The sequence below is a fragment of the Labrus mixtus genome, chromosome 9 (assembly GCF_963584025.1).
Source record: "Labrus mixtus chromosome 9, fLabMix1.1, whole genome shotgun sequence".
Classification (NCBI taxonomy): Eukaryota; Metazoa; Chordata; class Actinopteri; order Labriformes; family Labridae; genus Labrus; species Labrus mixtus.
This window is the reverse complement of record NC_083620.1, coordinates 14,579,707-14,723,885: the sequence shown is the minus strand read 5'-3', so window position 1 is coordinate 14,723,885 and position 144,179 is coordinate 14,579,707. Positions and strand designations below refer to the sequence as shown.

The window sequence follows — 144,179 nt, the reverse complement described above, 5'->3', positions numbered from 1 at the left end:
CGTGCTCCCTCTGTTTCGCCACCTCCTGCTGATCTGCTCTCCCCTGTGTTTGGGGACTCCCTGCCGCGGGATGCCGCAGCATTCCACTTTGGCAAGCATCCAACCCGGGCCAGCACCGGAGACATCCACAACATTCCCCACATCCTTGAGCCAAAGGCCTCACGCTGCGTGTGCGGCCATGGGAATAACTTTAACAGCAACAACAGCAAAGTCTTTGCCAACATGGAGGACGGGCACCTCCACCAAGAGAGCAGCGGCAAGATGTTTCCTGGTCCCGGAGGGTTTGTGAAGCCGGCTGGACTCCAGCGCTTCTCCTCTGAGGACTCCCTGGAGGACAGCTACAGCAGCAGCAGCAGCGGAGGCTCAAGTGGAAGCGAGTCTCCAACATTCGATGGATCTGCCACCAAGAGGCTCACTGTGTTCGAGCGCCTGTCCCTGTCCGACTAAATGGAACCAAAGGGAAAAACAACAGAAGAGAACTGGCACTCTGTGAAGCGTGTCTGTTTCTCTGGACTTTCTACAGAAACAGAACTGATCAGGACAAGTCCAATTTTGACGACACAATAACACTTAAAGTTCTTAATTTATCTTTGTAAAAAATGGACCTCACCTTGGAAAAACTACACATACTGAGATGATTTTAGTATCCAATCCTTATCAGACTCTATTTTTATACGTAATAATATGTAGCTTATAAGACCTTTGTATATGGTCTTCCAGTAAAAAATAACTTCTCTGCAGATCTTGCCACTACCAGTAAAAAGCCTGGTTTGTACTTAAATCTGTAGTGATCAAAATGGCTTTATCTTTAGTGAAATGATTAATTCATGTGCCTTTAAATATTCTCTGTGCCTGATGGGATATTTACTCTTGGTGCTACAGACAGTATGTTTGATTCAGTAGCCTTACACAGTGAGACCTGATATGTGTCATTGATGCCATTATATCTGTGATATGCACTTTACAGCTAATTGAAAAGGGAGAAACTGTTAAATCTCCCAGTAGCATTCAAACCAAAGCTTCATACTTCACTCTGCTCTGCGTGCGTGTGTGTGTGTGTGTGTGTGTGTGTACGTGTGTGCACGTGTGTGTGCATGTGAGTCTGTGTGTTTGGGCATAAATGTCATCTTTCAAAGACCTGGGGTGCAGGTATGTATGTGTTAGATGCAGAATGCTGAAAGATCAAAGTGTGCTTCATAAGTTTTAGTTTCGGTAAAAGATTCTGTTATCATGGCTACTTCATAATTTGCACCCCATCTTTTATCGTCCCCTATTCGTTTGACAACCTGGTTCAGGGACTTTTATCACCGCAGTATTCCTTTCGGTTATTGGTTGCCTTGTGATGTTTAACTTAAACTAATATATTTATTATGATATTTATTTGTGTTTAAAGGAAAAAAACAAAATGTATTTTGTACTTTATTTATGGAGGAATATTTCAACGTCTGTGAAATATCAATGTGAGGAAAAAAAAAAGCAGTAAAAAAAAGAGAATCTTATATTTTTAATTGCCTGCAAGGGACAAAATAAATTTCTGAATAAAGAAATGAATGTATGCTGGTGTCTTTGGCTCATGTGTTAATCAGTGACAACTACATGTTTGCTTATCTTGCTCAGTTCAAACCCCTTCAGAGTTTAATATTTTACCACTTACACAAACGTTTTACTTCACAAGAACAGTTCAGTTACTCATTCATCCTTAGAGTTTAAACGTTTTCTACAAGCTGAGGTAAGGTTACAGCTAAAGGAATATTATTTGAATCGTATTTTGTGAATGTGGAGTTTTATTATACAAGCATTCCATTAAACTAATCTATCGTTTTTTTATATACAGAGCGCCAAATCACAAAGAAACACTTTACACCCTTACACAAAGAGCAGTCTATTCTGTACTCATTGTTATATTATTTCTAGAGACCCAACATGAATACACCACCTTCCTTTGAGGCAGAAACCTCAACAGAACCAAACTCATTGGTGAACTGCCATCTTCCAAAACTGACTGATGGGTTTATATAGTCAACAATACGCCAAATACAGCAACTCTTTCTTTAAAAAACTTAGATGAAAATAGATGTGTACTTAAGTGATTTTGCATAAAGCTTTGTTGAAGTTCTGCATGAATCAGGACAACGTACCATATGCCTGGTTGTATTTTCTCCATATGGTCTTGGCCTCACTTATGTAAGCTCAGAAGATTTTTTTTGCAATTTTAAATACATTTTAAATACCCTCTATTACAACAGGTTACTTACTGTATACAGGTAGCTGACGAGAATAGACTATTGCATGTGGACCTCTGTTTTTGTGTGTGTGTTTTGTGGCACACAGTGTATTTGTTGTGTATACAGCAGAGCATAGACGACAGCGTTTAGATCATCTCACGAACACATTATCAGACAGCTTTACAATCCCATGCAGGTAAAGGCTGCGCTGACAAATCGCTTATGAAGATGACTTAAGAAAAGTTTGAATAAGGTTGCAGAGAACATATTTTACATATCAGGTCCCCAACTCGAACTAACCCACTAAACAAGCTATGAGTCAGCAGGCTTTTGCACCGCTGAAACCTCCAGACATTTATTTGTCTTCTTATCAGTTCTAGCTGTGAAGTAAGAAGGAGCCAGTGGGGGAGTAGACCAATAACTAATGAAGAGAATTAAGATTTGTATGGCTGAGTTCTGTTAGTGCAGCTGCACATGCGAAGGCTGAATTTCAGATACCAGTTGTGGTTTAATTTTAACGAGTCACCCTTGTAGCAGGGCGAGAGAATTCTGTAAAATAAGATGTCTGATCTTAATCAACTGGGAAAAGTATCATTGAATCCCAGAATTAAGAGCATCAAGAAATGTCTTGTTCTGTTTTCAAATGACTCCCTGTTTATGACTCAAATAGACTGTCATCGTCCAACACATCAGGGTTAGTTTGGGGAAGAATAGGGGGGGAAACTAAAACCTATATGTATCATGCTGATCTTATAGAAAAAGGTGCAGAGCTATAATTAGTGCTGAAGGTTTCACAATATTGTGGATGAATTTGCCTTTGGTAATACACTTTTGCTTATGACTGATTTGATTATTTCCCAGCTCTGCATCCTGAGCTGAATCTGCAACGTTCAAAACCTTGTTGATAGAAACATTCTGGGCATGGGATTGTGCAAGGCACATTTACAAGTTAAGCAGAAGTTCATGAAAATACCCTTTTGCAATTTCCTCTCTATACTCCCAGTGTGATCTTGGGGTTGAGCAACCCGCCACCGCAGCCTCCGCCCTGTGCTGTCAAAGCACTGGATTCTGAAGCAAGGCTGCAATCTGGACAGAGAAAATAAAAAAGAAGGAAATACTTCCCAGTAAAGACTGTCTGAGAAACAGACGCACACAAAAGGCACTTGTTTAAAGCTTGGCAGACTGTTTGTCCTATTTTTCTGAAACCTACGACATTGTAATGCGTATCAGTGCATTGCTTTAAAATATGTTTTAAGTTAATTTGATTGAACCTTAAAAGGGTCAATGATATGCAACACGTTTTTAAATCTGTTTTTCGGTAGTTTTATGTTTGGAAAGTGAAGTTTCTAGAGATCAATATGACGGATTTCCAAGGAACTTGTCTCGACTTATTTACAAGAACTGCAGAGCCAAAGGAATAGACATGGTTCAGTTTTACAAAATAGCAGATTCAAATTTACTTGCCTTACTGCCTCTTGATCTATAACGTTACACATTGCGGGTATTTGTTTTTATAACTTTACTCTTTGGGTCGAGTCGAAAACTCTTGTATTGTGCCTTTTAGGTCTGTTTTATTTGGACTGATTTTAACACTGTCATTGGTCTGGATCCACCTCCACTCAAACTCTGGTGTGGTTCATCTGTGGTGAGGACAGATGGTGGCCGAACCACAGGACTGTTTAAAAGTGGATATGTGACACTTACTGACTGAAAAGCTCAAATAAACAAGAGTGTGCTCTCCAGTTTACTACATACTGCCATTATTGGATGTAATTCTGCATCCATGTGACCTGTAACGCAATGTAATGATATGTTTGTAGTACCACTTGATGCCTCTGAATACGAAAAAAAAAAATGGTAAAGCTCCTGTGAGGACCTTTAGTTTAATGTGGACTTTGGAGACCCCTTTGGACAAGGCTATTCGTTTATCTTTGCTGATCCTATCCTGTAAATGAATAAGCCAAATCATCCTTTTAATTTAAATAGTTATTTGTTCTACTTTCTGTGAATCCTTTATGTGAAAAAATGTAAGCAAAGGCTATAGAAGCAGGCTGTAAATCCAGACTGTGGCCATGGTAACAGGCATTAAAAGTTACTACATAGAAATAGTCAATCTTCTCACTGATGGTCTCGTCTGCGTTGGAGGTCATGTAGAGGCATCAGTATTATTTTCAGTGTGTCAGCAGACCTGAGAGTGCGGGTGGGAGTGTGACAGTGGAGGAGCTCAGACAGGGGGCGGGGCCAGGTTATGGAGGGCTTTGTAGGCGATAATGAAGAGTGGATACAACTAGTGTACAAACTTATTTTATGACTTTCATAACAAGTTTTATTTCATGTGTGATTCTGTTAACCACAAGTGACAGTGATCTACCTACCCCCCACATGTTTCACGTCTCCCTTATCATACAGCACCAGAAGTCACCTTGTTTAATAGCTCTGTCTCCACATGCAGATTATACTTTATGACAGACGATATCCAGGTACAGTCTGAGCTGATAGTTATCATGTGATCAGTTATCTCTTCATTCGCTTCGTTTTGCTCCTAACCATGAGAATAGACGAGAACCCCACACAGAGGTCACATAAAGATGTGGTATAACAGTATTTCCTTCTTTTGTAAGTATAAGTCAGTTAAGTAGGCATACATATGTCAATATATAATACAATATAATCTTAACTTTAGTATCATGAGTCCAAATAAAAGAGCAGCCCAGCTGTCAGGGTTACTAAAGTACTCGACTTTAGACGCTCAACAAACCTCAGCTGTGGGTACTACTTCTGCTGTTCATTGTGTCATGAGCTCTTGTTCCCCTTCGGACCAATGGCAGGATGTGTTGCTATGGTGATGGACAATGACCACAAAGAGTAAACAGCGAAGACAAAACGAAGGGACCAGTGTGTGTTTATGTGTGTGCACAAATATTAACTTCCTAGTACGTCTCATGAGAACAGACTGGTGTAAGTTCACCAAACTGTGCCGCTCGAACATGAAAAAACACCGTCTATAAATACAGGTGGATTATTATGCCTGTGTTGTTGAATTTATATGAACATTCATAGTGGATTTTTTTGCACTGAACATAATGAAAATCAAATCAAGTACACATGTAAGACAAACCTTTATGGTTATTCACATCACTGTAGTCAAATAGTAAATTATTGCTAATTATGACATATCTTTTGCTCCATATCACCTAAACCCCCTGAACAACCCTCTGCAACAGGTCCTTCTAAACCCAGGCCTAACATTAGCAGCTCTGTCTGTGGAACTGTTAATGATCAACCACAAAGCTCCTGCTGTCAAAACTCTCTTTACCCTGGTCACCTGATCCTGACCACTGTGCACACAACACGGGAACAGAAACACACACACACACAGACACACAGAGAGAGAGAGAGAGAGAGAGAGAGAGAAAGAAAGAGAGAGAGAAAAAAACACACACACACATAAGAGTTAAAGTTCAAACCTGGGTGGAGATCCATTAAAGCTATTACATATTATGTCGTGTAAAGGTGAGAAAGAGACTGAGAGATATTGACTTACTTAAGCAGCAGATTCACAGGACAAAAGAGGCATTCATGTTATAACTGTAATAAAAGGAGAACAGCAGAGAGTTTGTTGTCGGGGGACACAAGAGAGAAGGGTTTGAAGGATTAAAATAACATTATAAATGGTGAAACTTTAGCAATTGCTCTGGACAGTTTGTTCAAGTTTTCATAGAAAGTGCTAAATTGTTGTTGTTTTTTTTCTTCCAGGTACGGGGTGGAGTCTCTAATCTGTTTTGATCTGGTCAGGCCTGTTCCTTTGGAACTTCTCAACCTGAAGCAATCGGCATCTGAGATTGAAAAGATCATCCAGAAGCAACACACGGCCACATTCCTACCTGAGGAAATGTGCTTCTGAGTGTGTACATGTGTGCGTGCTTCTGTGTGTGTACTCAAGCACAGCCAGGTTTCAGGTTTGATATTTTAACAGCTACTACCCCCCCCCCCCTCCCTGTCATAACCTGCAGATTAAGCTTTATGGTTGAGAAATCTTTCAACCTCAAACCTTCGTCAAGCATTCAGAGAGTGACGGAGTACGTTATATAACTTCTCTTTTTATTAACTAGGTCATTGGAAAGCACTGCCTCTTTTTTTTCTTGGAAAAGACAAAACCCAGCGAGTGTAACGCACCAAACAATCCATACAGATAGGTAATTGGGGTTTCTTCCCATGAACTCCCCAACAAACCTGCACTTTATCTTGGAGTTTCCTTGAGTGGCCTCAAAAAAAAAGTATGCCAACTATACAGTAAATTTTAATCAAATCAGAGTCAGGTTTTTTTGCCAGGAAGGGCGAGACATACAAGGCATGTATATTAATGTTTCAATGCAAAACAATTAACAAGGTAAGGAAGTTAGTATTAGTATTAATAAGTAGGTCAAGAAGAAGCTGTATATCTGAAGTTGAAAATTGTTAAAACGTAAACTTTTCTAAATGTGTAAACTATGGTTAGTTATCCTTTAGCGACAAAGTCTGAAGTTACTCATTTAAAATACATTTTAACAGCAGTTAAAGTGATTAGTTGTCTGATATAATGTTGCATTACTGCCCTCTACTGTTCAAGATGTTATGACTTTTCCATGGCGATGACTAACACAGGTTGTAGATTTCTTGATTCACCACACAATGATTCACAATCATTGGATAAAACAAGTGGTACAAAAAAATAGGGCACAGAACTGTATGGTTTAATAGAGGATGATGCTACATGTGAATAACTGAGTAAAGTTTGAGATTTGGGAGAGTCATCTTTAACTATAGACTGAGTCACATTCAGAAGGAAATTATAATTGTCTGTTTATCCTTCAAACATTTAAAAAAAAAAATGAAATAGCATCCTGTTTTTCACCAAGCTCTTATCTATTCAGGACATGTTGCTCCAATGTCAGACTCAGAGGGAGCAGCTCTTGTTTGATATTGCATTATAGGTTGGAAAGTTGTGTAATTGTAGTGCACAAGCAAATATTATTTTAAAGCCTTGCGATAAATAAACAACCGAACAGCTGATGTTAGCAAACTTCCTAGCTCAGGTTAGCTTCCTTGCTAATTTCACATTTGCTATGAAGCTGACATTTCATTAGCAAGGAAGGTTGTTAAGATACTCAGTTTAATATTGTCAGTGAATATCAGCATAATATTAGATTGCAATTTCACCTTTACTATTGTATAGTGTAACAGTACCAAACATTAATCCTAGCAGTCAACTTCTACCTAGTTACTACAACACAGCTGCTGTTATTGTCTTTTAGGGGCTGGTCAGTTGAGAAGGAGTGCAACGATAATGATGTTTTCAATACCCCCTATGACTTTTGGTCTAAAACACTCCAGTTCCCAACCTGAGCATGATCTTAGCAGTGATGCTGCCGTGTGAATTCACAGCATTCACGAGCGACACACATTTTGTAAACGCCCAGCTACCTACCGCTTTACGCTACAGAGAAGTAACCAGGCTCAGTTGTCACCAACGTGTTTACATCAGCTGTATTTCTTCATTGAATGCACTAACCGACAAGGAGAGACGCTCGGGATGCGCTTTTACAGGATTTAATCAGAGAAAGAAAACCCAGAGAGGAAGAGATTGTGAATTAATGCTAATAGACGCTCCGCTGTCATGTAGGGAACAAAAGCATATTGCATTATAACCCATTTGCATCATACAATACTTTGTTAATGAGCATAATATGACTGCCTTTAAGGTCCTTTATACTGCCCCAGAACACTGGCTGAAAGTGATCCTGATACTAACGATAGGTAACGTTAACTAGCTCATGTTAGCTAATTAGCACTTACTCATGCTTTGATGATGAATTTCTTGCCCTTCACTTCTTAATTGGAAGCATTATCAGACCAGCCACTTTGGAAATACATTAAGTTCTCCGTACTTGTAGACTTTGATCCTGCAGCAGTGTAAAGGGAGGGATTCTCAACTAAATATAAGTGAACATCATCTAAGTGAAGTTCTGGCAAATACTTTGCTGTTAGCGATTGAAGTAGCGGCCCATGTGCTGCAGTTTTCACAATAGCCGCAAACTTGCAGTCTATTGTAATAGCTCTGTTTGTCTGTGGTTGTCAAGTAATGTCAACATGCATCATTTGAAGAGATAGGAAATAAATGAGGTCTGGTCATGTTACGAAAGCTTTGAGTATGGTCATTTAGCAGTATCTCTGCTTCGCTCACCCTTACTTGTTAATCAGAAGACCTATCAGTCAACTCAATAGGAGAGGTTGCTAAGCTTCTCCTGTAACTCTGCAGTTTACGAGCAGGCTGAAATGGGCAGGAAGTACTTTATTGGTTTTACTAATTTTAGTAACACAGCAGAATGTTGTAGTTAATAAGAGGCTAAAGCCTTCTAGACATGGCAATCTTTAGATGAATCTGTTTTCCCGTCCATGCACCAAGACAAACACACCTCTTACTGCTAACCTGCATAGTTACACTCTTATTTAGCTAGAAGGGGAGGAGGAGAGAGGCGTAGAAATTAGTGAGAAACAGCAGCGTCAGTAAGACAGACTCTGGATGGGGAAGGAAAAGGGAAATATTTGGGCAGTGACATCACAGCAACAGAGTGGAAGTGCTCTCCTTTTATAGACATGTTCTCTCTCCCTACCACATTCCGCAGCCACAGAACTCACTCTACTCCTCCTCCTCCGCCTCCTCCTGCCCTCTTTTTCTCCAACTTCCCTCCTGCGCCAGCCCTGAGTGCTTTGACGCAAACACAGGGAACAGGGGGAGGGGGCGGAGGGGGGAGGGGGGAGTAAAGTTGGGCAAGTGTGAGGGAGAAGGCAAAAAAAACAAAAACCTGAACTCCCCCCTCCTTAGCCTTCCTAACCACTTCTCCTTTCCTTTCACTACACTCTTCCTTTCTCTCCTCTTTTACTTTCACTGCTACGATTTGGCAGCAACTATATACCAGGAGGAATTCATTGCAAAGTGGTCTATTTCCGATTCACAGGAACACCTTTCATAGAGTCTTGAAAACCCCCTGCTAAACCCAGAAAGGCCTCCTACATATTCAAACCCTAAAACATCCCTTTAATTTAAAGTACAAAGTATTTATGAATCGATGTTCTGTACATTCAAGTCTTGACAGAGGAGCTTTTTCAGCCGAATTGGACTTCTGAAAAGCAGTCTATGACAGAATATAAAAACTAAACTGCCAACCTGAAAACCAAAAGAAGTAGTCGTTCATGTGAATTGCTATTACATATATTTTTATTCACTGACGTTCCTACCTCAGAGAACAAGAAGTGAATCTAGATGAGCATTCACAAACTGCTCTGAAAAGCGGAAACAGGACCAATGGGCTGTGGCGCATGAAAAACAAAAACAGGAGTAGGTTCATAGCTTGACAACAGCCAGTTTTAATTTCTTTTTAGGTGTTAGTTTGGGCCATTTTTTTTTACGTCAGGACAGCTGAAGAGCGACATGAGATGTTGGGAGGAGAGAGTTGGAGACCACATACAGCAAAGGGCCAAGGTCAGATTCCAACCCAAGGTCGCTGTGACGAGGACTACAGATTCTGTATGGGGCTACCTTCTAGGCTATCAAGCACCCCACAGAGATTTAAATTATTTGACCCAACCCAACATCTCATAATGAACGTATTCAGACATTAATCAAACAATCACTGATAGAGTGTTTTTGGACGATGGAACATTAAGGTATGTTTGTGTAATTGTTGGTACGAAACGATCACATTAGGGACCCGGGCCTGTACCTGGGTACTGTGCCCGATTACGCTTGAAGAGGTGGTCTTGATGATGATACTGCTATAGTGTATATTTTGGAGAAACTGCAACAATTGAATTTCCCTCTGGGATTAATAAAGTATTTCTGATTCTGATTCTGAAATCGAGGACCTTAGTGGGAGTGGCCTGCGGTGCTGTGCATTCTGGGATTTGGTGTCTTTCATCCACATGAGCCAAAAAGACACTTTCTGCCTTTTCTCGGCCAATTTATTTCACATTTCGACTACATACATGACCCAATGTCAATACAGATTCATGTTTCAACGGGTGAAGTATCCCTTTAAACTATGTACCTAAGATTCAGCAGATTTTTAACATCTTTGTCAAGCATGACTTCGGCTTGATCTTGTTCGTTATTCTTTTCTTTACTCTCAAAAATCTGTCCATATTGTGCTTTTACATTTATCTGTCTGAAAATATTTTGCTGACCTTAATCTTCCTAAACTTGTTGAGGAGCAGTCTTGCTTGTTATGTGTTCAAACATGATTAAGGCTGATTCATAACATCTACTCCACATTTCTCCTCCAGTCTTTCTGTAGTACCTCTCCTGTCAACCCATTCCAAGGCCCAAATTAAAACATAAGTCGGGGTAAATATAGTAGATTAATAGGTATAATTTGTATGTCTAATGGGCAGAATGAATATAATCAATCATCTCTAGCAGTTGGTTTAGTTACAAGAGGGTGTTGGGCAGAAGAAGAAAGTCCCTTCAGACAGTTTCACATCTGTTTGTATTATTAAAGCAGACCTTTCACAACAGGCCGGCCCATACATGTTCCTTGCACGCTTCCTGTTCATGCTCACACTCAGTACACGCTTCTCCTTTTAGACTTCACACTTCCTGTTTTTATGTCCTTTTCTTAATATGGTATGAAAATAAATTAGCACTATGTCAGTGTGTTTGATTGGGAACAGATGTGTGACATACACATCATTATGAAGACATCACTGTGTTTGAGGCCAAACATATTTTCATTTCCACCCTCCGATGATGAGAGACTGATATTTTAAGTTTACTGAATATAAATCATGTCAACCTTTATCATACATGTGATTTGATTTTCCAGTGTTAGTTAAGTGTAACTGACATCTGGCAATGATCTGGTTAAAAGTGGTTTAAGACTTCTAATACTGATTTAAGAGTTTGTAAAGTAATGCCTGTTTTGGCCACCATACTACTTAGTCTTGTATCTGTCTCCTGATGAGGTCCGTATGTGATGCATAAAAAATTCAAAGAACTTTGCGTCATTGTCATCGTCAATATTCTGTTCTAGGCTGCTATGATCAATACATTATATTTAAAAAAAGATAATTCATCACCACTCATCTTTGTTGTTTCAATACAATGTGATAAATGACCTCAGATGTTGAACACCCGATTAAAACTAGGTTAATTTATCATTTTGTTGAAAAAATTGCGCAATTCCTTAAAGCTCCTGTGAGGAACTTTGATTTTCTGTCGATTTTGGCAAACTGGTACGTCCTATTGTTTTGCTGATCTTGTACTATACATGAGAACGTTTAGACAAGTGTATCACTTACTGCTAATCTTTGCTGTGGAAAATGTGAACAAGGGCTGATTCTGCAGCGTGCTGTTAATCATGCTGTCTGACACCTTTCAGCTATCCATGAGTATGTATGAACATCAGGGCTGTCAGCGTTAACCAGTTAATCACAATGAATTAAGGTCGGAAATGTATTGCATTAATTATTGTAATCATGATTAATCACATACTATTTTGTCCCTTTAGGCGGACCGTGGATTAGCCTCTGCGTCTCTCTGTGGTGTTGGCAAAGAACAACTTTGCTGAATCACTGAGTGTCTCATTTTACTTAAAAAACAACTTCTAGACAGCTCAATTGTTGAGTCAAAAGTAATATCCACCTCATGACAACATTTCACTTTTTTACCATTCCTTATAACTGTTTTTATTTAGTGTTTGATCCATAGCGAGTGGTTAAGCCATAACCAGTAGATCCTTACTTTATTTCAAAATAAAAGCAGGGTTAAATTCCAACAACAAGTAAAATACTCTGATAAAGACAGTAATACATTTCAAAATAAAAGCCTAACGATTTTTTAATTTCTAAATGTGACAATGAATTTCAAACTTGGGATTAAAAATGTGATTAATCAAGATAAACTATTGAAATTTAGCGATTAATCAGGATTAACATTTGTAATCATTTGACAGCACTAATGAATATGTATTACCTTTGAAAGAGTGGTCTTACTTTTATTTTTGTAAATAAATACAATTTCAATATTGCACATGGAATACAAGTCTAATCCAAAAAAAAAAAAGTTTTTGGCTATAGTTAGGCTGCTTATTTTCTTCTCAAAGCAAACTCAAATATTATTCTCATTTTCAAACCCGGGACAATATTTTCTGTCTGCCACGTCTTTCAGGACATTGTGACCTATGTCCTGATTGTTTGAACTCCAAAGCCCTTAGTGCTGAGGTGTGCAGTATTGTAGCTCAGCTGCTTCTTGTCAGAGGACATGTTATTTTAGGTCCAGTGTTTTAGTTTTACTCTAAAACCAGCAGTGGGCTTGTGGCTGCTGAGCCATTTCATGACACAGCACACACATCTCAGCCTGGAGGACAATAGGCCTCTCTGTGAGGAAGCACTCACACATGTGCACATGTACACACGGCTATGTTTATACAGGTGGGCAGAAAATGAAGTGGTTAGCGAGATGTGTGTGTGTGTATGGTGAATTTGGTTATTGAAAGGAAAGGAATGGATATGGCGTATGTGTGTTTTGCCTTGGCTTCCCTCCCAGGAATACATACCACAGTGACACTAGCAGTGCAGAGAGCAGCAGAATTCCTTCTTATGAAAATAAGCTTCATAAAATATAGAGAGGAGAGGAAAGGAAAGGAGAGGAGAGAAAAGGAAAGGAAATGAGAAGAGAGGGAGCAGAGGAACAAACTGCATAAATGGACACTATTCAATGCACTCACATGTCTGCTATTTTCCTCTGACATCATGCCTGGGATCAAAAGCTAAATTGTTACCATTTCTTACTGCTGTGTTTCAGGTATTAAGTCATGCAAATTCAACAAATGAATATCATTTTACTGCTTTTCATTTGATCAGAATGTGATAACACGATGAGAAGTGAATCCTGAATGTATCACTCTATTTCAGGATAAAACACAATTTTTGATTACCCATTGGCTACCATCTGACAACAGCAACACTTCCTAGTTGACATTTACTGTGAGCCAGGAATTGACACGTTTCCTATTGCTTCATAGACAAACAGTACAGTAGGCATTCAGCAACTTTAACATTTATACTGGCATCTACAGTATGTATTGAAATGCTAACCATAGCTCTTGTTTGATTTGATCAGATACTTGAAAGAGTATCTGATGAGAAAACATAGACGGACATCTGGCTCTGTCAAGATAGTATTTCATAAGTATGATCCCTGAGCACCAAGTAAGCTACCATCAGACATCAGCTATATAAGCATTAAACCATTGGATGAATGGATAGGTGGGTGGATGGATGGATGGATGGATGGGTTGATGGGTGGATGGATGAAAGGATTGGTAGGTGGATGAATTGGTTGATGGGTGGATGGATCTTACGACTTGGACAAAAGTCATACAAAGTCAAATACTACAGCATTTGAGCTTTCCTATCTGAGCTTGTATGTTGGAGAAAAATAGTTGCCTTATTTTTTTTTTACCACTAACACCTATACAACCTTCCAAAATCAGTACACAATGCAACCACAATTATTGGTACAAAAACTCTCAGCTCAAGGTTTTCTCACCAGCTTTCAACTACACCTCAAGGTCGTTTAAGCAAATTAAACTGACTTCATGGTAACTTAAGCTTAGGTCATAGGAAGCCAAGCCAACCAATATATATGACTGCAGATCACTGATGAAGACCATGAGGGACAGAAGAAGATTGAGTTGATATTTTGTCCATTACACTGGTCCCATTGTAAAAAATTTAAACTCTAATATATTAACCGTAAAATGACATTGTGCTTGGTTAAGATGCAAGCTAGAAACCTATTGGCCCTAATCAACTAAAATTAGCAGTTTTATTTTGTTCCTCTTCCTATTTAAGGGAGCTATATGTAACTTTCATAAATAATGCGTTTGTAGTGACACTGCAGGCAGTAAATCATCATCGGCCGTGAAACACTGGATATTTACCAGCAGAATGTTTACAGAGGAGGTAAGTGTACATACACATGTGAAAGTCTGTGAAGGAGTCTTTGTTGTGCTAGAGGCCGGTCGTTTATTTGAACAGATTCCATATTAGAACCACAGTCTCTGCAGGCACCACTGTTGATCTCTGTAAAGGCCCTGACACACCAAGGAGACCGTCAGTCCGTCGGTGAGCGGTCGACGCCCTAGTTTTTGCAGTGTGTCCAGCTCCGTCGCTACCAGTCTGCCCCAGTTGCCTTTTTTTTGGTCGATTCCACATGTTGAATCGAGCCATCGTGGTTGGGGGTATGAATCCCTCTGATCGGCTGTTCAGCTAAGCGAAACAGGAGAGCCAGTGCACGAGAAGAAATACGGAAGTGCCTCTTCTATTCTTGTTCCATTCATAAAAGACCAAGGGCTGACAACGCCAGTGCCATTTTCAACTTTTTATCAGACATTATTCTCGATTAGAAGTACCTATATTACGAGTGTTGAGCAACAGCGGTGAGGAAATTGTCTTCTCGTGTCAAAAACTGTTTATTTATCCGTGTTCTTCCTCGTCCTTTTCCCCTTTTTGGAATGACGATTACATACTACCGCCGCCTGCTGGCATGGAGAGTTATTGCCTCTCACGCATGCGCAGAACATACGTGGTGGTTGGCCGTCGGCTGCAGTCTTTGCAGTGTGTTCTAGTGCAACTTTTTTACCAAGACAAAAGGCAAAGCCGACGCCACAGGTGGCCTTCATCGCCACTAGTTCTCTGCCGTCTGCTTGGTGTGTCAGGGTCCTAAGCGGAGCAGAGTGAGGAGGACGTCGAGAACGCGCATATAACATCACATCCTGGAGCTTTTGCCGAAAAACCGACCCAGGTAAAAATTTTATACAGGCAACCCAGATAGACAGTGAACATCTACTTATTCACATCATTTAACCATTTGCTTATTAATGGGCAATAAAAAACGATTTATACATTTAAAAAGTTACATATAGAACCTATAATGCTGAAAATAATTATATCAGGATAAAACAATGTAGTCAATCGTCCATCTGCTGTCTCCCTCTCCATCATAAGAAAGTAGCAGTTAAGAAATGAAGAAATAACCATGACGTATGAACTAAACATGCTTGCACAGCAGTCAACCACATGTGATGAAACAAACTCATGGGGCACATTTTGGGAAGTTACAAAAACTATATCTCCACATGAACACATACTAACAGGCTGAGGTTTTGGGAAGTGACTTGTTTTATCAGTGGTACAAATATGAAATATGAGGGAGACTGATAATACTAAGCCAGGTGTGAAAAAACTAGGGGCACTTAAAGATAGGAAAAATGTATGGGGGATTATCATGATGGATTTTCCCTGAGGTTTGTGTTCTCTGCTCCTCGGTTAGTTCTTAGGAGAATGAAGCAATTTTGTCTGGATATATTACAGCAGCTTTACTCACAGACACACACACACACACACATCATTCACCATGACATAGTGTTTACATTACTCTGGATAGGACACTCCTCATGAGACAGAGAATCACATCACCTAGAGACGCTCCCAAAAAAACAAAAACTGAATGTGAACAATGTGTGGATGTGTGTCATTTCCTTTCAGCACTTCAAGGCTTGTAAAAACCGAAGTTATTCCGTGTATATATTCCTACAAAGTCGAACGTTAGAGGCTTCTTTTCCTGGCATGCAGTTACTGTATCAAAAACCATTACATCTGCCTATTCCTGTTTTTATCATGATTGATGGGCCTAGGGGTGTCTGAAGAATGTCAGGGGAAAACAACAAAAATCCACCTCCTGTTGTATAGGAGAAAATAATGAATACTATTTTAAAAAATAAAAAAAAGCACCATTCATGATAAAACACTTAGATAAGGGGAAAGTACATCATACAGAGCAGCTCACGCTCAGGGAAACCAAGGAAACCCTACTAGAACACAATCTCACCAGGCCTGCCTTAAAGAGAAACACAAAAGGTTTTGCAAAAACCTACCCAGCACCAACAAACTAAAAAAGGGAACTGGTGAGCATTTCAGGTAGACAGGTTCTTGTGTTGCTTCTACAGACTCGCACACCCCTACACAACAAGCGCAAAAGACCGACTGAACCTCTCACTACCTCTGATGGTGGGATAATGAGTCAGCCCAGAGCACTGGAACCCAAGGGCACAAATAGACTTCACACACCTGGTTTTAATCAGGGATAATCAGTCACACACACCTGCCTCTGCACTGAGTTGATTCCCTCATCAAACTCACATGAGTGCTAAGTGTGAGTGCCCATCCCGGTTCTTAACTGCACAACACATGCACAGTTTATTTTCTTCACATAAATGGACAAATTCCAATCCATAGCCAAGTGATGATCAAGATATTGTAAAGCAGATAGATCTTATAGGCACAACAACACACTTCCTACTAGCTAGCAGCTACCTGCCATCTGTTGCTAGAGTAAGCCCAAGGTAAACAGCACATGATGACTCTAAAACTGCTAAATTACCACCACCAACATCATCATCCCTCCTTTGTTTCTCATCAATGGCAAACGTTACAAGCTCCATCATTAGCTGAATATCACAAACTAATTGTACCAGAACCATCCCACTTGTAATTCCTGAACTAGAAACTGCTAGATGAAAGTAGGTTTATGTTGCGTCACACATTTGATGACACTACTTATACTGACCCATCAAATAAATTGCACAAAAAGCATCATAATTTAGGGGAAGGACTAAGACAAGCACAGAATGTTAAATATCACGTAAATAACTACAATATGAATCTTTGCTTCTTCCCTTCAGGTTTCCAGGTTGGAAACTGGACGAAACATTTTGATACTGAGTTGCGACAATTTGAATATTTTAGCCAGAAATGTGCTCTACACTTTAAACCCAATGACATCATAAGGGCTTTTCATCAGGACAGTATCATCAATGAATAGCATTTCACAGACAATACGCAGACACAAAGTCTGGCGCAAAACACAGAAAATACTGGGGGAAGTTGGCACAGGAAACAGTGTGGCAATGACACTTCACACTCACACACACACACACACACACACACACACGCACACACACACACACACAAAGAAATGTTTTCCTCTGCACGTTTCCTGGATACCAACATATAAATAAAACTATGTGGAAGACGTCATGTGATATGAAGCACCAGATCCATCAATATTCCTCCGATCAGACACACTGATCAATATTTGGAGCTGTTGCCTGGATACAGTGAGCAAAAAGTGAGAATGTACAGAGCGGGAATCGCCCTTTGGCTAACACTCATGGTGATACTCTGACACACGGATCTGATGCCGTTAACATCCTCAGGATAAGCATTGTTCCTGTATGATGTGTGTTAACAGATAAATTGTTTTCTCTTTCAGGTTTTTTTTACACAAACACATGTGCTTGACTTTAAAAGATGATATGATAATATTAAGAAAATGTCATATAATATCTGAATACTACTATTATTGGCCTTTCAACAGTAAAATGAATTTCCTAACCTGCTCCTTATTTCAGTCTAGATAGATATGGGGTCAAACACTTAAAAGTAAAAAAAACACTGATGAGATGCACACTAGCTGATGTAATTGGATAAAGACCAATAAGCTTCATGCAGACAAACCATTATGAATTAGAATATAACAGCTTTCAAGCATAAAGTAAAAATGTACATAAAAACACACAAACAAACACACTGTCTTACACATTATGGTGGAAATGTCTCATCAGATTACCACAAAGCTGTATGAGGAGCTCAAATCCGTTACAGTAAACACATGTTACTATTGTTCCGTGTGATTTTCTTCTGAGATTGTTTCAGAGAAGCAGAAATAAAACCCCCCACAGAAAAAGCAATTTAAAGACCTCTTGTTTGGACTGAAAAAGAGACCTCATTATAGCTGCAAAGATTGCTCTGTGCTGCCTCCAGCTTCACTCAAAGGAAACATTTGAGCTCCTGATTTTGTTGTTTTCTTGATCTGTTCGCTTTAAGTTTGAATATTTTTGCTTTTGCTCGTTTTAAAAAGAGCACCCTCGGGGATTCAACACATCCATGACTACATCCCTGAAGATTTAGAGAAACCACAGACATGTCAGTCATTATGTGTGATCTAAAATGGGAACACATACACCCCTCATTATATCATTATAAGAGTATATATCAACAAAGTTACCAAGGAATATGCCAAACATCTGAATGAATCTTAGTGCGAAACTGAATCTTTAACATCCAGCATCTCTGTTCTCTTTCAGCCGCCACAAATAATACAACTTGGAATTCTGTCTTCAGCCGCCCTGACACGAAAGGGTAAAATATCTCTGGGAATGTTCCTCACAAAATATCAGATTCTGCAGTGTAACAGACTTATATGGTATTTTGTCCATTCCTCTTTAAAAGCTCCAGTAAATAAATGTGTTGCAGCTCGGTTCTGTATGACATCAGTTCTACACTTGGCTGTGCTTAGGTATCCAAACACCTGACATCATCCGCACTCTTTTTACATTCATGCTCTTGTTCCTCTCTGAGCCTGAGGTGATTATGAAAAAAAAAAAATCCCTCAAATCCCATCCGAGATTTGCGAGAGCAGATTTATTTTAATTAGTTCAGATTATGTTTTGGCACCTTAGTTTAGTAAGATCTCTTTCAGGAAGGGTTTCATTTTTTTTCTCAAACTTGAAACTCATGTTGAAATGTAAGGTACAATATTTGAATTCATTCTAGTTGTTTCTCTGTCTCTTTGTGCACCACCTGTGTACTTTAATTCACTTCATTGCCTTAAATCCTGAACAAGCTCAGAAAAGTTCAATTATTTTCAGGTGCCTTCTTCTTCTTGTCTCCCACTACTCCTATTCCCTCTCCCTCTTCTCTCATGTGTCTCCCTCTCAAATGTACCATCAATAGCAGCTTTTGATCAAAGACGATATACCTGACGTGAGAAATGCATATCTTTCAGTGAAATTTCTGCTCATATTCCTTGTTATTGTGTAAGCTTTCCTGTTTCCTGAAAAAAAACAGAAGACATCATATCTAAGACTTTGCTGTGCCTCCTGGTTGCACATGACACCCACGGACACACAAAGTGATAAACCAGCTCTGTGTTATTGGTACAAAGATTTGTCTGTTTGTTTGCATTTTGGTTCAGGAGGATCTCCAGGAACTGTTGCTTAACAGACACACACAAACGCACACTGGTGTGCGGCTCACTTCCAGGGACATGTGTTATGTAAGTTCCCCTATGTACCAGTCTCTGTTATCGGCAGCTTTGTCTCAGTGCCACGATTTCTCCCCGTCATATTAAATGCACTGGTTGGGTTTTATTATGGCCGGACACAAATAAACACACACACAGAGCCTAAGGTAAAACACGCAGGCGACCTTTCACATGTCTTTAAACAGACACTAAATGAACGACATGAATCTATGCACTCTGTGAAGTCCACCAGAGCTAACATGGAATGGTACAACAGCTCCCCTCGATGGTTAATCAGTGTAGTGCAGTATTTTACATTTCTCACAGATGGATAATGATGTATGTCTTGGTTTGTTAGCTTGATGCTAACACACAGTGGAAATTGCCACTAATAGAACTAGCATAGCGATTGCAGAAATTCTATCTTGTGAAATGATAGGCTATATCTTACTGAAAAGTGTTGAGTAAAAAAAAGATTGTTTCTTAAATTAGGAGATGCTAAGTAAGTTTATCATCTTTAGAGTATGCATGCAACACTGTAGTTGTATCATTGGCCAAAAGTCTGTGGCCTGGCCTGTGGGCTGAATGAATGAGCTCAAAGGATTAGCAAATCAAGAAGGAGTGCCATGATACCTGTCACTCATTTACTCTACGGAAGTGAAGTGAAGAGGATGCTACAGTGATTGGGCTGTAAAGAATTTGCCCAATTATTGTTAACACTAGTGTTTCTTGTAAATATTAGGTTCCTTTTGACCTAAATATAAAACAATGTGTTGAAAGAAATGTGAAGAATACTTTTCTTATCTTTACTTTGCGGAGGGCTTTGTCCTTCTAGTCCATTTATACCAGACGTCCCTGAATAAATCAATTGTCAGTCATTGGTGAACGTACTGATCTGTAGTTATATTTCAGTCCAGCAGAGGGCAGCAGAATGAAGCGAATCCCAGGAAGAACCCAGTTACACAGGATGTAAAGTTTCAGTTCCTCTCCTGTTGCTGCCTCTCTGCTGCTCCCAAAATATATGAGCTAAGCACATGAAACTGATCAACTACTGATCATACTGGGCTGGAGAATATAACAGAGAATCTATTTGCTACAAATATGGTTCACTTTACAGTCAGACTTGCTTGAGTATTAATGTGGAGAAATAGTGTATAGTCACCAAAATAATTTTAGTGAAAGAAAGTGTTATTTTTTAAGCATCACATTCCTAAACGATGACCATTAAAACAGCTTTTACCATCTGGTGAGGCTTTATCACTGGGTGGTATGGTCAGGCGAACAGTCTGTGTTTTCAATTCATCCCCGAGATGTGGTTGAAAAAGCAGGACTATTTATAGGCTAGAAAAGTTCTTCTGCATCAAAAATGAAAGTCAAAAAAGTCAAGAATAAAAGACAAAAAATAAAATATTAAAACACAAAAAAAGAATCTTGATGCTCATTGTTGTTAGTCTGAGATAATGTCATGTTGAAACAGAAAAAAGGCCTTTTCAAAAATTGTTCAAGAAAGATGGACGCACATTAGTGTCTAAAGTATGAAAGCAAGGCAAAAGGAAAAGTCAGTGCGTATATGCCAACACAGACAAACTACGAACTTCACACAAGACACAAAAGGCGTCAAGAGAAGCCAAAACAGAAACAGAAAGCAACAAAAGAGAACTAACATATTAAGATTTAAATAAAATAGAAGATAAGAAAAACTTGACTGGAACTAAGGGGGCTAAAAAATAGACAACTGGTCGAAGAAAAAGTCCAAAGCTATGTAGGATCCACTTATTTTTGGCCTTTTACTGTACTCTAGTTGACTTTTTGGATCACAGATTATCCTTTGAACACAGCTGAAAAGATGTGTCAAATGTTTTAACCCTCCTCGTCACTCCATCCACTCTGAATCATCACAGTCTCTTCTCGACCCTGTGCAGACATTTGTCACTGTTATCTTGTTTTTTAAAACCTCCTACTCCCTTCTCTCCTTGCACTCTTTCTCTCTGGCTTTCTAATTGAATCCACAGGAGTGAATTCCAGGAGGCAGGAGAGGAGGAGAGGCTGATGTCAGAGGTCAAAGGTTAAGGTTTTGGCCTTTGCCCTGTGAGTAGAACCCTACTGTGCGGCGTTTATGGATGTTTGTGCATGTGCATGTGTGTGTTTTTTTTGTGTCTAGGAAAAAACAGAAACAAGCGAGAGTCGTTATTTATTTATGCAAAAGTAGACGTTCCAGTGCAGTCACTCTGGTAATCATGTCTATTCATGAGGTAGCTGCTATGCCTTTATGCTTCATGGTTTGATGTAGTGTGATATGCTTCATTTGAGCTTTTAAATATTAATGTAGCCTATGTGTCTTTTCATGTTGGTGTGACCTATTTAATAGAAAATACTAGCTTTTACCATCAGCTTATACCAGTTTTACAAATGAATAAAAATGGTTTCAGGAAGGCACTTCTATTATTTAATTCTATTGTTTAACATTTTTGGAACAAAAATAAGCTTTGGAAATATGGTGCATGCTTGCCAACATTACTTATAACATTAATATGATAATCATATTACAGATAATAACTGTACAGTCAACAATTGGGGGAATTCTCTTCCTGAACCTAAAGCCCTCTCTTTGAATAATGAAGGCTCTTTGTAAAAATACAAACTTGCACACAAACACACAAACACACAAACACACACACGCGCACTCTCACACACTCTCACACACTCTCACACACTCACACACACACAGTAAGACGGGCAGGGGGTACAATGTGTTAGAATGAAGGTGGTGAGGGAGGGGGCCTGGTTAGGGGGAGGGAAAGAGGAGCAGATGTTCATCAGGCCTTACAGACCCCTCCTCCCCTCTCCTCTCCTTAATATGTAACTGGTTAGCCTCTTAACTGAAGAAGCTTGTAGAGGAATGACTTCACTTAATCACACAAGTTCCAATAGGCTGGGTGTTGAAGTGTCTAAGTCTTTCACTTTCACTCTTTTCCTATAAGATAGTAAACTCTTGTGGGGAGCAAACCCAGAGTCTCGGGCTAATGTTAGCTTTTACCCTGCTAAAATGTGCTGCTTTAGCTTGAAATATGCCAAATATCCAACTAGATTTTGACAAGCTGTTGTATTTTCAGTTGCTAATCAACAGTGGCATCATGATAGAAAATGGCAAACCTGAATCAATAGGCATAGCTTTCCACCCTAAGTGAATACTGTAATCAAAAAACACATAAAACATTTCTGAGGCAAAAAATTGCTTCATTATTTCATCCCATGTCTTCACTAAACATATTTTTTTCATCAAAGCCAAGCCAGGATTTTTTTCTGTCAACCTCCCCTGTGCAATGTCACCTCTGTAAATCTCCTCTAATATCAACCAGATGTTGAACCTGCAAATGCTTTCCTAATGACAGCTAATTATTTTACTTCAGGAAGATTATGTGACGAAAGAAAGAAACTGCGCCCTGTGACACGTTTGTGCATCTGGCAGGTTAATCGCAAACCTGTGCAAATCCAGTGTTAAAGAAACCATCTATTGCCACCTATTCCCTCCTTCAATCCTTCAGTGCCTACCTCTTCCTCCCTCTCTCTCATTTCCCCTGATTCTTCTAAACAGCCCACCCCCCACCCAATACTGCCCCTTCATCCATCTCCTCCTCCAAACAAGTCCCTCTATCCCAGCCATTCAAACCCTCTGTAATGTCTGCTGTGTGTGTGTGTGTGTGTGTGTGTGTGTGTGTGTGTGTGTGTGTGTGTGTGTGTGTGTGTGTGTGTGTGTGTGTGTGTGTGTGTGTGTGTGTGTGTGTGTGTGTGTGTTCGGGGGTAGAGTCTCAGAAGGCGGCGGGCCATTCGTTTTTTAAGTTGGTTGTGCAGCTCATTGAGCTCATTGTGCTCCTAAGGCCCTCTAGCCCAGCTGGACTCAACAAGAAGCAAGAAATCTCTTTCAAATCTCTCTCCTCCTTTCTCCGTTCTTGCCCCCTCCCCCTTTTTTCTCCAGAAACCACCCCCTGTCCCTCACTCGCTCCTTACCCTGAGTAATCCCTAACTCACCCAAAAGGGATTTGTTTAAAGAAGTAAACTCTACTTGCTGAACCAAATAGCTTGTTTAAAGATATCACTTGTTTACTTTAGCAAATTAACAGCTTTCCTCAAGGCAGCCAGGTTGTTGACATCTTGCTAATGGCTTGTTGTTCACAGTGGTGGTCTTCATCTCAGGGTAAAACAAACAAACATGTAGAGCCAACCCCTTAAGGCGAAGAACTAATTAGGGCTATGTCTTTTGTGTTAGCACCAAAAGGTCAATCGCAATATAATTAGGCCTTGTTGGCACTTGGAATTAAATAAAACTTTGGTCCTAACAGAAGTTAGTACAGGAGTAAACAACTTGCACACTGGGACCCTCTGAATACACTTGAGGGTGTTGTGGAAATGTGCCCACCTATGTGAAACGTTTTTGGTGGCCATACTGTATATGAGCTATTTTGAGGTCAGAGTTAAATGCCTTCCCCCTCCTCCTCTTTGAAGAACTGATTCAATACACATATCAACATAAGTATCCCCCTCCGTACTGCCTAAAAGGTGGTATCGGCTCGTCAATGAACTTATCGGAGCTGCTGCATTCGTGAGCGCCTCCAGCCACTGTTGTTTGTTTACACAAACAGAAGGGGCCGCTGGCACTGTAACACAATGTCAAATATTATGCAGGAGTAGCAGATGCAGTGTGTAATTTGAACTTTGTTATGGCGCTCTTGCAAAATTGTTACGTGTAAAGGGCTATACTATGTACTTTTTTTTGCAGGTCATTCCCTCCCACTCCCCCCCCCCCCCCCCCCCCCCCTTCTGTTCTTCCATCACTCTGAACCCATCAATAGTCCTTGTAAGTGGACGGTCTGCAGCAGCGTAGTCATTTTACACATTGGGGAAGTGAGAGAGGCACGACTTCTAAACAAAAAACAGCGCAACCTTCACATACACACACACACTCTCAAACACATGGACACAAACACAGGGTTTGTTATGGCATGGCAGCTATGATATTTACAGTGGCACTGTTTCACCTCTGTTATAGGCTCGGCAGAACAACTTCGCCCCACCATTACGCCGCCGCCTCCTTTTACATTGGTGGTATTGGAAATCTGATAACAAAAGGTCACTCAAGGTGCATTAAGGGTGCATTCTGATGCCAGGTGAGAACTCTCAACTGGATAGCATTACATCATCACAGTTCTGGGGGGGGTGAGACCCTCTGTGAAACAGACACAAGCATGTGTACACACATAAACACACACACTTAACGGTGACAACTTGGCTGGACCAAAACAAAGCTTTTCAGCAGGCTTTGTTCCCAGCTGAACTCATTTTCTAAAGTGGCTCGGGGCTCTGAGCTGCTTTCAAGAACTCTCAAACTCAAAGTGGAGGCTCAGCATTTAAAACTTTTATTCATCTACGCAAATGTCTGAATTTTTTGAGAGCTTTTGTGGGACTGTATATTTTTTCCAACTCATTTGCTCAGGCAGTTCTATTTCTCAAAAGTAGTAGGCCAATACTTAGTCGGAAAAAACATCAACTCACTAGGTAGCTGTCATGAAGCCTTTAAGCTAAGTCATCAATATGATTACATCTGCAAATTCTCCTCCAAAAGTCAAAATGATGTCTTTTATTGCAGCCGTATTTGTTGCAATAATTCTAACCGTACAGCAGGAATCAAACCCATATATCCAGCCATATCACCGAACTGTACAGAACAAAGTGAAAGGTGTTTCTTTCCCTGCAGTTGCAGCAAACTGTCTGCTAACTCTTCAGGTTACTGGGCATACTGGTGTGATCCTGTTTACAATCCCAGAGGTGTGACAACTTCACTCCTGGCAGACTATAGTGTGGGTGTGTGTGATCTTAAAGTTCTATCTCTGTGAGGACAAAGCTGTTTTGTACCAGGTAAATCAGGGCCTTTTTTTTGTCAGTGCCTACTTTTTACATGTACTTCCATTCTAGAGTTATGGGTTATAACTTGGGTTTTGATGAGTTGTAGTAAAAGATAATTTAGTTTAGGTCTTCACAAAGATAAAGTTAACCCTCTGTGTAAGAGAGGCTGCAGTTATCCTCATGGCTTTCACACATCTACATTTACCTTTGAAATAAAACACTTCACTCCTCCTTGTCTGTCTCAGAGGGCTGGGCTGTCTCCATACTGTCTTCCCTCCCCATGTGTTCACTCATCCTGTTTTTCGCCCCTCTTCCTTTTCTTGTACTTGTGATTGCCTTTTTGTGGGTGTTTGTCTACCTTCTGTTGGCTTGCCTTTTTCCCCCTCAACTTTCCCTTTTTTACGGCAAAAAACCGTAAGACTTTATGATCTGGTTTAGCTAATTGTATACAAGAATATCTAGCCCATGAAGGAGTTTTATTTATCTAACCCTAACCCTTCCACAAGCAGACATTATTACACTGCAAGATTGTGGCTGAAAATAATATTCATATCACTATTACATTTGATATCCACGATTATATTATTTAAGCAAAATACTGTAGGCTACTTTTAAAAAATATGAAAATACTTTTGGTGATATGGTTGTCAGGCGTGCATTTGTTTTTGTGCACATTGCTGAGAGCAATGTGGAGGAAGCATGGTTAGCTAAAACAATGAAGACACTTGGATGACAAACTATGGCTGCTGACAAAAAAATGCTGTTCTGCAGGCCTAATTATTTGTCTATATACAATAGGATAGAATAGGATTTAGTTGAAAAGGGTCATATTATACCCTGTTGGCCTGTACTAGCCCATGGACTATTGTTTTTGTTTAACATGATCTTGTCCTCCTCCTCCTCCTTCTTCTTCTTCTTCACTTTCTGGACTGTATTCGTCTCTTTTTCTCATGTCTGTGCTTTCTTTTTGGGTTTGTCTTATACTTATTTTTTTTGCTGCTGCCATTTTGGCCAGGCCTTTGCTCGAAAAAGAGGTCATTTGATCTCAAGCAATTCTGCCTGGTAAAATAAAAAATAAATTAAAAAAATAGGACTGAAAGCCATTAACGTGCATATATTTTATCCCATGTAGCTGCTGAAAACATATAAAAACAGTGTGGTAAAATAAAAAAAATTATCTACCTACATATAATTCCTTTAGTATATTTCAATATGTATGTCTTAAAAAACGAATTAGGTCCGTGTATTAGCCAAAATGAAAAAAAAAAAAAAAACCTTTTGCGAAAAGTTTGTTGCTTCCTGAAGCTAACTTTATATCCGGGTATCAGCATGATTCCTTCAGTAAAAACAAGCGTGTCTTTATGCAGGCTATATGGACTTAAATAAGCTATCCTTTTAATATTACTACTTTTCATCGAGCAGCGAGCCCTTAAGTCACTCTTCCAGGATCTAGTGAAATTTGAAAACAACTTTCGGCTGACTCACAGAGGCGTGGGAGTGGCCAGCAGCAGCACTGTTACGTTTTAAATCCACACGTGGTCTGGGGTCTTGGGCTTGTTTAACACCACACAGACAACTAGAAACTTCGGACCAACTCATGCCAGCTTGTTGCCCCACGTCTATCACTGCGGGGGCAGACGAGATCGGACGAAGCTTTTTTTTTTGGATAACTCAGCGAAATGCCTTCTTACCCCCTCAGCCAGTTTTGTGACCTGGAAGAGATGATGTGCAAGGTAATGGAAAACTCGCAGGGAAAAAAAGTTCAGCGAGGAGTGGAGCAAAAGTTAGCTCACTTGCTAGCAGCAATGCTAACCCTACGCTGCTGGCTCCTATTATTCGTCCTTTAAAGTGTTGTGTAGAGGAAACTATTGTTCAATTTTAAACGTAAAGTGAGAGCTAACCTGTCTTGCAGCGACCTGTGTGGTTTTATTGAATGTAAAGTACGTCTGACGGTAACTTTTCTTTTTACAAAGTATAACCTTTGTTTGGGGGTTTCTGTTTGCATACATCGTTAAATGACCCCTTTTATACTTTCTACATGCTGAGTTATAAACTATGTGATTAGGCTGTCTCAGTTCGCTGTGTTAGTGGTTAAGTTAGTGTTCACAACCACGGGGTCAATGACGAGTTACAGCTGATATATCTGCGGCTTATTATTATTATTATTATATAGGCCAAACAAATTGAATCAAAACACCGTAAACAACCATTAAGTAGTAAACTTTTCAGACTCCAAACAGTAGAAAGAAAGAAATGAAGTTTGCATGCAAGGTGGATAGCATGGAGAAGTTTTTAAATGAACTGTATGGTAGTAACTAAAGCAAGTGTTGTGACCTGTTTTTTGATGTTAATGTTACTGTACAGCACCGTACTGTCGCTTGTATTTGCCCTTTTCATAGTGGGAGGTACATAAATGTACTTAGTGACAAATGTAAGGCTGTTTTCTAAATTTTTACATTGCAATTTTAAATACTATGATAGATTTTTTTGCAGGTTTAAAAAAAAAATAATAATAATACAGCAGTCGACTGACTACAAAATCCTAGGGGCTTGCACGTTTGAATAGCACCACAGTTGTGTCCCACTGCTAAAATTGCAAATCATCAAATAGCAGCAATGTGTTTATTTAGCATATTGTTATGTCAAATCATTGCAGCCCAATCGTTGGTCGTGACTCATGAAGATAAACACATCTGGTTTCTACTGTACAAATACATTGCGGTTACAGTTCAAAGTAACATTACTAGTCTGCTTTGAATATTAAATTGAAGTGGATTCTATGTCTGGATCTTGTATGTGTTTTCATTTAGATATTTATTGTAAAATGTATTGGCTAATGTATTTTGCTTTCGTTTCTCTTGCAGCACTTGTTGAATCTTGACATCAGGGAGCAGAGTGGACCTCTACCATCGCTCAGTCTCGCCATGAGAACACCAGATTACAACGGCCAGCCAGGCAGCAACACATCGCTTTCTCTCTCGTCCCTCTCCTGCCTTTCCACTGATCTTGCGGACAGAGCACTTCTGACCTCCAACCTGTGGGGACAGCAGTCAAAAAGCTGTCTGCCCTCCCAGCTCGATAATTCCAGCCAATTGGGAAAGTCGGGCTTCTTTGCCCAGCGCTCCATCAGCATGGTGGAAACCAGCAGTCCCGCAACAGCAAGTCAAGGCTGGCCTGGGTCTGATATGAATCATTCCCAAAGTGACCTCAGCCCTACCGCCATGAACAGTAACTCCTCCTCCCGCTATAAGACTGAACTGTGTCGATCTTTCACTGAGAGCGGCTTGTGCAAGTATGGTGGAAAATGCCAGTTTGCCCATGGGCTAGATGAGCTGCGGGATCTTAGCAGGCACCCCAAATACAAAACTGAGCCATGTCGTACATTTCACACCATCGGCTTCTGCCCCTATGGGATGCGCTGCCACTTTGTCCACAACAATGAGGAAGAAAGGAAACACTCCTATTCTCGTTCCTCCTCGTCCTCTTCTTCCTCCTCATCGAGCATTCCCTCACAGCAGCCTTCCTCCTCCTCCCGCCCGAACAGACCACCTCTGGTCAGACAGAGTTTCAGCTTTGCTGGGTTTCCTTCTACTCCTCACCTTGCCGCCCTTACTGCTCAGCCTTCTCCTGCCACTGCATCTTTCACGCGTGCTCCATCAGCCTCTCCCCCTTCTTGCGCTGACGTCACTGACCTCTTCTCTCATGCCTTCCTAAAGATGGACTCTGCCTTTCAGGCCTCCTCTGCCCCCCAATACCAGCCCTCAGTAGGCATGGCCATGGCAGCAGATCCCTGCTCTCTATTCCTACCTTCCCCTGACTCTGGCTGTTCTCCATGCGGGCTTTCCCCGACCACCTCACCTACCCTGAGGCAGAGTCCCGGTTCTATCGGCGCCTTTCCAGGGCCTCTTGGCACCCGATCCCTATCTTACACCTCTCTATCAGACCAGGACCAGGATGGAAGCAGCTCAGCTAGCTCGCTCAGTGGCTCTGAGTCCTGCAGTGGCATTAACGATGCTAACGGCAAACGTCTGGCGGTATTCAGTCAGCTTTCTGTGCCTGAGGATCCTACTAGGTTCAGCCTTTAGACTAAGTATATACATTTTTTTTACATAGAGATACATAATCCAGGCCCTTGCTTACACAATATATGCAGAAAACACATACCCTTATATATCCATATCAAGCACACACACAATGCTAACAAACACTGTACCCATAATATGCTAACATATCTCACACATGCCATCACTGAAATAACCTACAGACATTCACCTGTGTGGGGTCAAAGTTAACGGAGACTTACTGACTGACTCAGAACGCTCATTTAGATTCACCTATCAGATTTCTATGGTTGAAACATCACCGCGTAAGGGAATCTGTGATGCCGAAACTTAAATGTGTGTAGCCACCAAAACATATCAGTGCAGGAAGCGTTCAAAAGCTTCATTAAATTAGTATGCTGAGGCAGCAAATTGCAACAAAAGTATTGTAATCACAGTGTGATTGCCTGTCGTCACACTTTTTTTTTTTTTTTTTTTTTTTTCTTCTTCTCCAGACCTTCTGTGTGATCTTAAGAATGTGACAAAGCCAAAGATATGTTTGTAGCTTAAGAGCTTTGATTATGGCGGTACAAACACACAATGTGACCTATGTTTTTTTCATTGACTGTTTACACAGTATTGTTTATAAGCTGGTGAGATTGTTTTTCTTTTTGTTTTTTTCCCTCGTAACTGTACAGTCAGAGGTTCTGTTTAGATCACTGGCTTCCAACCTGAATGTTAAGTTTTTAAACAACTGAAGTGCCTGTAGCGTTATTTAACAGGTCATGTTACAGCGTTGAAACAATATTTGGTGGTTTGTTAGGAGAGATGTGAGGAGGGGTACGAGTCTTCTTTTTTTTTTCTCCGTGTGTAGTTATTGTGAGTTCAGGTCTCTCTGTTGTTCAGATTACTACAGTTGCCATTCTTTTTCGATCTCTGGTGCATTATTGAATATGACCAAGTGCCAAATGACCAAATCTAGCCTGCCCTGCAAGAGGAGGAACAAAACCAGGCATAAGCCAATGTTGATGAAGTGATTTTAACTGTGCGACTTTTGCCATCTGAAAATGTATGAGCTTTAAAATATAAAATGTGCCAGGCAGCAAAAACAGCAGCCATTGTATAAAAAAAACAAAACATCCATCAATATTGAAAGTCAAAGATACCACCTCAAATGACATGCAATGTATTCTGTTACACTGATATCCCCTGAACTTAGCCAGAGGCACTTGGCATTTCAGGAAATATTTGGATTGTGGCGCTAATGTCAATTTAAGATTATTTAAAAAAAAAACAAAAAAAAAACAACAACAACAAATGTTCATAGAAGTGGGGTTATTTTTCCTCTAAATGCAGGTAGCACAGGTGTTCCATTTTTTTTGATTAACATTTCTGTTTTTTGTGACCCCACTATCTCTCCTCCTCATTCAGTATTACTTCTTCCTGTTACGGCTTTGTACTGTCATGAATGTGTAGCGTCCTGGACACAGCACCCAGGTCTGTTGCCTTAACTGAGCTAGGTCCAGCATTCTGGAGGGTTAGTGCAAGTATGCTTAGTGTTATAGAAATTTTACTTAGCTGTGTTTTGTGTGTTTTTTGATGTAGTTGGTTAGAAAAACAGACACTGCGCTGTTATTGGTCTATTTAAAATTGCCTTTTCTTCAACATGTTTGAGGCCTGTTTAGTGGTAAAGGTGATGATCTTTAGTAAATTAATTTTTCTTTAATTTATTTTAACGTATTTATAGAGGACTTTGAGTTGTAAATGCTTGTATCAAGTTTAATATATTTACTTCTTTTTTGCTTTTTTGTACTGGAAATAAAGTTGTTTTTTTTACCCACTTTTCTTGTTTGTCGTGGTTAATCACTTTCTAGTGGTTTCAGGTGAGATCTACATGACGGTGTTTGCTCGGAAATTTTGCAACAGCTTGGAAGTTACGAGACTCGTGCATGTTTCCTCGAGTTTATCTTCCTAGTTTGTATATATTGTGTTGGCTGTCATATATATGCAACAATGTTTGAATGCAAGGTGCAGGAAGGAAGCAGAAACAAAGGAAAGTCATTTATGGCTTTCACTGTAGATCACATTATCATGTACTGTATTTAAACCAGTAGGCAAGTATAACTATTATTTCAGCTCACTCTGAAGTTTCTTTCAGACTAGGGGGAGTAGACGGAATGATCATAAGACTGAATATCTTTTTTTTTTTTATCCTGCAGCACAGAAGCACGTTGTCTAGGAGAGTAACTCTTGTCTTATGTAAACCTCCAAAATGTCCTGACATTGTTTTTTAAATACAAAAGATACAAATGGCATTTAACTTTTGTTTATATCTGAAAATTAATACAAAGAAATCACAAGTATGGCAGTAACTGGACAACTACACTGAATAAATAATGAAACATAGCTAATATGTTGTGCCAAAAAACAACAACAAATGACATTTGCCAAAGCTTTTTACCTTTATATCATTCTAAACACAGTCCAGGGCAAGAAACGTGCATTTCTAAGTAATACGAGACTGAAATACAAAAAGGTTCTTCATATTTCCAGATGAAATTGCACAACAACCCAGGAAATGAATCATACCTCTGTGGTGCATTCTCCGCTTAAAGAATGTGCTTATAAACCCAGATGTGCTGAATGATTCATAACGGAGAACAATTCTTGTTTTCTTTTCTTCCCTAATTGGACATGTGGGCAGTCAGAAGTTTTATTTCACAGATATCACAGAATGAAGGGAGTAGGAAAGTCTATAAATGATTGAGTAAAGGCAAATAGCATATTATCAAACCACACTTTCTAACTCAAGTAATGTAGGCTAAGAGGTACATACAACAAAACTGTGCTGGTATGATTAATGTTTTCATTGACATTTTATGTATGCAAAAACGGACATAAGTATAGACTGATTAGTGGTTTCTGCCACAACAAGTCTGGTGTAAAAGAGCAAGACACTGGTCTGTGTGTGAGTGAGTGTGTAGTCATGCAATTCAGATTTCATGTGGAGATAAGAAGTCTTTTGTTTAGGGTTTAATCTGACCAATCCTCTGCTCCCACCCATTTCCCTTCTCCTTCACTGCCTTCACTCATTACATCCTTCTTTCTCACTTTGTTCCCCTTTCCTTTCCTTTAATTGCATCTCCCCCTACTTCTCCACTTTCTACCATGTGGGTAGTACTGAATAGCAGTCTTGTATGTATCTGGTGAGTAATGCATGTTAATGTGTGCTCATTGAATCCAACTGTACAGAGCCACATTCTGGTTTTTATACTTGTACATGTCAAACGTAGAGAACTATTGGGTATTTAAAAGTGATTGGCTGAAACTACAATGACACTTTATTTTCTTCAATAACATATTTAAAAAGTAATTATTAGAGCAAGAAGAGGAAAAAAGGAGCTTAAAATGCAGCCTCATGGTTGACCCCTGAGGAATCTCTCTTTCATACACACACAAGCACAAGAGCCATTATCTTGTCAGGATTAACATGAGATGGGCTGCCTTGGAGTGATTAGTGGCCGCAAAGGGTTTGAAGGCATGTGTGTGCTCGCATGGTTTGTGTGTGTGTGGGTGCTGTTTTGTGTCTGATAGACATTCTCCCACACTCTTGCCCTGTGGGACGTAGGAAAGGCAGGCAGATGGCTGTATTCAGGTCCACCATGGGTCAACATATGGCCCTGACTGACACAGGTTGTGTGCGTGTGTGTGAGAGAGAGAGACAGAGAATCACACTTTTACTATGCATGAGTGGAGGAAGCTGAATGAGTGGGCAGGGAGGAATAAAAAAGGCAAAGTTGTTAGAGCAGAAAAGAAGCTCTGAGAAGAAGAAAAAAAGGTGAGATAAAGAAGCAATGGGACAATCTGAGAGAATGAAAGCAAGTGGGCGTCATCATGTGAGATCATACAGGCTGTTAAATACAGCAGGTTTGTCATGGAAACATTTGATGTTCTTAAAATATCAAGCCAGCATTTTTAGGCAGGAGACTTTTTTAATTTAGTAGGCTAATGCACGCTAAGAAATCACTTTTGAATAAAACAAGTAAACTAAGACAAAACAAGATGCCAATAAAGGGTTAAACATAAAAACTTGATCAAAGATTTAAATAGTTAATAATTCCCTAACACAGCAGATGTAACTGAATAAAACTAGTTAGCAATTAGTAGCCAGCTAGCAGCAACTGTAGCTCCACTAAGTACACAATTTGATGCTAGCTTAATCAGCTAAATGATTACCACGCTACTGCTAGCTAATTTGTAGCACACTACTACTTAACTTACAAGAGTAATCATAGTTAAATATGAATCATAAGCTACTTTCCATAGACAGCATCCTTGATTAAGTCAACTAAACCAATTTCTTGACATGCAAGCACAAGCAAGAAGGTAAACAACTTCTTAGCAATTAGCTAGCTTTTCTACAACAGACAAAGTTCTGTCAAAATCAGCTAAATGATAAACATCTGTTAGCTAACCTAGCTTCTAGCTAATCCCAGGAATAGAAATATTTTGATAGGATACATTTCTAAGCAGACTTCATTGAAAGCATCCTTCTGTTAGCATCAACATAGTATCCTAGCAGGCTATTGTTTTGGGAGTAGACCTACTTTAAGTTACACTTCAGCTCTGTTTGAAGATTGGATATTCAAAAGTTGTAGCAATAATTAATTCGAGAAGTCATACATTATTTTTGTGTATGATTTTAAATTGATGTGTAGCCTACAACATAATTAAAAAATGAATTTTAATTGCACTTGGTGATTTCAAAATGTAAGTGATTAGTAAATTGAGTTAACTGCACGGAGAAAAACCTGACCCCGAACAATAGTCACTGTCACCTTCTTCTCACACTACAAAGGACTTCAGCCAGTCTATGTGGACAGTGTTACTGAATTTAGTAAGTCATCAATTTGAGAGGATGAATGCACGTTTTACTTACACACAACCCAACCCCTTCCCCTTTTTCTTCTAGCCCCCTGAACGGCCCTCCTCCCTCCCAACCCTCTATTCACTGTTCCCCTTTGTGAGTGTATGGGTGATATTGTGATGCATGAGGAGAGCAGGAGGAAGGGGAGCGAAGCCGTGCAGAGCAGCACAAAACATCTGCTGCTGAACTATCCGCCTTCATTACTCAATCCCTCTGCTCCTGGACCCCTTCCCTGAACTCCCTAATGTTTGTGAGCCATTCAGGTACAAAAAAGTTCTCCCACCCACACCTCCCCTCACTATCGCAACTTCTTCACCACCGGACACTACCTCTCTGCCCCCCTCCCCCTCTCCTGTCCTTTAATACATCTCTCATTTCCATCCAGTCTCCTGTAGGGGCTCTTCATTCTCTCCTTCCAATTTTCCTCCAGCCCGTTCTCTTCTCCTTCACCCACCCATTACAATTCTGCCCCCTCCCAGGCTTTCTCTCTAATCCCTCCTTCTGCTTGTTTTTCTTTTTCCCAGAAAGGATTTGGGCAAAGTGTTTAATGGGTTGCAACAAATGGGCAAAACAGTGAGCCACAGTCAGGTGCTGCACATGTATGCAGGCACCTAGCTGAACTTCCCTGGCTATTTTTTTCCTTCGCAGCATTATTGGTTTAATAGCAAGTAAAAAAAATAAACACCTTTCTGTCACCTATGACGCACTATGCAGATCAGCAGGCTTCGAGTGTTTCTTCAGAAGTCTTTTAAGAACTCTTGTCTTGAGGGCCTCCATATTGCAGCAAGGACATTACTCAAAAACAGTAAGGCTCTCATTGAAAGGGCACTCCAGCAAACAAGTAATGCACTTCAATGAAGTTGAAAGACTTGCAGAAAAAGTATTGAAGATGAAAAGAAATACAGAAAAAGGCAATGATGTCTGATTTTTTATTCCATAGCATGGGTCAAGCTCCAAAGACATTTAATCCTAAACTCTCACTGATGACATCATCCGGGCTGTTTTCCTCTACTTAAAAAAACAAACAAAAAAACAACCCTTTAAATGTTCCCTCGAGAGCATTCAAAGACCAATTAAAACTCATCATGAAGAGGAAAATCTTGATGTGAAGAAACGGCCTAACCAACCAAAAAATTACCTTTTCAAGACGCAGTCTTCTTTCCTCTCACTAGTTTATGAAAGTATTTTGTCTTCATGGTGGTGTTTGTGAACCTACTTCAGTAAGTTTGGCGATTGTTTTTCGACGATTGTTTAATTGTGCTTCGAAAAAGAGATCTACACAAATGTGACAATTTTTTTTTCAATTATAATGTATTTTTTTCACATATTTAAAAAAAACTAAGCTTGTCAAGGCATATGTAATATACAGATATCCTGCTAAAGCTTTTTTTTTTGCTGTACTACAAACAAATTATGGAGGGACACTTTTAAATACAAAGCATTGCCTGCTGTTTAGCCTGGATTTGGTTATGCTTTTATGGAAATCTTTTATCTGCAGTGTTTTAGATTGAAAAGATATTACTAGATTTACTCCCCAATAGTCTTAAATTAATTGTCCATAATTGTGTATTAAACATTGTCAACATTACTTTGCTACTTCTGCTTCATTTGGCCCTACACTATTAAAGGGATACTTCACCCATTTACATTAAGCATTGTATCAGTAGTAAACTGGTAGTATTTTTGAATGGTCATGTATCCAGCCCTCATTTCACCCTGAGACTGGAAAGTTCTGTATTTCTAAGTCTGAAAAGGAGCTTCCAGTGACGCAAATATCGTCATATTGCGTCATTCGAAGCTGTTGCGGTAAGCGGTGTGAAACTACAACGCTAGTTCCTCATATTTTCGACCACTGAAGCTACAGACCAATCACAGATCAGTGGGTGGGAACTCACTCCCAGAATCGAAACTTAACGTCCGCCATATTGCTTGGAAGCTATGCATTAGCATGGTAACACAACAATGCACCGCAAGTTGTTTTGGTTTCATGCTGGTGCTCAAGGGCGACATCTACTGGATGTTAAAAAAAATCGCATATAAAGCCTTTAACTTCCCTGTTATACAATTCTGTTTTAAAGGCTTCATATGCAATTTTTCATACTTAAATATAATAGAAATCAAGTATGAAAATAACTCTGAGTCATAACTGTCTACAATGGGTGTAACACCCGAGTCCCACTGTCTGTGATGCTTTTCGAGTTTTCTGAGTCCTATCTTCAGTTTGTTTACATCGTCAGGACGGCCGGCTGACTCCTCCCCTCGAGTATAAAAGTTGTTTAATTGAGGGACTAGAGAAAAGAAGAATAACATACTGTACTCACTGCTTAACTGTGTTTCTAGATCACGGTCATTTCGGGTAAATTTACATGCAGTGTGAAGATACGAGCATAATAAAGATCGCTAGCATTAGCATGCTAACACAACAATGCACCGCAAGTTGTTTTGGTTTCATGCTGGTGCTCAAGGGCGACATCTGCTGGATCAAAAAATCGCATATAAAGCCTTTAATGTTGTCATCCATGACAACAACTATTGAGTCAAATATTAAATGAACGACCAAGGCCTTGGTTTCTTATGCATGTTCAAAAGAAAACCTCTATGTTGACAGTAATTAGTAAATGTGAAATGAAGCATCTACATGTTTTTGAAACCTGAGCCTGAGAGAGAAACACATTTAAAGCACACTAAATCGATCAAATCACAAAACCAACCTTTATTCTGTAAACTATGACACTCATACCAAAGGGATGCTGGAATAAAGACAGGGGACTTTATTACAGGGAGGACAAATAAAAGGCAGTGTGAGCTCCATAATGCACCTGCTGCAGTAACGTCCAGGTGGTGCCATGTCAAAATGTAAATATAAAGAAAATCCAGAGGATTTAAATATTTCACCAGATCTGATGACAAATAGGACCTGGATAAGCTTTTTGGAAATTCAGACTTACAATGACGATGGATTTCTTGAAAACCGATGTTTTAGATTAGCCTGCTTGAGTAGAAGTTGGATACTGAATATACAGGAAGTGCAATCCACTCGCATACAATAGTAACCTCTTAATACCGAACTCATGATATGGATCAAAAACATGAAAGAAATATTAATAACTTAAGCAGGGATGATGGGAAAGGGACCTACAGTTACACAGTCAAGGAGAAAGAAAAAAAAGTTACAGAGAGAAAGGAAAACGTTTCTCTTAAATCACTTCAATGTTGTATAATGTCTTTATAACACAATGGAAAAGTGTGATTGAGTCGTGGATTTATGCCTTATTCCTAAAATACAATATAATGATAATTCCTTCATTTGATTTATGGGAAAATTGATTCATGATTATTTCTACAACAGAATATAAAAAGGGTTTTGTAAACATGTTGCGCTATAATAGATAGATAAATAATGTAAGGTGACAAAATAATATATTTTGAAAAAACTCCTTAGTTAAGACTTTTTTTGTTGCAAAATCACCATAAAAACACGAAGAGTGTTTCTTATGGCAACGTTCAGTCATTTTGGCTCAACTATAGGATGAGTCTGATGTACAGATTACGAGACACAAGACTTGACCTGTGAACTGTTAGAGCAACAACCCATGGAAATAATGACAGCTTTATGTCTCCCTCTAGTGGCACAAAGAGAAAACAGTATCAACCCAAGAGGTGGATTTTTGGAGACTAGTTTTTTTTTTTCCAAGACATTATTATTCAGTTTTAAGAAAATTGTTTAGTTTGGATAAATACATATATAAAATGAAGTGAAATGTATGGTCACATAGATGGACTCATATTTGATAAACAAATGTAACAATACATCCATGAAGGAGGATTTCAGTCTTACAACATGTGCAGCTTGCTGTAACTTAGGAACAATTCTTAACTATATATTTTAAATTTCACTGGTGTACAAAGAACACGCAGTGTCGTTACATTAAATGATAGCCTATAAACCAAGTTTCAATAGTCAGCTCTAGAATGTAATACAATAGAGGTAGCAGATTTACAAAGTAGAAGTCACTCTAAATTCATAAACTGTTGACTCATTCTGCCTGTAAATAAACTGAAATGTAAAGGACCAACAGCATGCATGAACACCCAGCTCTTATAGGCAAACAGCCACAAAGGAGGGGAAAGCACCAGGAACTGCCTGCAGGTTTGTCTGCAGAAACACTATTGTTGACTAATGTTTCTATTTACCAGGTGTAATTACTTTCAGAGATTCTCTATTGTTTAGCAGAATGCTTACAAAAAAAGGTATGGCAGTTGATAGTCCTGAAATATCCTTTTTTTTTTTTTTTAGTAAGCACAGTCCTCTCAATTTGAGGACTCAATATTGCAAAACGTAACAAAGAACACAAAGTTACCGTGTGATTTGCTATACATTCACATTCTTGTGTTCACAGTTTATACTGTATCTTTCAAAGCGTGGCCAAGTGGGGTCAGTCAGCGCCAGGCTCCACTTATCAAGTGAAAACTAAAGTCAAAAACATCATACATTATTTCACTCAGACTCGAGTCAACTTCTATTAAAAAACAAGAAGACGAAAAAGGATTAAAAACCAATCCGGTTCTGTATCAGAGCACTTAAGGATTAAACCTTTTTGCCCTGAAAGGTGTACCTGGTTGTCAGAAGAACCTGTTAGACCCAGTTGTTGTTTGAGTCCTTCTGAGGCTGGAGAGGAATTACTATCCTATCTTTAGGATAAACAGAACCCTACAGGACCCTGTTCCTTAGCACCATGGCAGCAGAGAGGAGCCGGTCACAACTTCTGAACCACTACCTGGAACTTACCTGGTGAGACAAAATGAAGGAGAACACGGGTTTGAAGCTTATTTGAGGTATTTTTTTTAATTTCTTATAGCTCATAAGAGTGACGGCACTTTAGCTATTTGACTAGCCCACAAGAATGCTATGTCACCTCATTATTTACAACTATGAAAACACCATTGTAGGGTTCTAATTGTACTTACAGGAGGGCATAATAGAGACCTCAGCTGTCACCACGCTGTCAAGACCCAGGTTAGACAGAGCTCCTCTCACCACCCCACACGAGAAAGCGAGGTACTGCAAGGAAACCCACACGGAAACACCAGTTAACCTAATTACAATAAGATGATATTTGCTTCCCTAAGCTGTCACTTAACTGTAAGTGAAACCTTACATATAGCTGGACTTCGTAGTATAGTGAAATCATCACGATCGCTGTCATGCTCAGTGAATGCCAATCTTTTGAATTTATACGGCTCCATTTGCGGGAGTGTCTTTATTCCTGTTTACGCCTTCTTGGTGATCTGATCACAAGGGGACAGTATTTAGAGCTGTCCACCAGTGATCAGATCACACAGGTCAAAAGACAAACTCAGGCACAGACAGGGCCTTTTGAGTGTGCATGTCAGAAAAAGAGAGAGAGTATACTGACCTTAGGAGCCTGATCCAGGTACTGTTTTCCACTGGACAGCTGAGTAAGCAGGGAAAACTTGTTGTCTTGCAACACATATGTGCCCTATGGCAGAGGATACAAGCAAATAAATAACCACTGTAACAAATTTCAACACTAAATGTGAATGTTTTCAGTTTTCCCAGTTTCAGTTAATTAAAAGGGGATTAACGTAGTCTATGTTCTGTATTGAGTTTTATTCAAGACTCTATGTTCACCTTTGATCTGCAATAAAAAAAATGTATGGCAATCTTTCACAAACAAAGTCACAAAACAGAATAATTCAATGTTCCTGTTGTGAAGAATACTGAAACAGAGCCAGATGTTAAACTCTTGTTGTACCGTTCACTCTCAATTTACCTGATGGTTTGTTCTGAGGTTGTCAATCTGCCTCCTGAACACCTTCGTCCAGAAGTCTTTACAGACAAACTTCATGACATCCAACTCATCCTTGAAGCTCGGGGAGTCTCTAGTCAACCTAAAGAAAGAAAGCAATCCACATCGGAAATTAACATCAAAAAGGATGTATGTTTTTTTTTTAACTTTTGCACATGCTGTATATGCTCGTTTACCTCTCAATGAGTCCTTGTCCCACCCTGAAGCCCATGCTTTCAAGGACAGAAACACACGCCGCCCTGTCCTGAAGAGAAGACACCAGGGCTGTTAATTCAGTGAAGAACAGGCTTTAAACAGGAATGTTGAAGTGTTGGACTTATAGTGTGTGGTGTTTCCTGTAAAATGTTTGTGCCATATGCTATGTACTGGTGGGCTGCAATCTGACTGCAAACATGTGCTGATGAGCTATCATGCCTGGCATTATTAAACTGAGAGGTGATGTTAGTGTTAGACTCCAAACCACAGTGCAACTCAAGGCTAAGGTCTTCCAGTAAATCCTGTGTTTGTTGGTTATGTGATGGCTATTTAAACACACCTTGTTGTCCAGCTCTCCTTTACTGGACTGCTGCTCTTTGTAGACATGGGACACCATCTCCATATGGAGCAAGTCAAACAGAGCCTCGTCTGCCATTACTGTATCAAGAAAATACAACGGGGATTTTAAAGCCAGGATACAGCTCGAGTATAACAGCATGCCATTATCTATAAAGTGGCTAATAAACAGTAGATGAGAAAATCTGCAGCTTAGCATTAGCTAGACAGTTAGCGCCAAAGATAGCAATGTTACCATGGACGTATAAACTGGTTATCTACCTCGACATATAACAGGTAACAAGGACAAAACAATGCATATGTGGTATAATGGTTTGCATTTTATTAACTCAAGCAAGTAAGCAGTTAAATCTACTATACCCGATAAATAAGAGCTAGTAGGCTAGACGAGGTAAACACGGGTCCACTTCCTGGGTAGCACTCGATATTAATACCAGGTTATTCCGCTGGATTAAGAGCCCACGTATCACGAACTGTTGCAAAGCGTGTATGAAGTACCTATTACAATGTTTACAATGTCGGTGTACGCCGGGGTTTATTTTAAACGAACTCTTGTACGGCTGGGAAATCTTCCAATAGCTGTGTGTGACGTCACTTACCATGTGACCCAAATGGCGCAGATCGGATTGGTCGTTGTAAAAGAAACCACCCTCTCGTTGCTCATGTGATTTGTTTTAGACTTCACGGACAAGGTTTGACAGTTTTTTTTTGGTTTAATCGACTGTTTATTATTAAATATTGGGCCATTAGCTAACATAATAGTTTCATGTAGTGTTAACTTGCTGTTCTAGCCACTTAGGTATGTGTTCTTTGTATCAGTCGACGTTGCTTAGTTACAGTCAATTATACTTTGTTTCTATGTCGCTAATGGAATTCGGTTGTGTGTGGTTTTTGCCCTCAGTCATGTCCAGCAGGTATCAGATTGTGGTGCAGGGCGAGGCCTCTGAGACGGACTCTGATGATGAGGTCTACATCACCTCCATGGCTGCTCCTCAGACTGCCACAGTTGGAGCCAAGGTTGTCTTGCAGTCATGCAACTGTGTGTTTTAGATCGAGAGACATGTGTGCCTGCCTGCATCCCTCTTTTCTTGTATCTACAACACTCTTTGTTTTTGTCAGGTTCCTGGGGAGGCATCTGAAACAGACAGTGAGGAAGAGGGGGAGCAGTCAGGCAGAGTCTCTGCTCTGAGCCAGGAGAGTGCTCATATACTCAGGAGAGACCTCCCTCCTCTTATCGTAGTCCGAGACCATCCTGACATTCAGTCCATAGTGGAGGACAGACCGAGCCCCACACACAGGCCACATGGTGAGGAATGGTTCTTATAATTAGGGTGATAAATATTCACAAGATTTATTGTGTAACTGAATACGCTACCTTTTGAAGTAGCCTACATTCATGTTTTCTGTGGCATCTTATTAGCAATTGCAATTGGATAATCTTGCTGAATGAGTGAATATACAGCATACAATAATGGAGCATGAACCCTTCACTGAATAAAACCAATGCATTTGAGCGGTGGTTGAAAGTTCTGGAAGAGCTACAGTTTTGGTTAAAAAAAAGCCTGAGAATATAACAAGTGCTCAAATATTACATTGCCTTATTAAGATCGGATACAATTCGTCAATATTTATTTATGAATGGGTCCTCTCAGAGGTGCAAATAAAACAACGGAGGGGGACAAATCTGTTAAGTGTCAGTTATTACATTTGGAGTAAATCAGTATCTGTTTTGGTTTCCAGGTGACACCCTTTTACAACAGAAGCTGCAGGAATCAAACAGCCGGCTGTATTCTGATGTTGGACTGACACTACGGCAGATTTATGGCAGTGCTAGTAGAGAGGTATGCAGATCTGTTTGACTCAGGAAACTCATTATTCAATATCTAATTTTGGTAGTAAACTTGAATCTTGTGCAACTGAGAGTAGTTGAGCACCAAATGTATTTTATGCTTTTTTACAAGAAAACTATTCAGAATAATGTTGCGTAGACTAGAAAGACATTTTATGCGATCTTGTATTAATTTGAGCATCCAGAGCCTATGACAAGTCAAGCTAATTATTTACTGTAATATGCAAACAGTTAGAATGGAAAGAGAAAAATAAGCCAGTCACAAAGAGGTTCATGTAAAGTGCCAATACACGTGTAACGTCTACCTAAACAGGAGCCAGTATTTTCCTAGACATAAAAAATGTAATGTCTGTATTTCATCTGTAATCAGTGTCTTGTTGTAGATAATAGGAAGTGGTTTGAATGTCTTCATAACAGTAGTTTGGTGTGCACAATAACTGTGACTTTATGTTTTTTGTTAAAAAGGTGCACAGTGCAACAGCTCAGCTGACCACCTCACAGAGCGCCATCATCAACGCTTCCCACAGCATCCGACTAATCCTGGATGACCTGAAGGCGGTTTCGGAGAAGATTGACATCATCACTAGCTGTCAAATACTGCCTGATATTTCCATCAATAGTCTAAATAATTCTACTTCTACACCTTAAAAATGCAAACACATACTGCATTGTTTACAAACAACCCCTATGCACATGAACAATTATATATATTTAACAGCCACACACTATGACCTTGTATCTATCCTTGCAGCTGGGCCAGTGGAAAAAAAACAGGAAAACATTAAGAAACTAAATCCTGCCATGGCATGTTGTCAGTTACATTTTTTTATAATAAATTATTGAAAAAATCAGCAAATATTAGTTTTACCTTACGCTGCACTGATTTTGACAAGGCATATCTTTTCCTATCGTTGCTTTTTTTTCTGGTCCTCTGTGATAGAGCCAGGAGGCAGACCTGTACATGTTTCTCAAGAAATAATTTCTTTACCCCTATGCGTGATCAAATTGCTCAATAAATGTAACAGCCCAAACCTCAACTGTATCCAGAGATGTGTTTCTTAGAAGCAAGGGCCCATGCCTGCTCTGCCTGATGCTTCATTGATGACACTTTTTTAGGAAACTAACATTGGAGAGAATTAAATAAAAAATCTCACGTTAAATTTAGTGGTTACAAAAATACATTACATAAGAAAAAAACATAAAAACACAAGATATTTAGAAAATGTAGAACACAAATGAAATCTGGTATAAAAGCAATGGCCTGAGTTTATGTAGAGTTGAGGTTTCTGAGAAAAAAAGGGGGATGATGCTGATATGAAACCCTTGTTTATATTGTTGACTTATTCCCTTTAACATAAACATTCCTATAATGAAAGCACTCTCTCTCCCATCCATTAATTAGGTATATTTTATTCCATCATACCCATCCATCAACAGCTTCATTATATATCATCCAGACATATCATCTGTGTGAAGATTTGTCAGATAGGCGTGTAGATATACACAAACATCACCACCTGCAGGTTGAGAACTGTGCCTACAATACCCACAATGCCAAGCATGTGGTCGGGGTCCACTTTGCATTTAGCGATTCAGGGGGTTTACTTGCAGGATCGGTCACCTGAGAGAGACAGATTGAGGGAGTGATTCACTTTGTTTGGCCAATCTGCACACTTTTCTATTCACTCGATGCAGAACTAATCTGCTAAACTTTCAGTGTACTGACATGATTCAATCACATGATGGCGCCAGTGATGCAGATAACACAAAACTTGTCTGTATCTCTTTTTCTGCTTTACTTCTTTATGCGTATCAGTTGAGGTTGAATTTGATTTGAGAGAAAGACTGGAATAATATTGAATGCAGCTGTGAAAGAAACCATGTTTCCATGTTTAACTAGAAGGAAAGTAGTAATATCACAACGAGAGAAATACTGTTTCAATGAAATTCAAGCATTCACTGTTGAGGAAGAAAATTGTAAAAAAAAAAAAAAAAAAAAAGTAGTCAAGGGGCGTGGGTAGCCTAGTGGTGAGTTCACGCGCCCCATGTTGGGAGGCTTTAGTTCTCCAAGCGGGTGGCCTGGGTTAGATTTTGCCCTGAGGCTCCTTTCCTACATGTCATTCCCAATTCTCTCTCTCTCTCCCTCCCTGATCTCTGCCTCTATCCACTTTCTCTAAATAAATGCATAAAAAGCCCCCCCAAAAAACCTTGAAAAAACAAAATTTACATCAACTGTGATCGTTTTCACAGTTAAAATCCCAACAGGATAGTCCTACACACAGGCTGCTCTTTCTGGAAATGTACCTCTCTGCTCTTTCTCTATCCTCTGTCAGTCCTCCTTTCGATGGCTGTGTTGGGCATCATATATCAGACTTTAAACGCTCACATAGGCATTGAAAGCCTCTGACAAATCCCCGTCCCACAAAAAAAAAAAGTCAAAATATTCAAAAGGATGACGACTGGTAGGAAGTTACTCCAAGAGCTACAGTCGTGCAAGCGGTCTTCTTTATCTCCGGCTCTCAGAGCTCTGTGATAAATGACAGAATAAAAGGGTAGTGTGTGTCTCTGTGTGTCTGATGAGACAAACAAGGCCAAGAAGCTGCTTGGTTTCACCCTTATTTCGGTGTTAGGTCATAGGTAGCTGCCTCTGTGCATTTTAACGTGTAGGTCCAGTGTTTAATGTTACTGAAGAGTGAAGAGGCCTTTAATACCTTGTGGTGACGTCATTCAGATTATTGTTGTTTCCTTAAGTGTGATGGATAAGATTTGCCATTTGGCATCCATATGTGTGTGCATGTGTGTGTGGACACAATTAGAAGCCCTACACACAGAAGGTCCCAGTGGACCCATTTGTAATTGTTACTCTAACTACCAGCCAATGTCATTCTAAACGTTCTCAATCTTCTCCTACGGCGACGGTATCCCTTTTAAGTCATTATTAATTGTTCAGCTCCAAATAATTGAACTGTAGAGAGAAGAGAAACACGCATACAGTGCAGTGATGATTCTCATCCATCATGCTTAAAGCGGACAGTGTGTTAACCTTTGGAGAACCTTAATAACAGCGACCCACTGAGGCGTCATTACGGGCAAAGCTGTGGGGCACGGGTGAGGCGTTCATTTTGGGTCTTTGTAGTTAATCTCTTTCAGGCCATTTGTCATCCAGTACCACTAGTGTAGGCCATGCAAATAAGAACCTGACCTAATTGACCTGTACTTGTGGAAGGAAAGCAGTTTGAGAAGAAAGGACGGACAACCAGGACTCAGATGTCTCAGTTGAACTAAGAGTTTATTCAGGCTTGTAGAAAAACAGCTATTATAAAAAGTCCTGAAGACAAACCTGAAAAAAAAAAGAGATCAAAACATGAGAAAACTGTCCTTCCTCACAGTCTTCTGATCAGGAGTGACAAATATCAACCAACCAGGCAGCTTATCTACTAGACCAGTGGTTCTCAACCTTTTTTCCTGCAGGAAGGCTGCAGGCTTCGTGATGAAGATACTTGTAAAAACATCAAAATAGGTATATAGATGTAATATTTGTAAGATAAGATTTGTTATGGCAGCTTCACAAAAAGAGAGTTAAAAAGAAGTTCCACTCTTGGTCAACATTCAGGAGTTAGAGTCAAACTGTGTGAGTTAGACTGGATTGTGACTGGGGATTTTTTGTTGTTAACATATATCTATGAATTTATTTCGTTCCATTTATCGTTCAGTTGTACATTCAGTAACATTCATTTAATTTATTCATGAGTCATTTACACAATGAGTTTTTCAGTTGTGCTTTTATTTGCTATTTGTTGCAGCTCTTCAAACAATGGCATCTGACTGAAGCTATCAACCCCAAAAAGCTCCTACAATGCCAAGTGCTGCTACTGATCTATGTTTATGTAATGGCCCTGTTTAAACTCATCATCTCTTTTTAATGCAATCAAACCTTTGCTTCAAAATGACTGGGTGTCATAACTGTAAAGGTTTCCAACCTGATCTCCCAGAGGTGGGTACCACAGAGGGAGTTAAAGAAACAATTGGGTCTATTGATCAGGGACTCTCATTGGATGAAAATGAACATAATGAGTCTCCAGAGACATGACAACCTGGGGTCTTTGTCAGAGGAACCAGCTTCTGAGTTTAAGATTAACTTCTAACATCCTCGTATAACTAAAATATCTCTTTTTAGTGTGTGTGTGTGTGTGTGTGTGTGTGTGTGTGTGTGTGTGTGTGTGTGTGTGTGTGTGTGTGTGTGTGTGTGTGTGTGTGTGTGTGTGATTGTGTGTTTAGAATTACTGGTTGTAAGTCTACATGGAAAATGGGATTAAAGTGTGGCTGTGCAGCACTGGTGGTGAGTAAAAAGATGTTTTTTTTAGAAGAATTGCTTAGGAGGCAGAAATTGTTGCAAAAATAAAGTGGTGGATTTATAGATCAAAAACAACAGTCCCGGGAAAATTAATTAAAAGCAACTAGACTTAATAAACTGAAAGAAAATGCAGCCTCACAGCAAGCTGCCACAAACAACAATTTTCCCCCAGACTCTGGCTGAGTCTACGTTTATGCTTCTCTTGGCCCCACCCTAATTGGAGCAAACCATTTCAGGAATAAAGGGAAGCCAAAGAACAAAATCCCCTCTTAAACAACAATAAATAATTAGACAGCAACATATCACGATAGTATTTTAAGTGGGGAGTTAAATCAGGATATCAACTAACAGTAGAAATGAAACTTGTTTTTTTAGATAGAAACAAAAACACAACACAAACTGAAGGCTCCACTCTGTCCAATTAGAAACAGGTCGATTCACTCATTCTAATCACTCTGCTGGCTGCAGTCAGTCGGTGATTCTGAATTGCAAAGTGCCTAAACAATCTGACAGAAGACAGTCCCTTCTATCCGTGCTGTATACTTTTAGGATCTACTGTTCAGTAGGTGAGCTCAGTAGGCAGATATTTGTTCCTACTTCGTCTGATTCATTCAGTGCGGAAGTGGCATCATTAGCCTGCCTCATGTTATTGACACTCCAACTCAGATGCGATATCCATGATGGCTCAGTAAATAATTGAAAACTTCACATTGCATGTAAACAATTTAACACCTTAACATTTGAAAGATGCGTTCCCCAAACCAGCCGCATCCATCCTCGTTTTTTTTTTTGCCATCCTTGTTTGTTTTGATTTGGAGTCGCAAAGTGTGAAGTGACGTTATACATTTAATTTCGCATAGCATTGTGGGTGTGAAAATTGCAATTCATTTCCTGAAAGGGATGCATCCAAACCATACTGCACAAAACCCGTAAAAAAAAACAAAAAAAAAAGCCCACTCAATGACAACGAGGGTTCAGTCTACTGAAACCCCCTACTGAAAAGTTTGCACTCCATATTGAACTGTGGCTTTTCAGAAAGGGCCCCTGGAGGGAAAGTGGGGGCAGGTGAAAAGGTATGGAGGAACCTTTCACAGTGTGTATGTGTGTGTGTGTGTGTGTGTGTGTGTGTGTGTGTGTGTGTGTGTGTGCGTGTGTGTGTGTGTGTGTGTGTGTGTGTATCAACCCCACAACATATTGATGAATATGATGGTCACATATTTATACCTCATCTTTGTTTACTTATAGAAATTGTGTCAAAATAAAAATGAAAGATAGAAAAACACAGTTAAGCTGTACATTGTTGTTTTCCTCAGGGGGCAAGAAAAGGTATGTATGTATTTACTATTGGCTGGTTGAAAACATGGATTTTATAGTAGCAATATAAACAGATTCACATTAATGTCAAGTAAATGTAAAGATGCCTCTCATTTTTTCTTGTAAAGAAATCTGTACAAGCATTATAGTTGCACTACAATAATTGCATCATTCAATGTGTTTTAAAGTAGTTTCATGGTTAGCATCTTTCTGCAAACCCAAATTGAAGTGAATTCGGACTGAGTTTTAGAACACTTATACAGGTTTAGGATAGGTTAATGAGGATTACTGCAGGGAAAGGATAATATCCAGGAGGTTGCATACAAAGGCACTGCTTGACAGTAATGTTCCTCCAAGGGCTGATAAACTTTAAAATACAGCAGTGGCTCAAAATGTGCAAAGTTTGCATTTACAGTAGGAAACCTCCCTAAGGAGACCCAATCTGACATCACTCATATAATAGTAAATGACTGAATGATGCTTGTCAAGCTCTTATAATGGGGAAGAGACTCTTTAATAGCACAACTTCTGCAAAAAAAGAAAAGTGTTATATTGCTGGTGTCAGATCATTTGTAAGGTAATGAGGATGCATGCTGTTTGGAGGGGGCCCCTGCAAATTTTTATCTTGGCCCCCGACAGACTCCAGAATCGCCACTGGCTGCAGACACAAGGTGCAAAGTATTCTTTGAGAAGAAACCTGTTTTTAGGCCAGCAAAACAGTCAGCAGCAATGTTTCTCTGCCCTCACTAATGGTGAACTAAACTGATATAATGTTATGAAGCTACTTTCCTCATGTCGTCCTGTGGGCATATGATTCAGTTTATAAAGTGAACAGTGATGTCAGTGACTTACATCTTTCCGAACACGCCGTAGCATGTGCATTTAGCAGAGGTCTATCTGATGTAACTCGTAATAAATAAACAGAATTATTAAAAACCTCAGATTTATTTCAAGGCTGGCCGAACTTCTGAGAAATTGTTTCACTCAACAGGCAACTAGGACATTATTTTACTGTTTACATAAAACATCTTTCCTTGTTCCTGTGACAGTGGCTCGGGGCTCAGAGCGGTGGATTGGGTTTATGCTTGAGCTGGCAAACTAACTGAAGACTAAAATGAGAGCACAGAAACAATGGACCAAGGCACCGAGGAGGAGGAGAGATAATAAATGTTTGTGGTACGAGGAGTGCAGAGGGTAAGGGAGAGAGGCACTATAGATTATTAAATCATATAATACATAATACATTTGAGCTGAAGTCAGATGATTGCTGTGAGTGTGTGTTGTTTGTGTGCGTGTGTGAGTGTGTGTGCATTTGCGTGTGTGTGTGTGTGTGTGTGTGTGTGAATGCCTGTACACTGGGGGCAGCCACCCAGATTAGCCAGGTCATTCACTGTCTCATGGGGCGCCTGAGGACACACAGTTAGTTTATCTCGCTGGATGAACATGGCTGCGCACAAGAGCACAGGTCTGCCAAAGCATCGACGCTACTTTTAAAAGAGGGCCTGCTCTGTGGGTGATAACCTTATCTTCACACTGGTAGCGCATTAAAAACAACATGGATTAGTAAGCATCCCACTGACAAGCCAGAAGGATTAAGAGGCGTAAAAACTCCCAGAGGACCTAAAGAGAACAACAACACGGAGCAAGTTTACTCTGAAAAGTAAAAGTGTAAATATACAAATAGACTTAAACCTGAGGCCCATTTGTTGTTTCAAACATCCTCCTTATAGCTATATATTGGTTATCTTGTTAGCTGAAAGAAGCAACTTCATTATGACTAAAGGCAAAAGCATAACCTAGTGAAACAAGCATGACAAAGAAACCTGAAAATATTATCCATTCCATCCATGAACTCGTATATATAGTCCACAGCGAAATGCTCATCTCAATTATGATGAAGCATTCCATGTGTATGTAAGTACAATTAATTAATTAAACATACCGTGCAACTGGGCAAATACCTCATCATCAGAAATATATATTTACATTTTCAAAAGTTTTACATTTAAAAAATTAAAATACCCCCCCCCCCCAAAAAAAAACCCAAAACAAAACAAAACAATGTGTTTAGGTCATTTTTTTGTTAGGATAGTAATCCAGTTATTCAGAACACTTTCCCCGGTGGGCGAGATTACAACTGTAACAGATGTATAGGAGGACGAGGGCGTTGATTAAAAAAATAAATGCAATGATACATTTAAAATTTCTTGTTTATTGACTTCTAACCTGAATTCCCCTGAGCATGAAACCTTCAGGGATATACATTACATCCATACCATCACCTATGAGTCATTTAATGTACTTCCTACTTCTCAGGTTTTTCTTCATCCGTACATTGAGACTAATTATTAAAAGAAAATATAAGTCAGAAGTCCAAAATAATTACAAAACCAACAATAGGGCCACAATGAAAGTGTAATACAAATGTTAACATTTGGACTGTCTGGGTAAGATCCTGCAATTAAGCCAAAAAAAAGACAAAGAAGCTCTTTAAACGTGTTTATTTGTATTGACATTACTATAACTATATTATTATTTATAAACATTAAAGTATACCAGATCTGACAGTATTATTTCAACGGTAACTCTCAAAGATCATTACAAAACATTTCTATAGCAGCTTCATGAGAAATGGACTTAATGCTCATACACAGTTCTTTCCATTTACAGAATGATCGCTTACTTATTGAAGCAAATATAATCAGTGGGGCAGTCACTGTAAATGTCTCCCATTTTAAACATTCAAGGTTTGCTTTATTGGTTCTGTAGCAGTTATTGCCCTTCGTGTTTGTCTTAAAACCAGCATGTCACGGATAGTTGGATGAAATGGAAAACAGATAACATCTCAGGCCTTCTTATTTGGCAGTTCACTCATTTCTGCAAAGGAAACCATTTGCAGCCAAAAATAAATCTAAAGTGAAACTAACTAAATATATTCAAACAGAAGAGGTCCAGCAGGTAAAGAACAAAATTCTGCAAAATTGGACAAAGTGTACAAAGTTGGCGGTTACAATAAAAGCCTTCCCATATGTGAGAGACTTATTTTGAAAAGTCTTAGACAACTCATAATTCTCATTGTACTAAAATAACAAATAAACTGAGAGGTCCACCTGTCCACATTATTTTCCTCTGTCTGGTCTCACACGGGCATAACTGTACATACATATAAAAACATGATAATCTGTCTTTGCTTTGGCTGAACATGACACAGTGGCTGGCTGACTCAGTCTACGACCCTCAGAGTGAGTAGTGTTGTCTTGTTTTCAGTGTATTGTGCTAAAAGTTCATGCCTGGGGCAGAGGCAAGGAGTCTCAGGTATACTCTTTTGCACCTGTTTTTTGTGTGGCTATTTCCTTAACACCCTGTTTGTGCACGTGTAAGCATAGGTGCCTCATTGAATGATTAAAAAAATAGCATACAAAAACGCATCAAATTTATCTTAGATTTTCAATGTGGCTGTCGGTCATTGGTCTGATTGGCATTGAGTCTGTTTAAACTGGACTCAATCAAATAAAAACTTCAGCCAAAATATACAAAAAAATGTATCCCTGTCAACCATCAAGTTAGGCTGAGTATAACACCTATCCATTGGTTATTTGAAAGCTTCAGTTTCTTGCTGTAGATTAGCACTATTTTGGCATAAGTCTGTTGGGTTTATAAGATTAAATATTGATACAAAAACTTCCTCTGGCTGTTTCAGTCTAAAAATATCTGTTTTACTCCTGTTCTTTGAAAATGCATATACATATTATTATATTGGTACTACTTTTGGCATGGCAAGTTAGTAAGACCCTTAGGCTTTCTTTAATTATTTCTATGTGGTTGTAATACAGTTTCTTACAGTTTTTTCATGCATGCTTCAATGTTGCTAATTTTCAACTGAGCCATTAATTAAGCATAAGTAGAGTCAAGCTAAAAGTTATAAATCCTCTGTGAAAGCGTGCTTAGTTACAGTGAATACAAACCATCCAAAAGGTAACCCAAAACTGTTCACATTTTCTATAAAGCATGGGGGACTTCATTTTTAACCTTTCATATTTAGTCACAGCTTATTCATACTTTTTCAAAAGGAGCTTCAAAAGAATGAGGTACCTGAAAACCTTTGCTAGTATCTAAACCTGAGCTAATGAGTTCCTTGTTCATTATTCGCCGCCAATATGTGACCCTGTAGAATTATTACAAAGTGAACCATTATTATATATCCACTACTTTAGGTATATCAAAGTGTATAACAATGTTTGTTGAGCACAGCTGTGGCAGTTTGACAGCAGATTTCTGGCAAAGTAGAGGTTGATCAAACTGTGCTTTTGTGCAAGCTTAAAATGGATTTAGCCCAAACAAATGCCACTGTGCTGTTACCATATGTGACACAAAGTAAAAGGGCTAGTCATATCCTTCCCAGCATGCTGACGGTCGAATCTTGAGGTGTTAAATTAATCTCACGAAGAAAGATTTAGTTGCTAGTGTGTGCTTGGATGTGTATTTTTATCTTTGTGTAGAGCATAAAAAAACAGAACCCAATCATGGCCATTAGTTAGGGTTGATTTTTGGATTTTACTTTACTGCATATAAGCAAGCTAACAATCTTCTTCCTAATTCTGGCATCTCAAGTGGCTAGACGGTGTGTACACAATGACCAGAGAAGGGAAAAGAATATCTTCGCCCTGAAATCCTAAATAGCTTATCTGATACTCCAGAAGCCTTGGTGTTATGTGACCATAGCTGATGGGTTCTAACTGGTAACAGCACGTTGTGTTTCAGTTAAACTCTGTATATTGATAGTGGTTTATTGAATTTGGTATTGGGAGCATTTTGGTTTCCATGTGTCGAGACCACAACAGGCTGAAAGCATCCCATAACCAAAAGTGGTCTTCTGACAATGATTTAGCTTTAATCAAACTCTATACACAGAAAACTGCATGTAAGTGCAATGAAGAATCCCCACTTTTTATTTCTTTCTTCATTAGGATCCCCATTAGCACCATCATACACATTGGCTATTCTTACTGGGGTCCACTTAGAATTGTTTTCTCAACACCAATTCCAATCTAGATTGTAGGGACTGTAAACAAAAGCAACACATATATAACTAAGTCTTGACCAGAATTTCTTTATCACTGACTGCTGGCTACACAGGACGCCCCAGGATTTGGACGATGTTTTGGCAGATGCTCCCAGAGGGCTAACAATAGTTTAACAATAGTAAATGGGTCTCAAGGTTATGTTTCAGGTAACGGAAAGGGGTAACTGAAAATTGTCACTATTTGTCCTCAGGTAAATACGTTTGCAAGTGTCTTTGTGCAAGTGAGACTGACTTAGAGAATAATTACAGTAACCGTAATGTACCTTTTTGAAATGGTCCTCTTTGCTGTTCTGGAACTCAACCCAGCAACCTATTTGTGTCCGGTAAAGCTAATCATTCTTTTTGTTACTTCATCGAGCATTCTGGATGTCATGTACTTATTTAAACCTTCTCTTCATAGAAATATCCTGTCATAACCACAACTGCAGCTATTTTGATGAGTTTTATCCAATGATTTTCCAATGTAGCAATCAGGACTTTTGGGTTTTCTTACAAACCTGTTCCAACAAAACACTCACAGGAAAATGATACTAAGAGTTTACACACAGTTTGACAAGGAATCTTATATACAATTATTATCAAAATCTGAAGAATAATTCTCACAATTCAACATGTAAAATAGTCGTAGATTAAGTGATCAGCCAGGTCAGCTTTGATGTGTCATTCCCCCAGTGCATCTGACTGGTGTTTTAAATGAAAATCTGTGTACTGTATGTGCTTATATAAAAAGTATTGTTAGTATGTGAAATAACAGCAGACAGGCTCATGCCGTTTCAGTTCTATGTTTTCTCTGGTGTTAGCTTGTTAGTGGAGAAGAGAATGACGAGGATAAAGTGGAGGTTCAGGCCAGTCCTCTCTGCTCGCTTGTCAGCTGCATTTAGGTTCGCTCCTCCATTAGAACAGTTCTTCAATCTGAAATTAAATCCACAGTGACATAACGCTCCAGTGGAAATCCTGTTACCAAATCCCAAGGAGATTTTTATGACTTCACCAGTTTCCAGACAGATGCTGATGCCTTGTGATCGCGTTTTACATCCTCTTCTTTCAGACAATCCGTAATGCTTCAGCCTGATTCTTGTGTTGCACCTTAAAAGAACGCTGTCTTGATTTGTGTTACTTTTTCTCAGTTCAACATACTGCCCTCTGTGATTTTGTTCTGTGCCCGGCTTACAGATCCAATCACAGAAACATGACACCAGAAAATAGACCATTATTCTCAGGTACCGACCTTCCACAGGGGGATCTTTGATGGTGTGGAAAGCTGCTACACAGACTGAAAGATCAATACTTTCCAACTCCATGTCTGGCAGTTTTCAACATTTAAAAAAATGTGTAGAACAAAGAGAAATACTATAAAAATGTCAGTCTTTACATCAGGTATTTTGGTCAAAGTGTGGTATATAATAAAGTAATATACATCCCATCATGCACATGTGTGAACTAGCACTGTACCTACAAAAACATTAACCTTAGGACAAAAATGTTTATTAATTAGGTACACTTTCTAAGGTATATTTGGATTATATATAACTCTGTAGGCAAATCTCTTCTTTTTGAATTCTTGGCATCAATGCTTGTGCCTGTAAATTATTTCCTGAGCTTTTCAATGTATCGCCATGTTTTAGGCACAGAACCTTGCCTAGCATATCCTATAATCCCCAACCCATCGAAGAACAAGGGTGTGCTTTGGAACCATATACACAGGTGTTGTTGAACAGCACATTATTGAACAGCTGCTTTTAGTTACCTCTTCACCGATAGTGTCTTGAGGCACATGTATCAGGTGGAGGTGTATATATAGACGAAGACAAGCAGCAGGAGGTTGAGTGCTATGCCAATGACTCCTAGCACAGCCAGGAATCTCTCCTCTGGTGTGCTCAGGTATGGACACATTAGGTCCATGAGAAACTCTTGCAGAATCTCTACAAACTAGAGAAAGTAATATTTAGCAACTGGTGTGAGTTCTTAATTGATTGTGGGTAGATAGGCCTAAGGGTTTCTCCATTGATTACATATAGAAAATTTGGTCTTTGTAGAGTTTAATTCCTCTACTGTTTGGTCAAGTCAACTCAAAGGTGCCCTCTTTGTAAAACCATCATCATAGCTTAAACAGGCAGTGCTTGATTGCTAAAAGACAGAAACCATCAACTTCCACATGTCATTGGAAGATGCACAATCAAAAATGGTCACCATCCATTCAAAGACCCCTGAAATGTCAACTTCTCCTATCTAAGAAGTCGCCTAAATGCTCTGCTCAGGTCAGGATTCATGTGATACTTAGTTATATTGGTATAACAGGCTGAAGAGTGTGACAAATTGCTCAGGTAAGTCAGAGGATTTAGCATAAAACTGTAAGAGAACAGATTCATCCACCTCCTTCTCTGCGCTTTGCAGCAGTCTTTATCTTACGAGCAGAGCTGTCGGAAGGGATAAGCAATGATGCAGGCGTAGATAAATATGGCTACAATCCAACTCAACACACCGCCAATGATCCTCAAAACATTCTGCCGAGTATATGAATACTTAAAGAGGAAGTTGGCAGTGTTTGGGGAGTTGGACCCAATCGTCTCTTGTTCAAATCTTTAAAAAAAAAAACCTTAAGTGACGGACGTATAGATGTAGACAAATATGACCACTAAAAGATTGAGGATGGTTCCAATGATGCCCAGCACGGCTAGAATCCGTTCCTCGCGGTCGTTCGAGTTGTCCTCCTCTCTTGCATGAGAGCTGCAGACATAGCGGCTGCCGGGGACCATGGTTACCATCACAGAACCCCACCCCCACAGGGCGCGACGCCTGGATACAGAGACAAGAGAAGAAAAAAGAGTGAGAGATCCAGAGTTATAGGGGAAGATCAATTTGAGATTAAAGAAGGGTGAGAGACAAATACTAGGAAAAAGCTAGAAATTGTCAGATGCACTCTAACAACTCAAAATACTCTGTTTGGTTCAGACAAGGGACTGGCGCCTATGTAGTGCGTGCAGGAGAGGAATTTGTAATGGTGACTGTGTCTGGGTTAAATCACTACATGTATAAGGATTGTTCAGCAACACAAACACAATAGTGGAAAACAACACAATGACAACTAATGTGAGCAGCAGAGTAAAGCAGTGAAACTTTGCTCAACTTGAATGATGTCATCACTCACTCCAGCTCACTCAAGGGGAATGTTCCAGAACATAACCTGCTTCATTTACACAAGGGCTCGAGCAATTTTAAGAAGACTTTTTTTTTTACTATAGTGGGCTGGGAGGCAAAAGTCTGCCATTCAAATTTAATTTGAATATTAAAATAGTATTGGCCAAACTTTGACTGTCAAATGTTCCTAAAGTCTTTAGTCTCACTTGTCTCTGTTCTGTATAACTTCTCATCTGTCATGATGATGGTGTGGGATCAATGATGTCCGTTAAAAACAAATGAGGTAGGAAAGTGATGAGGGAATCATACTGTCCTCTGAGACAGTTTGGGAGCACAGAGAGTGAGGGAGGTTAAGATAAGGACACTGTATTTTTATCTGTGTGTGTGTGTGTGCGTGTGTGTGTGTGTGTGTGTGTGTGTGTGTGTGTGTGTGTGTGTGAGTGTGTGCGTGTGTGCGTGTGTGTGTGTGTGTGCGTGTGTGCGTATGTGCATGTGTGTGTGTGCATGTCTGTGCTAAAAAAAGAGAATGCCTCGTGGGCTTTGCACAGGATGTGAGATTTCCACTACACTGGACTGTCCACAATTAGGTCCTCTGGTTAGTTATGTGAGTTAATGTTACTGTATCAGTTCATCAAAAGCCCAGTAAAATATAAAACAATACATAAAGTTCTGTAACAGATCATTTCCCAATCCCTTGGAAGAATCAAAGTCTTGATGACTTTTGGTTGAGACAAAATTGAGACTCCAAAGTTCTCTCCTCCCGTCCTCCTTTCATTTATTGTTTGCTCTCACTTGTTGTTCTGGCTTTTTTTTTACTTTGTTGGTGCACTGGGTAAACTTCTTCAACATCCAGCAGCTGTTCTGGCAGCCCAGGGGTGACTGTGAGTGTGTCTGTGTGAGGGACATAGCACTATCTTTGATGCAGCTTAACCATTCAACAGTGTAACGTGATTATTTCCAACCCAATTGGAGGGAATGCATGGCACACCTCAAATCTTAGGGCCTTAAAGGTAGCTAAGAGTAAGTGAGAGAACAATCAGAGAAAAGGAATATACAAGAAATACTTTTCTTTTGCACAATTACCTGTTTTTCTGAAATGCACCCATCCTTTTATTACAAAACTGTAGATAAGTCAACACGTTGAGCCATGACACTAAGATTTACTCTAAGATGATCTAAAGCACAACTGCCCCAAAAATAGCCTACCACCAATATATTGTATTAGTAGTGCAGCAGTGAACTTATCTTAAACTGCTATAGGCAGCTGCCCCAAACGCATATATTGCTGAGCACTGAAACACTTTTCATACAATTCTGTATCTTATGAGGTTAATCAATATAGTTTTAGTTTGAACTTCTGAGAGCACTAACAGCATTTTGAGGAGGTAGTTTTTGGACATGACCATGCATATGTCTTTGTTATTCTTTGTTTGGTGCCTGCATGTGTTTCAATTCCTCTGACTGCCTCTGGCATGCATTGAAATTAAAATGTCTCCATATATGCCTTTCCGTACATTGTGAATGTGTATTCTTATTAAGAGGAAGAAAAGATGTCAGGGTCTTGCTTGCAGCGCCGCACTGCATATTAAGAACAAGCATGATTTAATACTTTAATACACACACACGTGTTGTATATTTCTTACTCATGCATGGAGTTAAGACAAACAACTGCAGCCTTCCAAGATATTTTAAGAACACAATCTCTGTTTCCTTCTACACCTTCTTCCCCTGCCTTCAAGAACACAATCTCTTAATGAACCGCAATAGCTCAAGCGTTCAGTCATTTAAATTAATATTTGATTGCATCTAATTAAAACTCCACCACTTCACCACAATTCTGAATGTTGTGTCTTAGTTTTGTGATAGTGGACATTATTTTCCTCCACTTATCATTGACCACTCTTTTCATTTTCATGAAGTTATTGTCAAACAATCATAAAGGAGGCTGATTGTTGCAAAAGCCGCATAACAAAAAATTATCTTGTTTTGCAACCAACACTGAGGACACAGTGGTGTGTGCAGCGCCGAGCTCCACTGGGGAATTTACCAACGGCTTCCCCGCTCACTGAGCAATGCAAGCCAGTCTGCCCCCTGAAACTCATGCATAATATTCATCATAATTGGTGCAGATAGCTGCTCTGCTTATTTCACTGTCAAATTAATTTATGTAGGGTGTGATATGAATTCCCCACGGATGGTCCATCTGCAGTGCAGTGTACATTACTCGGAAAATCTAGGAGGTTACACTGATTCCCTACGGTGGTAATCTTGCAGAAATATCTGGGATGGAATTATGAGCCAGTTAAATGCATATTTAAAATTACACCACAAACCAAAGATTAATATTCTGCAACATTCAATAATTTATATCGTTCCTGTGAATATAGGGATTTTTGATTGCTCTTTAAATAGTTGCCCTTTATCCATATACTCGTGGTTAAATTTGACTAAAGGACTCTACATTACACAGATTAACAGGACCTTTGTTTATATGTGCAATGATGTCATACATTTGAACTAAGAGGCACAGCTGACTGGCACTTACTGGCTCCTCAAGAAGTCTGTGCTGCCTGGTTTCTTAGCTTTATCAGTGTTTGACTAAGAAGCAAGTCTGCTAGGCTCCACAAGCCCAGATAGATCCTTTAGTCGGAGACATAAACAGCCAGCAGACACTACCAAAATATATTCTAACTCAGTGGGAAACACAAGGTTAAACTAGGTCATTCATTGTAGCTAATGGTCTTTTAAATGGAGCTAGAAATAGATTACAGCTGATCTGTGACCTATTGATATTGATTTCATCATGGTGTAAAACAAATGTACTTCTGCTTAATCCCTGGACGAGATGGAGGTAGATAAGTGTGAAGGAAGTAGGAGTAGGAGAAAGGAGATTAGAAGAGAAGAAATTCCAAGTTTCAGTAAGGAAAGTGAAAACAAGAAAGTGACTTGGTTCGGGATAAAACTCAGAAGCAGCAATAACAAATTCGTTATTGGAGTTTTATAGGATAAAGATGAAGTAGCAAGCTGGATCAAGGTCAAACTTGGTACTGTAAAACTAGCTGGAATAAAAGAAGTGGATTAATTGTTGTTCGCTGTGTGTCACACAAATGAGGAAGGTAATGTCTAAAAAGCTAGACGAGTACCAAGTTGAATGTTTTCCAGTTAGCAAAAGAATTCCACTTAGAGGAGTTGTTGATGGAGTTGTCAATTAGGGTTGACACAAAAAGATTCAAGGAGTGTAACAGAGTCACAGACCCTGCCTCAATGAAACTTGAGATATCATCTCTTTTTAGTCTTCTTTCTCCCCCAACTATTTCGCAGAAGGTGAATATGTTTCATAGAACTTGTTTTTTGCAGTAAGTGAAATAGGGTTTTCGATGTTTCATGAAATATTTGTAGTTTTTTTTTATTAATTAGCATTCCATCTTCTTGTGTAAAGTGTAAAAATTCCATTCCATTGAGGAAACATGATATGTTGAAGATCTGACTTCTCTGACAACAACACAGCAGCCAGTTTGTCCTCCTTCTTAAGTTTCTATTATGGTCCGTAATGGTCTGTATTTGTTTTGACCAGAGACGGTAGGTGGTTTTAAGGCACTCCCACAAAACCGTATTGGATGCCCGATCAGTTTGCCAGGCTAACTACAAAACAACAGGTGTTGCAGTGATGGAAGCAGGCAAGCGAACCGGTTCAGATATAACTGATTACCCAACCAAAAAAGCTTCAGCAGTTCTCTAATAAGCTCCACGACCAGAAGTGGGGTTAAACTACTATAAACATTGGAGATGCTTTTGAAGATTAGAACACATAAAGGTTTCAATACCTATGCAGAGCTGGCTAAACACTGAAGCTAGTGTCTGCAACATGTCAACCTGCATGTTCATCAGCTCTGGGGAGGAGGGGGCAGTGTGAGACAACACTTCCAATGTTTTTTAATTAGGACTGCAGTATCCATTTTTGTCAAAGTTAAATACTGCTCCTTTAAAACCAGTTTTATTTTCTGCAGGCGAGATTGGACAACGTTGAAAACTGACTTCAAAATCTCACAAGCCTATGTAACAGATTGTGAACAGCAGTAGATGATGGTGTCATTGGCATAAAAGTGACATATCTCATTGGACACATTTTTACACAGGTTATAGATATCAATGGAAAATAAAATGGGTCATAAAACCTAACCTTGGGGCACGGCCATTGAGACCTCCGGATAGCAAGAGGTGAATCCTGCCATCTGCATGCATTGCGTTCTGGCTGATGGATAAATGGCAAACCAGGATGATAACTGTTGTGACACGCCAATTTGATGGACGACATTGATCAATAAACTGTGATCAACTGTGTCAAGTATCTTTGACAGATCAATAAACAGGGCTACACATTTTTTCTGATTCGGCACATCAGCCAAAGGTTCTCTCCGCCCATTATTTCCAATCACTCTTCAAGGTGGACATTTCAAAAATAATCTTTTAAAATCCCATGTTGTACTAATTTTCACCTTTCATGTTATCAGTCTCTGTACCCTATAGAGTAGCCTTGCATGATTTCCAGATCAAAAATGAGATATTTGAAGAAATAAAATAGAAGAAATGATGGAGGAAGAGAATGACAGGAATAGGAATATAGAAAGAGAGTGCGAGAGAACCATTAGGGAATGGTAGACTAGACTGTCTCCAGATTATGTAATTATAGACACAGGCAAACACTCATGCACATGCACGCAAGCACCCACACACACACACATACTTGCACATCATCCCATGTGTGCCCTAATATGTTTTTCCTATATGTGCATACATCCCTCATTCATTTTGTAACTTTTGTAACCATTTATTAAAGTGATCATGCTTATGCTCATATCTCACATTTTCTCTATATCCTGACACTGTAACAAACTTGTGACTCCCTTTTATTAACAAGAACAAATACAATGTAGATACATACTCCATTTACCCAAATGTGAGGCTACTGATGCAGTGTTGGGAGGTCAGCTCCAGAACTGAAAGTCCTGAAACTTTTTACTTGAACTGACTGGCACGGACTCTAATGCTGTTAATGGGAAACTGAAGAATGTTTACAGAGTTTTATATTCTTCATTGTCTCAGGTGCACGGTTTTATATTCATGAGCTTTAGTCTTTTGATAGATCACTGTAATCTCTGCATTGTTGTGGAGTTATTCAACATGAAATAAGAAATCAGATTCCTCAAACACATGGTAGTTCAGGTTAGACTAAGTGACATTGGGTTAGCTCAGTGCTTAGTCTAAACAGAAATCCAACACAGTGGTTTCGATTTGTTTTGTTTCGTCTCAGGATAAAGCTTTTGGAACAATTAATATAATTAAGTGTTCCATAGCACATCACCTGCCTACACCTGCCTACATTGTAGTCAGCTGTTCATTGCACCGTCACTGAACCAGCAAAACTAGCTTCCATTGCTCATCCTCTTCACAACAGGTCCTTTAGAGTATTGTTATGAACTGTAAATTGTCAACATTTGAGGTTTCTACACTTCTTAAATGATTTTACTCACCCTCACAGGGTATGAGATATACTATTGCAATCATTGCTACATAATTGCAAAAGATCTTGTCTTCAGCCAATTACGAAACCAATAGATTGTAAAACCTCTTCATTGGGTTTAATGACGGATATATCTAATTGAGAAGTAATGACCATTTCCATTTAAATGATCAATGTCTATGTTTTGATCAACAGAATTCACATTGTAAGCTGGAAGCAACTCGCCTGCCACCGATCCTTCACCACATGGACATACATTTTTCGTGATCTTCCATGACAGTTAGCACGACTTCCAAACATATCTTTTAGAGAAACAAACACTTCGGAGATCAGGTGATGAAGTATAAACCGTGATAAAGTCCTTGTAAGAAGGAGGTTTGGGTTGATGAATGGGTCAAACAAGAGCAAGAGCTCCCACCCAAGAGTTCTGGTCATGAAAATGAATCCTGTGGGGTTACAATTCTGGACTGTATCACAAACTGTATTGAGAGTACAGTTTGTTTCCCGTTTCACATATGGTCAGGAGGTATTCAGAAAAAGAGTGCAGCCATTCAATTTGTCCATGAGGGAGAGAGAAGTAAAGGAGATGCTTTGTGCTGTAATCAAATCATTGTAGATTGAGTTCTCATGTTTGACAGACTGTAATGAACCCTACTCATACTCCAAGCCATTTGATCATTGGAATCTTAAACAATATAGTAATAATGTCAGGGAAAATTTAAACAAATTGAGTTCTATGTGGCCCCCTGTGTCTATCAATTGTTCAAACAGTAATGATCAGGGAAAGGAGAAATTGCAGGTATTGACTGAGGCAATTGATCGGTAGTGTTATTGACTCCACAGAAAGTCTCAATCAATAATCTTACAGTTTTTGTTGTAACGGACACTGTTCAGTGTTTGCAGAAATCAATTACACACAAAATCTTTTGTTTGGGGACCACAATTAAGAAATAATCACCAACTGTCTGTTACCAAAAAGGCAGGTTTGAAATGTAAAAAAGAAACATGCATCTCTTAAATGCATTCACATTGTTTAAACTTGTATCTCTTTTTTACACACTCTGTAAAACACACACATGCACACAGAGCTGATGAGCACAGTGACGGTGTGGGAACCAGATCCGTATGACACTCGAACCTTACACAGCCTCATTATGAGCTCAGCTGGCCAGCGCTGCTAGAATACGAAGCCAGCGGCCATGAAGCGACTGTCACATCTCCTCAGCCACAGCCTCGCTTCCTCGATGCTTGTGCATGTGTGTTTTTATGGTGTGTGTACATGTGCCTGAGCGTAAGGAAGAACCAGAGAGGGAAAGAGAGAATGGGGGGGGGGGGGGGGGCTAACTGTAAGGCAGAGTGGCTCCATATATGTGCTGTATTCATGACAGCAGGAGTGGAGAGTCAGTACATCAGTGTGAAGGAGAAAGTGTGAGAGACAGTATGTCTGTTTGCTGAGATTCAGCTGGCTTACACTAGAAACGTGCACTTTTCCAAGAGATAATTAGAATATGACGGATTTGAATTTTCAACTCAATATATTTTAAGGGTTGTGTCTCATGAAAATAGATCAGTCTGTAACAAATGTAGGGCTTCTGCGCCATAAAATAAATCCTGTAAAACACGAGGAGAGGCATACACCTGCAGAATGCATGCATGTGCTGCCAGAATATCAAACCTGTAAACCACAAGCCCCAATCACTAAAAGTGTTCCTCTCAATCATGCAGAGGCAGAAATGATCATATCGACAGGGCCAGATGTTCATATATATCATCACTGATTTCAGCTTCAGACTTTTACATCTCATGGAATCTAATTGTTTTTTGTAGGGAAGTAAATGTGCACAAGTCTTGATATGCCAGATGTTACAATATAGACAATAGTTTTGGTAATCAGTACAATTCTGTTCCCCATATAAGAAACAATTGAGGTGTTTGACGGGCATCATGTGATTTAGAAACCATCAGTTGATGTTGGGACACGACTGCAAAGAATTATGGGAGCAGACACACTGCGAGATTAAAGCATGTTGTTCTACAGCATAACACTACAACAAATGAATGTATATTTGGATGAACATGTCTCTGTTTATGGGCTTGATGCAGTTAGATACAGGTGCCAGTTTGGATGTCATGTGACTAACTGGGCACCCTATATGACCTATAGTGTGAATCAGTGGGTGAAAACATCACAGACGCACTGGACCCATTCATCATAATGTGTTTTATTTTCATACTCCTGAGTCCCCTAATTGACATTTCACCTTTGACCTTGGTGAACCTCCTGAGGGACTATGATGCTTGTATCCAATGTACACACATGACCATGCACATTGACACATATGGCAGCCGCAAGCACACATGCAGAATCATGTACTCACCACACATTGCACCAGGGGGCCAGCCAGTAGCTCAGATCTTTCTTCTCTTTATCCCAGCATGTTGTCAGTTTCTTCTTCTTCTGCTCCTCTGTCCTACTGGTTCCTTTCACCTCCCTCTTCTTTTCCTCCCTCTCCTCCGCCCCCTCCCTGTCCCCCCTCTCACCGCTGCTGTTCAGGTCCAGCTCTGTCGCCGGTGGGCAGAATCCAGGCGACAGGCACACGCACACACACTCACGCGGCTGCGAGTGAAACTTTGAAAACGCACTGAGAACACAGCTGGGTTCAAAGCTTGGCGAAAACACACAAACACACTCACACACCTCTACAGAAACACAAGCAAACACAGACGAGCTCCTCGACAGTCCTTACACCCCCATTCTGCCTCAAATACACACACACATGCAGCTGGTCTATCCGCAGCTGAATGGAGACGGTGTGTCTTCCTCAATATTGTGGTGTGAAATCTGGGATTCAGATCGATCTAAAGGCAGGCTGCATTTCTTGATCGCATTAAGTTGGAGAATCAGCCGTTGTGGATTAATGAGTCATGGAGACAACCGCTGAAATGTACATCCTGCTTTCACTCAAAGCATCCTTCTTTTAGATCCACAGTTACATATCCACAGTTACATTTCTTTAAGACATGATAGGAATCTCCTCCTTGCAAAATAAGATATACTGTAGACTGTTTTAATCAGTCCAAGATCAGAGATGTTATTGAATGTTTGTCTTTTCTCTTTCTTGGCAGTAATGTCAAAGCCGGTACAACAAATCCATCCAAAATAGATTTCTTCATTCATCAGTCGAGGTTTTTCTTCTGAAAAAGAAGAAATCGTCCTTGTCTTCATGTGATCTCAGCAATCTTTCAAACGTTAATTTGCTCCTTTCCATATAAGATGTGTGTCCAGTTCTTCCCCCTGTACTCATTCCACTTTCCCCAAGAAATTGCACAGCTGGCCAAGAAGAGAAAAACCTCCAGGAGGCAGGCAGCGTCTTGCCTAATTTGTCGGTCTTCTCTTAATGTGGAGCAACATTTCAACTTGACCACACTCGGCTGTCATCCGACGCACTTTACAGCTTGTCTATTTCTTTGCAAAAAAAAAAATCCCTCCGAATAAAAATCAGCTGTGGTTCTTCCCTCTCCGTGGTGCAAGGAGCGGGCTCTTTCCAAAGTGGCCTGTCAGCATCAATATTTAACAGGAACGTCCTGCTGTGTTGCTGTCACACTTAAAAGTTTCCATGTCCCTGTCATTGTGCGTCGAGGACATGTTTCTTTGGTCTGCACAGTTTCCTTGTGATGTTCCTTTTTTGAAGCTTTTAGCTCACTGCTGTGATGTTAAATGTTGCTGTGATATTTTCCGAATTTGTTCCTTACATTAATGTTCTTCTTTCTTTGTCTCTGCTTAACCTCAATTCTTGCCACACTTTTCTGTCTTCTCTGTGGTCAACCTTCTTGAAGCTTCATTTCTTGTATGCGTTCCCTGAGGCGAGGTATAGTCACTCAGGACTTTCTCCCCTGCAGCTCCTCAAGTGTTTTTTTCATTATCCATGTCCTTATGTCCTTCACTCTTTTCCATCCACTGTCCAGCCTGCAGATCATCTTTCCTTGGCCATCTTGAGCAAAAACCGTCCAGTATATTTCACACAGTGTGGCTGCTTCTGCTCCTCATCCTCTCCTTCGTTCGTCAGATGACTGCTCAGTTCGACTAAAGTCCTCTTAATTCCTCCTGCCTCTTCTCTCTCATTGTTCCTCTACCTCTCCTCTTGCATGCAGAACACACACTCTTCTCGTTGCTCTGCTCTGAGTCATACCGCTCTCTCTCTCTCTCTCTCTCTCCTCCCTTTTGTCCTTCCAGAAGCTTACTAATGTTCCTCTGATTTTTTTGTCTCTTTAACAGCACATCAGGATCTGTCGGTTTTCATAGCAGGTGCAACCATGACGCCTCAGCATCCTGCAGAGACGACCTGAAGGAGGACCTGTGGATGGACAGTCAAGCAGAGAGACACAAGGAAAGAGAGGGACACACATCCCCTTTATTGCATATGCTCTTTGTCCTCATGCTAGCCTACAGGTGGTTTCTTCTCTCCTCTATTGACAGAAAAAGAATCTTTTCTCATGCCGGGATCATTGGTATTTCCTTTTTTCTTCTCTCTTCTTTTACCCTCATTTGTTGCTTCTTCTTGTTTGTCACAGTCCGGGAAAACGAGACAAAGAAAGCCCAAGCAGTGGTAAACGCTCCCTGAAAACAAAAACAAAAAGAACAGTAGATTCTCTGTGAGGGACAGAGAAGGATATGTGGAGATGAATAAAAGAAGAAGAAAAAAGACACCCTCAGGATCTGTAGAAGTGATAGCAGAGGGGATATGAAGGGAGGAGGAGGAGAAGGATGATGAAGAAGAAGGGGGAGGTTGTGGAGAAAAAGCCTCTGTGGGTGGAATGGATAGATGATTGTAAGATGGATATGGAGTGAAGTGAGAGGAGGAGCTTGTCGGATCGGGGGAGAGGAATGAAAGGAGGCAGAATGGACGGATGGAGAGTTAGATGGTTGAAAGAAGGATGGACATGTTAATGGATTTATGGCTGGACAGATGAACGCTTTGACAGGGTGACTGCTCCTCTATGACATCCAGGAAATCTCTGATGCAGCTGTCATGGGAGAGAAAAGGCCCCTTCCAGTCTTTGTGAAACGATATTAGAGTTTAGAATTAAAAATACATGTATTTCATTTAAATGTATGCTGTTTCATATTTTTAACTGTGTGGGGATCCTGCTGCTTCCCTCCCTCTTAATTTCTACCTCTCTCATCCATTTTCTCCATCCCTCTGTCTGCTCCTGCAGCCCCTGTCTGTGCTGTCACTAAAATGCAGCATCCCCCTTCCCTCCCTCCTCCACCTCCTTTCTCCTGTCTCTCCCTCAATGTTTCCCTCATTTTCCTCTCTCCCTCCCTCTCTCTCTCTCTCCCTCCCTCTGCTCATATTCTCTCTGTATTTGTCCTTCTCTGCTTCTATCTCCCACACTCTCCCTCCATCTTCTCTCTCTTCCCTGAACCCCACCCCAGCCCAAACCTCTGTTCCCATTTTTTGATCACAACATCATCACATCTCCACCTCTGTCTCTCTTTTTCTTCTTGCTCGCTTTTTATCCCCCCACCCTTCACTCACTGGGAGAAGCTTCCAGAACAGAGTAGCTAGGCTTGTGGAGAGTAAAAGCTCTCAGGACATGCAAACCCCATTCATAACCTTGCCACATGAATAATACACACACATTACATCCATATTTTCTCGTATGCATGCACATGTGGAAAACACACACACACACACACACACACACACACACACACACACACACACACACACACACACACACACACACACACACACACACACACACACACACACACACACACACACACACACACACACACACACACACACACACACACACACACACACACACACACACACACACACACTTTCTCCATCTGGCTGTCAGAAACAAAAACACATCAGGCTGAAAAACAAACCTACAGCAAGGTTTTTGTTATGCATGCATACCTGAGCACCATGCACAGTGCAGACACACCACACATCGAAAGCATCAGTGTTGGAGCTTGTTTTTCGCTGTGTGAAACCCCTCAATTAAAGATTGAACAAAGAATATGTCTAGTGCCTGTACACATGGCACACGCACACCCACACACAAACACACACAAACATAGTGGGAAGAGGAACCTTCTCATTTGAAATGGAAATTCAGTTTGACAAACAGCGGCCGAGTCATTGCACAGATAAATGAAACATCAGCTCCATTTTGTTTGTGTGACCAGAGAAAGAAAGAACAGGGGAAGATAGATGTGTGTCACTGTGCATTTTGTTTGTTTGGATGTTTCTGTTGCCATATTGGACATTTGTGCCTAAATGTCTAAACTATTTGCAAGTCTATTATATTGTCCTCTGTGTGTGTGTGTGTGTGTGTGTGTGTGTGTGTGTGTGTGTGTGTGTGTGTGTGTGTGTGTGTGTGTGTGTGTGTGGTTTTTCTTTGCAGTGTGAATGTGTAGCTGGTAAGAGCTGTCCTTTTGGCCTCTAGCATCACCCAGTGCCACCATCTGTGCTGACAGCCAGATGGGGAGGGTATGAGTATGCCCGGATGTGTATGCCCACATGTGTGTGCGCGCGTGTGTGTGTGTGTGTGTGTGTGTGTGTGTGTGTGTGTGTGTGTGTGTGTGTGTGTGTGTGTCAATGAATGTGGAGGAGACATTTTATTCTTATGTTATTCTAATTTTATTTGAGTGAACTGATTTGAGATCTTCATTGGTTTTGCTACTAATGGGCCATAATTGACCAAACGCCTGCTACAATTAGTGAATCACCACCATGATGTCAAGTTAACCAAAATGTCTGCAGTATAATACATAAACTAGAAGACATCACTAACAAAGACGCTCAGTTGAGGTGCATGCAGACTAATTTTGATCATTTAGTTTAGAAGGAAAAGCAATGCCAGTGTGCATTAAGCTTTATGTAGTTGTCTTAATTACCTAATTTCCTCCTCTCAAGTTAATTTCTCTTTCAGTCTTTAGTTGGCAGCCCAAATAAAGACTGTAAATATTAATGGATGAAGCCTGACGTCACCCATCTGTTACTGCAGGGGGCTTCGGGAAAGCCTTTCGTGGCGGTCGCCATGCTGGAAATGTTCACTTTCAGTCAGCCTAACGACAGGCTAAGAGTTGACGTTGAGGTGGGTTTTAAGGCTCTTGTTATATCGCCCACTTGCCCACCAATCAAGTCAGACACACGCCTGATTATGCATAACTCGTATCCCTCATCAAATCAAAATGGAAGAGTTATTTTAAAAAAATACCCTGTGCCCATGATAATACGAATAAATCAGACCCAAATAATTGTTTTAATCTGTCTGTAAACATGTTCATTTCTGCAGTAAAAACTGTCATTTTTGAATGGGGTGTCTATGTGACTTCCAGGTCTCTTGGAGCCAGGCTCAATTGCATTTCTGCATTGGCTTCATTTTTCAACTCTGGGGGTTGCTATTTGAGCCTGAATCAACAAACTGCACTGTGGTTGAATGTCCTACAGAACCAGTCAAGTTGCTGTTTATATTTTTAATAATTATTCAGAAGGAAGAACAGAAAAAATAATTAAATACAGTATTTGTATTTGTATGTACAGTGTTTGTCAGGTTACACTGACAGTGTTCAGAGAAACATTTTACAGAGGAGTAAAAGAGGACAGAAAGAGATTACATGTTGATTCTAGATTAGTGATCTTGATTTTTTTTCTTTTGGCCACCAAATTCCAATTTGCTCCTCTTTGAGTCTTAACTTATATTAGTGGGAAAGCTGATGAGAAACACAAGTTTACACAAATGGCCCAGATTGATTTACAGTTGTAGCTAATACGGATGGATTAAATAAATAATTTGCAAGAATTTAGATTCATAGCCAAAACATTTTTTTGTGACCCTCAATGTTGGCTTCTGACAATCAACAGCCAAGTGGATGGGGTCTGTTGGATCACAGTGACCTCGATTCTTGACCTTAAACCAAAAAGAATCGAAACACTCAATCTTTGATTCCCTGTTGGCATTTCTGCCAAATTGAAAGTTATTCCTTTAGGTGTTCCTGAGTTATTTCATTCACAAGAATGAGACAGAAAGACAGATGGACAACCCACACACATAATGACTTAGGTCACGGCCATTACTGGTGCAGAGGAATAAAAACTGTCATATCAATAAAGAGAAGACAGAGGCCCAAGGCTACACTTTCTAATGTCAATAAAGCAAACCCTATCCCGACACCAGCAATGAAACCTGTTATAGCCAGTCAATCATTTTCATAGCCCCATGTGGTAAATTCAGCAAATGTACAAAAGTCAATATTTATTTAAATAACTACCAGTATCTGATGTTTCAAATCATCCTTTTCAATATGATTCAGACTTCAATATAAAGTATAAGAATCATCTTTCAGTGGCCAAAACAAATTGATACTCTAAACTGTTTTGTAAGACATTTGGTGACTGGTTAAAATAGAGCAAAATTTCAGAATAATAGCGCTTTCATACAGAGATTAACTAGCTACTATTTAAATGTACAGTCTGTATGTCTCTGTCCACTATTCAATATAAACATCTGTTGTTTCTTCCGCTGAGAAGGAGAAGACGAGCACCAAAGAAGAAGAGTGTGTGGTATCATAAAATCATCAGGTCAAGACAGGATTTGGTGGAGTTTAGTCTCGTCGAGGAGTTGCAGCTTTCACAACAGCTTCATGACCGGAAGATTGAGGGTGGAAAGATAGGGGATGAAGGGATGAAGGGAAGGGTAGTAGGGAAGGAGGCATGAAGGAGAGGGATGTAGGTAGGTGGTGTAAGAGTCAGCGTCAGAGGAATAGGAGTGATTAAGGCGTGCTTAAATACTTATAAAATGGAAACGGGTTGTGTTTGAGACGTGGTCTATGCTTCTGAACTGAAGTTTCAAAAATATATTTATGAAATGGTATCTACTGAACAGTCTTAATAACAGTTTTGTCAGGACTTTTGATGACCATTTGACTGTGACAAACTACGGTTTGATAAGTCCTCCTTTAGCTTTGCCCCAAAGTTTTTCCACAAAAAAGACCGGATTAACTGGGAGAGATTCAGCTGTACTGTGGCACTTGTAACACCTCATGATAGCTCACAGTTGCCTCTATATTACCTGTTATGTTGACTGGCGGGGAAGAGAAATCTGCACAGATATATGAACTGTCGTGCCAATGCCTACAGAATATGTCTCACGTCTCTCTCAGTAAAATTTCTGTCTCTCTGGTGTCTGTTGCATCATTCATCTATTTAGGGGCTGAATGCCAAATGTACTTCAGTGCCAAGTACGTCACATCAAGTCAACATAACTGCACACTCCATTTCAAAGGCTCCTGCAAATGGGACAGAGGAAAATATCTTACCATACTGGATATCTTTACCTTACTTTTTGACTGCTTTTCTGAAAGTCTGCTTGAAGGCTGATTCTACTTAATTTTTGCTAATCCTGCCAGGTCTTTATTTACTTTAGGCTTGACTGACTGTGACTGAGGTCACTTTTAACTTAACATGTCTTATAACTGAGTCTTCATTTGTATCCTAAATGCTTTACAGTGAACAGCATTTCACAGAACCACGGGCAGAAGAGCATCTGCTTTTCTGGTATACCTATTCTCTTAAGGCCCTGACACACCAAGCAGACAGCAAAGAACTAGTGGCGACATAGGCCGCCTGTGGTGTCGCCTCACATCACGGCCAAAAAGTTGCACTAGAACACACCGCAAAGACTACAGCCGATGGCTAACCACCACGTACATTCTGCACTTGTGTGAGGGGCGCCGGTAGCTTGTTATCATAGGATATGAGAAGACCATTTTCACACTGCTGTCGCGTAGCCTACTAATCAAGAATAATATCTGATAAAAAGTTTTAAATGGCACTGGCGTTGTCAGTCCTTGGTCTTTTAGTGGAAAAAGAAAAGAAGAGGCGGAGGCGACAAATAAGGAGAAACCGCACTAATGTGTGAAAGCATGGATACTACAGCGGCAGGCTCAAGGGGCTTTCCCGAATCTGTGGGAAAGATAACATTTACATTTACTGAGATAAATGAAACCTGCAGAACAGCCAATCAGAGAGATTTCTTTAACTGACCGCCGGTGCCAATTCAACATGTCAAATCGGGAAATAAAAGGGCGAAGGGGGCCAACGGGTAACGACGGTGCTGGGAAAAAACGCAAAAACTAGGCGCGATAACCGCTCACCGACGGCCGACGATCTCCTTGGTGTGTCAGGGCCTTTATATGCATAACTTTTCACATATATATTTTATTGTAACATAAACAATCTTGGAAACACACAAAAACCACATTTCGTTGAAGGTTGATGTCTTCCTACAGATTGTTTGGATAATCCTGCAAAAGGTTCATTCAGTTTTTTCACTCTTATTGTACAGAGTCATGGTAAGTTGCTCATCATAGTTTTTTTTCTCACAGTGTAGTTTGTTGGTTCTGGGTAGGTTTTTGCTAACCTAGCCCTTTAAACCCACTTCAAGCATGTGCTCTCATCTTTCTCATGGAATTACATTCACAGTTAGGTCCAATGTTAACATCCAGTGTCAGTGAAGTACTGATTGTAGTATATCTGACTTAAAGACTGGCTTTTGGGGTCGCAACATGACGCTGAGATTAGAATAAGTTTTAATGACAAAGAGAGTAATCTAATAATGACGTAAAATCATCTTCAAAATAGTAGTTGAACCTGTAATGTTTTAAAGATGGCAGTATGATACAGACAGATATCATGAGGATGTAACTACTTCTGCCTTGATTTTGTGATGTAAAGATTGTTTATTGCCATAGAATAAGATTCCTCATTCATTCACCAACTGTACAAAGAATAGGGGGGACACACAGCAGAATTGAAGCGGTCCTCATTTCTAATGAATACAGCACAGGAGTCTATTTTTTGTGATTCGATGTGCTACTTAAAAAAAGAAGGAGGGACACTTTGAGAAAAAGAACAGAAAGAGCAGGCAGACAGATAATGAGGAAATCCTGACACAGGCTTTTTCTGGCTGGCTGCAGACTCACACACAGAGGCAGCAGATATACTTATTTTTGCTCATTTCAAAGTTTCCTGCATCATTACGCAGGTCAGGCTTTTGCTTCATCTTTCTTTCTCTCCTCCCCTTTTTTTTTATAAACCCAAGCCCAGAAAATAGATGGAAAATGGAATTTATCTTCCTGTGATTAACTCAGAAATAAAGAGACAGTGTGAGAGAAGGAGAGCTAAATTAAGAACAAAAGACAAGACACCAGAGGGAAGTATTTGTGTTTCTCTGGTTGTGTGTGTGTGTTTGTTTAAGCAGGGATACCGTGTGCATGCTGGAATGTGTTTGTGTGCATCTTTAAAAAAGTCCTTATGAAACCCATAGACGAAACCGCAGGCTGCTTAATTCAGTTTTTCTGGTTCAGTTCAGTCCTCCCACTCTTTTCTCTTCTTTTCCTTCTTAGTTTAGTTTGTGATGGAATGAATTCATGGGGCTACTTTAAACACTTTTCACTTTGAGGGGATGATAAGGAAAGGATTCATTGTAAAAAAAAAAAAAAAAAAAACATTACTTCAGATAAAACAGTCATGATGTATCTTAATATGTAGAATAAGCTTTCATCTCCCCAATGTGACTTTCAAAATGTTAATTTTGTGAGTCTTTTTGACTCTTATCTAGGGATTCAGGGATTTACATAATCTTAATCAGAAACAGGTCCATGAAATGAAATTAATGTCAACTGTCTGCTGTCAAAGATTATCATTATTTTTTTTTAAGAGTCATTTAAAGCATCTCCATTTCACTCTCTGCTCTAACTTTAATATATTAGTGTATGCCTCTTTATTTGTCTCATGTATAACAGCATAGAAATTGTGACAGAAATTGTATTTCTCAAGTTGTAAACATTGGATACTTTACATTAACTATAGAGCTCTCTGACTATATAACTGAAGTATCATTATAATAACTGTAAAAATACAGCATGTGTGTACGCACATGTAAACATGAGTTTCACATTAAACATGATAATGTACATGTGTTATCATCCATAAATCTGTCAACGGCAGCTTTTATAAATCTCACAGAGTTATAGCTCTCCCCTGTGTTGATATGTGGGACTGCAATACTGGATGGTAAGAAATGTATTTAAATCAGCATTTTAATAAATACATTGCTCTGCTTGTTTTGGCTGAGGTTTAACCCTGGGATCACAAATTGGCTACATGATTTTATCCCTGTTGAAAATGAGCAAGGTTTCAAGTTCAGAATGAGGATTCCAAGAAGTCTGACAGACCATTGCACATTTTCAATAACAACATCCATGTGCATTTCAGGCTACATTAAAGATGCTAACCAAGAGAGCTAAACATGTTAGTGTTGGTCACTGAATCTGCATCCTCTGCTGAACACATTATGCCGATCAGCAGGACTCACCCTCTGCTTTGGAGAAGCTTTTTAAGTTAGAGGATATACATGGGGTAGCACTTTAAATTAAGGTCACAATATTCACTAGTATTCATTCATTAGTGTATACATGGCATGGTCAACTTGAACAATAATTATCTACTCAAAACAACCCCCCTGTGGTTTTAAGTTAACACAGGATAGAACAGATGGGGCCAATTTGTCTTCAGAAAGATTTGGTCGTAAGAATTTGTCTAAGAACATCAAGAGTAACTGAATAAAAAAAATGCACATTTTTACAATAAAAAAATACTTGAACATGAAATCTAATTTATAAACTCTTCATGAGGGGATGATGTACTATAGTGGCCTCTTAGGTTCTTTGCTGGCTGTTCTTTTCTTTGTGCTTCAGGTGGAGTAGTTGTGACAGAGTCCTCATTGATGAACAGCAAGAGTTGCTCCTTGTGATACAATTCTAAGAACATTCTTAGAATCTTTACATTTTCTAAGAATTTCTCCCTCAAAGTTCAGACTAAATCCTTGTTATTCACAAAGTGTCTTAGCCCTTAAGAGAGCTCCTCAGGTGTAAATCTGTTAGGAGTAGTGAGGAGGACTTTTAACAGGCTTAAGAGTTTCTCAGGGTGAGGAGAAAATGGAGAAAGGTTCTCCAAACACTACATGAAGAATAATATTTTTTTGAATCATAGTTGTGCAGAACAGACAAAATGATCTGTGCAGACATTTCAAGCCAACAATGACTTTTTCAGTGCAAAGTGAGACATGCATGTTGAGACTGTCTACATGTGCTCACCTCCACAGGTGCATCCAATTTCTAATTAAGTAACAATCAGCAGGTGAAGAAGCTGCTGCACAAGTGGACATGCGATTTCAAACATCTTGAGGGCTTTATACTTTTTACAAATTATCACACAGATGCTAATCCCATAGTGTTCATAATTACACAATGTCTGACTAGATTCTATGTTTGACTTTTATCCTCATTTTTTTTCGATAGACCAATCACAGCTTGTGAAAAAATGTGTCATACCTAGCAACGGGGGTCGACCACGTCTCCTCACTTAGATAAAAGTTTCTGTCCATTCCTTGCTCGCAGTTGCTCTGAGAATGTTCCTAAATCACTCCTAGGCTAAGGGTGCATTCAAATTGTCTTTTTTGCTTAGGAAGGTTCCTAACTGACTGAAATGACCCGGAACCAATTAAGTGGCGACCATGATAAGAACCGTTCAAATTCTCTAGAAGCTAAGGAAAGGTGCGTCAATGCTTCCTTTATAACCTCCTTTAGCATAGGATACACTGGACTATCCTTTACGAAAGGAGATGAGATATGCTGTCCCACAAATCCTTGCGGCCGCAACACATAAAGCGAGTCCTGCATCCGACCGTTTATGAAAATTAACGATGACTGTGGAGGGACGCAGATCATATAAGGGACATTTTTAGCCAGATGATGTTTTATTCAACATATTTCATTCACTTAAGAATGCTTTGTGCATTTGTACATTTGTATGCTTAAAACATCATGTTTATGTATATCTTGCATAAATGTAACGATTAATTTCATACAATCATACTTGTTTTGGATGAATGTTGATTTATGAGTGGACAGGAAGGTGATGGTTTCACTTTGGTTACTCGTTTGGTAGCCTATATGCCTTTTATTTCAATTCATTGTGGTAAGAAAACCATGCTGAGCTCTCTTCATCAATATCAGATAAATTGATCATGTTCACTATAAACCAGAGTTAGTTATTTTTAATTAAGCTACAGTCCTTTGGGGTTGCATTGAAAAATAATGTAATAATTTCGTATTAATTATGCAAACAAATGAAGATATTTTCTGAACAGTAACACATGAAGGGTTCTAACCATCTTTTTTAAATGAAACGAGACTGCCTCCCTCTGGTCTGGAGCAGAAGTAAAATAATATGGCATTAATTGTGTTACAGTGTTTGTGAACAAAAGAAACATAGATTTGATATAACTTGTTGTTTCCTCTATAATAACCATATATGTTAATATTTCACCAGAGAAACTGAGAGTTGGTTAACTGCATGCTATCACCTGTTCCAGTCCCCCTGACCTTCCTGACTGACTCACAGGAGCCTGTTTCGGCTTCGAAATAAGACTCACACAGTTCAGGTCAAATGGAATTCATAGGAAGACTCAAACTGACTTACACTTAGCAGCAATACTGTATATGACAGTATGTATCTATACTGACAAAAACACCTAGAGACATGATGTTAAAACACACACACACACACACACACACACACACACACACACACACACACACACACACACACATGCATAAGCCGTACATTCATTCATGTCATCGTGTATGACTGAGCTTTATGTTACACCTTGTTACATTTATGTTTAATGCTTAACAGCACATCACGTATCAGAGGTGTTGGCTTTTCTTTATATCTTGTAATGCAGCAATCCTTTAAGATGTGTGTTGGTGTCTGTAATTTTAAAGTGAATAAAGTCATTTCATAATTCAGATATTCTTAAGATAGATTTGTAAATCCTGAAAAACAAACTCAGTTAGGTGCTACATTAAGGTGCAAAATAATGTGTTGGCTGGCATTTTCTCACGTTCAACTGATTTGAAACTTCCCCTCCGCAGAGTGAAGTGGAGATGATTCATTTAATCTTTTTTTCTTTTCTTTATGGCTAATTTATTCTTTTTCCATACTGTTCAGATTTAAGTTCAGCCTGTTTGGCTGAAAATCATGAAGACATTCTTATATCCAAGACAGCATATACTCTGCCAAATCTATCCACTGATACCTTTCTGCCACAAATGTTTGCTATGAAGTAAGCATTGCTTGTCATGTGACTGTACTTTTATGATGAGGTGGCTGACTTCCACTTAAAAATTGAACACAGGAGAAAATAAAGAGGGGTTTAGAGGAATTGAAGGGAAAAGATTCTGCCAAAAAATGTCTGAAACCCAAAAGCTCCTCTGTGGATGGTTCTGGTCGCATTTGAAATACATTATAAAGAAATGCAGTGACCTGGCTTCCACATGGCCGAACTGTCATCAATTAGAACTATTCTTGTCTGTTTTCTCTCTAAACATTTAAAGATTTAGACAGTTCAGTTTGACCTTCTGACCCCCTAAACAAATTCTGTTTCAGATCACAAGATGTTGTTGAATAGCCTACTTGAAATGCCAACAATGCTTGTTCTCTCAAAATGTCTGTTATACAGGCGGATACAGTGCTCCCCGCTTAAGCTGTCCTTTTTTCTGTGTGTTTGTATGTGAAAAAAATGTGGGGCGGGGGGGTCCATCCTAATTTAAAGCGCTCTTAAGCACATGATAATGATGATAATGATAATGATAACGTAAGACGTAACTCATTTGCAAAAAAAACTTTATACATAAGGTGAGCACCCTGTGCCCTCGGATCTCATTATATAACACTGGAAACATTTTTTTACATTCATCAGAAAGAATGCCCTGCATTTTATGTTACAAACTCTTTAGATTGTACATTTTTTTAAATCTTAAAACTACATTCAAAAACAGTATTAAAATAACTAAAAAAGACACTGCTGAAATGATGCAATACAAAAATACAAATATATTCTTAAAACAAAAGACTATTTTAACAGGATGTGCATTGATTTGCAATGAATATCTTTTAAGAGTGTAAACAGAACACATACAGCCAGAACATACAAAGTTAAGTTTCTCCAAGATTCACTCAGTCCATGTTAAAAGTTTTTCGATAAATGATATTCATTCATATTCTTTAAAACTATTGTTTTTTTAATAACAGTTCCAGTTGCAATGTTTTTAAGATTGTTTTCTGTGTAACACACATCTACTGTGAGCTAGTGGGAAAAACAATATAATAAAGCTCTTTGTCTCTATCACATTAGGTCCATTTTTGTGTTGAGATGTCAAATTTCGACACTAGAACATGTGATAAAAAATAAAGTCTAACATGTAGATTTTCAGATATAACAAAGACACAGCAAACAATACCCCTCCGTTATATCATATACACAACTTTGCAGACAGACGGGAATCAAGACATTGAATACTTGTGAAGTAAGTTTGGGGTGTCATTTAAAATTACAAACTAAAAAACACTATAAAAAATAGTTTGAGTATAAAAAGGGGATTGAGTGAGTTTAGGAGATGCTTTTGAGCATTGGGGGTTAAAAAATGAAAAAAGTATCCTCTATATATATATAGACATTCTTTGCCATAAGCAGTGGGAGAGGCTCAAACACATATGTAAGACATGAAAATATGAAGAAAGAAATGTCCTCAAATGTATGCAAGCTGATATATATACATCTACACCTTCCATAATTACTCTCTCCTTTAATCCTGTCACTTCCTGTTTGTGATATACACCATCTTCTCCTTGACTTCCTAGACTTTGCTTTGAATTTCAATTCCTCCGTGCTAACCGCAGATCACCCCTACATCTTCCCCATGTGTGCAGTTGTGTTTCCCAACTCTGGACCTCTTGCACTGTAAGAGCGATCTCTCCCCACCCTCACACTCCACGTCATCTAGCAGGATCCTGACGCTCCTGTCTGCCTCCCCCAGTGCAGCTCTTTTCATCACTGCAAATGCGGTCGTGAAGCCGAGCTGTCGGCACACTACAGTAGCTGCCTTGGTGTTGAATAGGTCGTCGCACACTGTCCCCCACTCCCCACGTATAAAGATCTCAACTCTTCCTCGATCTGATAAACCGTCAGCGCTCACCAGTCGCACAGAGCCGACCCGTATCTTTCTTCCTCTTCCTCTCTTGTAACCGCGACCTCTATCTCTTCCTCGGGGCCTCTTAAATACCTGGTTACCCTCCCCGGCACTTTCCATCTTCACTCCAATCCACAGCCTCTCCTCCTGGGATTTAGGCAGCGATGTGTTGATTGGTGGTCTCTGAGGAGACGCCATTGGGCTCTGGCTCCAGTATGGCAGCCGCGTTGTGGCCTGAGGAGTGGGCTGTAGTGTGGTTATTGGTTGGGAGGTTGTACCCTGGGGGTATTGAAGGGGTTTCCCATGTCTCCTGGTTTGAGGTGTGGTGATGATTGGGATTTGAGCAATCTTAGAGAAGGCTGCAGTCATGATGGTTGTTCGATAACCTGAGGGAGAGACAGAATCACCCTCTTTATTTGAATATATGTAGTTTAAAATATGATTAAATATATCTCTAAAAAATATATTTTTTCTCTTTTATACATCATTATTTTTTTAAACGTTCTAGGCAAGTGTTAGATACAAAGGTTTACACAACTCTAGTATCTGTATGTTAAATTCAAAGCTATGTCGGCAGCAGGTGAGCTTAGCGTAGCACAATGCCTGAAAACAGGTGAAAACAGGAAAGAAAGCCGGCTTGGGTCTTTCCAAAGGTACCAAGACCGACCTATCGGCTCTGTATTACATTTGGCACACGACAATGTTGTAACAAATAAAAGCCAAAGTTTCAAAGTGTCCAGAAAGTCATTAGGCCAAGAAATAGTCACATAACCCAACTAAATCCACAACAGTTTTTTCAACATTTTATAAAGATAAAAACCTGTTGGTAGTTTTTTAGAGTTTCTTATAACTGGAGTTTGTTTCCTCTGGACAGAGCCAAGCTAGCTGTTCCCAGTCTGTATGCTAAGTTAATGCTAACGGTTTTTAGTTACAGATGGTTAGCTGGTTCAGTTATGGTAACTGAAATCTTTTGTTGTCATCTTACATGTTACAAGAGTGGCAACTCCACTAAGAAAATGTTCAGGAAAACAAAGAAGCATACTTCCAAAAATGAAAACAGTAGTACACACATTTGGTCATTTGGATCTATCTCTGTTTTACAAAGCTCTGATTTGGCTAAAAAGATCAAACAAGCAACGTTATCCTTAAGAACAGACAAGGGAAAGACATTAACACAAAGACACAAAGATGAATGTCCAAACTGGAGCTGATGCAGAAACATTTATTCAAAATAAATAACACCAAAGTGCCTGACTTAAATCAAAGTAGTGCAAATACCCAACAAAAAGAAGCACCATTTATCCTGCTTTAGACTCTTGTACCAGCCAAAGAATTAAACGCAGGCAGGAAGTTAAGTTTGGGAATTAATGCCACTTCTGGCATGCCTAACTCTCCTGTACCTGAGTTTGACACAAGCTTGTGCAAAAGGCTCATCCTCACCATCCACAGTATATGATTCGTACAAGCGAACGAGGGGGTTCGCTTTCTATCAGACATCAGAAAAGAAGCAAAAGTAGAAAAAGGAAATGTTACAGTAATTAAAAATAAAGATTCTAACAATTTGACTATAAATGATGGAATTCATACAATTAATGTCTAATTTCATTCTAAGAAGTAAATATGATGTATTACGTGCTTTCTTTGATTTTTTTTTCATTTACTTTTGTAGTGCAGAGGAGGTACAAATAAAGTGCAAAACTGATTGAACACAAAAACTAAATTGCATCGATTGGCTTGCTACAAAGACAACTTGATGTGAATTAAAACAAAAGAGAATTTATAATGATTTCAGTTGTTCTAATAAGTTGAGCTGTTACGTTTGTAAATTCTTTCTTTTCATTATCTGCTTGTATTAGACTGATTATTTGTGGCTTTTTCTTGTGCACAATTTCACTTTGTGCTCCTTGTTGAAAAGTGTTATTCAAATAAAATTATTATTAGTATTTTGCACTTGTGTCATCATTTCTCTCTGTTTTCTCAATGCCATAAATGTCTTGAAAAAACAAGAGCTGTACCTCTGTTCATATTCTCTCATACAGACCTAGCGTCCATATACAGTAACTTTGATCTAGCTGCCAAACCATTTAAATTATTTCATAATTTGTATTGTGTGATTTATACATATTAATTGTTATAGTTATTTAACAGCCTGTAGGTGATATGAGGAGAGAGACAATTATCTGTCGTTGTATCAGAGATGCCAAGTCATATTATTCATGGTAAAAGAAAATTGCGCACAATCTTCAATCTGAAGATATGGCAGGAGATGAGTTGAAAAATGTCAATGTAGCTATTAGCATGTTAGCATGTAAAGCAACAATAGAGCGCAGAAGAAGAAACCGTCTGGTCTGACACTCGTGGCTTTTCCCCGCACTACGTCCTGCACTGGTCTACTGGTGGGTTCAATGGTCTTTCTAACAGTTGACTTAACGGTTGTGTACAAAGATGGCTGAGTGTTTTGGTAATGGGTGGAGCTGGCTGGGTAAACAGGTGCACCAGTAGGCCTACCCGTGGGTGTGGTTCTGGCGGGGGTTGTTGCCACGGCCCTCTGGACAGTTGTTGGATTTACTGTTGTTGCTGGAGTCGTTTGTGTTGGTGTTGTTGCTTTGATAGTTGGCATTGTTGTCGCTGGTGTTGGTGTATTTCTCGTTGGCTTTCTTGTTGTCGCTGGTGTTGGTGTATTTCTCATTGGCTTTCTTGTTGTCTTTGTTGTTTCAGCTGTTGGAGCTGGTGTTATTGGTGTTTTTGTTGTCGATGCTGTTGTTGGTGGTGGTAGTGATGTTTTTCTTATTGTTTTTCTTGTTGGCATAGGTGGTTTTATTATTTTTATAGATGTTGATTTTCTCTTTGGGGGTGTTTTTGTTGTTGTGGTTGTTTTGGGTACAGGTGTGGTGGTGGGTTTCTTGTTGATAGTAAACTCTGAAAATGAACAGAAAGGAACAAATAAGACGTCATAATATGTGTAAACAAATCGATACATATCTCTATACTGCATAACTGAACTCAATTTTGCAGAGCAAAACAATAATGATATCAATACACATGATTATTTTGCTTGCATTGAGTAGACAGAGCTATAAAAAGGTTTTGGTGCAAAATGGCTAAAAGGGAAGCTAAAGACTCCCCTTACCTTCTTTTGGGTAGAAATGAATCAGTTTTCCCTTTATTTGAACAGGCAAAGGCTTGATGCTGCATTTTCCTGGTGGTGCTCGCCTGCGCGGTTAGGAAAGATAAAAAAAGCACATGCATGATGTAACACATTACATATTTATGGAGATTCTTCTTAAAGTACTTTTTTAAATGTTTAAGTGTATTCTATAAGGTCATCATTTCTAGGCTTACTACAGCTGGACAGGTAAATTGGGGACATCATCACAGAAACATTATAACCTGTGTATTCTTTCTTAGAACAAGATAGATCTGCCATGTTACTTTGTTTGTTTTTTGAGAAGGTCCTGGTTGAAATCATTGCTTTGTTTTGTTTTAATTCAGTGTCTTGATCTTTTCAAATCCTGGTCACAGTTCTTTAAAAAAAAACTCTGAAAACTCTGAAGAGAGACTTATTAAAAATGTCTGTTTATGCGATGTGCTCCTATAAGATCAATGACCACTCAAAAATGCAGTTCAGTCAGCCTCTGACTTTAGAGTACTTTGGATCAAATACGGAACTGAACAGGAAGTCTACACATTGTGATGTTACAAAATAAAAGTCCATGTAGATTGGATTTGGAGATAGATGTTTTCCCCCTGAAGAAATCTATATTATTATCATTACTGAGATCAGTTTGGCTGGAGGCTAAATTTGTTACATGACCAATCCTAATCTGTTGGGAGTAATACGATTGAAAGTAAGGGAGCTCCACATACTCTCGACCATCATAGCACTTTAACAGCCCAATCATATTTCAGAATTTTTAAGTTTTACATCAACATTTTACATCACACTTGTGAGTGATAAGTGTTGTTGAAGTGCTACCTTGAAGGGTCCACTATCTTATAAATGATTCCTGCTCTGGCTGTGGAACTCGCCTTTCCAGTGGCTAAGAAGTAAAGTTCACCTGCAGAGATGGAGAGAGGTAAGGGAGAGCGTGTGAGACAGACAGCAATATGTGAAGGGTAATGGCCAAAAACAAAACGACATTTATGAAACAGAGAGAAGAAAGAGGGGAAAGGTGAACTAAAGGTAGAAAGGGAAGAAGGAAGTTGGTATTTACAAGTTAGGATGGGGGACAGATCAAGAAAGTCAAAGAGAGCGCCATGAATAAAGCAAAACAGGAAATAGGAGAGAGCACACATAACAAGTTACAAAAGGTGTTTATACAGCGACAGGATGTGGACTTTGCTTGAACTTTTCATCTTAAATCTTCTCCAAGACACTTTCAGAGTAAAAGAAAAGGATTATTTAAGGCCAGCGCAGCATGTGTGCAACACTCTTCCTGGTAAATCAGCAGTCTCTTTAATTCAAACCAGATTTAGAGCCAAAGAACATTCTCTCCTGGCTGCTGTTAACTCCTTAGAAATGGGAACAGTTAAGAAGTAATTTAATACGATCAACAAGTTCACAAGATGAAAACACATTGACAAACCTTTTACACACAACTTACTTTTTGCCGAATCACCTCATTATGTATAAGCTTTCAGAATACATTATGTAGGTTATATGTCAGCTTTTTTTTTTTTGCTGTTTTTACTTGTCACATCCAAATAAATTTAACAATAAAGGTAAATTACACAAGCACAGTCACAGTTCTTACCTGCTTCATCCTCAGCAAAAGAGATGATGTATTTATAGTGACTGTTGATGAGTTTGGGGAACCTGCAGGTCTGGTCTCTTCCCATGCAGACCTCGTTGTACTGCCATTCCCCGGTGATTTTACTCTCCTTCAGAGACATCAGACGCCTGAAAAGAACCAAACAGCACAAAAGCTTTCACTTGCATGTATTCTTACTATAATATTGAAATCAGGCCTGTGCAAGTCTAACACTCCTTATTTCTTCATTTTTCTCCAGAGTCATTTATTGTTTTTCTGGATGTGCCAGTGGATTATTCGATTAATAAGAAGGTTTAGTTAAACATCCAAACTTAAAAGACAAAGATTGACCCATGTCGTATTTAGGGCCAATATCTGGCTAGACCCTAATTGGGGAAAGACTCTGCACTTTTTCCCTACAAACACAAATGGTCAAATGGTAAATGGACTTGAGCTTGTATGACCCTTTTCTAGTCTTCTGACTACTCAAAGTGCTTTAAAGGCCCTGACACAACAAGCAGACGGCAAAGAACCAGTGGCAACGAAGGCCTCACGAGGCCTCATGACGCCTTTGTCTTTGGCCAAAAAGTAGCACTTGAACACACCGCAAAGACTACAAACCACCACATACGGTTTGCACATGCATGAGAGGAAGTAACTCTCTATGCCAGCAGATGGCAGTAGTCCATTGTTATGATACTAGAAGACGATTTTCACACTGCTGTCGGTCACCGTCACCACTCATAATATAGGTAATTCTAATCAAGAATAATGTCTGATAAAAAGTTGAAAATGGCACTGGCGTTGTCAGTCCTTGGTCTTTTATCGTGGAAAAAGAAAAGAAGAGGTGGAAGCGACAAATAAGGAAAAACTGCACTAAATTGGTGAAAGCATGGATACTACAGCGGCCGGCTCAAGGGGCTTTCCTGAGCCTGTGTCAAGAGCTGGAGTTAAATGAAACCTACGAACAGCCAATCAGAGTGATTACTCTCAAACCGCACTGACGCAGACCGCAGATGGGTGTCGATGGGTAGCAATGGAGCAGGACACACCTCAAAAACTAGGCCGACGATCGCTCACCAACCGTCCAACTAGGACCGACAGCCGACAATCTCATCGGTGTGTCAGGGCCTTTCCACCGCAGGTCACACCCACCCATTTATGGCAGAGGTTGCTATGTAAAGTGGCCATCCGTATGAACTAATCCCATTCATACACGTCTTTTAGACGCAGAGAAAGCGCCAAGGACACACAGACATGTGTCTGCAGGTGCAGGGGATTGAACCGTCCACCTTCTGGTTTAGAGATGACTGACTCTACCACTGAACCACATCTGTCCATATCAGTGGACCAATTCTGAACATAAGGCTACAATGCTAATTTAATTTATAGTAAAATGGCTTGGAGCAGGATGGCTTGTTTTTTTTTTTAGGGGGGGGGGGGGTTATTGCAACTATCAATTCAAACACAAAGTGATGGACTTCATCATATTATTAATAAAACTTAAATCACATACCCACTCATGAAATCCCCAAAGATGTAGAGTCCATTGAGGTTGGGCATCTGGCAGCCTCTGTAGATGTATCCTCCAGTCACTGACTTGCCCAACTTGTGAGGGTAGGCAAAGATGGGCAGGGTGTCATCTAGACAGAGGACAATGAGTCTGATATGAGTGTCCCCATATCAAGAAAACAATAATATAACCATGAATAAATTCAATGAAGGTCATGAATGAGGAATATGAATTAGGGGTATATGAAAGCACACCTTCACCCACAGATTAGACCATGAAATAACATGAAGAAGTTACTGTTCACAGGCTCTCACACAGTAATGCTACACCTATTCAAAAATTCTAATATCTGACGTAGAATTGTGGATCAAAAAACTGAGAGTCAAAAGATGTGTGTCACAGCTCTTGTCACTGTCCTTTTGTGTAAATATTTGACTTTGGAAGTGAATGAAAGCAGCCTCGAACAGTGGCCTCACCTAGAGAGGAGTTCTGACACAGTTTGCGATCGTAGCAGCTGAAGCCTTCTTTGGCCCTCCATCCATAGTTGCCTCCTATAGACATGAATAGACAAAGTCAGAGTTACTCCACAGTGAAATAGTACGATTCTTTCTAAATGGAATTGTCTCAAAATGCAGGAAACACACTGTGGGACAGCAGAAATAGTGTCTGGACTATAAACAGACACACAGATTTGCTTAACAAGCTTTAATTGGATGTTTATTTCATGCTTTTTTGGGGCATTTCTAACCCTTTCCCTCAGATCCATTTTAACCTAATTGTTAGGGAGATTAAACTATAGTGTGTGACTCAGCGCCTGTGTGGTCTTTTGAGTTTTACTGTATATGACATGTGGATGAGACAACAACTGCAGCTCATTTCAAACAACTTTTTTAGGATCCATAATCTAGGATCTTGAACATCGTCCTTGATAATAATGTATAATTTATGCTTTAAGTCATCATACCTTTAGAAATGATGTCCACCTCTTCATATTTGTTCTGGCCTACGTCACCACACAGCATCCTGCCTCTACCTCGGCCTGTAGCGGGGTCACCACGGTCAATGGAGCAGCGCCACATGTTGCGAACTCCATAGGCATAAATCTCTGCAAAGAAAGGAAGAAAGACGATTGAAACCTGACACAGCACGCATGCCTGCGGCTGTATACAAGAACCAAAGCCACATTTCTGGAAAGATAGCACATTTACTGTGCCTGGTTTTCCTCAGTAAGAGAATAGAGGGGAGTAAGAGTAATTGTTTGTGAGCTCTTATGTTCTATCAATTGAAACAAAGTCAAGATTAGAATTACCAATTTGTGCATTGGGTCTTAAATATTAAGTTAATCCCAACAATCACTACACAAGATCATTTAATACATGAAGAATAGCTTAAAATGGATTTACCCGGTCTTGCGTCTTTCTCCTCCACGAACGGGTTGTCTGGGGGAATGCTGTACGGAACGCTCTCATCATTGTCTTCAACATCAACACGCAGCACCTTGCCAAGCAGCGTTGACCTATTCGACACAGAGCTTTTGTTATTTTTTTTTCCAAGAGATGTTTCACCTTTACATACTCACAAAACCTTTTTTGTAGTTTTTTTGTAGTTACTGTGTAACTTTACATTATTGTATTTTTTTATTTAACTGAATGTAAATATGTTTGATTTGATTTTAACTTCTATTTTTATTTTTAATAATTGTATTCCCGTCCCCTGTTTTCTGGAGCTGCTGCAATGCACAAATTTCCCCCACGGGGATCAATAAAGTTTATCAATAAAGTTTATCTTTACTCCAAAGACTCTGGCCTGACACACATGAGCTGAGTTTCCCCATTGGCTGTTGCTCTTTACAAATATATGGGAGCCAATCAATGTCTTCAGGAGGGGTTTAAAGACAGTTATATTGACTATTATTGTAACAATTTGGCCTTAATTTCACTCACTGGTCATACACAGTCAAGCTGTATTCTAGGCAACTTCAAAAATGCTCTCCTGACCATCTTTGTATTTGTTTCTGCAACTTTCTGTTCTTAAACCTTGCAATCCTCCGCTCAATCCTCGAACCGTTTTCATTTACTTATCTTCTGCAAATCAGCCTGCCACTTACAGTTATACATTTCCACTCAACATCCTATTTTTGGTAACTTTGCACTCCATTTTCACATCATTACCTGTTAAGCCATCTGAGCTAATTCCATTAAATGTGATCATTTTTGTCCCTACCACCTACTCTACCTTTTTCTGTTTTCAACGTTCCTCCCCTGTTGATCACTTTGCACCTCTCTCCTCCCTATTCCTTTTCCGCTTTCTCCTTATTATACCCAATTTCCACTCTTCCCAATCCCACCTTTCACTCTCCACATACCAGTGTGTGGCGGTCCACAGTGTGCACACTGTCAATATTGGACTTGGCAGGGTGTTTCCTCCCTCATTCCCAGAACGGCTAATACAGCAAGTCAACAAAACCCCTCAGAGAAAGCTACAAACCAAAACTCAGACTGTCTGAATGCAAGGTGTCAGCATCTTTGCTTAAGTAAACAAACAGTTCAGTTTCACTACAGCTTCTCTGCAGACTTAGAAGATGACAAGAGGAAATTTCATTTGGATATTTATACAACAGACACATGTATTTTGGTCTGTTACCAACTTCCAAGTATTTGTCTAGTCCAGAATTCAATTATAGCTTTTTTTTTTTAACTGCGTGATAGCCTAAGGATGTTTTGCAATGTAAAATGCAAATGAGTTATAAGACTTGCATTCGATGCATTTTAACCCTTGGGCTGTATTTAACATTTCAGTCGCTGTGTGTTGGTAATGATAATGAATAGTGATAGTTGCACACACTCCCTAGCTAGGTGATCTTCATGACAGTGAAATGAATAGCATCAATACCTTTTAAGAGCACAAATATATAAAAAGAAACACACACATTGCCTCGAGACACATCAAGACTATATCCAATGTAAATCAGATTAGTTATAATATAAAGGTCTTATGGTGTAAGAGTGAGTAATGTCTATTAATGATGGTGGTTTTAAAAAGAAAAGGCAAATAATGCTCTGAAGTCCCTTTTAATGAATCCCCCTTTTATAGACTATGTTTGCACTGCTCCTGGCATAAACACATCATGCCACCTCTTGTTAACTTAAAAAACTTAATTACTCTCATGCTGGGTTTGTTATTTCATTTCAAATGTCTCCAGACTGAGAAGAGCAGGCCCCTCTGTGGCTGCTTAACTCAGCTTTAAACTTTGAAACGATACCGGTCAAAAGCCCATTAATGTGTGCTGTTAAAAGATAATGCAGGGATACTCTACACACCGTCTGACATTTCTGCATCATTTCTTTAAATGATAATTCTATCATCAGACATTTCTGTCACTCCTAATCACAGCTAATTGTAATCTGCTTCTGCAACAATCTCACAGGGTTACAGTTAATGTAACTACACAGGGCCCGTCAAATGGTGTTCAACACTCCTCATTTCAAAGTAGACATAACTGAAGTCTTCTCTTTAGACTTGGAAACTTCATCATTGCAATTTTCTAAAAGTGCTCAACAGGGCCTGGCATGTCTCAAAGATAAAAGAACTTTATGATGATTGGTGTTGTCAGATGACTAATATGCGTTATACGAGCAGGTTCTCAGGCCAGGAAGATCCTCAGTTTCTGTGAAATCAACCAGTGGAAAGTAGCCATTACTCAGAGAGCTATAATTCATCAGCTGTGATTGAGCAACCTTTAAGTCTTTACAGTGTTGAAATGTGTCTTCACCTTCATTTTTATTCCTTTTCATTTGACTTAATTTAAATGGAATTTAATTAACAGGAACTCGTTTTTTTGCCAGTTCGAGCCGGTTCTCACTACTTAATGTTTACCTAGAATACTTTTTGAAGTCAAGGTAACTTCTTTAATTTTGCATGTTTCAATTGAACAACCTCCAAAAGCAAACACTTATCTTAAATTGCATATCATGCTGGAGTTTTGCAAGGCACTGGAATATTTTAAATGATTATGCGTCAATCTTTTCCCCAGACTCACGTCATAGCTGAACCGTTTATCTACAGGTTGTCTGTTGTGGCATGGAAACACATTCCCTAACAACAACACAGCTCCACTGCAGGAGTTTTAAGGTATCGGTGTTAGCAGATACAACAATCAACATGATGATGCGGCTCCTTCAGGCACATATATTTGTTAAATCATACTAACTTGTTCTGTGCATTGCCAAACTTTCCAAATGGATCCCCAGCTCGTCCACCGTCACCAATGAAGATGTACAGATACCCGTCATGGCCGAACAGAAGTTGTCCTCCGTTGTGATTGGATGCTGGCTCTGTCACTTCAAGAATGGTTCTATACGGTGAACCAGGATGCACATTAGTTTAACGACTTACATAACTTGTATCAAACACTCATGCATGTGTAGCCTGAGGGCTCTATATGTGGTCATCAGATCACTAATGTGTGGAAGGAACAGCAAGATAGAGACAGGTAACTTTCTGAAGCAGCATTTAGCTGTTTGCTTCCAGTCATTAGCTTCACAACACTTCCTGGTTCCTAATCACATAGCTAACCAATCAGAGGCTAAGAGGATTTATCAAGAAATACAGTTAAAAATATGTTTCAGATAATTAAACACATCAATATTTAAATACTGTTTAAATATAATTTTTTTTCATTTACGCAAACTTAATTTAATTAAGTTCCCTTCTAAACCTTACATGCTGATAGATGCCACAGAGATAGGCATCTCCATGAACAACTCAACATACAAAACGTGCTTCTTTACTGGCCTTCAAGTATTGTTTCTGTGTTCAACTAGTGTTCCTCAGACTGTGAACGCCTCACCTCTCAGAGGAGTGGTCCAGTTGGTTGTCGTCATGTGGTAACAGTGTGAACTCACTGATACGTATCCTTTCCTCTTTCTTTACAGACACAGAGTAGTATACATAGGCCTTTCTGACCACAGTGAACCTAAACAGAGGGTAAAGACAAACTTTACACATCATGACATTTTCTACAAAAAAAAAGACTTAAAACATGAGCTTCAGTGTCTTATCATAGCCCATACTGATAACTATTATTGTTGAGAAAGTAAAACCTCGGGTGTAGGGCTATGCAGAGGAATCCTCTCTCGTCTCCAGCCCACGGCGACGTAAGCACAGCTCGAGTGAGGTTGAGGAAAGGACGGTCGATCCTGGAGCCGTTAGCCAGATACGCCCAAACGTAACCCAGCTGCTCGGCCACAAAGAAGCGATGAGTCCCATCATCTGCGTGGATCATGGCCACAGGGTTTCGGAGCCCATTTGCAACCTCCTGCAAACACAACTCGAGACATCCTGTTGGATCTTCACTCACAAAGCCGAGGTTAGCATTCAGCTCTATAAACAGAGAAGAGGAGACAAGAGATGAGCAAGAAAACCAGGAATACATGGTAATGATGTGTCATCATAAAGAGAGGCTTTCTTTTATTCAAGTGATCAAGATTTTTTAACATGTTACAATACCAACTAACACCAAATTTACTTTGGACTAGAGCATTACTTATTCAGCTATACTGTCACACAATAAAATTGTCATGTATTTGAAGTCACGATTAAATCTCCAGGTATTTTCATATCATTCTTCTTTTCCTTATTTTGGACCGTTTGTTTTAAAATAATCACAGCTCATGATTTAACTCCAAAACCCAAGCAACTACAAACCTAAGGGCACGGTCACTCACATTGGCTAATTATCACCCCTCATGCATTTACAATGAGAGAGAAAGGCATTCATTGTAGTGGCAAATCCAGACGGAATCTTTGCATGGGGTTTAACTGAACATTGAGGAAAAGGTGCACCAAATGCAAAAGACCGATATCAAGAAGAGCATTAAGAAGTCAATATTTTGCATCAGCAGATCATGATCATCTGCCTGCACTTAAACTTGCGTGACTGTGATATAAACCAGGAACTATTTGCTTTGCTGCAAAATAAGCCAGCCAAAAATGATGCTTTCAACGAACAGCAAACCCAGTGTGCCTTCTGAGGAGTGGCAAAGCCTGGCAATAAATCATAATTAGACTTGGTAGTTAAGGCAAATAAAATGTGTATTTAAAAACCTGTGTGTTCATGTCGGGAGTTTATGTACGTCAGGAGTAATAAAGAAGTTTATACGATTAGATTTTCCTCAAACCAAGCTCGCTCTTTGATCAGACATGTCTGAGTTTTCATTGATGCGTGTTTCTTTATTACCTGTATTGGTCAGTACATTAGGATAGCAGTACTGTTTGTCCTTCAGCTCCAGAAAGTCACAGAACCTCCTGCTGTCTTCTTCTATGGTTGCAGTCAGGTTTGCAAACTGGTGCGGGCCCCCAAAGTCCTCCAGGAGGAGACTGAGCGTGTAGCGACACTGGCTCCAATACTCGGAGCAGTAATGAGGACACAGTCCAGGCAGCATCCGCATGGGTGTGTTAGCATCTTCAGCGTCATACAGGTGGGCAGAGTATGGGGAACACTCCTGCGAAGAGATAAATATCCTAATCACTGAAACATTCATTATTCAATCTGTGTACTTGAGGGATATTTCTGGTTTCATATGGATCTTTAAGAGTAAGAGTAGAAGAGTGAAGGACATCTACAGATCACATCAGTATAGGATTTGTGTAGTTATTCTACCTCACCGCCTAACTATGACTGGTCAGGCCTGGGTCACAGGCTGTCTGAGTGCATCCTGATATAAATGGATCCCGGAAAGGTCCAGTCAGTTATTAAGTCACAACCACACTGTCCACACCCAGAATGACAAGCTGCAGGCACAGAAAAAAACACGACACCCCAACCAACGTGTGGCCGACTGGTGCTCCTTCAGTCAGTGCCAGACTAACTTCACCAATCATCACCAGGAAACAAAAAACCAAAGCATCAAAATATCCCTTAGTTACTCATAAAATGTCTATTAAATTTAATCTACAGCAGATTATAGTGAGCTTTATTTTCTTTATAGAAGAAAATGTTTTGTTGACCTTTGTTCTTCTAAATAAAGGTTTTAAGCAAAAACTGACCACAAGCAAAAAAAGTTAAATTACTCAGCACACACATCAAACAACTTAGACAGACTCTTAGTCATATTCACAGAGTTGCAGGCCTTTAAACCTTATGTGCCATTGTCTCTCAATTCCTAGAGACGGATAAATGTGTTTCAAATTTTTGTTGTTTCACAGACTAAAAATGCACTTTTTAAATAATGTCAAAATGGACAAAAGCAGTTTTTTCATTTATTTTCATGATGTTGTCAAACACCTGCAATTACAAGAAACGTTACTCTCTCTGAGTTACAATATATAATTCAAATAAGCCTTTATTATAAGAAAGAAAAAAAAACATGGAGCCATGATAGAAAGTTCAAGAATGCAAACAAAACTATATGAATGCATAAAGTTAACTTAACTTTTACATTTTTACACTCAAACTCTGTCTAGCACTGCATTTGTGTGCATTTCTGTGTGTACGCCATGCTCAAAAATCTCCATACACAACAACATTAATAGTTACATTTATAAAGAAAAAGGTAGCAATGGGTGACTATCGTAGACTGCAAATATTAATGGACAAAGCCTGAGTGACGTCAGCTATCTGTTACGGCAGGGGGCTCCGGAGGCTCATCGGCAGCAGCCACCATGCTGGAAATCCTGTCTCAGCCTAACTTTCAGTCAACCTAACAACAGGCTGAAAGCTGGAGCTGAGGAGGATTTTAAGCCTCGTCGTGCCCACCTGTCAATAATGTCGGCTACACGCCTAACAATGGATAACACGTATCTTTCATAAAATCAAAACGTGGTTGTCTGTGCACACTCAAAGGTCCATTTTCTTTTAAATAGTATCAATAGTCCTACATTAAGATTTAACACTTCAGTGTTCAATTTTCTCTGAGAATTAAGCTCAAATGTGCCTTTGAATCTCACTGATTTCCTAGATGTTAATTTTATTTAAATGTATTTTCCTGGAGATCCTTGATTTCCCATATCCATGGCAAATACTCTAGAGCCTGTTTGACACCTCAGCTATTTGGTCCGGAATCCATGAAAAATAGGTTTAATACTGTTAGGAGAAAACATTGTTTGGGGTTTTAAGTTCCAGGCTTTTTAAATGTTTTTCCTCATGCAACTTCAGATGTGTTACCTCGATGGAACCCTTAAACTAGAACATAAGTTATAACAGTGAATCTTTGTTAAGTGACATGAAAGTAAAAGTGCATTGTTGGAAAGAGATCAGAGACTTCTTGTTAAATATCTTTAGTTGAAAACAAAAGATGTTTTCAGTGTGAGCTGCCATTGATGAAGGAACTTCCTGACGCAAACTGGGATGCAGAGCAGATGGAAGACTCACTGAGTAGATTTATAACAGTTACAAATGCTTGTAACTATAGCACCTGGTCAGGGTCAGATGAGGTGACTGTATTAGCATTCTGCCAAAACAGCCTTGGTTTACATTTTTGATGTGAAAAAAAAAATTGGAAGTGGAATGGGTTTTTTCATCAGAAAACACAACTAATGCATGCATAGAACATTATCAGCATTGACATAAGATGTATTGTTTTATCCAGGGCAAGTGAGTGAACGCTCCTCATAGTAGGACACTGTATTTATCGTCAGAGTCATGCCGGTGTTTCAGATGAAATAGCATATCCGGGAAGTAATTAAAAGGGGAAAGTAAAGAGTGCATTGTTTGGTCTTCAGCGTCTATAGTAAAATAACAATATATTGTATTCTGAGACATTCTCTTCTTTCGGCGCCTGCTATGATAGGTTAGGATAAATACATGTAACTGCTAACAGCTGTTCCCTGACAATGCAGCCACTTCAAACTGCTATAATTTGGTGTTTTTGCTAGACAGTTTAGAATAGAATAAAATTAAAACTTCAGCGGGATATGAAAGCTTTTTTTCCCCATGTGCTGTGTCTTCCTGACTTCTTGTGCTGTATACAGTAAGGCCCACATGGTGTTTTAATATGTAACAGAGAGAAGAAGAGTCATGGCAAGCAGATGGATGGCAAATAAGTTAATCGAAAACTTGACTGGACCGCAGAATAGAAGAGTGAAAATAAAAATCCACAACATTTTTGCTGCTGGTAGAGCAAACATGCAGAAACACTACTAGAGGGCTTAAAGGTGCTTAACAATGACAGAGGGAAACGATTCAGTTTTCTTTTGTCCCAATAATTATTCTAAAATGGTTCTCAAGGCTTTTTTAAATTCAAATTTAATCAATGCAATGCAGACAGAGCCTGAGCACCGACTTCAGCTTTAACACACACTATGATAGCAAGTAACAAAATACATATGTGCAAGGAGAACTCTCACTGTTTTACCTACAAAAAAAACAATATGGAGCCATGATAGAAAGTTCAAGAATGCAAACAAAACTACATGGATTCATAAAGTTACATACTTAACTTTTACATTTTTACACTCTAACTGTGTATAGCACTGCATTTCTGTGTGTACGCCACGCTCAAAAATCTCCATACACAACAACATTAATAGTTACATTTATAAAGGAAAAATGTAGCAATGAGACCTAGGGGACCACCCTGGGATTCCCAACCCAAGGATTGTACTAAATTCTACCTAAGTTCAGGATTGATTTACTGTTATTTTTTCTTTTACACAAATATGGGTTCTTTCAGTTCCTATCATTTTCAAAAGAGGATTCTTTATTGGCTTTAAAGCATTAAGTATATTGTGCACCACCTTCCCACCATCAGGAACTATTTTAACCTACATGGAACAACCTTGGAGTATCCATCATTACATATAGCATGAAAGATGTAAAGATGTAAAGAAAACATTTTATATAGATTTTTCCATAAAAAGGAGGCTGGCGATGGAATCCAAAAACTGAGAAAGGGTGACTGCAATGTTGGACAGGAAGAACTTGTAGCGAAATGGATGGAAGTAGACTAGCCAACATTGCCAACGCACACTGGAGCACTATCATATATTTACAGCACTGGTCCTGTTAGATGTTAGGGTTGCTAAGTAAATTTAAATCATATCAGAATTATCTCGGGTTGTACATGTTAATGTTAAGTCATATTTGCACATCAAAGTTAGTAACCAAGTTCCACAAGGTATGGTACTTGGACCAATTATTTTAAGCTTACATCTAGGTCACTTCATGAGGAAACACACCATTAACTTCCAATGTATGCAGACGACACTCAATTCTACTTATCATTGAAGCCAGGTGAAACTCATCAGCTATTTAAACCAAAAGTACACCTTTAGGACATTAAGGCCTGAATGATCAGAAATGTTTTGCTTCTTATGCAGAGACACCTCAGAGACATACATTATTTTATAATGGTCTGAATCTAGAATATAATTTTAAAACCTTCTTTTCACCCACAAAGGTCTTAATAGGCAGACCATATCTTAAAGAGCTCATAGTACCCCTTTACCCCAATAGAACATTGTGCTCCCCGAGGGCAACTTTTTACTTAAGTAAAGTATGTGTACACGTACTTTATGAATCTGGGATTACTCTGTAACCAAGCAGCACCATACAATTCAACTTTTAACTCAATAATTCTTCCCACTGTGTGTTTCGTTTGTGTTGATATATCTGTATTTAGTCTTTTTTTTATATCCCCTTAGTCCCCTCTTGCTTTTTGTCTACTATCTCTTCTGCAGAAACATGATATATCCTGTACCCGAAGCCAGAGGAGGAAATGGTGGTTTGTTTAGTCGGTTAAGCTGGGGATGATAAAAAATCTCCCTCCTGTCTCCCTGACACATATCTATTCACACTTCATTTCCCCTCTGTCTGTCTTTCTCTCCCTCCATCAGCCTGTCTCTCTCTGTTTCTCTTTTCACTGTCTCCTTAATACCAAAGCCAGGAAGCTCCTGCAGTGTAGCTTGAACAGAGGCCCACAGTGTGGAGCGTTTACCCAGGATCAGAACCAATGGGGTAACATGAGCGTTTACCCAGGATCAGAACCAATGGGGTAACATGAGCGTCTCCAGGGCATCTTTTGCTACAAAAAAAAGAAACCTGGGAGCTTAAAATATCAGTTTCAAGTGGCTCCAAAAAGTGGATCCAAAAAGAAATCTGAACAAAGGGTCTATAAAAAGTATTCAAAGGACCAGCAGGCACACAGCCAACAGTGTTTGGGTCATCCCGTTGGACAAAAGACAGAAATAAAAAAAATGGAAAGCTTGAAACCATTACTTCCATGTACCTCTAAGTTAACATTTGACATGCAAATAAAAAGTATGCCTGCAATATTCTGCAAACAATTCCAACCTTGTTATTTAAATGAGCTCATTGGTTGAAAGAATGTCTGCATGCAATCTTATGTAGCAGGTCCTTTCTAAGCTTTATATATTTACTTTGTTTTGAACTCCAGCTCAAACTATCCCCTAACTAAACTGTTGTAAATCGTATGTGCACTGCTGCACTGTCATTACTCTCAGGACGCAGCCTGCTCTGCTTGGAAAGAACCACAGCGGGCTATAATTACCATAATGATTGAAACCTATATTTTACAAGTCAGTGGATTTGTCAGTGTCTTAAGATAGTTTGTGATGCATTCAAGTGCAATGAAGACTTTCACTAACTTCTTTCAACTGACCAAATATTGTTGGTCTTGGCTTCTGCAAAATTAAGATTCTTATCCAAAGGTTTATGAGCCTTGACAAAATTGTGCTACACCTCACTTAAATAATGCACATGGTTAGTGTCATTGCTGCAAAGTCAGCATTTAATTATGCAATCAGTATGTGGGACCGGCCTCAAGCCTCATTCTGCCAATTGTCGAGAGTTTGGTTACGCCTGGAATCCGCCTAAGATTAGCCAGCTCCAAAAGTACACCAAAAAGCAGTGACACTGAAATAGAAATACTCATTAAATGAAATAACCATTAACTTTTTTTCTTTTTAAGTAGATTTCTAAAAGCGTTGTCAGGCTTATTCAGTTGCAGCTGTTGCATTCAAAGGAAAGTAAAAACTGCAAATGTGGGAGCAAATGTAAGTTTCAACACAATCAGTTTACTGTACTTGTGAGTTTGTATGCTCACCATTTTTTGGCTGCCACTGATATTTCTGTAGAATCAAGGTTAATGTAGTTTTTAACTGTGGGTAATCTTCTGATGACGTGAAATGTTTTTTGAATGGAAATTACCAAAAAAAAAAAAATGGAAAGGACAGTTAAATGTGCTATTGAGTTTTTTTTGCATCCATTTGTATTCATTCACCTTCAGGGTATGGAGTCCAGCTTATTCATGCCTATGTCTGTGTCTGTGTCTAAGCTTTTTGGAATCTGGAGAAGACAAAACAATGTTGACTCATACGGATTACATTAACAAAATAAAATAAACCAAGCCATTGTTTAACCTGTTCGAGACAATACCTTAATAGGCTTTCATAAAATGGTCATTTTATGTTTTTTATTCAAGACCACAGTCAATGCAGTCCATTATTGTTTGTGTTTAGCTTTACAAAGTCCAATTACAGGCTTACCCATCAAATCACACAGGTCCACCAGTAAACCTGCGGTTCAGCTCTCCAAGCATGAGTAAAATGCTGTCTAACAGATGTCAACTCCCCCACGAAGCCATTTAACCACATGTTTTGTTAGTTAGTGCTCTTTGGAGAGATCAGCTTTCACTGACGAACCAAACCACAGCGTTTTTAGGAGTGAGAGGGAAAATTGTACCCTCAGATTGGTGCCCTCTAATGCTAATTGAATCATTATTAGCTAGCTGACAAAATAAATGGGAGAGGAAGAAACGGCTCAAATTATGAAACATGGCAAACACTTTGTCAGCCACATGTTCAACTTTTATTCCTGACATATTTGGAACAACTTCATCTGTGACAGCAGTCACTCATTGAAAAAGTTTCATTCATATTCCTCATAAAAAAATATTCTATTGCTTATTTCTTTTAACTTTAGCGGGTCACAGGTCCTCATTTTCAGTACAATAGCATACAACTGCAATTGACACAAAATATAACTTCTTTCCTATATGGATTTACAGTAAATTACACTAATTATGAGAACAATAGAATGTTTTTCTTACTTGGCAGAGGATGCTGCGTAAGTACTTGCCACAGGTCATGTAGCCTGAATGGTCAAAGTTTGCCATGATGTTGTAAAATCTGACAGATATTTCCCCATCTTTCTCCAGATCACAGCATCCAAACTTTGTATATTCTTTACAGAAGACCAGCGGCTGTCGGGGCTCAAACGGAGGCTTGTAGTCCAAACACTGCGGGTGACAGCACCCCTGCCAGGCCGGGAGGAGCAACAGCAGGACGAGAGGAAGGAGGTGAGGAAAGTGATCACAGGTCACTAGGGTCATGGCTTAATGTCTGTCTTACAGTTCTGGATATTTTTGCTCTTGATCCAACAATTTCAATTGGATCAGTTTCAGAAAAGTTTTGTAGTTTTGAATGCCCTCATTTGTCTCAAAGGGAACCGTGTGTGTCAAACACACTGACTCAGCATCACACCTGGCTGCAAGTTAGTTGAAGATCTACAAAGCTCTTAGAATTGCTCTGGTTTAATTTGTCTCCACTTGTATTTCAAATTGCCCTTTTGAGGTGTGTTAATGAGGTCAAATCAGGTGAAACTAATCCAGATCCAGTGAACTCTCTTGATGGTGAGGAGATTTAAAGTGCAGCCGTCAACGTAGTGTGTCAGAACCAATGTCCCAAAGTCCTGAGAGGTTCAGTCTGTCTCACTTAGCAAAAGCTTCTTTGAATCACAAGTTGTTGAATGGATACAGTTGCTGAAACTTGATGTCCATCACATGATAAGTTCTCCAAAATAAGTTCTCATCTAGAAACGTATTCTTTAAAAAGCAGTCCCATTGATGAGAGGTAGTCCAGATTCTTAGAAAGACAAATGAAATCCAAGAACTTGAGCAATAGAAGAGCCACCACTTGCTGAAGTTTCTGCTAAATATTTACTTCCAGTTTGAAGTCAGTGGCAGAGCCTCGCTGTGTTTGCTCTGGACATGTGCTCACTTGCTGCAGCAGACACTAGCCATACATGCAGACCGCAGGAGAGAGTGGGAGAGAGAGGTTCTTTCATTCAGACACAGAGCCACGCTGCAGCCTCGACTTAGATCCCTCCCTTCTTCCTTGCTTCTTTCCTCCCACTCCTCTCTCCTCCTGTCTTCGTTGTCATTTGCTCTTTCACTCTCCTACATGCATTCTTTCCCAAAGCATGCGGTCCATATTGCCCTGAAGTTGCAACTTTCCACCTCTCCTCCCCCCCTCAGATCTCCTCCCCTCGTCAGCATTCCCAGACCTCCTCCTCTCTGTCTCTGCCTCTTCCAGACAAACTCACTACCTCTGGTGTGTGTGTGTGTGTGTGTGTGTGTGTGTGTGTGTGTGTGTGTGTGTGTGTGTGTGTGTGTGTGTGTGTGTGTGGTCAGATGAATCAGGACGTGTGCTGGAAGTAGAGACTTATGGAGTCTCCAGGCACAAATCCAAATTTTATGTTAAATAGTCAGCCGACATTTATATTTTATTAACATAGCTTCAAAGCAACAGGGAAATTTGATTTTCTTAAGGAGGCAAAAATCTACATTTTTAATATCAACAATGAATCATATGAGTTTCAGGATCTTTGGGCTCCTGTTTTGAACCACAACTTTACTGTTTTAATGTACTTTAACTCCTCTCTTTACCATGACATGATGTTTTTTTTTTTGGTTTTTTTTTTAGCAAAACGTCTCTTGATGGATGATAAAGCTGCCATAGCACCCCATATTTCATCTAGGAGTTAGTGGAGAACGAAACAGACACAAAAAGAACTAGAATGATATACTTACATTGAAGTGCTGGACAGAAGAAAAACTGAAAAAGTCTTCTGCCAGTAATATCCTCAGAATCTGTTGAAAATACCATTGTTTTCTTGTAAATATGCTAGATCCCCCCCAATAAGGTGAATATATGTCAGTGTTGTGTTTCAGCTGAATTTAGCTGTGTCTGAATGAAAATAATCTGTTATTGCAGGTTCAAAGAAGCACACACAAATATTATGAGTTCAGAGAAAGTAGAGACAATCAAATGGCTGTTTGGTTTGATAGATAACTTCAATGTTATTTTTGGTTGGCTCTATTACTTTGGAGGCAAATTTTTAGAAACCATTGGGTGTGTGGATGTAAATAAAATCTGTCAAATGTGTACATTATTGTAAGAAAGTTAAAAAAAAAAAAGAGAGAGAGATTTCAACCGGAAATTGAATCTGTTGAAAAAAAATCAGTCTGAGTGTATTTTAGACTGCAGGACAATGTGTGTGTGTGTGTGTGTGTGTGTGTGTGTGTGTGTATAGACATACCGCTACCATCTGTATCTCATTATTGCCCCCCCACACCCCATCCCCCACCTCTCAGATCAGAGTGACTCCCATTTGGCCGTCTCTCTGTCAGACAGTTTATCACCCTGCACTCTCAGATAGAAACATAGTCTACCCCACATTAAATAGATGACAGGCACTTTATCATGTTATGCAACTTCATTGTTATTTACAGTTAAAATAATGAACGTGGCAAAGTATTAATTATTTAATTATTTTTTATATAAACCCTACCCTATTTTAAAAGTTTAAATGATCACACACACACTTTATTTATCACAGGTTTTTTTCAAACTATCGTCAGAAAACACACTTTAGATCATTTTCTTATAACGTTGAGTTCACTTGAGGTGTTTTCAGAAAGTATCCATTTAACTCTTTGTAATGGATTCCTCATTTTAATAAGTGATTTTTTTGGTGCTTTAATAAAAGTTACTAATTAGAAGAAGCAGTATTACAAAAAGCCACCACAGTTAACAGAAATGTTAAAATAGTGAACTATAAGATATTACTTCCCTGGATCAGAGTATTGTGGGTGTATTACAACAGGCTTTGGTATGACAAGCCAGATGACTGTCTATTGATGTGTTGTCTGTTTTTCATTTTCCAAAATATTTCCAGCCGTTTAGCCTTTATGTTTGTTTACTTGGGTAAACAAACGCCTATAGAGAGGTATGAAGCACTAAAAAGATCAAATCTGCTGAGACATGATCAGACCTGTGCCGCGTCAGTTTTTAACAAACCAATTCTGCAGGCTGTGTTTAAAGTCAGTTTGTAAAAATCTGACTAATCTTTAAAATGACTAAAGGACTGAGTGAGTGAGTCATTCCTTACTGGAAAAGACAGAGAAACATACACACACACACACACACACACACACACACACACACACACACACACACACACACACACACACACACACACACACACACACACACACACACACACACACACACACACACACACACACACACACACACACACACACACACACACACACACACACACACGATATGTGCTCAACCATGAGAAGCTGTAGCTCAGAATCCACACCTGCACACACTTAAAGTACATGTACCCATTTCATGGTCATAGCATACTGTCAAGTTCAGTCATCTGGCAACATCCTCTAATCTTAGTCATCTAGAAAATCAACTAATTCAAGTAATTTATTTTCATTTTTCAATTAAATAGTTAGTTGTGTATATTTATGTCTATGGTGATACATTTGCTGAAATATGCTCATGTGAGTGATGTCTGCAAAGTGTAGGGGATGATTATATTTCAAAATATGTTTTTCTTACAATATACAATACTGAATTACATACAAGCTTATTATTTCATGATAAAGATTCTAAAAAGGCATGTTTGATGCTCTGTTCATCCTTTTACTCGTAAAAACTGGCGGAAAATAACTCAGGACTTCTCCAGAGGTGAGAGAGTGGGAGAGAAGTGACTGCTGAGGTGAAACTAAAGAGCAATTTTGCCAAAAACAACTTTGATTGAGAGGGCCAAGATCACGTCATTATTTCACTCTGCCCTTTTTACACCATATATAGACATCTTAGAGTCTGACTGGTAGACTACTCAATAAAAAGAGTGTGTGTGTGTGTGCGTGTTTGTGTGTGTGTGAGAAAAACAATAGGAAAGATATTTATAGGGCATACATCTCAAGAGACTTTCTGTGACCATCAGAGTCTAAATATCATTGAAAGTGCATTAAATACAATGTTTAATGATAATATAATGTTACTTAATTATTACATGACTAATTAAATTAGCTATAATAAGGGTCATTAGTCCACTAATGCCATTTTTTGCACTGGCAGCGCCCATTTATACCAAACCAATGCCGTTCCGCGTCTTAGCCTTAGCGTCCTAAGTGCAAACACGCCTTTGGCATCAGTTGTTTTTTCTCTCCAAGTTGAAAATAGTTCAACTTTTGGATAACCGTCAATGCCACTTGTACCTCTCCGACCAATCAAAATAAAACATGTTTGTGCATGTTTTTCAGCCTGTGTGTGTGTGTGTGTGTAGCATGTCTCAACAACAGAGTGTAAAATTGAATTTCCCCTCAAGGGATCAATAAAGGATGTCTTATTCAGAATTTTCTTCTTAAAAAGAGAGTGAAGTCAAGTTCCCCATGGGTTTGTTGTTCTGAGCTATGTGTCCACACTGATGGGAAGGCACTTCCTTCAGCGTTTTTTTGATCCACTTAGAGGGTTAAATATGTTTCTTAATGTTTGGATTTGGCTTGAATCCCCCCAGTCCAACCCGTAGACTGTATAATGGACGGCGTCTTTTCTGTTGAACCGGTTGAGGTAAGAAAATCGTCTTGATGGGCGCTCACTTTGCGAATATGCAACCAGAGTCTTCGTAGTATGTGACGTAGGGCATGATCGAGTTTTGAAAAAAAAACACACCAATTCAATTAAGATACCAAAAAAAGGGTGAGATGTTCTTTAAATTGCCTTTTGAAAAAAACAATGTCCTTGCAGTTCCCTTATAGCTGTAAGTCTAATCTAATTGGTTTTAGTTGGCTTTAAATCAAACATGTCAGCTGGACGTTTGTTCACTATTGTTGCCCTAAAATGTGGAAGACAGACATTTAAATTATATCTCAACTCCAAGGATTGGCTTCTGGTCTGACACCTGGTTTATCTCACAGATTAGTCTTTTTCAGTCAGAGAGTCCTTCTCTCAGAAAGGAGTAATAGATGTTGTAAATTAATTCAGCAAAAGCTTCATTGTCTGTTTATCATTCACTGATTATTTCACAACGTTCTTTTCATGGCCTCTTTGCCAGATTAGATTTTCTGCCAAGAAGGCTGTGATCTGTGCTTTCCAAACTGATATGTTGCTCAACACAATCACAAAAGTGTTTTTAAGACATAATCTTACTGTAGAAAGAAAGAAAGAAAGAAAGAAAAATACATGCTCCATTCCACAATTATGCTCACAAATCATGTGAAGACTAAATTCTAACTTTTTCGATCATTACCGTTGTACATGTTGAGAAGTAACCATGGACTGTGTAAATCATGGACGTAGGACCCATTGGTTTCTGAAGAAACATTAAGCAGCCCAAGCCATATTGTGAATTCTACCTTCCCCATAACATTCGATCAATCTAGCTGGAAGCTTGGTGCATGTTGCCTCCTGACAAACAGCTCTAACACATCCAACTGTCAGTCAACTCAGCCAGACCCCAAGTTGTTCATTTTTCAACACTGTTGTTTGCTGCTTCAAAGCCACCTGGTTCTCTCCTGTGCATTAACCCTGCTTCATTTGAAGCATAATTATCGCATATTAGAGATTGTTTTGTTAAATATTATAAGCTACATAGAACACAAATGGAACAAACAATACTGTCTATTAGTAGTGATTCTTTCATCGTATGCCCGTGACTGCGAGTCAAGAATCCTATTGGATAAAATATGAGTGAACTGAACTTCCTCATGTCAAGATCCAGTCTATGAGTGTAAATAATGTATTCCACTGGTCCATTTCCTAAATATATAACAGAGAGCTGGAGAGACATGTGATGGCTCTATTTAAAGTCATATCCAAAAGTTTTCCTTTTTTTTAAAGAGCCAAAAGTTATTCAGAGACAAGAGACACTTTGATGAAATATGAAGCTTTCATTATTCCAAAAGGTAGAAAATATATATTCACTATTGTTGTGACACCAAGGCTCCTTTTAAGATCTGTGACACGGTGCGTCCAACTGCAACGTTCTGCAATTAGCCATTAGTCATTGTAAGTCATTTGAGGTATTGAGTTGCACAGAATAAACTATCATAGGGATTGGCAAGGTGACTATTGGGGTTATATACCAGCTGAATTTTATAGACATTCAAAATTTCCCCTTTTGGGACAATAAAGAATCTGAATCTGAAGTCATTGATATCATTTTGGACAACAACTTAAACGGCAGTCGAGTTTGACAAGTATGTCCCCATCTCCAGTGTTCATGCTCTCTCTTTCAGACTCAAACAGCTTGATAAGGGTTCCAAGCACTTCCCTGAAGTTTATCTTGAACAGTGGCACATGCCATGTGTTGCCTGAGTTGCAAGTGGGATGAAGGGATGTTGAGTCTGCTTTTGCTTGTTTACCGTGTTTCCTTGGGTACTCCAAGGAAAATATTTTGGTGGTGCATATCTGCATCGTGTCCAGGGTACCCCGTCCAAGGCCTTGAAACAAATCTTGTATGAATATGTCATTGCCAAGGACAACCAGGGTGACTGGAGATCTAATATATCATCACATGTTTTTGACAAGTGTTGAAACCATTAGAAATCAACAAGTTGTCAGTGTATCATTCACAAAGCCTCCTAAGTACTAAGAGTTGCTCCTAGTGACACAATTCTTAGGATCAGGACACTTTCTAAGAATTTCCCCTCAAAGTTGAGACTAAATCCTTGAAAAGATAAAAGTTATTCACAAAGCATCTTAGCCCTTCAGAGAGGTCCTAAGGTGTAAAACTGTTAGGAGTAGTGAGGAGGACTTTTAACAGGCTTGAGAGTTGACTCATTTTTGGCCAAACAGATTGAAACAATTTGTGCAGACATTTCAATCCATATATACCTTTTTTCAGTACAAAGTGAGACATGCATGTTGAGTTTTTCTACATGTGGTTACCTCCTCAGGTGCATCCAATCACTAATTAAGACTCTTCACCTGCTGATGTAACGATCAGCATGTGAAGAATTTGCTGCACAAGTGAGCATGTGATTTCAAACATTTTGTAGACTCTATACCTATAAATTACATCTTATTATTATCACACATATTCTAATTTCATAGTGTTCGTAATTGAACAATGTCTAGATTCTATGTTTGACTTTTTATCTACATTTTTTTTGGATTAACCAATCACAGCTTCTGAAAAAATGTGTCATACCTAGCAACAGGGTCGACCACGCCTCCTCACTAAGATAAAGGTTTATGTCCATTTCTTGTTCATAGTTGCTCTGGGAATGTTCCTAAATCACTCCTAGGCTAAGACTCCTTGCTAGGATTTTTTAAGCTATAGGAGCTCTCTGAGAGGATTCTCAGATTGTTTGTGAATACGGGCCCTGGTCTTCTGGAGCACTTTCACCAAAGGCTCATGTCTCTTTTGCATATTGTACTGAGCTGCATGATGAGAGGAAAGAGAAGCTGAGCGTTGCATTTACCTGCATTAAAGGTTGTTCACACAACTCAGGGTTCAGCCCAAACATGATATAAGGTACATTTTCTGTGTTTAAAGGGATGGTTTGGATTTTTTTGAAGTGAGAATATAAGAGCAACTTGTCAATAGTAAGTGTATTAGCCACAGGAGAAGTCTGTCAGCTTGGCCCCTTTATTGAGAAACTGGCTATAGTGCTGGCACAGAAGCTGTAGATGGGGCCATTTGTACCATGTTAATTAGCTAATGACCTAAAAACAATGGTGATTTAAGTGTAGACTGTGTTTAGAAGTTTTCTGTTTGACTTTGCCATCAGGAAGCTTCTTTGTTTTAGCACGTCTTCAGTGCCCCACATACTTCTTCCTCCACCTGCAGCTCACTGATCAGCTGTTTTAAAGGCTTTGAAAGAGACAAAATAACAACTCAACAACATAAAAAAGATTAGTACAGCAAAAAAGGATACTTATATGGACCAGAGTCAACCAAGTGCTAGAAAGTTTTTGTGATTGTTAAGTCTCTTTTTTGTTCAGCACTTTAGTAGCTGCTCCCCATTATAGGTGTTAATGACCATTTTATCTTATTTGGCATAATAGCTGAGTGACCTGAGCTGACTGGACCAACTGGACTTCCTCTCTGTCATGATGATAAGCCAGGAGAAAAATAATTAATACCATCAGTCCATCTCTTAAACTTACTGAAACTGGTTGATGACGGTTGATGGCTCCATTAAACTCATATCTGAACGAGAGCCAACAGTCCATTAAGAGGAGAAAAGTTTGATCCAAATGCGAAGCTCACATGATTTCATCTGACTGCAAGCGAAGTTTCTTATAATTAATGACTAAACTTAACTGAATGTCCCCGTCCGTCAGGATTCAGCCTATCAGAATAAAAACAATGAATCCCATCAATCATCTGCTATAGTTATTGGAACTGGGAATCCACAGAATGGCTCCTTTAAACTAATCTCTTTAAGGCTTTTTAAAAGGCCAAACAGTCTATTTGGATCAAGAGAAATGTGTATGGCCCTCATGTGAAGCTCACATAATAATTTGTCAATCCTACATTTGACCTTATAACCATAAACATGTGAAGAGAGGAAAAAGTCACATTTCTCAATCATTTAAATGTCATGTAATCAGACTATTCCTAGTAAAAAAAAAAAAAAGTATTTTCTATTATCACTGACAAGTGGCAAACACTGACAAAACCACATCTGTTCAGTTTGACTTTCCAGTTTTTCACTTCTTTATAGGCTGCATAGAAAGAAGAAGTGGATTTTATCTCTGCCATTAAAATCTAAAGCAAACATCCTTAAACCTGAACTCCCTCTTGTGGCCATCAGGAGCTGTTTCCACTGGTTGCAAAATGAAGTCAGTTTGTACACAGTTATAAGAAAAATGTACATACCTTTGAGTTTGTTTCTAACTTCAGTAAATGTCATATGTTATGATCTCAATATGTAGTTTCAGTGTTTCTTCAATACAACATCATGTAGTACATTATCCTCCTGTTTGAAGTTTTATAGATTTTAAATGTGCTTAGGGTCATAGCATACTAAAAAATAAAAATAAACTGCTTAGTCACATTAGACTGAATTCACATTAATGTCACTTCTGTTATTTCACATTATCTGATATGAAACTCTGAATTTATCATCTCCCTCAGATGAAGTGAAAATACAGCCAAGAGGAAAATGCACTTTTACATTGTGGGACTTTGTCAATAGTAAGTGTATAAGCCACATTTTCTGCAGATTTTTGATAATTAAATCTTCTGGATAATGATGTACGTGTAAATCTATGTAACTGTCACACTTTTCACGATTCTACACACTGTGACATAAAGCATGAATTAACATGATGGCAAAGACAAACGTCACATTCTGAATCTGTTTAATAAATATCAGAAGAGCCAGTTATTTACAGTAGAAATGTTCACCTTTAAAAAAAAAAATCTGACACATATCAACTCAAAAATGTATTTTTGTTTCATTAACCCTTACATACTGTTTGGGTCAAATTTGACCTGTTCTAACATTTGATAGTAGTACAAACAACACCCTGCATGTTATTGTTTTAGCCCAAATTTGGATGTCAACAATGAAATGTACTTTTGTCCAGTTGCTACAACCATTTATACACTGAAGCTGTTCCGGGTCAAATTTAAACCGTGTCAAATCAAGGAAAATACACTGCAAAAACTCAAATTTAAGCAAGTGTATTATCAGAGAGGACATCATTTGATGGCTAAGTGGTTATACATGGTTATATAATGATACAATAGTTTATAATGTTTTTGCCATGTTCAGTTATAATAAAAAAAACATTTAAATCATTATGTCTTAGGTAAAAGAGGACAGGATTTTCTGTGTTAGTAGATGTTCTCCAACAACAACTGATGTAAAACATAAAAATTGACAAAAAATGTAATGCTGTCCTATATGAAAAATACACAAACATGTATGTATTTGTACATTCTTAAAAGATCTGTAGTTAAAAATTTGATATAAACACTTATGAGGGAAAACCTGGCGCAGGTCAAAATGGACCCAGACCATGCAGTGAAGTCAAGACTATGAACAGCATGTAAGGGTTAAAAGTGCAAATGACTGATGACTTGTGATGAGTTTTTACTTCAAGGAAAGAGAGAAATGGGTCAGTCACCATGCATGTCAAGTGAGACACACACAGTGCAGTAATGCTGCTATAGTAGCATGTCAACATTTAACATTTGCTGCAGAGTGCTGCAGATATTAAAACTCATCCTGTTTCTGTTTCTTATTTGTATAGAGAACCACTTGAACCATCCGTAACATAAAACATCAACACAATGTCTTTTCCCCTTTGTCTGTACACAGTCCAGAGTATCAATATGACCTTAAATAAACATTTACCTGTCCTTAGCAAGTCACAACATTTATAAACAAGTTAAGAGTGAATCTCGTGGCAGCACTTTTTATTTTCTAAAAAAGACAATTACATAAAAAAGAAGAGACAGATTTTTTCAAAAGGTTGCATTAAATTTAAATAGCTTATCTGTACATAGATGTCTTCATTCCTGTCCTGTTCATCACACGATATCTCACATTACAGTTGTTCAGTCAAAATTTTTTGTCTTCTCCAAAAGGACAAATGTTTTTGTGGAGATGCAAAATTTTTATTTCCAAACAGACCTGGGGGTACGTTGTAAAAGTGTGGCACAGTACTTCAAAAAAATGCAAGAACTTTTTTTTTTTCTTATCCGTACTGCAATCTTTACACAGTTCCTTTTTGTGTAAATCCACTTTTTTGTATGATTTCCTGCATCATCGTCAGCATTGCACACATTTCTTCCATGTACAGTTTTGTTAAAATCCAAAGTTAAATCAGAAAAAGTCAGTGACAATTTATTTTCTTGGGGTTGTCTATGACCCTGTCTGCATGGTTGGTAGATCCCTTGAATGTGTTGTTCCCAGTCTGTCCTTTAGAGCAAGCAGTCTGTTCTTTATGTGGATATCTGCAAAGCAGACAACATGCCAAGAAAAGATTTAAGAGATATATTATACAGAAAAGAGATGATTCCATCACACAGTAGATTTATCATTCAGATTCCCGGTGCAGAAATTGCATGTTGATGCTCTGTTTGTTTGATTAGAATCAACGGACAGACTGGGATTTTGATAAAAGTAAATTTTTCACAGGGCGCCTGTAGCCTAGTGCTTATGTCACACGTCCCATGTACAGAGGCTATAGTCCTCGTCGCAGCGGGCATGGGTTCAAATCCGATCTCGGCCCTTTGCTGCATGTTATCCCCCACTCTCTCCTCTCAACATTTTCTCTCTCTCTTGAGCTGTCCTATCTAATGAAAGTAAAAAAGGCCCCAAAAAACAATCTTAGAAAAAAAAAGTCCATCTTTCAGTTCTTCTTATCGTCTGCATAATATCGTCCCATACAGAGATTTGACACAAAGCTGACTAAATAAAGATTGACATGCAAAGAGAGTAAAGCCAAAAGATGCAGGAAGATGAGAGATTGAACGAGTCAGAGGTCCGAAGAGGAGTTGTGTGTGTGTGTGTGTGTGTGTGTGTGTGTGTGTGTGTGTACAGGTATGTGTGTCTGCATGGTAGTGTTTGTGTGTGTGTGTGTGTGAAGAGGGTCTTCACATTGTGTAATTCACGGTCTGGTGCATAACATGCATGAAAGGAGGGATGTGGTTGATTAGGAAGAGAACGGAGCAACAAGACGTAAAAGAGAAAGTCATGTTTTTTTTTTAAATTATACAAAAAAATAAAAAATAAGCTAAACCAACAGTTTGTTTGTTAAACCAACATTTGAATCTGGGTTGAGGATTTTTGAGAATCTTGACTGCAGCCTCAGACTGCTCATCTTGTCTGTTATACAGCCCTTTTGGGTTCATATTCAGTGAGTAAGATTTGACACAGCACTTGGGAAGGGAGTGCATGGGAGCCTTTTATTTAATCTCTTAATTTAGCAAGACCCCCCCCCCCCCCCCACCCCCACCCCACACCACTGTGAGAGGAATGTGAGATGTCTAAATTACTTTAACAATGTTTAAAATCCTCTAAGTTAGTACCACTCAGGTAATACATGTCATACTCCTCCACACATCTCTGTCGAACAATTCACTCAAATATAACTTCTGACAACCCAAACCTGCTTTTTCATTCTTTGCTAAAATATGTAATCGTTATCTTATTCTTTGACTTAATGCAAAAGTTCTCCAGGACAGGATGATCCATTTGAGAATTCAAACTCTGGTTTGAGGTAGAAAAGGTCGCCGGTGACTAATGTTCGCTGCTCCCTGGCTCGTCACTTTCACTGAGTGATGTTACACTAATGCTGATAACAAGCTCCTTCTCTTAGAGGAGAAGAAAAGGGTAAAACAAATTCAAAAATGAAAAATACTAAGTAGATTTTCATACTAAACTATATTGTATTTGATCAATTTCTGCAATATAGGGCCATTTGGGCAATGCATCAGAAACAGAACAAGTGCCAATTCACATGATGTTTGACAGTTTGGGTTCTCACAACACTTTTTACTTGAAGATCTTTAACATGGCGACCCCTCACCTGGGATGTTAGAAGCTTGGAGTTAGACAGCATGATGGAGATTCTGTCCTTTACTTTCATGTTGACTGTGCATGTTTTCTATGCTTGCTTCTTTTTCCAATGAGTCAGTTCCAAGAGTTCATCCAGTAAAAAGACTCTGAATAATTGGTGATACATTAGGTCCATGCTTCCACAGACACTGGCTGCTGGATTAGATAGTGAGGGAGGAGGTCGAGGTAAACAGGAGTTAGGGCTGAACATACACCTTAGTGTGAACTGACCATACAAAGACCACAAACACAATATATCTGGAACAGTGTTTTTTGTTGGTAGCTGATATGGAGTGGTTATGGGACTACTTCTTACTACTTAGAGGTATAGAGAATGTCCAGTGTTCATTATTGTTGGTGAGAGGTGAGATGATTTGTTTTGTTAACCGTACAAGCTGAATCGATTAACTGCATTAATAAAATAGATCTTAAAACTTGAAACCTTTTATCTAAGGAAATCACTGCAGCTTTTATAAAAAGAGTTGTCAGGTAATTTCCCATTATTTGTGTTTCAAATACGAATATGAATTTTCTTCCACAAGTCAGATATTTGTGTCCGTTCTGTTCACACATTTCTTTTTACTTAAATTGAATTCATTCTGATAAATCACCATCTTCCTCTCCAAACCTCTTCGGTCCTCATCTTTCTTATCCTCTTTTATTTCCATAATTATATAAATGTACGTGTGACAACATTAAAATGACAATTTCTGGCCTCTTTCTCTTTCCCCTCCACATCTTCCTTTTTCTCTCTACATGTGTCAAATGTTGCCACTTTTCATCTCAATGTCACAAATTGTCTCTCAATTCAGCTCAATCTCTTCTCAATATAGCCTACATTTCTTTTTTTTTCTTTTTTTTTTTTTTTATCTCTGGCGCCGGAAGTTAGCTCTATTCTGTCTGTTAAATTGTTTTCTAATAAAGTCAGCCACAGAGATATGATCCGCTCTGACTGCTCTAAAAGCTGCCGGGGGCAAACTTCCCTCTGGGATGTCGAGCAAGGGAAGGAAGTAACGGATTGTGAGCTTGGGAGGCGCATTACAGCTCATTACTCTGCAGAGCACTGACAGGACGATGGGGCGGTTCATGCAGGCTGGATCTCAGCTGGGCAACAGTGAGATTCATGTGCAAACACATGCATATGTATAAACACACACACATGCACAGGAATACACTGGGCTGCATGATCCGGTCTGACTAGACTGGGATGCAAGTTGTCTGAGACAGCATAATGGCAGCATAATACAAATATAGCTATCACTTCTGGTTGAGTCTCAGATTTTACAGGTAGAACCCTCCTCTTACAATTCCTGAAAATTAAACAACTCACCCCTTGGTAATGGCCTGGTTTCTTTTTTTCCTACTGGATTAGCAGCAAAATTAAAAGCTAGCTGAAAAACAAGGTGTTGATTTGAGTCGTGTTCTAGTCTTTTACTTTCTTCCCTTTACTTTTTGACCTCCTCTGGCCTGACCTTCCCTCAGCTTTCTAATTCTGTATCTCTGTGTCCTCTTTGTGCCTTTCCCCTTGCATGAACAAGAGTTCGTCCCCGCACTGACAATCCCACAGTGATCTGAACTGAGCTGGAAGGGAATGGGACTAACCTTTTTAATGATGTGTTTACCCTTATAATCGGGGGAAAGTAACCCTGACAGAGAGAGATGCCCCTGCATGACCCTTCCTTGCTCGTTGAATTTCCACAAACCACTGCTCGGACACAGCTGAGCCCAGGGCTTGTTTCCTCCAGGCTTGTTTTTTTTATAAGGGTGATACACTTTCCTCAAATGCAAAAAAAACATGTATGTCAGATGAACTGAGTTTATATTCAACTGTCAGTGCATGTTTATAGAAGAAAAAAAGTATGAATGAATGGAAATAAAACAATAAGCTTACGTAACAAAAGACACAGGCGTTATATCGTTTTTGCTAAATCCTTCAACTTCAAACAACTTTTATAATTACATGATGGCCACTGCTACTGTGCAGGTCCATCAAGCTTTGATTTCTCTGCATGCTGTATTATTTATCTATGCTTTTGGAGTTGTAGAATATTATAATTATATGATATTCTCTTATATGAATCTTGTGCAAGAATCAAGTAGAATGAAATAAAAAAACGTATGTCCTTGCATGATGGTCAAGCAGTTCAGTATGCTAAAATAAAACTACAATGATAATACTTTGTTGTATGGTCCTAAAATGGTCAGGGATAATGACTTTTTGCCAGGGAAACAACATTTTCCAGAGTAGTCCAGCACAATATCATGTGTTTGACCATAATTTGCAACCCAGCTTCAGTAAGAGGCAGAGAAAGTTATTCAGCTTTTGTCAGAAGCGTACATCAGCTAAACTTGCTAATATGTTGGAGCAATATCTGCTGGCTTTAACCGTTATGGATTGCGGCCCAGTGAAGGTAATCAAGGGAAGTCATTGTGAGGGTCAATTGCTTTTATTGGCCATATTCTAATTAGTTGAGCAAATAAAACCAGTGCTTACAAACTCAGGTTAAAACAGTGGAATAGAAAAGAATAGTCCAGACACAACAGGTTTGAGGTCAGTACTATGATCAGGATGTCATACAATGTTCTTAAACGTCTGGCCTCTTCTTACTAAACCTGAATTGTGCACGATGTAAATCCTTTACAGCAGCGGATCACTTTCTGTCCCGTGAGAGAGATCAAGCTACGATCATGTCTAATCCTCGTATTTCTGATGCCGACTTCCGCTGAGCTCATGTGTAACCATGATTGAAAGGGTTTATATAACACCAGCTTGACTTGCGTAACCAACTGACCATTGGCAAGCACACTAGGCTATTATTTTAATGCCAACACTTTTTCAACCTGGATGCAGGATGCATAAATTTAGTAAATGGCTCTGGGCACGGTGCTCATTAAAAAAAATGTTAATGTGGTGTTCACGTGGTGGTGGAAAATAAAGTTTCCTGTAACCCCGAAGCAGCTCAAGCCATGAAGGGCAAACCTGAGGACGAGTATATCTGATTGTTATTTCACTTTGGCGTAACAGTTTCAGAAAGCCAAGGTTGACTTTTCTGATGATTAAAACAACAAGTTCAAAATAAAAGTAATTCTTTAAGTATTTACTTGGGGAAAAGGGAAGGGAGGAGGCTTTATTTAGAGAGTTATATTGTGCTATTTTGCTTTAGCGTGAGGATTGTGATTGAAGATTGTTAGCACAGAAGTATATAAATGTCTGGTATCAATCTGTTTGTGGTCTTGCTTGGTCAGTGTGAGGTTTCCAACTTAAGTAAGATCTGGTCGCAATTCTGGAAGTCCCATCATGAACCTTCTTTTCTACTTGACCATCATTTTTTTACAGAAAAAATACACAATAGTATTTTTTATCAGATTTTTTCTGTAATATAAATCAATAAACATTTTATTAATTTCTTCTGTTTGTTGAAAGTGTCTGCAGTTTTTGAATTAAGAATCTCATGCAAATTCCTGTTTAAAACCCAAAATATAGATCAGGTTTCCATTAGTCCACGGCCATCAATCTGAAAGTAAGGCTATTTTACATAGTCTCTGAAGAAAAATATATATTCTCATGATGTACAAGACTTCCCATTATCCACCAGCAGCAGTGTCTTTCTTTTGTTTTTACTCCTCTTCATCTCGTCAGAAGGCACAGGCACAGACCACAGCCACCACCACTATGTTTCCAATGGTGGCCAGCACAGCGATCCACAGCCAAATGGTGTCGCTTGACACTTTCCCATCATCCTCTGCTTCTGAGGGTCGGGAGTAGCCGGCGTTGAGGTTGGAGGTGGACGTCTGCAGGGACGTGTTTCCATTATACGGAGAATCCATGAAGGCCCCGCTCACAACCGGGAAATGCTGTCAGAGAGAGAAAGAGAGAGAGTGAGATGGACAGATGATACGACGAGACAGAGGAAAGAGTTCAATACAGTCGAATACAAATCTGGTCACTGGAACTCACTCAAAATCTCAGTATAGTGATTTAGATTCAACGTTAATAAACAGACTTCAGCAATAAAGAGACAATGAAGGAGAAATGTATGAATGACCAGAAACATAAAAAACCACACCACAAACAGTGTGAGAAAATTCCCAACTGCTGCGTGAAGAAGAAGCCATGTAGGTTAATTTGTGAAAAAAAGCTTAATTTTTTTAGAAATTACATCTTGCACATGATTACGTGAGCTAAACTGTCATTTTCTCATTTGATTTTCTGTGATATTCTCTGTCTATTTCACCACTGATCAACATCACAAGTGATGACTAAACTTAGAACAAGCCTTTTGTGCAGATTGTAGCGTGTTACACTCGTCTCAGTTGGGAACAAATTATTCATTTAAAACAGCTGATCAAATTGGATCATCATTTCTAATTATGCCCTGAGTTCTTCCCCTTGCTTCAGGCAATGATATTTAATTTGGAGATTTTGAGTCAGGAAAGGCCAAAAAGCCAGGACATGCAGCCCTAAATGAATCTCACAATGACATGGAGACATGGCTGAACGATTACATGTTGTGTTCAGGAGGTTAACCTCACAGCCAGCTGCACCCGGTCTCAGGACAGTTGTACTGTACAGCAGAGAAGAATCTGCATCTCTGCAGGGATGAATTAACAGGAGGATTAGCAGAGTCCCACACATGCTTTGCACACACACGCACGCACACACACACACACGCACACACACACTATATAGTATAGAAAAAAAGGCAAAAAACAAGCGAGGCACATAATGAATCCTTCTATTGTCACAGCTGAGTGTGGTTTGCAGCGTCCTAGAGGGACTTCAATAGCACCAAGACACCACAGGCAGGAAAAGATTCCATTAATGTATTTGAAGCTATCATTGTAACTGAGTAATAACACTATATGTTAGAAGAAGAAACAAAGAAACAAGCCAATATACATAAATAAACACACACTCCATGTCCTCTCTCTTAGTTTAAACTAAGATTTGAGTACTTTTTCTTTACTCTTCCAACAAGCTCACATCAACACACAGTATAGTGACATTAACAAAAGGTTAAGGTCTCCTCTTTTTTTTATGACATGCTGAGCACAGAGTGAACAGTCTGATGGAAACAGACAGCTCATTGGCCATTAATAAATCCAGCCTTCACCCTGACAGCTGAAAGGTTCAGCTGAATTTGACCCTTTAACTTGTGGGTGTTTTAGCATGTAAAAGCACTGATCTGCTGTCGCTGAACAACATGACCTCTATGCGGGCTGCTGAAATGATGGAAGTTAAGTCTGGAGTTTTTTGGGGAAAGATGCGCCAAAAATTTTTACAACGGCGATGTTTTTGATAGCTAGAAATAACAGTAACGGTTATAGAAAGTTCAATGACTCTTGAGTAACTGTTTGTCACATAATTTCTCTCCGTTCCTCCTCTACTCTGCTAATCCAGTGCACACAGCCCAACGGGAGCTTTATTTTGTCAACAGAGCAGTCAAGCATGGCGTTATGTCACTTTTTATAGTATTAATTAACTTCAAACTAGACTTCTCAGGCATTAATCTGTATGACAAAAACTGACTATTCTGCCAGAAGCCATAGTTCTAACCATGTCCCACCTCTGAAAACAGAAGAGGTGAACTTTTTGACCTATACTGCAGCCAGGCATAAAAAGGGAGCTCAACCTTTTTTGTCTTCACTTTTGGGGAACCGTTATATCTCCCATCTCTTAATACAGTCTATGGCTGTGCCAGAAACTTCATACAAGCCAGTGATGTCACATTGAGTATGTAGTGTGTTTCCAATGCATAGTGTAATATTTTGTGTATTTGAGAAATGCCCGGATGTATACTTAATTTACTATCATTTTTAAGTATGACATTGGAACTAACTTGTCATACTCAATCAGCCAATAAGAAGAATAAATAAAAGTAACCATATTGTAATTCATTTTATATGTGGTCAAATAATATTGAAAGAGCTATGTAGCCGTATAAGTAATGGAAGCATCTATATTGTTTTTAAACCATATACAGTTTACGACCAAATTAGGTTGCTAACCTGCAGCTAGCTATTCAGTTCATTCGTATGTTGCTTATGGCATACATGTGTGGTCAGTTAGCATGCTGTTGTCGTCGGATTCCAGTTCATGTAAAGTTCCTGAACTACCTTTTTTAAAGGAGCCAAATGAATGTTTAGAAAAACAATATAGATATTTGTTTTTGATTGTGACTTTTTACTACAGCTGGTGTTGAATTTGTCCAATTGGCACCAAAAAAAAAAAAAAAAGAATCACCAACTTCCATTTAAGCAGCACAGACAAACACATGTTCATAGTTAGGTACAAAAATCGATTTTGTTCACTATAGCTAATAACTCTTTGGGTGTAGCTGATTTACCTGATGGGGGGGGTGGGGGGGTGGGGGGGGGGGGTGGGGTGATGATGTTTGCCAGAAGGCTATGCTTTACTAAACTGTCAACCCTGTTGTGTTGTTTTTATCATTTGGCTCATCTCCCGACTCAACTCTACTTCTTTCCCTGCTTATTGATGAGCTGAAAGTTAGTCTTAGTCAACTTTTCCAATATGGTGACCACCATCATTAAGCTTCATAACGTCCTTCAGAAACCTATAGGTGATGTCACTGAGTCTATGTCCATGTTTTATACAGTCTGTGAAGTACGCTGATTGGTCAAATGTTGTAGAAAAGCACATCACAACCTCAAGTGTGATATTGCTTAACTCTTCTCAAGTGTTTATTATGTAAAAATGTGAATATGTAGACTTAGAAATCAAATAGAACACATCAGCATTTACCTAAACAGATTAGAAAGAGAGATTGCAGTGAATGAGATTGCAGCTGAGGTCAAACCCCTGTGATGGTACATGGATTTGTTTTTTTCCACCAATGTTTTCTCTGGGGTGCTACAAGCATCAAGTTAGACCCAAAGTGCTTCTCGGGCTCTTCTTGTGTGACCTCATCCCACATGTCTCTATCCCAACCTGCAGATGTGACTTCAGGGTAAATTGTTGCAGAGGGAAAGATTTTATTCCATGGAAGTAAAAGAAAAGCACTCTCACTTTTGTTGTCACTGGATGTTACAAGAGAAAGCCATTATAACACATCCAGTGCTAGATCTTAGTTAGCTTAAAAGAGTGGTGGAGTTATTTAAGCTAAGATACTCTCCTACAGACTCCGTAGAGCACTTAGTGAATTAAGTCTGCAAATTTTACTGAGCCACTTTGAATACGGGGTGATCAAGGAATAACTGAGGACATGACATGAGGTTATAAAAAGATAGTGACCTATATGCTTATATCCATGTTTAAACCAGTAGGTATGATTTATAGACCTAACAAGATATATAAATATATAAATGATTCTCTGTATGCAACTTTACTCATTCAGAATGATCTACTCTCATCTTGTAACACACAAAACTATTGTTTGAGACTGTTTTTATAATTTATAATTTTATAAGCATAATTTATGAGAAGACGTTAAGAGCTTCCAGATAAGCCACTTAATATGTATATTTAATTTAAAAAAGCCTCTCAGGATTTCTCATGAGTTAAAGGAAAGGCACAGGATTACATTTGGGAGTTCTCATGGGGGTTTGTAAGAATACAACTTAAAGTATTACATACATGTATACTGTATGACTGTAAAATCACTGAAACAATACCAGGCTGAAAAAGGGGGGATTTGAATGTATCCACTGTGTAATTAAAATAAAAAGTCTGTGCCTTGAAGCTGTGTCTCATTTTGTGAGGAAAACTGCACAGATAGGCCAATTACAAAAACAGCAGAGAGTACAAGCAAGGCAGGTGTTATTACACCTGCTGCCTGGAGGATGAATCATGCAGCGTCTGAAGTTAAAAACCCTTTTCACTATTGTTTGTTATATTTCTGCATAAGGGGACATTAAGTTTGAACAGGCATATTTTGAACCACACTTTCCTGTTTACTTTCATAAAACGTAGACAGAGAATAGCTGCTGTTTTAAAAAGCTGAAGAGGACCTCTGAATAAGAATATATTTTGGCAGGACTGGGAGCTGAGTGCATTACAACAAGTCAGTACAATCTGGACATTATGGTCAGAACAGAGCATGTGGTTATTTTGTACATTTCACTGTCAAATAACAAGGCCAACTTCCTCTTTCTGTTACTGCAAAGTCTGACATTTGTCTCCGATGCACAGAAACATTTGCTATACAATTGAATTCCTGAGGCTCTGTCACTGTGGTGCGCATACAGCATGCTGTTCATCTTGATTTGAACGGACCACAAACACAGAGACGTGAGGAACAAGGTTTATTTGTTACGTATGCACACATCTTTTAGAATCACGACAAGGCGAGAAGTCAGTCATAGTGACATGAGCTGTGAATTGTAATCAATGTCTCAAAAAGCATCACAGTTTGTGGTTCACATACTTCTCAAAGGCTCAAACAGTCCTGCATGGGGTTCAAGTTTCGTAATAAGGACTCAGCTGGGCTCGTCATATAGAACCAGCTGCTAGAAAATAATGAGATCAGATCCTTGCCAAGCTTCAATATCATAGATACTACAGAATATATAATGAGTGATGGGCTCAGGAACGCTCGCAGACATACACACACACACTTATACTACAGTCACCACACTAAGAATCAAGCTGTGTATGAACGCAGCAATCTGTTCATTCAGACTAAAGTTGCAGTTATGTAAGAAACTGACCCCTCAACAACCGCATCATATATATTTCATGTTACTTGTTTAATGTTTGTTGTTACTTGATAAAAAAAAGTAACAGGATCATTTTTGGAATGTTACAACTCTTTGCAGTCCTTGAAACTGTAGAGTACGGTTGTACAACACTTTAAAGATTTTTATGGTACAATATATTCAATTTTGAGCAAGAAAGAACGTGCAGACGTACAGAATAACAATGAAAAATTAAAGCAAGTCCGTCCATTAGAACTGGGATATCTTACTTTTTTTAGATTCAGATGTTTAACACACAGGAGGGATAAGAGGGATTAGAGCACAATTAATAAAAAGATCCATGCATGAAGTAAGGTGACACCTTACATCATAAAGGATGGGTGCTATTTCAACAACATCCCAGGCAGAGTTACAGAAAACTGACACCAGCTGCAACAGTAACCGCCCACACACAGCCAGCCAGTTCAGGACCATCATAGTAAAACCGTGATTTTCAAAGTTTGTCAATGAAAAAAAGGCGGCATCAACTTAAAAAAAAGATGTGCTAGTGGTAAGTGGTAAAGAATAGCTGGAGGTTAATGATGGAGTTTCTCTCCGTAAGTACAACAAAGATTTGAAGCATTGACAGACTTGTGTTGGAGCTAAAACTAGAGATGTTTTTGGATTTCATTCCCAAATACTTCAACAAAATCAAATAACTTATTTTTAGTCTAGAAAAAAATGTATAAAATAAAATGATAGATGTAAATCTCTTTCCAAATGGTTTGCATCTATAACTGCATTTTACAGCTTACACGAACAAGATTCAATAAATTCAGACTTTCCAATGGAGTAACTTCCTCTATTAGAATAGAATCTTAAACAAACAGAGAATAACAAGGCTTCCATGGTTTGAATAGAGTCAAAAAATGAAAAAGAAATACAATAGATGCATACACATGGAACAAGAAATGAAAATGGGAATAAAAGACAGAGTTTTACCTACTGCCAGCTGTGTGTGCAGAAAGAGATCAGTTTTGTTGTTCCAATCTGTCCCGTCCTATACTCTGAGACTGAGAGCATCCACAGGGGAGAGCGGAGCAGCACTGCACGAGAGTGAGAGTCCATGTGCAGAGGGAGGGGGGGGGAGAGTATGGCGAGTGAAAGTGGGAGTGTTCACTAAGAGAGAGAGAGAGAGAGAGATCCCTCTCAGTGAGAGCGAGCGAGTTGAGCGCACACTGTGAGAGGCATGTTAGTGAGACAGGTTTAGACATCCTGCTGAAAGTTGAGTGTGTGTGTGTGTGTGATACAGACAGAGAGAGACAGAACACACCACAGGCATGTGTAGGTGTATAAAAAAAAGTGTGTCGGTGTTTGAGAGAGACAAAGGATTTACAAAGGCTTTCATGTGTGAAAACTGGGTGTTTTCATCCTCACACAGACGCACTACAGATCCCAAGCTGGGATTCCCTTAATCTCATCATCATGAACTAGAGATGTCAGAAACAAGTGTTGCAACTGTTTTTAAGTCAAACAGACTTATTTAGAGACTGTTTTTTTTAGGAGAGGTACAACAATTTTTACAGAATATTTAGACAAAAATAATAACAGATACATTTCAGTTTTTGTCTAATCATGTTTAAAAGGAAAGATGCCTCAGTTAGGAGGAAAACTGCCAATTCTGAAAAAAGGAAAGTATGAATTAGTCTTTTTTTGTCAAATAAAATAATGATTGGAGCAAAATTTGAACATTCTAAAATATAATTTGTCAGAAAACTGAAATTATGTCCGAACCCGCCTTGTGGTTTGCCATGATCATCAACTCTTCTGTTTCTGAGACTGATTGGACACGCAGGTATAACATCAAGTAACACAATCATTATTAAGGCTTCATGTACTTGTGTATTCCACATGCATACATACATGTACATATGGCCTGCACCTGCGTATCTGCGTGTTTGTTGGGACCCTATGCGCCCAGCATTAGTCTGTGTTTGTGTGAGTAAGTGTGTGCTTGTAGATTTATTAATAGCATGAATGTGTACGCATGGGTGACTGCACATGCACAGGTTAGACAACTCTTCTTGTGTGCTGTCCTGTGAGGGCATTATTGCAGAGAACATCTGTCTTAGCATATAATGTTTGTTTTAATTAAAAAAGTGTTTTATTAAACCTAGAAAATCAATCAGAATAAATATTTGAAGTGAAAGCTCATTTTTTTATAAAGTGGAAAGAATATTGAACCTTGTCTTGAAACTTCATTTACAAAAGTGTAAAACAATTTCCACTGTGACAAATAAGTGTATGCATACTTTTTGACTCATTTAATAAATATGCAGAGAAAGAGGATGAAGAAAGACATGTTCCCTTATCAATCTATCTTTCCCATCATCCCTGTCTGTTTTTTGTTTTGTATTTTTCATTCCTTTTAGCATTTTGTGTCTCTTTTCTACCCTTCTTTATCGTCTCTTATCTTTCCTTTTGCTACCCTGTCACTGTTTGAAATCTGTCAGTAACTTAGCCACCTGCATGTTATCTTCATGACATAACATCCGAACATTTACCCATCTGTATCCCCATTTCTATTCCCGTTCCCCCTTTCTGTCTGCATCATCTCTTGTGACCTCTCTCATCTTCTTCTCTCTGCTCATATTTACGCCGTTTTTTTTTTTTGCCTTCAAGACTTCCCATCCTCCCTCTTAATCATCTATTTCTTCCCCTCCCTCATCTGTAGGTTTTCTCGCTCTTCCCTCTGCAGCCACAAATTACCTACAGACAGGACATTCTGTGATATCGTGCAGTGCTTCAGGCATCGAGGGATTAGGAATCAAACAGCCTCAATCCTCCAAATCACTGAAAGTCTTTGCAGCATGATGCATTGGCTGAACAACTTTTGTGTAATAAGTGGGCATATGAGTGTGCTTCCTTTGTCCATCTGTGATAGTGTCCTGTGGGGGCTTAAGGGAAGGGGAGAGCATGTGTGTAGTCTTTGTCTGTATATCTGTGCATGAGTGTGTAGGTGGGTCAGTATCAATTTGTTTGTCTGTTCTATATGCTCAGGTTCATGCAGTGCATGTTTGTGTCTAGTCTATTTTTGTGTGCATTGTGTGTGCTTTTGTAAATGTGTATCCAGAAGTTTAATGTTTATAAAGCTATATAATGTTTCTCTATGTTAAAGTGTTAAAGGACTTTAGAAACTGCCTTTAGTGACAATGCACTAACGTGCAAACACAAGACACAAATGATTGTGCACACATACACAGCAGGAACACACATTCATCAATCACTGGGCACACACACACACACACACACACACACACAGACACACTTGAGGCTAGGGGTTGTTTAGATTGAGGGGAATTCTAGCGGAATAACGAGATTTGGGATAAAGAAAATTAGAACTCTTCCATAATTAGTTTAGGAAGAGAAGGGGGCAAAAGGAGCCAAAACTCACTTATCATTAATGAGGCACTTGTTCACAAGCTATTTATTTCACAAGCTATTAGTGTATTCATGTCGTAAACTTTTGCTCCTGCATGGCCACGGGGAACATTTAAGCTTTATGCACACTATCTAAATTAGGATGAGGATTAAATTTGCATTACATATTTTCAAGGCTGGAAATATGAGATTCCATCTGTGACCACTTTCACAGAAAAACAAAGATGAAATAAAAAAAAAAAATCAGTGGAAGGACAGAAGTGAAAGAAATTAAAGGGTGAATAAACAGCCTAACAGCAGCCAGCTGTTCCTCTTCTTTCTGAAACATCTGTTAGAGAAGGAGAAAGACCGAAAGAGATGTAGGGAGAGAGTCGACGAGGAAAAGCAAACAGAAGAAGAAAAAAAAAAAAGAAGCGTAACAAAGAAGAAAGGTTGTAACACAAATACAAAAACAAGTCTTTGTTTGAACCTACTTGGCAACAAACCTGATTCTGAAAAAAGAAAAAATCTACATTAGTAATGATTTAACCAAAAGATGTATTTGGTCGAACACTTTACTCATGTAAGTGATTTCTGTGTCTTGTCTGTCCTTTGTGTTTCTGTCAATAAGTGTCCTCAGCTTGTCAAGTGGTAAACAAGGTTGGGTTGCAGTCATGTTAGCTGTTCTGTTAGGCTGCAACTGAGCACTGCATCGCTCTGAACTAAATGTTTAAAAAATGTTAGGATGCCCATCATGACAACGTTAGCATGCAGTGATATGCAGGAATAATGTTGTTCATGTTTGCTCTTTTATTTTTGCATGTCAGCATGCTGACATTTGTGAAAATAGCACTTAACACTTTTTACACGGGGAAGCAATTTGTATTTGCAGAAACTTGCATTTAATTAAAGTCAATTTCGACCGTATGATGAAAGGATGGATCTTTTTGGGGACCATATTGTTAAACATTTCATGGATGCCTACATTTCTGAGATATTCAAACACGTTTATGACTGGCCAGCGTTGCCCGTTATAGATCCTCGCTGGATTCTGTTTGACAGATTATGTCCTGTGGTTAGCTTTCTGATGCATCGTCTACACAGAGTCAAACTGCCAGTGTGTCTAACATTTCATGTGAGCTATGGTGCTGTTTGTGTTTCCAAGAATTCATATTTGGATAAAAAGTGAAAATTTGAAGAAGAAAAAAACATCAGCTGATACTTTAATTAACTTTTCTTTTCAAAGAATTCAAAGAACTGCTGGCACTGGGTCTTGGAAAACTGAAAAACTAAATGAAAAAGAAGAAGCAGCTAGAAATATATCCTATATCTCGCCTTAATTTCCAAGTTACTGTACCGTGTGATGAAAGGAAAATAAAGCACAATATGTCCACAGGGGACCTGAGCTGATTAAATCGAGGACAAAAAAGGAGGGAGAAAAATGATCAAGAGAGGAGAAGGCAAAGACAAACAAAGAACAAGCAAAGAGCAAAGAAAGTGGAGGTGTCCAGTAGGTAGGCTATTGTGAGCAAGAGGAAGAGGTCACTCAAGATAAAGAGAGAGAGAGAGAGAAGAGAGAAGAGAGAGAGAGAGAGAGGATTGTTCTCACGGCTGGTTGAATCTATGCGTAGTTTCGCTGGAGGCTTCAGAGGCTGACTGACGAGAAAAGAACAGCACTCACATGATCATCATTAAGTGACCTTATCCAGCTTTCATAACACCCTTCATGCTCCGAACACACACATGCATTAAAGGTGCAACATAATTACACATTTGTTATTTGCAAGGATTTGAACACAAATGCCCAATTATTACTGTTAATATCAGAAGACTCATGACTCCACAAGATTTTTCTCCACAAAATTGGAAATTGTTTACGTCCAGTAACAAAGGCTCCTATTGGCAGTTGGAATTGTGGGCGCAAAAGAGGGAGCCAAGTGAGCAAATTACCAAACAACAAAACCTGCATTGGGTGGAGACTGTGGTTTACAGATAGGTCAACAAAACATTGTATGTGTCAGTCTATGTGACTTATTTTCTTTGTTTCACCACCCCCCTTTGTTCTCCTCCATGTCTTTATTTCCCACAAACCATCCAATGAGGGAAAAAATGCTTAGTAACTGTTCTTTAGAAATTCATAATAGAGCCAGATGCACAGTCACAGGAACACATGCTACGTAGCCACTTTAAAAACTTAAATTATTCAAACTAGCCATCTGAAGTCTGTTATGTATTGTTAGCTTGTCATGGTTTAAGTGAGTCATCATTTCTCGGTTTTTAATGTAAGTCCTGCCAACAATGCATTAAATATGAGTGTAAGAAAGTCACATTGTTTTGTTTTTTTTACAAAAGGGCAATCGTCCAAAGACATTTCTTTTCACAACTTAGCATTTTGTAGGGAAAACACTGTTTTTTTTACTCTTCCTCCTCGGTTATTTTGTCATGCCAGGCCTGTTTACCTCAGACCTTCGTCTTGTATTCATTAGACAACAGCAGGTTAAAGAGCACATGGAACTGAAACAACTGATCAATCACCTACATCTCTGGATGGAGAGCAGGTGATCGAAACAAACCCGCTCACTTTACAGTGTCTTCGCCTCACCACAGCACGTCTCTGATGGGAAAACAAACAACAATCCTGACACCTGGCTGCAACACATCAATGTGTATGTATCACAAACACTGAATGAATTGACAAGCAAATGTACAGTGAGTCAAATATTAATCCTTGCAGCTAGAAATTCTATTTGTCCAATATTTGCATGAGAAAATCACCAAAGGTCACCAACTGCACAAGTAAGTTCAAGGGGTCAAATTCATACTGTGGCTGAGTTGACACATACAGAAGCAGACAGCTAGCAGCACACTTGTGTAATGCAAAGCGACCACACATTTCCTTCACTTTATATCACATTTCATCATCTGTACACGTCATGAATACAGAAATGTATGAAGAAAAGTTTTTACAACAGAAGCTCTTGGAACAAAGTTTTCTGAATTTGCTCTTGTGTAACAGTGACTAAGAGTAGCTCCGGAAAGTAGTTACATAAATAACTTTACTCAACGATTTTGCATGAAGGAAACATATTAATTTATAATGAAATTCCAATGTTTAGTGAAAAGGCAAGTAAAACTGCAACCAAGCACAAAAGCAACTTAGTGAGTAAACACTCACACAATAGATATGCGTGCAGCGACTGCACACAGACACTATGCATCACACACACACTGCTCACACAATCATTCTCAGCATACTGTAAGCTTCATGTTCATGCTCTGTCAAGCTCCATTTCGAAAAACTCAGTGCTTTGCTGAACAGACATATTAGCCCCATTACTGTCGCATGCACTGAGAGAGGAAGTGCATTTGATGAAACTGGCCTCTTTGTAACACCTTAAAAAACAAAGTCCTGCTGCTTCGGTCAGAGAGTGAATGCAGGAATCAAAGAGAAGACGATGTGGTGTAAACACATGTAGATATTATGTTGATGCATGATGGCTTTTTCAAACTTTGAGAATTCACAGTTCATGAGAATTTGTTAAGTTACTTTTCTATCTTTTTTAAAGCATTTTCTAAAAATGGTGATTGATCATATGCTATTTTGTCCCTATAGAAGGCACCCAGTGGATAAGGCTCTGTAGTGTCTCCCTATAGTAACAGTGATGGAAAAGAACGACACTGCTGCATCTTTGAGTTACTTATTTCACTTGAAAAGTTAACGACTCGAAAGTATTCAAATTATGACATCAACCATTTAACTGTTTTACCGTTTCTTTTAGCTGTTATATTTATTTTTTGATCCGGAAAAAGTTCCTTTTTCTATGGTTAACCTCATGTCGTAACCTTTGATCTTCAATAGAGTTGAATTCAAACACCAAAATTTAAAATAAAAGCCTTTTTTTTTTATTTCTAAATATGAATTAATGGAATTTCAAACATGCGATTAAAAATGCCATTAATTGCGATAAACTATTTCAATTTGGCGATTATTCACCATTAGAAATAGTCATTCTTTGACAGTCCTACTTATACAATTATATACAGTATGTGTGCAAGTGCAGCTAACAATCTGCTCTGATATGCAGTATTTCAACTCCAGCTCCATTCTTGCTTGCCAATTTGCATGCAAGTGTCAATTGAGTGTCAACAAAGGTAACACACAGAAAAGGAAGTCTTGGCCAGTATTTCTTTACATGAAATCACTGCACCGGCAGCTCAAAAAATGTAAGCTGTCACTCCCAACGATAGCCAGTGACTTCTGAGATTGTTGTAGTAACCCAGGTGACTCTTAGTATAAAACACAGTTTTCTTCTTGTTTATTAACATAAAACAAATAAGAACCTTTTAAATAAGACAAATTAAAATATCTTCTAACAACAATTTCCAACAGTTTGAAATGAGAGAAGAGCACTGACTCACTTGTGTCTTGTCCCTGTGTAATACGTGTATGCACTGTTTTTTTTATTCCAGGGCTGTTTCTGTTGGTTGTGTCAATCCACATTGTAATGGGTTGAAAGGGATGCTGTGTGAGAGGGAGATTATTCTAATCCTCTAATTAACAAGAGATCCAAAATATGACAACAGAGATAATACTAGATTACACATCCAGGGTATCACAGTGCAATAATACTGCATTTTAAATGTAAAGCTTAAGCAATAATCTTCTACTCACACAATACATTTTAATGAAATGAGGTTCCAGGTTGAACAAGTTCATGGTTTAGATAAACATGCAGCATTAGAGGAGTTGACCCCACCATACATTTAAAACTTTTTAAATCCTAGGTCCATATGATTTGTGCTGGATTTCAAATTGGCAATTCATTGATAGGTGTTTCTTTTGAAAAAAAAAAAAAAAAAAGTAAAACAAACTTCATACCAAAAAATCACATCACTTCTCACCAAACCATTTCACCACAAAGGTTCGGTCTAATCCCTGGAGTAGGGTTGACTCATTTACATAACAAAATAACAATCACATCTATCCATGTGTGTTTACATGTCTTATCTGTCATGCCATCCCTCCTGAATAAAGCATCACAAGGTTTATGATATATGTGTGACATGAGTGACTCATCTGCCAGTGTGCTGGATTTACTCACCAGAAGTGAAATAATAAAGGTTCACAACGTAAAACAATAAAAAGGTACAGAAACCATAAAGATGATGAGATAGTTTTCTACATAAGTAAAGGCTTTGCAAAGTCAAAGCCAGTATTGACCTCTTGTAATTGGGGGCATGTCAAGATTGTTTGATTGGTTGGACCAACTGGGGCATCAACAGATGACATGTATTTACTGTAGGTGACCAGTTTACCTGAACTTAAGTCAGTCCAGCCTCACTGATCACTTGTTGGCATAAATTTAAGAAACTTTGGAATCAATAAAGCCTCCTCAACATGGATAATCTACTTAACAGTATGTCCACTATTTATAATGATGATGAGATAACGAGAGAGAGAGCGCTGTTAAGAAGTGGCGTCGCCAGTCTGGTGTGCATCACTATCCCAGCATGCTTTGATTGGTGAATCAACCACTGGCAATATGAATTAATGAATGGGTACTTATCTTCTCACTAAGGCTGGGCAATTCATTGCAATTATAACGTTATCGCGATATGAGCATGAGCAATAAGCACATCGCGAAAGTCTGAATTTTTCGCAATAAAATACTTTGATGTAGTCCACCAAGGCCTTCTCACTCAGGCCTGCTAAATCTTACTATCAGCTGCTCTTGGATTATTAATTGCCAAATAAGTGTGTGTGTGTGTGTGTAGGGGAAACACATAGAATAGCAGACACAATTTATATCGTTATTGCAATGTTGCACAGTTTTATAGCATATGGCGTAACCATTTAAATCATATCTAGAGAGTGGTAAAAAAAAGTTAAGAATGTTTAAAATTTCTCCTTTAACTTGAGTAAAGCCATATACCGAAACGTATATGATTTAACCTTTTATCCTGCAGTACTGAAACTAATACTAAATGTCATTTCCAGAACCATAATAGAACATTTTAATTCAACACTATACTTACTCAATGCGTCTTACTGATATTCAAAATGAAAACCTACTTTAAGTTCCCAACAAAAGGATTTTTTTCCCTTCTAAGTCAAATAGAAGGGCAGCTTTTAATGGATCAGATCTGCGCTGTGTGTCAAAGGGAAGCCCCCCTGAAGCGCCTGATAAACTCTTCAGCAGATGGTAAACTGACCTAGCTTTCCATCACACACACTTTGATAGACACGATTTAATTAGGACCAATCCAGCATTCAGACCCAGGAACAAGAAAGGTGGGTTGGTATAAGACAGACTGGGAACCTGCAGTCAGCCAAAAAAGGTCAGCCTCTTGCCCCTCTCTGAGGTGAGGTAGGTGTCTCGCTCAAGGACACAGCATCCAAAACTTTAGAACAGAAATCAATGGAAAAGGATTTACATGAAAAAAAAAATGCAAAATGTCAATATCAGTGACCAATGTGCTAACTGTGCAGCCACTGCATGAATACAAAGATGTCTTATCAGGTCCACAGTGTTATTCACCAGAGGCTTTCAGCTGGAAAAAGAAACTTCTTTTGAGAATTTCCAGTGAAAACTTTTAGAGTAGCATGTTTTCCTCCACCAGAACTCTTAGTGGTTGACTGCAGAGGGTCTACTGACAGTTAGTGTGGGGTGATTAAAGACCCCACATTGAGCACACCTGATTAACTATCTGAGAACAGATGGCTATCAGATGAGGCTTTCCATCAAACTCGTTCATTTGGACAGGGTTCACGTCTGGAGCACGCTTGGTGATAACGTTCAGTGATTTAAAGGAGAATACCACTCAATCAAGAAACCAGAAAACAGGACACTGAATCTGCTCTCTGTGCAGGATTAAAACTTGACCTGCAAAACACAAGTGCAGTCATCTTTTACCATACCATGAGTTTGTCTTCGCACAGAGGGTGAGTTGATTTAGTTATTTTGTGCAGATGGTTTTCATTGGAGACTTTCCCATCAAATCCAAACATCAGACAGGCTGCACTGAAGGAAACTGCTGACTGCACAACACGATGTGTCATACTATGGGACATATGCTTCCTTTTTGCTAATTACCTTCACTCCTAATTGTTGTCTTCAAATGTTTGATATGTGAAAGCTCAAGCTGTTAAAGACAGCCACCCACTGGCTATAGTGGCCATTACTCCCATTTTCCTGTGCATTGCAATTGTTCCCAGTCCGACTCTTTCAGTGAGAGTGGATTTAGAGCTGAGATACAACGGCTAAATAGCGGATTGTTATAGCTGCACTTGCAGGCCGATATCGCTCTTCTTTTTTTTTAAGCTAAATCTCAGTCAGATAACAGGCAGTGGGTACAGGGATTGCATTAGTGTAAAGCACCCTTTTGCCCTCCTCTTGGACTTCATATAGCCATAGCCTGCTGAAACACTAGTGGACAATGTGGACAACAGACTACAATTCTCTTGTGATACCAAAATACCATGTCCCTCCGTTACAGATTCAGCATTGTTATGCAGAAACATTTTTTTCATTTTTAAGCAGAATCTGTAAATAGAGTTGTGAGAATCCACAAAAACAAGAATGGATCTTTTTTCTTTCTCACATCGTCAGCCATCTGACGTTGTAATGTCACATCGACGTATAGGCAGATTTCTTCAAGGCAGACTTAAAGCTGAGTTCAGATGTGATGAATGAGATTTGCCATTGCAAAGATGATTCAAAGTAGTCAGATGGTGCTGTATGATATTATCATACGTTTCTCCATAATTGAAAATAACAATGGCAGTTTGTGTAGCCTTCTTAATACAGCTAAACAAGGACATAAATGAGCTAGTTAGCCTGTACATATTATCTTTTGAATTTGATGTTAAGAGTCACAACAGTGCATTTAACTTGCAAATGCAATGGTCATTTTATTTGTTTAATTTTGGTAAAGAAATCTCTACTTTCCTAATCCACAAACTTATTGTTAAGTACTGTTAATGACTTCTTCTCGTCAACATTTTTTTTCCTTTTTAAAAAGGAAAATAATTGTAAATTGTTGCTGTTGCAAACTGAGCAATAAAGTAGCAGGTTTTTTTTTTCATTGTGTGTGCACGTGAAAGACACAGTTCAGTAATTGCTTTTAAAACGTAGCCATAGGCTGCAAAGCCCACAAAGGGACCTGGATTGCAACATAAAGCTCTCCCCTAAGGCAAGTCAAGGCTCAACATCATAGGTCAGGAAAGGCAGAGAGAGAAAAAAACACAGCGGAAAATGGGACAAGAATGTTTCACCATGACACAGAGCAAGAGAAAGTAAAGGGAATGATGCTGTGACTGTGACAGGACAGGAAACTGTTGTTTTCGGAAATAATTTCGATTTTAGCAAAATTTTATAATAGCCATCTCCCTGGATCTAAGCTGGGTAAACACCAAAGCTTCTGTATAAAACCCGGCATACAAAGTTGGAAATTGTTAATAATGCATGCTTTGAAGCACTGTTAGCCACTGTAAAGCTTTTGTTTTACCCTTTTTTCCAAACATCTATCTATCTATTTTGACACTGGAGGATGAATCATTACAATTTTTTGTATAAATCACCTGAATATTTAATAAAAGAAAAAAGCCCTATAGGTGAGGAAGTTTGAAGTCATTTAAAGAAAATAATACAACAACACAGTGTTTGGGTTGTATCAAGTCAGCCTTGGTTATATTCTTTAATAATTATATTTAATTATTAATAATATCATTAAACTTTTTTTAATCACTCTTGGGGCACCACCCTGTAATCAGGGAACTATAACCAAAATATCACTCAAATCAGTCTCAAATTAGTTACGTAATTACTAATATTATTAATAATTAGTAATTTTATTTAATAAATTGAGTGATATTTTGGTTATATTTCCCTGATTACAGGGTGGTGCCCCAAGAGTGATTAAACATAGTTTAATGATATTGTTATTTATATTATTAATAATTAAATATAATTCTGAAAGAATATAACCAAAGTTGACTTGATACAAACCCAACAACAGTGAACACACTTGCACACCAAGCATTGCATGTGACAACAGGGGCATGCACAAAAGTATGTGTCCTGCACACACACACACACACACACACACACATTCTGTATTGGCCCTACTCACAACAACAAGCTGGTGGCAGCTATCTTTTTTTCTTTTCATGGGGCCTTCTCACATGAGGGCCCTGTGTACTCAGTGCACTTATCCACCAGTCGGAAACCACTGTGTGATGATACACAAAAGATAATTTTCACCTTACTCAGTCCAAAACATTTTTAAACCAAAGTCTGCGAAACAACAGCCTGCAAATGAATTAGTTGTTTCCTTTCCTATGTGCTCCCTTTTGGAAGCGCTACTTTAAAGAGTACCTCGCAGTCATCTGTGTGTGTTTTGGAACTCTAAAACTGTTATCTAAAAACACTTCAAACACTCCCATGACCTAGATTGGCCATCTAAGTTTTTATCTGACAGGACATTAAAGGAGTAATATGTAACTCTGACACCTAGTGTTTAAAAGTGGTACTGCAGTCAAAATTCAAAAAGTTGAAGAGAGCTTCCCCCTCCTCCCTAGAGTCAATGTGCACGCAGGTTGCTATGTAGCGGACACTGAAGTTCAGTGTTTAGCCAGCTCCGCATCGATCTTGAAACCTTTGAGTTTTAACATCTCTCCATTTTTCAAAAACATCTCCAATATTTATCCTAGTTTGGCCCAATGCTGCTTATGGAGCTTATTCGAAAAATGATGAGGCTTTTTTTTAGCTCAGGTAGAACCAGTTAAATCTGAACCAGTTTGCTTGTCCACTTCCATCACTGCAACACCTGTTGGTTTGCTGTTTGGCTGGCAAACCGAGGGGTGTCTAAAACGGCCATGTGGGGAGTGCTGTAAAACTGACTAAAAAACAAAAACAAACAAAACAAAAGCAGACCATTCCCACCGTAATTTAAACTTTAGAAGGAGGACATGGTTGCTGCACTGTTGACTGAGAAGCCAGCACTTCATCATAGCATGTTTCCTCAATGTCTGATATTGTAAGGTAATTTTATTCAGTAGATACCTTACATATTGGACATTTCAAGCAACATATTTGATTTTCTTCCACTTGCTGAGCTTGCTTAGCGGGTTTACTTACATTACAATAAACTGTGACACTAGCTGTCCAAGTATTCTTTAAGCATCATCCAGTACATCACGTCACCATAGTGAAGAGTAGAACATAGATAAATAACACAAAACATTTTGATTTCATTGCCTAAAACATATGGGTTAAGGTTTCTCTGCACCCTTACCTGTGCTGCCATAAGTGATAACTCCATAATCCCTGCAGGGTCAGTGATTGCCAGCCTGAGTGTTTAAAGAGAGCGTTAGAGAGTTACGATGATGGCAAAAAATGCACAGAAGAGCACAAGGAGAGTCTCAAAAACTGCAGTGCTGTGCTTCCAGGGAAGAGAGCTGCATGAGAATGTGCTACATAATGTCACAAAGAACACTTTTCATGCTTCGTGGAAGAGTGTATTCACTCACAGCCCATCTCTCCCTCTCTCTCCCCCCCTCTCTCTCTGTACTGTATAGATGCATAAGTTGGGCTGTGGGGTAAACTTGCATTTTACACATGCAATCATGCTAACGCTTGCAGAATTATTGATGCTTGTGTGGCTTTTGCATTTGAGATGTTTTTACATTGTCATCCCTCATATGTTCATGTGACCCCTCATATCTTCATGTGACCATATTCTTTGAGATTAATTTTGTAATCCCAGAGGCAGATACTTAAATAATTAATCTCTATCTAAAAATTTACAAAGAAATTGTTCCTTTTTATATGTTTGTTCATTCATCTTTGTCTCTTAATTCCACGCAATGTTCATAAAGGTTTAATACATTTTAACTAATGGTTTTATTATGATCAATAATTCATTTACAAATGTTTTATAGATCACTTACAATGCATTAATAACAATAACATGGTTTGAAAGGATTTAAAAGCTTCCTTTGCTGGTGTTCATTCCCATTGAGCAAATCAGCAAGGGCAGCATTAATCCATTAGCAAGTCCATTTATTAAAAGCCACTAACATGTTAATAGGTGGACTTGATGGAATATTGACACATTTTTATAAAGAATGCATTCTATGCAACCCTATGCATCCTTTTGTGTTCTAATAACAGCCAGGAGAGACTGTACAAAAGGTGCGCTGTTCACAAGATTATCACACCTGGGGCCTACGAAGTGAGTTCAACATACCCAGGCTATCTTTGGGTTATCTGGCTTCAATGACCCTAACATTAGAGATCGTGATTAACAGTCACACGAAGCTGGTTATCAACCTGATCAGTAACCCTGGAGTTTCCAAAGAGCACATTCACATAAAAGTAACTGTGTTAGATTCATATATCCACAATCACTGCGTCTGGAGTCAGCAAACCGTCATGTCTAACAAACTCTGAACAAACAATATTAATAATATAAAGTTTAAGATAAAGGCTCCCAAAGACTAAAGTTACACAGTAGCAACAAATGCAGGAAGGAAAACTCCTGCATGTGGATATTAGCAACATTTGTTGATTTCTGACTTGGTTGCACAACAGGTCATCTGAACCTGGGCCTGTATTCACAAACATTCTGAGAATCCTCTCAGAGAACTCCTAACTTAGCTTAAAAAATCCTAACAGGGATTTTTAGTTTAGTATTGATTTAGGAACATTCTCAGAGCAACTCTGAGCAAGGATAACACAAACATTTGTATTAGTGAGGACGCGTGGTTGACCTCGTTGCTTGGTGTGACACAATTATTTCAGAAGCTGTGATTGGTAAATCCAAATAAATTGAGGAAAAAAAGTATATAACCTAGTCAGACATTGTGTAATTATGATCACTATAGAACAAGCGTGTGTGATCATTTGTGAGACGTACTTTAAAAGCTTATAGCCTCCAAGATGTTTGAAATCGTCCACTTGTGCAGCAGCCTCACATGTGAATAGCCTTAATTAGTGATTGGATGCACCTGTGGAGGTGAGCACATGAAGAGAAACTCAACATGCAAGTCTCACTTTGCACAGAAAAAAGTTATAGATGGATTGAAATGTCTACATATATACTTTGTGTGTTCGGCCCATCTATGAGTCAAAAAGAGGGGGGCTAGAACCGAGCGTTACATGCAGCTAATGCTACAGCTAACAGGAGGATGTAGGAGAAGCCGCGTTTCCGCGCACATTGATGTGCCTAAACATGCACAGGACACATTGTTTGTACAGATGACTTTCTTTCCCTTTTTTTCCTGTCTCCTTTTTTTAAGTTCTCTTTTCTTCTCTCTTTTTTATTTTATTTTACATGTCCGAAATAAACTTCAAACTCTTAGTGCTTAGGAGTCTTCATGAAAACGGCCCCAGATCTTTTTGAACAGAACCTTGCCCACGCTTCTTAGATACACAGAAATAGAGTCATGTTGTGTAACCCTTCATAATGACACCTCAAACACTCTGGGAAGTTGTAAAGTGTGTTCTTGTGAATTTCTTGTAACTTATAAATAACAAACATGTGTTACATTCCCCTAGTAAACACAGTCTAAATGACAGGGGTTTTGATTTAGAGAACTAACTAAACCCTGTACTTTTCAAGTTCAAAATAAGTGAGCCTTGGGTTTTGTAAGGTGCTAGAAGAACATAGCCGTCTAAAAACCACCAATTGATTCTATAAAAATGATAGACGAACATAAACTGGAGCCACACAAAAGAGTAGTGGATGTCAATGATTAGGGGGGTAGAGGAAGGAGTCACAACTGGCTGAAAGAAGCCTATATTTTGAAAACACACACACAGATGAGAGTTTCATGCAAAAACAAAACACAGAAAGCCAACTGATGGTGTTGATTTCCTAGACAAACACGACCAACTGAGCAGGGAAACTTCCACCTCCTTATAAAGCCTCCCAGCACAGCTGATTGTCATCAGCCATCGGCTGAGCTAGAACATCACAGGTGCAGTCAATAGCTCCTGATGAGCGAGGAAACCTTTGACCTCTTTCCTTGGGAATCTATGGGTGCGTTCGAATTGTCCCTCCTATCTCCTTTCACTATCCACTTTACCTTAACCCCGGGGAAAACGTCATGAGGTTAAGGAAAGATGTTAGTCTGCTGTGGTGAAACTACAATGTTCCGAAAATGGACTACAAAAAGCGCATCTAAAAAACTTTCCCCTGTGCCTTCTTACCGGTGAAATAATCCTAATTACCACAAGGTTGGGATTGATATAAAAGAAATATAGACCACCAGGCTAAAAGTAACAAAAGTGAAACCATCGCCTTCCTGTCCACTCAGAAATCATGAAATGAATTGTTACATTTCTGCAAGATATAGCCTACACATAATATTTTAAGCATACAACTGCACAGCATTCTTAAGTGAATGAAATATGTTGAATAAAACATCATCTGGATAAAAATGTCTCTTATCTTTTATCCCTTACATGATCTGTGTCACTTTACGATCATCGTTCATTTCCGTGAACGGTCGGATGCGCAACTCGCTTTAATTGTTGCGGCCGCAAGGAATTGTGGGGCGGCATATCTCATCTCCTGTCGTAAAGGATGGTCCAGTGTATCCTATGCTAAAGGAGGTTATAAAGGAAGCATTGACCCACCTTTCCTTAACTTTTAGAGAATTCAAACGGCTCTTATCATGGCCGCCACCTAAATGCTTCCGGGGTTAAGGTAAAGTGGATAGTGAAAGGAGATAGGAGGGACAATTCGAACGCACCCTATTCGTAACGCAGGTTATTAGGAAAGAAGAAGAGATCCTAGAAGACAGGAATTTGTCCAATTCAGAGTGTTAGAGAATAATTTAAAAATAGTTAGCAGATACAAATTTGCCTGTTGACTGTATCAAAACCTAAAATAGACAAGTGACTGATTTTGTGAATGAAAGAAACGCCTTCTTTCATTTACAAAATCAGTCACTTGTCTATTTTAGGTTTTGATGTTTACCGTTTGCACTCAGGGTAGTAGTAGTTTGCTTAAAGACACAAATGATTAGGTGCAGTGTTGAGATGAGTTGCAAGCTGTTCATTAAAACATTTTACTGCTATTTTGGAGAGGACTGTTAAGATGCTAATAGACCTTTGATTACACACATTAAAATAGGTTCTTTGATTTATGAGCCAGTTGTCTTCAGATGACTTTCAAAGCTTTGGGGAACTTCCCCTCTTTAATAGAGGCATTAATTATAGTTATCAGTCGAGAAAATGAGTTTGTATGCCATCACTGAGAGGATAGGTTGAGATATATCAAAGGATGATGAATCTTTGATCCAACACCTCTACTCTAAGCTCAGTCTTTCCTGAAAGCACTATAACCACTGAGAGGTTAGCAAGAAGATGCATTCCTTATTAAAAATCTGCATGTACTCATTGATTTTCTTTTGATGTCTTAATCACAGTCATTCTCTGTGTTAATGTATTTCCTTTGTCTATTTTTATGTCACTTTTTTTGCAAAAGATTGTACCTAACAGGTCGAGACAGAGCTCCACTTCCTTAAATCTTAAGCCTCAAATATCAGGCTTTGACACAGGAATACTTCCCCCTAATTACACACATACATCCTGATACAGACAACACACATACAAAAACTCCATATCTGCTGGGAAAATAAAAACTAATTGGGAGATTATAGCTGCAAACTTTATACTATCCTGTCAGGACCAGAGGACAACCAGAGGAACATGAACACGCACACACACACACACACACACACACACACACACACTGAATTATTACGCCAATTTAAAAACAGAATATTTTCACGTTAACTGCTTGGTGAACTCCTTTGTTTATTCCTTGAAAATTAAGCTTGGCTCTGCTGCAGCCTTCAGAGACATCTGAGCTGGGTCAGTTTAAATTTTGAGGATTATTGTTTGTTGGCCAACGTTAACCTGACCAGCTACTGAAACTGTTGTTTTGTAGCTCTGTAGGATTCAAGCTTGTTCATTCAAGAGAGGCCATCTTAGTGTAATTCTGTTTGTGTGTATCACTTCACAATCAGGGATCTTGTGCGGTCTACAAAGTGCATTTTCCTGTTGGGAAAAACAAATGGCCCTCACGGATTTGGAAATAAAAAAACTCACAAAAATAAACCACATTAGCCACACACAAAAGGCTGTGTCGTTCAGTTACAGCCAGGCAGAAATGCATGAGCAGGTCTCTGCGTGAAATGAGCTTGTCTCAGATGTTGAATGTAATTTCCAAAGACAGATTCACCCCAAGCCACTTCTGTATCTCTAATGTGACAGCACACCAAGCTGTTAACTGTAGACCTCCATTGTACTCTGTGGCCTTTGGAACAATTACTGCCGCATGAGGAAACCCCTTAAAATAGTCTGTACTCTGCTCTTTGTTTGTGTGTGTGTGTGTGTGTGTGTGTGTGTGTGTGTGTGTGTGTGTGTGTGTGTGTGTGTGTGTGTGTGTGTGTGGTCTTACAAGGGAGAGAAAAGGACTGTACATTAATGTTCATGTACATGAGCATGTATTTGTAAGGGCAGAGTGCTTTCATGCAGTGTGTGGCTCTTTCATGCACAGCGCAGGACATTTCAGGAGAGATGGTCATTTTCCCAGAGGGCCTTAGAGTCCAGCTGTCAGCAGAGAGTGAGCCAAAAGAGATGAAATAAAGGTAAGAAAATGACTAATACGCACCGATAGACAGGAAAATGGAAGGATTTTTTATTTAATTATTTTCCTTTTCCATATATCTTTAACAGTTCTCAAACTAATTTTTTGTTCTGATCTGCACTGTACGGTACAATATGAATGACAATAAAGAAAGTCTAAGTCTCTAAGTTTGAAGGTTGAAAGTGATGTACACAGTCTGGATCATTTGTGTGTGTGTGCTTTTTTAGTTTATGATTCTTTACACATCCACTTCCCATCTGCCTGAAAACCCTTTGGGGTCACTATAAACACAAAGACGCTCTCTTAAAGGACCCAAAGGCTTCACACAGATACACAAACGGCTAACCTACTTTCAAAAGCTGCTCTTTGTCAGCTTCTTCTCCGCACAGAAGTGGTTGACTATGTAGGGAACAAGCCATTAATATAAATGTCTAAAGCTCTTTTTTGAACCATAAAATACATTCTGTTTCTAAAGTAGCTCATGAAATGGAAACAAACGTATACTGTGGACTGGCCCCTGTCAGTATTAAAATATTGGTGGATTGTTGCATTGATGGATTTTCCAACTATTAATGTTGTACAGTAGTAGGCCTAGTTATGGAGCATGTTTTAGTTCTGCTTGATACCTCTATAATGTAGTGGGGTGTATTATTAAGCCATTGATTAGATGAGTACAAGTATAAAGTAGCACATTAGACATTAGAAATGCATGGAACTGCATGCACAACTTCATTCACATGTTAACACCAGACCAGAGTGTAAAATAAAGAGAAATGTGAGGTTTGTCTGTTCAGGAAATATTTTGTATGCTCAGCTAGGATGTAAGAAGTTCAATGTAGAACAAGATAAATGTAGCTGAAAAGTTTTTTTGGGGGGGAAAAAAACAAGGAGCAAAAGGATCACAGTAGGTGACGGCATTCTCTGTTTAAATTGTTGTAACCATGGATTAAAAGTAAATAAGACGAAAATAAACCGGTTATCTTGTAAAAGATCAAATTAATTAATTACGTTTTTGAAAGAAACACAAATAAAAGACATAATTGAGGCGCTTGTGCTATTTTTTTTAACTGCCTATCTTGTTCCAGTAGGTGGCAGTAGTGCACCTTCAAGCTGGTTGTCTACCGTCAATAAACCCAAAAGAAGAAGAAGTGGTTCACTTCCGAGTACATTTTATGAATGACTCCAACTTCCCTCTGTGTAGCTTACTGACTTACTCGAAGAAGCTGCATCTCAGTACACTTGGTTCACCTGAGGCTACTACTACCATCGAGTTAGTGCAAATGGACTATACTGCAACTCAGAGTGGGTTCAGACAGCGTAAGTTACGTACGTACGTGATTTTATCGATCAAATCGTCCCATTTGTCTCTCCGGCTTCTTGAGCACAGCTTGTTCTTTGCTAGCTGTCAGAAACGTAAACTGAGCTTCATCATGCTGTGGGTGAACGCCGCTATTTTTAGGCCGGTTGAGCCTGACACAACATGTCAAAACAAGGAGACCAAAACTTTAAATAACCCAGAAAGACAATAAACACCAGCTGATAAACGCTAAGTAGCTAATGCGTCTTAACAATGTAGGCTCTGTGCACACCCCTCTGTGTGGAGGTCTCTGTCATGTTACTGTATTCTTATATTTCAGGATGTTTAAGCATCATATTTACTTGAATACATTCGCTTCATGGTTATCTCAGCATGCTGTAGCTCTATAAGCATTTATCTGGGTCTTGAAGGTTACTGGGGTTCAAATGATTTCATCTTTAAGTAGATAATCTTAATCAATAAAGACATCACAACAGAAGGTCAGATTGTAAGCTTAATAGTTTGTTTGTGTGTGAATCGGCAATATATCATGACATAGTCGTCATTATAGTTTTATTTGCCATCAGGGAGGATACAGAGGAGGTCCACAGTCGAAGTGTTGTATCCTCTTTAGGATGACGTAATCTGCTCTTAGATAAGAGGGTCGTGATGTTATAACTAGTCACGAGATCTTTCTGTGGCACACAGTATTCACAGAGGGGTTTCTCTATAGTTGGACACAACTTCTTATTTTGTTTACATAACATCAAAACTTTCAACTTAAGTTATTAAGTGATTCTCTAAAAGTACACCTCACTGTTGATTTAGTTTAGTCTGTTCAGCTGTTTAACATCAACCATTAAAAGCACGTCATAGTCCACAGTGCCACCAGTGTTGGTGGTCGACTGGTCTGATGCGTGCGGGCTGCCTTTGCAGGTTCTCTCCGCTTGTTGGCGTATGTACGTCTAACCACTGTCTCTTATCATCCAGAGCCTAACATGCGTCAAAGGAATAGCTCCATGGATGGTTCAGAAGGCAGCCAGCTGTTCGAGGACACAAGCAGAGCTGCACCGGGAACACAAGCGGGGTACAGGTGGGATACATTTAATACGTTTTTTACAATAGCGGCTTAATGCGTGAATAAAAACATACCTATTATTGATCTTGACTTTAACAAGGGCATGTTCTGTCATCACATTTTGGCTAGTAATGTGACATCATGGAAGAAAAAATAGGCTGCCTTTTTAATCACAGGTAATTTCATAAAATTTCAATTTTGATCTTCAGTGAAGTAAAAGTACTTAACTATCGGGATGTTATCATGATGTTAAAGTCTATGACAGTCTTTTGTACAATCTTTCAGCTATAGATTTGGCTGAATTTATTTTAATTTTTTTTACTGATTCATCCATCATATTCCTTCGTTGTTTACATTTTTTTTACCTCCTGTTAACAGTAACCAGCAGGCTGGACCTCAAGCAGCTGGATTTCCTGGCCAGTCCATCCTGTCAGACCCCATGTCTAACCTGGCCATGGCGTACGGCAGCTCGCTGGCTTCCCAGGGGAGGGAAATGGTGGACAAGAATGTAAGAAATATTCAAAGACATTCCTGTGGAAAGATGTTAAAGGCGTAACGCCACATGGAATGATAACATACATCTAATCACCCGTCTGTGTTCCTGTGCTTGCTTTTTCAGCTGGACAGATTCCTCCCAATTTCTAAGCTCAAATACTACTTTGCTGTGGATACAGTGTATGTGGGGAAGAAGCTAGGCCTTTTAGTTTTCCCTTACATGCACGAGGTAAGTCTTACAGCTGCTAAATGTTCATTATTGTGTCATCACTTTGGAACATGTAGAGGTTATCTTGTGTCTGTGGAAATAGTTTTCCCTTGATGCCTCTGAGCTTCTCGTTGTGTGTGACGCTGTTGTAGTTCAGATTTTCTTAAAAACACAATTTAGACCCCAGAATAAACAGCATGTAACGTACTGTTGTTTTTAAGTGTACTTTTACCCTCTGCCAATCTTTTGAGTATTTTTCTACCACCATATTGATCTTCGAGGTGATTATCTGGAGATGGAGCTGAACACAACCAAGAATCTAATTAAAGGTCCCATATTATGCTTTTTCTGGTTTTATATGCTCTTTAGTGTGTTTTCCAAGTGTCCTGTGCATGTTTAGGCACATCTATGTGCAAAAATTCAAAGTCTGCGGAAACGCAGCTTCTCCTACGTCCTCCTGTTATCTGTAGCATTAGCTGCATGTAACGCTCGGTTCTAGCCCCCCTCGATAAAAATTTGTCAGTGCGGCGTCTTTGTCAGTGTGAGATCACTGATCTAAGTTCATTGGCTCGAAGTGTGCTGAGCAACTGACCAATAACGACAGAGCGGATCGGCAGACCAATCAGAGCAGACTTGGCCCACGTGGGGTCTAACAGTGGGGGCTCAGCAGAGCGTAGCTGACGGACTCAGAGCGTAGAGGGAGCAAGGAGGAGCAGTACATGAAAGCAGACACTTTTTTCAGACTTTATCTATTGTGAACGTACAAAAGTAAGTACATAGATTAAATATACGAACCCCAAAAAGGGCATAATATGGGCTCTTTAACTTTGAAAGTCAAAGATAAAATATTCAGGTCTTGACCTCAAAACAGCACACATGTTTTAAGCCTAAAGTTGATTGATATAGCAGGTTGTAAGTGTGTAATCCTGATTGTGTCGTAGAACTGGGAGGTCAGCTATCAGCAGGACACTCCTGTGGCTCCACGCTTCGATGTGAACGCTCCGGATCTCTACATCCCCTCCATGAGCTTCATCACATACGTCCTGGTGGCTGGACTGGCCCTCGGCACACAGAACAAGTACATATAGATCTTTGATTTGACAAATGTGGTTTTGAATGGAATAGAATAGAAAAGAAAAGATATTCATTCATCGTTATTTGCCCAGGTACTTTGGGATTTTTGTACGTTTCTTCTAGAGTCTGCTTTTCAAACATTTAAGTATAAAATATAGAAATAATATAAAAGATAAAACAGAAGAAAACTTACGCTGTACAAAAACTACAACTTTGTATTTGATTTTAGTCTTTAGCAGTGTGCAGCTTGTCTGTAGGTATTTTTGTTTTGATATCTTCTCAAATCACCACATGCCATCATAAGTCTTTGAGCTTTGTAATTGTTCTACTTAGGTGCCTTTTTTCTGCATATAAACATATAAATCTGTTCAGTGGCTTAAATAATAGTTCTAAACTTAACTAGTAAATTCACTTATACTGGAATTACATAAGAAAATACTATAGACTTTTTATTTTTGGTCTTTTTGCGCGCTCTGCAGGTTTTCCCCGGAGCTGCTGGGAGTTCAGGCCAGCTCAGCTTTGGTGTGGCTGATCATGGAAGTCCTGGCCGTCCTGCTGTCGCTCTACCTTGTGACCGTTAACACAGACCTCACCACCATAGACCTGCTCGCCTTCTCTGGCTACAAATATGTAGGGTATGTACACCTCGTGTCAATATCAACAGGTTTCTCTCATCACTCAAGCTGAATGCTGTTTTCTTTTTCAAAGTAAACGTTTATTCTGGACAACACTGACCTTTAAATCTTATATTTAATGTGTGTGTGTGTGTGTGTGTGTCTTTAGGATGATCATAGGCGTGGTTGCAGGCCTGATGTTTGGGAGACCAGCATATTATCTCTCTCTACTCTGGTGTTGTGCTGCAATTTTTGTCTTTATGGTGAGTAGCAGCATCTACAAATCTTAAAAATGTCATTCACTGATTAGAATAAACAGATTCCCTGATTACAAATAATGAATAATTTGAGTTCCACCAAGCGAATAAGTGGCATGTGTACTTTAAACTGAAGGTCCTAAAAGCAGGGTTCCCACTCGTCCTGGAAAACACCCTGGAAATTGAGAGAAAAAGTCAAATGTCCTGGAAAGTCACGTGTTGTCCTGGGAAATTATTCCAATACTCTCCTACAGGGTTGGACATTTTTACAGCCACACGTTAATAAAAGTAGCGATTTGTTACATTAATCCACAACGCAGATTGAATCGACGTCCATAGATAATGTAATGGCTCCGCCTCCCCCTCTTGTCAAAAGCGGATATTTATTTAGCCTACAATTTATTTGAGAGGATGTAGTGAAAAGATTCTTCACAAAAAGAGAAAAAAACACCATGAGAGTGAATTGTAGCAACAACAGGTGGACTTGTGTTTCATCCTCGGTTTGAGG

The 144,179-nt window shown here is 39.1% G+C and overlaps 8 protein-coding genes across 15 annotated transcripts in view; 4 read left to right on the top strand and 4 right to left on the bottom strand.

Annotated features, from left to right (window-relative positions):
* The window catches only part of zgc:162730 (uncharacterized protein LOC564559 homolog), a 3,167-nt gene extending 1,612 nt beyond the window's left edge, over positions 1–1,555 (top strand). The window contains exon 2 of the mRNA XM_061046425.1: positions 1–1,555. This exon is cut by the window's left edge and continues 792 nt beyond it. Coding sequence (XP_060902408.1) covers positions 1–447 — 447 coding nt within the window. The 3' untranslated portion in view covers positions 448–1,555.
* A 25,298-nt stretch (positions 1,556–26,853) lies between these two features.
* On the top strand, positions 26,854–31,192 carry zgc:114130 (uncharacterized protein LOC570332 homolog). Of its 2 annotated transcripts, none has more exons than XM_061046423.1 (2): positions 26,854–27,044; positions 28,176–31,192. In XM_061046423.1, the coding sequence occupies exons 1-2, from the start codon at positions 26,991–26,993 to the stop codon at positions 29,394–29,396; spliced, it is 1,275 nt and encodes a 424-aa protein (XP_060902406.1). In that variant the 5' UTR covers positions 26,854–26,990; the 3' UTR covers positions 29,397–31,192. The 2 variants fall into 2 exon arrangements, with proteins under 2 accessions (XP_060902406.1, XP_060902407.1); XM_061046424.1 differs by lacking the exon at positions 26,854–27,044 and adding an exon at positions 27,110–27,251.
* A 5,779-nt stretch (positions 31,193–36,971) lies between these two features.
* trappc6bl (trafficking protein particle complex subunit 6B, like) lies at positions 36,972–41,161 on the bottom strand. Its single transcript, XM_061046422.1, has 7 exons — positions 41,022–41,161; positions 40,645–40,742; positions 40,286–40,353; positions 40,074–40,191; positions 39,696–39,779; positions 39,247–39,340; positions 36,972–39,067 (listed from the first exon to the last, which is right to left on the bottom strand). Exons 2-7 carry the CDS (start codon positions 40,738–40,740, stop codon positions 39,036–39,038), a joined length of 492 nt encoding a protein of 163 aa, XP_060902405.1. The 5' UTR covers positions 40,741–40,742; positions 41,022–41,161; the 3' UTR covers positions 36,972–39,035.
* Positions 41,162–41,274: 113 nt separating this feature from the next.
* Positions 41,275–43,547, top strand: bloc1s3 (biogenesis of lysosomal organelles complex-1, subunit 3). Of its 2 annotated transcripts, none has more exons than XM_061046420.1 (5): positions 41,275–41,353; positions 41,563–41,678; positions 41,781–41,967; positions 42,402–42,502; positions 42,976–43,547. In XM_061046420.1, exons 2-5 carry the CDS (start codon positions 41,565–41,567, stop codon positions 43,156–43,158), a joined length of 585 nt encoding a protein of 194 aa, XP_060902403.1. In that variant the 5' UTR covers positions 41,275–41,353; positions 41,563–41,564; the 3' UTR covers positions 43,159–43,547. The 2 variants fall into 2 exon arrangements, with proteins under 2 accessions (XP_060902403.1, XP_060902404.1); XM_061046421.1 differs by having other exon boundaries at positions 41,335–41,464.
* A 7,800-nt stretch (positions 43,548–51,347) lies between these two features.
* On the bottom strand, positions 51,348–67,108 carry LOC132979938 (uncharacterized). The gene is made up of 4 exons (XM_061045761.1): positions 67,096–67,108; positions 66,461–66,538; positions 64,299–64,662; positions 51,348–56,057 (listed from the first exon to the last, which is right to left on the bottom strand). The coding sequence occupies exons 1-4, from the start codon at positions 67,106–67,108 to the stop codon at positions 55,859–55,861; spliced, it is 654 nt and encodes a 217-aa protein (XP_060901744.1). The 3' UTR covers positions 51,348–55,858.
* Positions 67,109–77,676: 10,568 nt separating this feature from the next.
* Positions 77,677–99,544, bottom strand: si:ch211-136a13.1 (HHIP-like protein 1). The gene is made up of 14 exons (XM_061046419.1): positions 98,371–99,544; positions 91,542–91,806; positions 90,406–90,685; positions 90,153–90,278; positions 89,514–89,657; positions 86,707–86,819; positions 86,268–86,408; positions 85,780–85,854; positions 85,307–85,433; positions 83,794–83,939; positions 83,016–83,097; positions 82,170–82,252; positions 81,548–81,958; positions 77,677–79,425 (listed from the first exon to the last, which is right to left on the bottom strand). Exons 1-14 carry the CDS (start codon positions 98,650–98,652, stop codon positions 78,740–78,742), a joined length of 2,961 nt encoding a protein of 986 aa, XP_060902402.1. The 5' UTR covers positions 98,653–99,544; the 3' UTR covers positions 77,677–78,739.
* Positions 99,545–113,269: 13,725 nt separating this feature from the next.
* LOC132979876 (uncharacterized protein C14orf132) lies at positions 113,270–133,446 on the bottom strand. Of its 3 annotated transcripts, none has more exons than XM_061045708.1 (2): positions 133,282–133,446; positions 113,270–114,786 (listed from the first exon to the last, which is right to left on the bottom strand). In XM_061045708.1, the coding sequence occupies exons 1-2, from the start codon at positions 133,306–133,308 to the stop codon at positions 114,568–114,570; spliced, it is 246 nt and encodes an 81-aa protein (XP_060901691.1). In that variant the 5' UTR covers positions 133,309–133,446; the 3' UTR covers positions 113,270–114,567. The 3 variants fall into 3 exon arrangements, 1 of the variants encoding a protein (XP_060901691.1); XR_009674117.1 differs by lacking the exon at positions 133,282–133,446 and adding an exon at positions 120,572–120,737 and having other exon boundaries at positions 114,648–114,786; XR_009674116.1 differs by lacking the exon at positions 133,282–133,446 and adding an exon at positions 120,568–120,737 and having other exon boundaries at positions 114,649–114,786.
* Positions 133,447–139,803: 6,357 nt separating this feature from the next.
* The window catches only part of yif1b (Yip1 interacting factor homolog B (S. cerevisiae)), a 6,882-nt gene continuing 2,506 nt past the window's right edge, over positions 139,804–144,179 (top strand). The window contains exons 1-7 of one of the 4 annotated variants that reach the window (XM_061046430.1): positions 139,804–139,965; positions 140,936–141,038; positions 141,402–141,531; positions 141,643–141,747; positions 142,668–142,804; positions 143,280–143,435; positions 143,584–143,677. In XM_061046430.1, the coding sequence (XP_060902413.1) occupies positions 139,821–139,965; positions 140,936–141,038; positions 141,402–141,531; positions 141,643–141,747; positions 142,668–142,804; positions 143,280–143,435; positions 143,584–143,677 (870 nt within the window). In that variant the 5' untranslated portion in view covers positions 139,804–139,820. Of the gene's footprint in view, positions 139,975–140,935; positions 141,039–141,398; positions 141,532–141,642; positions 141,748–142,667; positions 142,805–143,279; positions 143,436–143,583; positions 143,678–144,179 lie in introns of all 4 variants that reach the window. The other 3 variants (XM_061046427.1, XM_061046426.1, XM_061046428.1) reach the window with 3 other exon arrangements.

Coding starts and splice junctions, on each gene's coding strand:
- si:ch211-136a13.1 (XM_061046419.1), bottom strand. CDS start 98,652: ATGACCCTAGTGACCTGTGATCACTTTCCTCACCTCCTTCCTCTCGTC. Junction 90,279..90,405: donor TGCATAGCCCTACACCCGAG/GTTTTACTTTCT, acceptor CCCTCTGTTTAG/GTTCACTGTGGTCAGAAAGG. Junction 79,426..81,547: donor CGCCAGAACCACACCCACGG/GTAGGCCTACTG, acceptor TCTCTCCCTCAG/GTTATCGAACAACCATCATG.
- LOC132979938 (XM_061045761.1), bottom strand. Junction 64,663..66,460: donor AGAAGAAGCAACAAATGAGG/GTAAAAGAAGAG, acceptor TGGGGGTGTAAG/GACTGTCGAGGAGCTCGTCT. Junction 56,058..64,298: donor GCCCCCTGGTGCAATGTGTG/GTGAGTACATGA, acceptor CTCTGTATCCAG/GCGTCGCGCCCTGTGGGGGT.
- LOC132979876 (XM_061045708.1), bottom strand. CDS start 133,308: ATGGAGTTATCACTTATGGCAGCACAG. Junction 114,787..133,281: donor TATCACTTATGGCAGCACAG/GTAAGGGTGCAG, acceptor TCTCTCTGACAG/CATTTCCCGGTTGTGAGCGG.
- trappc6bl (XM_061046422.1), bottom strand. CDS start 40,740: ATGGCAGACGAGGCTCTGTTTGACTTGCTCCATATGGAGATGGTGTCC. Junction 40,354..40,644: donor AAGGAGAGCTGGACAACAAG/GTGTGTTTAAAT, acceptor TCTTCTCTTCAG/GACAGGGCGGCGTGTGTTTC. Junction 39,780..40,073: donor ACCTCAGAACAAACCATCAG/GTAAATTGAGAG, acceptor CCTCTGCCATAG/GGCACATATGTGTTGCAAGA.
- bloc1s3 (XM_061046420.1), top strand. CDS start 41,565: ATGTCCAGCAGGTATCAGATTGTGGTGCAGGGCGAGGCCTCTGAGACG. Junction 41,968..42,401: donor CCCCACACACAGGCCACATG/GTGAGGAATGGT, acceptor TTTGGTTTCCAG/GTGACACCCTTTTACAACAG. Junction 42,503..42,975: donor ATGGCAGTGCTAGTAGAGAG/GTATGCAGATCT, acceptor TTTGTTAAAAAG/GTGCACAGTGCAACAGCTCA.
- zgc:114130 (XM_061046423.1), top strand. CDS start 26,991: ATGCCTTCTTACCCCCTCAGCCAGTTTTGTGACCTGGAAGAGATGATG. Junction 27,045..28,175: donor TGGAAGAGATGATGTGCAAG/GTAATGGAAAAC, acceptor TTTCTCTTGCAG/CACTTGTTGAATCTTGACAT.